Source organism: Micropterus salmoides, unplaced genomic scaffold, assembly GCF_014851395.1.
Source record: "Micropterus salmoides isolate LMB-PRFRI ecotype aquatic unplaced genomic scaffold, ASM1485139v1 Ms_hic_scaffold_18, whole genome shotgun sequence".
Classification (NCBI taxonomy): domain Eukaryota; kingdom Metazoa; phylum Chordata; class Actinopteri; order Centrarchiformes; family Centrarchidae; genus Micropterus; species Micropterus salmoides.
The window spans coordinates 13,452,528-13,596,706 of NW_024040928.1; the positions used below are offsets into that span (position 1 = coordinate 13,452,528).

The window sequence follows — 144,179 nt, forward strand, 5'->3', positions numbered from 1 at the left end:
GTTCTTCTTGTTTCCTTGTCCTTAGTGTTTATGTCTTGTCTGGTGTTCTAGCTCGTAGTCCTGTGTTTTGATATTGGTTTGGTAGTCTACTTGTTATATTGTTTCTTAGTCACTGCCTTAACTCTTGTTCCTGCGTTTTAGTTCTTTGTCCTTGTTCCCAGTCCTGTACCTTAGTGCATGTTAAGTGTTCACTCTGGTCTGTTTTGTGTTCAGTAACCTGTGTTCCATCTGTTCCCCCGGTTGTCACTCTGCCTGCATGTCAGTCTCTCTATTCACTGTCTCTCTCTGCCTGCCTCGTTAGTCCCTGTGTGGGTGTGTATATATACCTGGTGTTTCTGTCTTGTCTTTGTCGGGTCATTGTATGTTGTCACCCTGTGTAGCAGTGTGTCTCGTGTCTCCAGCCTTACTCACCGTGTCTCTCTGTTACCCTGCTCAGTTTTGGATTCTGGTTTTCACCCTTTTGGATTTCTGTTGGACAGCCTTTGTTTTGGGACTCTGTCATCAGCCACTCAGTTTGTAAGTGTGCTCGCCTTTTGTTTGTTTATTAAAACCCCTTGAACTGTACCTCCTTTGCCTTGCGTCCTGCATTTGGGTCCTCCAACCTGCTCAACCCTGCCTCACCCACACCAAACCGTGACAGAATGACCCGACCAAAGATGGACCCAGCGGACATCGTAAGACTGCCTAGCACCTGGGAGGCATTAGGAGTGCCAAAACAGGAGCTAGTGGAGGAGGAATCCCAGTTTTTTGAACTGCTGTCTGTCATGTGGAGGACCGACCCAGCCCGATCCCTGGCCCGCTAGCGCTGCTAGCCGCCAGCCTGATCCCTGTTCCGCTTGCGCTGCTAGCTCCAGGCTATATGTTCCCCAGCCTGCTAACCCCCTGCCTGATTACCGGCCAGCCTGATTCCTGTTCCTTGTGCTCCGTCGGTGGTCCGACCGGCACCTGCTTCGCCGGTGGCCCAGCCGACTCCTGTTCCCTCGTCGGTGGTCCGACCAACACCAGCTCCGTTGGTGGCCCAGCCGACTCCTGTTCCCTCGCCGGTGGCCCAGCCGACTCCTGTTCCCTCGCCGGCTCCTCGTGTCCGGTCCATGGTCCTCAGCCCAGCTGTCTCGCCGGTGGTCCTCAGCCCAGCTGCTCAGTCGGTGTTCAGACCAACTCCAGCTCCTCGTGTCCGGTCCATGGTCCTCAGCCCAGCTGCTGAGTCGGTGTTCAGACCGACTCCAGCTCCTCGTGTCCGGTCCATGGTCCTCAGTCCAGCTGTCTCGCCGGTGGTCCTCAGCCCAGCTGCTCAGTCCGTGGACCTCAGCCCAGCTGCAGCTCCAGAGCACCAGAGCTTTGGGTGCCGACCTCCGGAGAGGTCTTGCCGTCGGCCTCCCGCTTGGCCTCCAGTGGGTTTCCAGCCTCTTTGTTGGCCTTCCTGCCGTCCCCCTGAACAGTCCGGCCTCCAGGGCCATACTCCGGGACGGCCACCTGAACTCTGTGGACCCTCTGGTCCTCCCCCCCAGTTCGGTTGTCCTCCCAGGCGACCTCCTGACATATGGCTTAACAGCTTTAAATAGTTTAGTAACTGAGCACTAGCATAGAAAGATTACTGTTAGTAAGATTTCATCTTGCCAAGTAGCAGAACCAAATCCTTTCAAAAGTACCGGGTTGTAATGTGTGGGGGCGTGAAAGTATTTGTTAATGTATTAACTTGATTCACAGTCGAGTTTAAAACTGTGTATAAATTTGTTCAAAACTTTTGAAGAGCTGGAGTGGAGTATGAAGACATGTATAAACAAGTATGTAATTTATAATAATAAGTACCTCATGTTCCATATTAATTTTTTATGTTGTCAATCATTCATGATCTGTTTAGATATCAGTTACATATGCTTCAGAGGAGGAGTTATTGTTATTGACAAAAGTATTAATGAACACTTTAAAATGTCCAACTACATTATATTGAATTATAGGGTACAGTTATTTAATAATTGTTTATATGCTGTTTGTAATTGCTTATATGCGCTAAAGATCAGCTTCCAGGACTCTCCATCAATCCCGCCTACATCTGTCTCTTTAACCCACTCATCTTTTGTTTGAAACTCTTTTTATTGGTTAGATGGTAACACACCACCTCTGGGAACACAGCCACAAAAGATCAAACACGCCTACCTATACAGAGTGAGCTGACCCTTCCTGGCTCATAACAAAAAAGGCGCCATGTGACCTCTCCGTCTGTTTACATTTGCTTCCCGTCATGACCAATAGTACAACTCTGTCTGACAGCACTGATCTCTTGTGACAGAGGTGACATAGGTAATAAACATAACTTACATATCTCAAGTTTTTAATGATCCAAGCTGCATATTATTGTTCTTGTTTTTTTATCCATCCTTCTATGCATCTAATAGTGTATTCCATTCCAATTTATTTCAAGTTACAAGGTACTTTATTTATCATTATGCAACACAAGTCTGACATTTGGGAAACGGTGTCTATTTTGAATGTGTCTGAGAACTAAGCATCATTGATGTAAAACATAGAGTCCCATAGATCAGCCTTAAGTCCAAGCTGGGCCATCATGGCTCCTATCTCAGCTCTGTTTCATCTCCTCTTGGCGATCACTGCACCCGCTGTGGTGCCTGGTCCGGTTGATTGGGCTGTGTAGATCGTCTGAGATCTGCTGCTCTTTAATCCAAACCCCGGTTTCCTTTTCCAATGACAAGTTATTTTCTTTTTTCTTTTTTTCTGCTGCATCTATGCGCTGCCGGTAACAGATAACATAATATTTACCTATCAAATTAGTGCAAGGTCAATTCTGCTGGGCTGCGCCTGTATTCAGTTCATTTTTATTTCAAAAGTCATTGACCTTACACACACACACACACACACACACACACACACACACACACACACACACACACACACACACACACACACACTACTTGCTGCCTTGTTAAAGCTTTTCATGAAAATAGTGCCTTGTCTAAGTGCATTTCCTGACTCTGTGTGTAGAGAAAGGGACACTTTCCGGGGATTCTTCTGCTGCGTTGGCCTTGTCCATTAATCACATTGTTGTAAATACACATGCATTTGTGCACTATTCGTGCTTTCGTGTGCAACTAACCCCTCCCAGGAGAAAATACAATTATTTGATTTAGCTTGACTAATTAGTCGGATGCCGTCATAAAGGTGACTTCTTTTTTGACTTCCCTTTCCCGTCTGTTGCACTCACCACTTTCAAAAGGGGTAAAGAATTACCCAAAACAGTGTAGTTCTTAGCAAGTGTTACTCAAACCGTAGTTAATAGTGAATTTGGTGGGGACTATTTTCAGCTGTGAATTGTTTTTTCAATTGCTATCCCGCATTGGTCAAAACTGAAGTCACATTGTCAAAACTCTTCACACAGTCAGCAAAACAGAAGTGTAGGGGGACCAAACTGAGAATAATTCATTTCTTTAACACAAAATGCATTCAATGACCACTTTCTCCAAAATCCATAAACTCTTTTCTCTTTACTACTTCACCACCTGCAAAACACTGGATAGCTGCAGCACATTTTTCAAATGCTAACACACTGTCCAAAACTGTTAAAAACACATTCAAAACAGATTGATGGTAAATGTACTGCATTTCTGCAGTGACCAGATTGAAATAAGTAGAAAATCTGAGAAGGCAGACAATATCACTTTTGGAAATGTGAATTTGGTCAGCACAACGACAATTGCCAGAGTCCTGGAGAAACATAAAATAAGGACAAAGCATTGCCCACTGTACCATTCAAGAGAAACTGTGAACGTGTGAAAGAACTCTGTTATCAATATGTCCAGGTAAGATGTCTGTTCAATAATCAATCAGGGAACATACACAGTGATGCATAATGTGAAGTCCTGTAAAACTGTGTATTTACTGTATTTTAGAGAGTAATGGATTCATCTTTTTGGATGAAGCTGGATTCAACCTGGCAAAAACACACCGCAGGGGAAGAAATGTGATTGGACAGAGAGCAACCGTGGATGTCCCAGGGCAGAGAAGAGCTAACATCACGATGTGTGCAGCACTGTACAATAATGGTTTGCTGTTACACAAACCACTCATTGGTCCCTACAATACGGAGAGGCTCATGTCTTTCCTGGATGACCTGCATAATCGCTTTGCGCCAGCGGAGGAGAGAGGAGCAAGAAACTCCCCTATCTCTGTTGTTGTGTGGGATAATGTGGCATTCCACCACTCTGCTGCAGTTACAGACTGGTTCGCTGCACATCCCAGGATGTCAGTACTACTCCTGCCTCCATGCTCCCCCCTCCTAAACCCCATAGAGTTTTTCTCTGCATAGAGGTGGAAGGTGTATGACCACCATCCACATGACCAGATGACCTTACTGGATGCCATGAATGCGGGGTGTGGAGACACTTCTCCAGAAGACTGCCGGGGTTGGATTAGACATTCCAGAAGATACTTTCCAAGATGCGTTGCCAGGGAAGACATAAGATGTGATGTTGATGAGAACTTGTGGCCAAATGCAGCAGAGAGGGAGGACTAGCACCCTCAAGTACATCATGAGTTTTTGAGGTGTTTCTTATTTGTATTACTGTTTGCAGCCCTGGAATTCCAGAAATTTGTGGGGGGTTTTGTTTAAATTTACAGTAAAATTTTTCACAGTTTACAATACGATCCACAGATATGGAACAAATAAAGGATAATGAAGCAAATTGCTGCATTTCTGGTGCATTCTTGTTACATATACTTTAGTACCGTCAAAGTGAAAATAAGTTATTGTATAATGAAAACCTAATTTATTCGCTCATGCTTCAAAGATAAAAGTTCTTCATTTATGTAATGCTCCCTCTTTTTAGTGTTTTGTAGGTCAGTGCGTTATGAGTGAGACTGTATGCTTTCTAAATGAGAACTGTTACCAGTGTTTTGGTTGAACGAGTCTATTCTGAGACTTGTACGAAGTGTTTTGGTGGTTTGAGTGGCTTTTGGAGGTCAGATTAACTGTTTGGCCAAGATGCACGTTGGTAATGCAGACTGTGTGAAGAGTGTTGAAAAAGTGGCTTTAGTTGTGACCATTGCATTGAAAAAAACTTTATACATTGCAAGAGATTGGACAGGATTTACAGTTACGCTTTACTGTGTGTACTGTAATTTTTTGGCAGAGTATGTCATTGGGATGCAGAAAATAAAAAAACAAGACTATTTTACAGCACTGAATAGCATAACTGAAACAATGACAAAATAAGAAATGGAACACCTGGAAACACCCCCTCAGGTTGACGTTCCTGTTTACTGGGCCACAGATTCTTATTCACAGCACAAGAGATATCTTACTGTAGGACACATTTACAAAAAAAGTCTAATAGACATGTAGAAAAAATGCTTTGCACATTATGATGTGTTCAACCATTTTGCATGTAGTGACTTACGCGATGGGGGTAAGACTACTCAACAGAGGAATAAATGTGTCAAAGCATGTGCAATTTGCAATTTCTCAAAAGAGTGAGAAATTTCTTTTGCATATGTTGTGCAATGGAAATACTGATTTATATGAAAAAATCTGTCACATTTCGAAGATAAAAGTTCATCAAATTTACATGTGTTCCACTTGTGTATAAGTGTTTTGAAGGTCAGTGTGTTATGAGTGACAATGTTTGCTTTCTGAGTAAGAATTGTTGCCAGTGTTTTGGTTGAATGAGTTTATTTTGAGGCTTGGTGGTTTGAGTGACTTTTGGAAGTGAGATTAACGGTTTGGCCAAGGTGCATGTTGGTAATGCAGACTGTGTGAAGAGTTTTGAAAAAGTGGCTTCAGGTTTGACGATTGCATCTTAGCAATTGAAAAAAACTGTACTACACATTTGATGCTCTGTGGGTATTTACAGCAGCAAGACAGTATATGTACGATCGAGTCCAAATAAACTGCAGTGCCCATGTTCATCATGGTAAGGAACTTGTCACCCAGTTCATCAGTGTAGATCACTTATGTGTTTTTAATAGTCTTTGGACAACAATGGAGGTCAATGGCAAAAATAAGTTGGGAACCACTGGTCAGTTATTTATGTTATTGTCTGGCAGCTTGTTCCTATGTTTAATAATACAGACTTCATCTCCTCTCTTCTCACACTTCCCAGCTAATTGGATGGTTTAGCATGAAGTATTAACGTATGTGTGTATTGGTCCTATGCATGTGGCATGTGTTGCATAACCCTCTTCTTGAGGAGTGCTTGAAAAGGAAGCAGAGCACTTGTCCTACGGTGCTGTCAGTCGTGCCACTGAAACCAACTGTGGGATTAAATATGGAGGAAGAGAGAGAGATAGGATCTAGGGGAGACACAAAGAGAAAGAGGGCTGTGTAAATGCACAGCAGGGACTCACAACAACCGTAGGCCAGCCATCGAGTGGCCCACTGGGATGCTGTGCTCAGGATACAACAAGCCCACTGGGGAGATGAGGAGAGGAAGAGGAAGACAGGCAGGGAGAGAGGAAGCGGCAGAGACATACAAAAGAGTGAGCTGAAGACTTCTGTAATGGATCATTCCATAATTTTTTCCCAGTAATTCTCCATTGAAATCACTCTAGTCATCAACTTGTTTTGTGACATTGAAAATGTGCCCTGTAGGGCTGACAGGCTAACAGGCTAACTAGAAGCTTAGTAGATTAAATAATGTTACTAGTAGGAATTTGATATGTTTCTATTGAATTATCTTCTTTATAGTAGCTACTCCGCAGTTTAGGGGAGCTGCAAGGCTTTAATGTGATATTTGGCACTTTATACGTATGGTATTAGCAACCCAACATCCTTCATACTGAGGTTTTGCATGATAGTTTCAAAGCCAAGGGAAATGAAACCTATATGTAATTCTGCTGCAAGTGGCAGGGTAAGGATGATGTTGCCATTTTGTCAGCTGGTGAGCCTGCTGCCAAAAACATTGGTCCAGAGCCAGTTATGCCATTTCATGTCAGTATAATTACATAACATTGGATCCCTAAAAACATATTTTCTCAATCAGCTTATTACTATAAGTGATGGAGTCCGATTTGAAAACATTCAGGACAGTTGTGGTTATTTCACATGATATTTCTGCATGTTGTAAAAAGGTGAAGTATTTCCATGCACCATCAGTTTGGTTTCAGATTTGTGAGTTACTTGTGTTGCCAGGCCACTGCCAATCAAGTCTGATCAAACCACACCCACACAGTCCTAAAGAAGCATACATACACTTTTTGAGCGTTAAAATCTTGGTTAATTAGTCATTCTGTGCACATCTTTCCTGTGGCAGGTCGAGAAGAACAGAGCTGTCTGTGTCTGTGTTTACCCATGTAAGGTTGTAAGGGACAGCCTTATTGGATTGATTTGATCTCTAAATAAATGTACTTGTTTGGTTTTTAGTTTTTGTATATTTATAAGACTCTTTAGGTGGGCCTGACGTGCATCCTCATCAAGGCCTGTCCTTCTGGACACCCCAGAGATTATTTACTTGTCTTGAAAGCTACCTGTTGTCCTATCGGACTCAAAGCCTTCCTCAAAGCTCAAATAACAGCACTGATGTCACTGTTGACAGTGATGGACTGTGATTTATGTTCCAGTACTGCATAAAGGTGGAAGGGGAGGATTTGTTCAAAAAAGAGAGGGGAGGGGAAGGGAGGAGAAAGACGTCAATGTTTTGGTCTGGTGTTGAGTATGAGGAAAGTGTGTTTAAGGTTCACATGGAGCCAGAGGACAGATGCACACAAACCCACACATACACTTAACGTGGAGTTGTTTGTGGGACACATGAATGCTTGGGTATAATAATGTATGCATGACTGCGTGGATGTGCAATACATTAGCAGAGACCATTCTGATGCTTTTGATTGGTTCTCCTGATTGAATTGGCAGCGCCACCTATCTGCAAAAATTATTAACAGTTGAAAACATTCATTAGAAATTTAGAAAAGTAACTTAAAAAGTATTTAAATGTAATAGCTTACATTACTTTGATAAAGTAATAGAAATAGTTACACTATAATAACATTTTAAATAGGTAACTTGTGATCGGTAACCTACTACATTTCCAAGGTAACCTTCCCAACACTGTAGGTAGGTACGGTATGATGTATAAAGTCATAAATAGTGTGGTATGTATCCTATTGTATGGTATGCTATGGAAAGGTAGGGTATGGCACTGTGTCCTATAGTGTGGTATGGCATGATATACTATACAATAGTAACTATTCTGAAGTTTAGAGGAGCTGCAAACCTATGTGTCATCTTGCTGCTAGTGGAAGGGTAAGGATGACGTTGCCATTTAGTCAGCTGGTCAGCCTGCCTTCCAAAACCAATAATACCATCTAATATCAGTATAATCACTTAGTCTTTCGCACCCAAGTTGGAAATCACTGCAACCAATTCTCTTCGTTATAGTGTACCGAGCACCTGGCCCGTATTCTGAATTCTTATCTGAATTTGCAGAGTTTTTGTCAACTTTAGTCCTTAAAACGGACAAAGTAATTATTGTAGGGGATTTTAATATTCATGTGGACGTTGAGAATGACAGCTTTAGTACTGCGTTTATCTCTCTGTTAGATTCCATTGGCTTCTCTCAGAGTGTTCATGAACCGACTCACTGTTTTAACCACACCCTCGACCTTGTTTTGGTGTATGGTATTGAAATTGAACATTTAGTGGTGTTCCCACAGAATCCCTCTTTATCCGACCACTGTTTGATAACTTTTGAGTTTGTATTGCTGAACTACACGCCATTGGGCAAAAATTTCTATACAAGATGTCTGTCTGATAGTGCTGTATAGCTAAATTTAAGGATGCGATTCCATCAGCTCTAAATTCATTATCAAGTCACAAAGTAACGGAGGACTCCTATGCTAATTTCAGTCCCTCCCAAATCGATCATCTTGTTGATAGTGCTGCAGGCTCGCTGCGAATGACACTGGACTCTGTAGCCCCTCTAAAAAAGAAAATACTAAAACAAAGACGGTTAGCTCCATGGTATAATACTGAAACTCGCAAATTAAAGCAAATATCGCGGAAACTTGAGAGGAATTGGTGTTCCACCAAAGTGGAAAATTCTCGTTTAATTTGGCAAGATAGTCTTAAAACTTATAGGAAGGCCCTCCGTAATGCTAGAGCAGCGTACTACTCGTCATTAATAGAGGAAAATAGGAACAACCCCAGGTTTCTTTTCAGCACTGTAGCCAGGCTGACAGAGAGTCACAGCTCTATTGAGCCAAGTATTCCCATAGCTCTCAGTAGTTACGACTTCATGAGCTTCTTTAATGATAAAATTCTAGCTATTAGAGACAAAATTCACCAAGACCTGCCCTCAACTGGCACCGACTTATCTCTTAACTCAGGAACCTTAGAAACAGCTGTAGAACCAGATATATGTTTAGACTGTTTTGCTTCACTCAATCTTTACCAACTAACTTCAATAATTTCTTCATCTAAACCATCAACCTGCCTCTTAGACCCCATCCCGACTAGGTTGCTTAAAGATGTTTTACCCTTAGTCAGCACCTCTATACTAGATATGATCAATCTATCTCTATCAACAGGCTATGTACCACAGTACTTTAAAGTAGCTGTAATTAAACCTCTTCTGAAAAAGCCCAAACTTGATCCGGATGTTTTAGCCAACTATAGACCTATATCTAACCTTCCATTTCTCCCTAAGGTTCTGGAGAAAGCAGTTGCTAAACAGCTGTGTGACTTTCTACAGAGCAATAGTTTATTGGAGGATTTTCAGTCAGGATTTAGAGCTCATCATAGCACAGAGACAGCACTGGTGAAAATTACTAACGACCTCCTTATTGCATCAGACAAAGGACTTGTCTCTGTACTGGTTTTATTAGATCTTAGTGCTGCATTTGATACCATTGACCTTCAGATCCTCTTGCAGAGACTGGAATATTTCATTGGCATTAAAGGAATCGCTCTAAGCTGGTTTAAGTCCTATTTATCAGATCGATTTCAGTTTGTACATGTTAACGATGAGTCCTCCATGCATGCCAAAGTTAGTCATGGAGTTCCTCGAGGATCTGTCCTCGGACCAATCCTCTTCACTTTATATATTGCCTTTGGGCAATATTATCAGGAAACATTCCATAAGCTTTCATTGTTATGCAGATGATACTCAGTTATATCTATCGATCAAGCCAGATGAAACTCATCAGTTAGCTAAACTTCAAATGTGCCTTCAGGATGTTAAAACCTGGATGACCTGTAATTTTCTAATGTTAAACTCAGATAAAACTGAAGTTATTGCTCTGGGGCCTAAGCACCTCCGTGACGCATTATCTAAAGATATAGTTTCCCTGGATGGCATCGCCCTGGCCTCCAGCACCACTGTGAGGAATCTTGGAGTTATCTTTGATCAGGACATGTCGTTTAAGTCTCACATTAAGCCTTTTTCCACCTACGTAATATTGCGAAAATCAGGAACATCCTGTCTAAAAATGATGCAGAAAAACTAGTCCATGCATTTGTTACTTCTAGGCTGGATTACTGCAATTTCTTATTATCAGGCTGCTCGAAAAAGTCCGTTAAGACTCTTCAGCTGATCCAGAATGCTGCAGCACGTGTTCTGACAGGAACCAGGAAAAGAGATCACATTTCTCCTGTTTCAGCTTCTTTGCATTGGCTTCCAGTAAAATCCAGAATAGAATTTAAAATCATTCTTCTTACCTACAAAGCTCTTAATGGTCAGGCACCATCTTATCTTAAAGAGCTCATAGTACCTTACTACCCCACCAGAGCACTGCGCTCCCAGAATGCAGGGTTACTTGTGGTTCCTAGAGTCTCCAAAAGTAGACTAGGAGCCAGAGCATTCAGCTATCAAGCTCCTCTCCTGTGGAACCAGGTTCCAGTTTGGGTTCAGGAGGCAGACACCATCTCCACATTTAAGAGTAGGCTTAAGACTTTCCTCTTTGATAAAGCTTATAGTTAGGGCTGGCTCAGGTTAGTCCTGAACCATCCCTTAGTTATGCTGCTATAGGCCTAGACTGCCGGGGGATTTCCTATGATGCACTGAGCTCCTCTCTCCTCTACTTTCTCTCCCTCTGTATGCAACCTCATCCCATTATTGCATGTTACTAACACAACTTCTCCCCTTTCTGGTAGTCTTGTGCTTTCTCGTCCCTCTCCTCCTATCACTTCCTGCAGGTGTTTCTGGCTCTGGAGCTGTGGAGTCTGGATCTGTGGCTGCGGGTCACCTGCTGCCCCCGTGTTCCTGCTCGGCACCCTCTGCTACAACAACTATTGTTACTAGTCCTATTGTTATTATAAATCATTAACATTACGACTGTTACCATTAACACTACTATAAATATCTGTACCATTTTTCATTTAGTCTATAGCAACATCACCTTTACTGTCTATACCTCTGTGTGTATATTGTCTAGGCTGCTCTCTCACCCCAATCAGTCGAGGCAGATGGCCGCCCACCCTGAGCCATGGTTCTGCTCGAGGTTTCTGCCTCTTAAAAGGAAGTTTTTCCTTGCCTCTGTCGCCTAGTGCTTGCTCTTGGTGGGAACTGTTGGGCTTCTGTAAATAGCATCATAGAGTACGGTCTAGACCTGCTCTTTTATGAAAAGTGCTGTGAGATAACTGTGTTACGACCCCCCTGTTGGTCTAGGGGTGTGGGGGCCATAAACATATAGGCACAACTGGTAGATCTTAAACAAGGTAACGTTTATTGGTAACATGAGATGTAGACAGGTAACAAAAAGAACAAAAGGAGGGTGGACGAGGGTGCTGCGAAAATAACAAACCAAGTTAAAATAAAAAGGTCCTCAAAAGGAGGCCTGCACCTATCTACCGTTTTAAACAGGGTTGAATCTTACTACAAAAAAAACACAAAGAGCACAGCACCCACTCCACCTGGTGAAACTAACAAAATAGCAAACAGAACAATAAGTGAACTTCTCCACTGCACTCAAATGTGGAGCTAACATTCAAAGGTATGCAAATGTTTACCTAAACACAATGTACAGCTAATAGGCCCTGAAGGTGGATCGTTCCACTACACACAAAGTACAACAGACAGGCTATGCAGTCAATACCAGCGGCACACAAGTCAACAGGCGGTGACAAGCTGCCTGGAGCAACAGCTGGACTCTCCTTATGAGCCGGAGGTAATTAACGTGGTGATGAGCCATTGGTTGAGTGGAAAACAGAGGAACCAATGGGCGGTACAGATGTCAGCACCCCAGAAACCAGGAAGTAGGCGGGTCTTCATTCCCCAGGGACACAGCCTACTTGGTAGAGGTGAGACAGGGAAAAGAGGAAACACAAGGGTGACAGCGACAGCCGTGACACTCCCCCCATAAACACAAACTCCCCAGTTTGGGAATTAACCAGTTTAGACCTAACTACTTTCTTTTCCCTATTATGATTGCAGCCTAGACAAGGCATCTGCAATAATGTTCTCTGAACCTTTCTTGTGCCGTATCTCCAGATTGTATTCTTGTACAATCAACGCCCACCTCATGAGCCTCTGGTTATGGTTGTACATACGGGCTAAGAACACAAGTGGGTTGTGGTCTGTGTAAACTACCACGGGCAGAGAGGTGGAACCAACATAGACCTCAAAATGCTGTAAGGCCAACAACAAAGCAAGGGTCTCTTTTTCGATGGTTGAATAGTTAAGCTGATGGCGGTTATACTTCTTTGAGAAGTAACATACAGGATGGTCTATGCCCTCTACATCTTCCTGCAAAAGCACGGCACCAGCTCCCACGGCACTGGCATCCACCTCCAGCTTGAACAAGTCGGGGGCAGCCAGGACGGGAGAGTGGCAGAGGAGAGACTTAGCACTATCGAACGCGACTTGACATTCTGGGGACCACACAAAGTCTACTTTAGGGCTAAGTAACCTAGTTAACGGTTCGACCACGGATGAGAAGTTCCTACAAAAAGCTCGGTAGTAACCAGCTAGGCCGAGGAACGAGCGCAACGCCTTACGAGTGGTTGGAACTGGACTCCAGGCAATAGCTTCCACTTTTGCTTCTACTGGCCGAACTTGACCTTGACCGACTTGACGGCCTAAATAGGTCAAAGTGGCCTTCCCAAATTCACACTTAGCAAGATTTATGGTAAGGTCGGCTTCAGCAAGGCGAGAAAACACTTCGGAGAGGGTGGACATGTGATACATGTCACGTATCTGAGTAGACAATGAGATCGTCTAGGTAAGCATTACAATTTTTAACACCGGCTAACACTGTGTTAACTAACCGCTGGAAAGTAGCGGGAGCGTTACACATTCCAAAGGGCATTATAGTGTACTGTAAAAAGTCATCGGGAGTCACAAAGGCTGCAACCTCAGACGCACGTTCAGTAAGAGGGACCTGCCAGTATCCTTTTAAGAGATCTAGTTTGCTCACAAACACGGCAGTACCAAGGGTATCAACGCAATCCTCCATCCGAGGTAAGGGATACGAATCACGCACTGTGACCCCATTAACTTTCCTAAAGTCGGTGATAAATCTCGGTGAACCATCAGCCTTGCTTTCTACAAGACATGGTGAACTCCACGGACTGGCGCTAGGCTTGGCGAGGCCATGCTGAAGGAGGTACTCTACTTCTCCTTTCATTACATCACGCTTCATTACATTTGCGCGGTACGGGTGCTGCTTAATGGGTCGCGGGTTGGTAAGCTCGACATCATGTTTTAACACTTTGGTCCTACCTGGAACATCACTGAACAAACTCGGAAACTGAGTAACTAAACCTATCACATCCTGCCTTTGAGCAGGGGATAGATGTGGTAAGCAGGTAGGCAACTCCTCAATCGCCTCTGAATTGGGGAGACGAGAACCTGGGTAGACGGGACAACGCGGCCGCAAATCGTCGACGTCTGGTACAGGCGTAGGGTCAGTCGCAGCTGACTACCACTCCAGGCTGAGGTTTTGCACCAGTTGTGTCTGGTTTGAACCCCACAGCAGTACCCTGAGAGTCTGAGTCCTTTTCCCTAACATGATAGAGTTTTAGCATATTAATGTGACAAACGCGGGTTTTCCTACGCCGATCAGGAGTGCTTATCACATAATCTGTGTCACTGAGTCTTTTGTGAACCTCATAGGGCCCTGAAAATTTGGCGGACAACGTGGTACCTGGTACCGGAAGTAATGCCAAGACCTTGTCTCCTAGACTAAGGTCACGTTCTACAGTGGAACGATCGTAGTTCCGTTTCATCACAATTTGTGCGGTAGTCAACTTGTGCTTAGCAAGTGCATTAGCTCTGTGCAGTCACTCGCGGAACTGACTTACATAATCGAGCATGTTGTGTGCAGGAACGGACTGCAACGACAGAAACTGGTCATGCAAGGTTTGCAGAGGACCACGGAGAGTGTGTCCAAACACAAGCTGGGCAAGGCTGAATCCTAATGATTCCTGTACAGCGTCGCGTGCAGCGAACAAAACGAAGGGGATGCTCTCATCCCAGTCAGTGCCATTGTCATGGCAATGTTTCTTAAGCATAGACTTTAACGTCTGGTGCCATCGTTCTAGCGCACCCTGTGACTCAGGATGGTAAGCAGATGAAACAATATGACGCACATTTAGTGTCCCTAGTACCTGTTTAAACAGTCTGGACTGGAAATTAGACCCTTGGTCTGACTGTACTACCTGAGGTAAACCAAAAGTTGAAAAGAATTTAGTTAGAGCCCTAACTATGCTCCTTGCAGTGATGTTTCAGAGGGGGACAGCCTCAGGGAAGCGAGTAGCCGCACACATGATTGTAAACAGATACTGGTTACCGTTTTTCGTACGTGGCAACGGCCCTACGCAGTCGATAATCACTCTGCCAAAAGGTGCTTCAATCACAGGTATGGGATGTAGAGGGACTGGGGAAAGTTTTTGGTTAGGCTTTCCTGTCACCTGACATACATGACAACTACGGCAAAACTTAGCGGTATCTGTCTTCAACCCAGGCCAGAAGAAATGTCTCAACACTGACTGATAAGTCTTAGTGACTCCTAAGTGCGCTGACCATTTACTTTCGTGGGCGACAGATAAGACATGCTGTCTGTAAACTGAAGGCACTACAATCTGATACATGCGTTGCCAATCCGCATCAAAAGCTACACCTGGGGACCATCTCCGCATTAACACACCATTTTCTAAGTAATATATTACTTTTTCACCACTTGCTGCGTTGCTGTCACTCACCACATTTCTGAAGCAGGCCTGTAAGGTTGGATCCTCTCTGAGCCACAGCCAAGCGTTCTCTTGTAGCTGGCAGTGGTGGGGAGGAAGAGGACGGTTCCACCGCACTCTCCATAGGTGCTGGTTCCTTGACGGGAGTTGAATCAGCTATCTGCAAAGGCTTACAAAACACTGTATCAGCTAGCGAAATATCTGACCCATCATCACATGTCATCTGACGTGCCCGCGCACGAGTGACGACGCAGGCTGGAAATACCGTGGGCAACTCCGCGCTACAGGCAGGGTCTCCTGGTACATCCAAGACTTCCAACGTTGGAGTCACTTTACCCCCGGCTATGTCATTTCCCATGAGCAACACAACACCCTGTATGGGAAGCTCATCACACACTGCTACTGGGAAAAAACCACTGACTAGGTTGGACTGAATGTGCACCTTATGCACAGGGCGAGGCGCAAATCCCATTTCAATGCCCCTTAAGACGGACCCAAATCCACAGGCGGATTCAACTGAAAAGGGTAGCACAGAAGCTAACACAACCGATTGGGAACAAGCGGTGTCCCGTAACACTTTAACAGACTGCTGGTCTGCTGGCAATCCTGTAAGCGAAATCAGTGCTTTTAGTACAAATGGACGAAAACAGGGGTCAACCTCACTTTGGTTGTCACAGTTTAACTGAGGGCTTGGTAGATTGTTAACTAACCCAACACCCTTGGGCTGAGACCCATGCGAAGACGACCGGTCTTTGCGTTTCAAAATCACACAATCCGCAATAACATGTCCCCTCTTATGACAGTAATAACACTGACGCTCTTCTTCCTTCGGACTGGGATTCCTAGGAGGATTAGTCCGAGGTAGGTTTATGCGACGGGCACTGTCTACAACCTGAGGAAACGCTGGTTTGTGAATCAGCATATACTCATCTGCTAATGTAGCCGCAGCAGATAATGTTAACACCTTTTGTTCATTTAAGTACATCACTATGCGTTCGGGTAGGCAGCGTTTAAGCTCCTCTATTAAACAAAGTTCTCTAAGTGAACTGAACTCAGCTACATTAGATGACGCAAGCCACCGATCAAAGAGAATTGTTTTCTCTCGGGCAAACTCTGTGTAGCTTTGCGTAGCCGGCTTCTTATGTGACCGAAACTTTTGTCTGTAAGCTTCGGGCACTAACTCATAAATTCGCAAAATTGCTGACTTAACTGTTTCATAGTCTGCACTGTCCTCTATAGAAAGAGCAGCTATAGCCTCCTGAGCTTTTCCCTGTAGCTTACACTGCAACAACAACGACCAAACCTCAAGCGGCCATTTTAATGCTAAAGCTATTCGTTCAAAAACTTGGAAGTAAGAGTCCACTTCAGCCTCTCGGAACAACGGCACCAAAGCAATATTTTTGCTGACATCAAATCCGGGACTTACCGAGTCCAATTTGGATGAGTAGGAGGGAGAAGTTGTACCACCAGAACCCGCGGCCCCACCAGCCATAGCTGCGTTGGCGCTTTCTAGCTCCAACTTCCGCAGTCTCACCACCTGGTCAGCCTCAATCTCCATTCTCCTCACTTCGAGTTGGAGTTGCCTCTGACGTTCTCTGTCCTGTGCTTCATACTGGAGACGGGCAAGGCGTACCTTGAGCCGCGCTTCTCCTAGCGATCGAGCACTGCTGGCAGAGGACGGATCAAACCTGGGCAGCGTGAACGGCTGTTGCCGGCCTTTCACCTACTTTGTCTGAGTCCGGTACGTCCGTGTCATTGTCAGGGGTAGGCGTGACCTCCCCTTTGGCAGCTGAACCAGCAACTGGGAACATGGGCTCTTTCTCGGGCGGTTCTGGCACTACAAGTATCCCCCGCTCAACTAATGCTAACCATAGCATAGGCTTCAACTCCTTTTTAAGAATGGTTTTGGGAACCGAGATGCTAAAGTGGGCTGCTAACTGGAGCAACTCGTCTTTCCGACACAGCTCAAATTTCTCTACTGAGGGCTGTTTTAGAAAGGCCTCAATCTCAAAACATGCAGCGGCCATGATTCCCTGAATCAGCTGTACCTCGTTACCGTCAAGCTAGTCACTCAACTGTTACCAAGAACCAATTAATGCCAATTGGGATTCCTCTAGAAGGAGAATCCCGGACGAGCCCCCATATATGTTACGACCCCCCTGTTGGTCTAGGGGTGTGGGGGCCATAAACATATAGGCACAACTGGTAGATCTTAAACAAGGTAACGTTTATTGGTAACATGAGATGTAGACAGGTAACAAAAAGAACAAAAGGAGGGTGGACGAGGGTGCTGCGAAAATAACAAACCAAGTTAAAATAAAAAAGGTCCTCAAAAGGAGGCCTGCACCTATCTACCGTTTTAAACAGGGTTGAATCTTACTACAAAAAAAACACAAAGAGCACAGCACCTACTCCACCTGGTGAAACTAACAAAATAGCAAACAGAACAATAAGTGAACTTCTCCACTGCACTCAAATGTGGAGCTAACATTCAAAGGTATGCAAATGTTTACCTAAACACAATGTACAGCTAATAGGCCCTGAAGGTGGATCGTTCCACTACACACAAAGTACAACAGACAGGCTATGCAGTCAATACCAGCGGCACACAAGTCAACAGGCGGTGACAAGCTGCCTGGAGCAACAGCTGGACTCTCCTTATGAGCCGGAGGTAATTAACGTGGTGATGAGCCATTGGTTGAGTGGAAAACAGAGGAACCAATGGGCGGTACAGATGTCAGCACCCCAGAAACCAGGAAGTAGGCGGGTCTTCATTCCCCAGGGACACAGCCTACTTGGTAGAGGTGAGACAGGGAAAAGAGGAAACACAAGGGTGACAGCGACAGCCGTGACAACTGTTGTTGTGATTTGGCGCTATATAAATAAAATTGAATTGAATTGAATTGAATAACATTGCATTTAAGCCCCACTAAAGGCTTTGAGAATAGCAAAAAAAAAAACAGGCCCTGAAAACATATTCTCTCAATCAGCTTTTTACAATGGCAATGGATTCTGATATGAACTCAATTAGGACAGTTGTGGTTATTTCTCATGAGAGTTTTCTGCATTTAGGTTTTCTTTTATGCTTTTCTCATTGTTTTGACATGGGCGGGGCTCAGTTATAAAAAAGTGATGTCACGTATTTCCATGAACCAATTACTTTGGTTTCAGTATGTATTTTTATTGGCTTATGTTGCCAGGCCACTGCCAATCACATCTGATCAAAGCACACCCACACAGTCCTGATGAAGCACATACACTTTTTGAGTGTCAAAGTCTTAAAAATGAATAGTAACTAAGGATGTATTTTTCTTAACTTTGATTGTTGCTCTTTTTGTCATGAATATTTAATGTTGTAAAGAACGACTTATGATTTTCAACCAGGTTTTAGGTGCTTTAAGTCTTGTTCATGCATTGGTTTATTTTGACATATGTAGGGTATCAGTAGCTTGCAGTACGCACAGAATCTGTCCGTACAGTATAGCCAGTTATCTCACATTAGCAACAGAAAATCAGCAATGTCAATAGACTGTACAATTCCTCCTTCTGTCCTACATTTCCATATTGCACCGTGTTATCAGTTTAAACACAGTCTCATGCCTCTGAGGTTTGGTGCGGTGTAGTCATTCTGTGCACATCTTTTCTGTGGGAGGTCAAGATGAGTAGAGTTGTCTGTGTCTGACTTTGGTTCCCATTTCAATGTTGGCGTTGGTATGCATTATATAAAGGACAAAAGGTCAAACTACTAATTTGATTTACAAGATTTGGAAATGACTCTAAAAGTTAGTGATCTATAAAAATAAATGCAGTGTTTCACATCTGATTGAGGCAAATGTGCACATCCACCAACAGTGACACAGCATTAAATATGTTTTTCACACAAAGATTTTCAATCAATTGACCTTTGTCCCTCTGCCTGACCTGAGACACCTTCATTGGTCAGTTGGCTGGGTTGCATAAAAACAAAACGTTTCACATGCTTTGAACCCATTGCTTGTGCAATTACTGTGAAATGCTAGTGTTTTTGTTATCCTGTGACGTTGTCAGGTACGGCCTTATTGGATCGATTTGATCTCTAAATAAATGTACGTGTTTGGCTTTTTTTTTATGTATAACACTGTCAAGGTTGGCTTGAGAGTACACGTGCATCCACATCAAGGCCCATCCTTCTGGACATCCCATAGATTATTAACTTGTCTCTAAAGCTACCTGTTGTCACATCGCATAGGACTCAAAGCATATGTCAAACACTCACAGCACTCACGTCACCATTGACAGCGTTGGACTGCCGTTTAAGTGCTGTATAAAGATGAAAGGGGAGGATTTAGTCACAAAGAAGGGGGGAGGGGAGGAGGAGTAAGAGGTCAATGTTTTGATGTGGTGGGAGTATGAGGAAAGTGTGTGTAAGGTTCGTGTCATACTATAGTATAATATAGCAGCTGTTTTTCAGTTTAGATGAGCTGCAAGCCTCTAATATGTTGCACTCTGAACACAATTAACGACATCCTTCATACAGGAGTTTCATATAACAGTTTCAAAGAGAAAATTACTGGAAACCTGTCATTTCAACGGATGTTTTTGTTCATTTTGCTGCATAAATGTTTGACATACTGTATGCAGGGTATAAGTAGGTTGCATTTCGCACAGGCTCTGTCAGTAGTACAGCCAGTTAAGTCACATCAAAGCAGCGAAATTATGTTTCCTATTTCAGTTCCACATTTCCATTTTGCTGTTTGCTATGTACTGGTATGGTAAGGTATGATATACTATAGTATGGTACGATGCGGTGGACTAAAGAGTGATATGGTGTACTTTAGTATGGTACCCTATTGTATTGTATTATATGTAAAGATATACTATAATATATACACTATACACTCACCTAAAGGATTATTAGGAACACCTGTTCAATTTCTCATTAATGCAATTATCTAATCAACCAATCACATGACAGTTGCTTCAATGCATTTAGGGGTGTGGTCCTGGTCAAGACAATCTCCTGAACTCCAAACTGAATGTCAGAATGGGAAAGAAAGGTGATTTAAGCAATTTTGAGCGTGGCATGGTTGTTGGTGCCAGACGGGCCGGTCTGAGTATTTCACAATCTGCTCAGTTACTGGGATTTTCACGCACAACCATTTCTAGGGTTTACAAAGAATGGTGTGAAAAGGGAAAAACATCCAGTATGCGGCAGTCCTGTGGGCGAAAATGTCTTGTTGATGCTAGAGGTCAGAGGAGAATGGGCCGACTGATTCAAGCTGATAGAAGAGCAACTTTGACTGAAATAACCAGTCGTTACAACTGAGGTATGCAGCAAAGCATTTGTGAAGCCACAACACGCACAACCTTGAGGCGGATGGGCTACAACAGCAGAAGACCCCACCGGGTACCACTCATCTCCACTACAAATAGGAAAAAGAGGCTACAATTTGCAAGAGCTCGTCAAAATTGGACAGACTGGAAAAATGTTGCCTGGTCTGATGAGTCTCGATTTCTGTTGAGACATTCAGATGGTAGAGTCAGAATTTGGCGTAAACAGAATGAGAACATGGATCCATCATGCCTTGTTACCACTGTGCAGGCTGGTGGTGGTGGTGTAATGGTGTGGGGGATGTTTTCTTGGCACACTTTAGGCCCCTTGGTGCCAATTGGGCATCATTTAAATGCCACTGCCTACCTGAGCATTGTTTCTGACCATGTCCATCCCTTTATGGCCACCATGTACCCATCCTCTGATGGCTACTTCCAGCAGGATAATGCACCATGTCACAAAGCTCGAATCATTTCAAATTGGTTTCTTGAACATGACAATGAGTTCACTGTACTAAAATGGCCCCCGCAGTCACCAGATTTCAACCCAATAGAGCATCTTTGGGATGTGGTGGAACGGGAGCTTCGTGCCCTGGATGTGCATCCCACAAATCTCCATCAACTGCAAGATGCTATCCTATCAATATGGGCCAACATTTCTAAAGAATGCTTTCAGCACCTTGTTGAATCAATGCCACGTAGAATTAAGACAGTTCTGAAGGCGAAAGGGGGTCAAAGTCACAGTATTAGTATGGTGTTCCTAATAATCCTTTAGGTGAGTGTATACTATACTATAATATAACGTACTATGGTGTTCTATTATATTGTATGGTATGATGTACTATTGTATTGTATGTATTGGTGTTCTATAGCATAGTATGGTATAATGTACTATGGTATGCTATGGTATGGTGTAGTATAGTGTTGTGTGGTATTGGCTGCTATTATACTGGCCAACCTTGATCACTGAAAAATACAATTTTTCTCCTCGTTAATGATACCTTTATTTTAAAAGCACACTGACTGACTGATGACTGTTTTCTTTTTTGAATTACACACACTCACAGTTATTGTCTAGCTGCCACTGTAATGATACAGATGCAGATGTATACGTTTTCAAAACCATCCTGTTTTGCATGCTGCTGTAACCAGGGTCAGTTTCAAATGCAAAGAAAATAAGTGGGGAATAACAGAGTGAAGATCAAAAGACAATGAGACAGGAGAGGATAGAGACTGGGTCATCACCTCCTCATGGACTGACGGTGGCTTTGCTCTCCGTGACTATTTAAAGATATGTGTCGACCACAGGGCTGAGAGAAAGTGTGTGGCTGTGCTCTTCAGCGGTTAAAGGTTATGGTCTGTATAAACAGGGATGGGTTTTATGCATCAGTTCTTTTCCCGTTATTTTTTCGCCCCATAGATTTCTAAGTCACTGCCTCTTCCGTAGATGGCATCAGATTGCGTGTATGTGTGCTTGTATTTGACCTGCAGGACTCCAGCTCAGACTACTGTCTCCATGGCGCGGGCTGCTTCCTGTCATCGGAAGGCTGGGCTTCCTGTGCTGTTACAGTTGGTGTGTGCACTTTTCAGCACTAAGCAGAAGGGTAAGTCCATACATTCATATACAATAAAAAGAAAATAAACATCATACCCATGCAATGGTGGTACACTAAAATCTTGGTCTAAAACCAAATCTGAATGTACTCCTGACCCAAAAAAAACCTCACTGGCCATTCTTCATCCCATTGTCTGGGTGGCAGCAGGTCGGGGAGACAGAAACAGCATCCGGGAAGCCGTCTCAATCCACAAGAAGTGCTGCACACTGTATGACTCGCCCTCTCGTCTAGATTAGACTCCTGCTAGCACGTGACCAAAAAGACTAGAGCTGAAATGAGAAGAGGCGGCTGGGTGATATTTGGGGCGAGGCTAAAGGTGGAGGAAGCCTCTCAAAATAGCAAAGGCAGGCCAAAGCCATTGTCTGAATGGTTCCAGTGTCTGTTCTTTTCCTCCTGTAGACTGTACTCCATCCCTGTTCGCCACAGCCCTAAACTACACTGACTGGATAGTAGACACACAGGCACCAGGGGGGAAACTATTTCACTGCACGCTATTCTTTGAGGATGGATGGCTATTGTAAAAAGTTGGCAAAGGACAATAGGAGGGTGCCTTCCATAAAACAAATGTTGCAACTGAGTGTGCCAAATGTAAACCATAATATGTCATAGTATGCCAGTATTTACATTGCATTGTATACATATTAAATTACAGCACTTTCCAGTTTGAGTTAATTTGAGTTATTTATCAAATTGAAACTGTGCTGCATGCATCTACAGTATAGCAATGCTGTACAGACATACATAATTTTTCATCAAAATCAGTCCAGAGTCTTACTTCTTATTCCCGCTGACCATTGTCATCATCAGAGGCATGACAGTAAGCTCATGACCTTTCCTGAGTTGCAACCTTCTGCGCTAGAATGGTGACTGATTGGCTTACATAACCGTGCACATGCAGTGGTGGGCAAAGTATTCAGATCCTTTACTTAAATAAAAGTATTAATACCACAGTAAGTAAAATACTGCGTTACTGAGCTACTTGTACATTAAAGTAAAAGCAGGATTTTACTGTTGTAGTTGGTTGGGGTGGAGTTTATTCTGAACTATTATATGATTATTTTCATTAAGGATAATCTGCTGATTATTTGATCCATTAATTGATTGATTATTTGGTATTTAAAAATTCTAAAAAAAATTTTTTTTAAAGTGAGAATTGCACAATTACCCATCACTTGTTTTGTCCATATCTTTACAAATTTGAAGATGTCAGTTGACTTATTGATAAATCAACTAATGGTTTCAGCTGTGCTATTTTATAAACTCTTGTTTATGTTTTGCATGTAGAAATCTTAATTTTAATCTGTAAAGTATCTACTAACTGAAGCTGTCAGATAAATGTAGTGAAGTAAAAAGTACAATATTTCAAGATGTAGTGGAGTAGAAGTAGAAAGTGGCATGAGAAGAAACTACTCAAGTACAGGTACTTCAAATTTGTACTTAAGCACAGTACTTGAGTAAATACACTTAGTTACTGTCCACCACTCTGCTCATGCATAAAGACATTTTACATTCTTATGGCAGTTCTGTAACTATTTAAACTGCAGGTAATTAACAATTGAAGATTTCTGCTCAACAGTTACAGTGCTGACAAGGCATGAGTAATTTCAGGTGCAGGTTTCAAATTGTTTCGAAAAAATCAGCTCTGCGAATGTTTTAAGAGGAGGTAAATGCATTTAACACATTTATTACATCACGAAATGTGTCTTTTTGAGAAACAGTAAATGTAAACTCCACAGGGTACCTTTAATTCTAAATCCAGTTTTGAGCCCTGGTCTTGTTCGTGTAACATGAAGCAATTCAAATATAAAACTACACCAGGCCATTGGTGTGCCTATAGTCCTTAAACTCCTTGTGTTAAGTGTTTGGGATATTTTGTATGTCTGCTTGACATTTGTGACAGTGGGACACAAAAAGTGCTGACGGCCATCTGACTTTTCTGTCTTCTGCCTCTTTAGAATCAGTTTTCTTGAACTCTCTGTTCTCTTTCACAGGCCTGTGGCACACAAACAGGTTTGTGTCAAATAGTTTGCAATGTCATTGTTGACACAAGCAGCAGAAGTCGCAGAAGTTGTTTTACAGTTACAAAAAAATTGACTCAAAAGTGGAGTGAGCAGACTTTCCTGCAACTGAAAACTTACCTTTCACTGTTTGTCTGAATGCAGCAAAGGCCACCCATCTAGTGCTCCACCCGGGATAACGTACACACTGACACTTATTTGACCCAGGTCTGATATATATCAGAAGTCACCAGGATTGCAAGACAGTGACTGTAGCTCTGCAGTATCTGATGAAACTGTTCTTCTGACAGCACTTGACATTTCAGTCAGCCAGTCAGCACAGCACTGCTCCCTGCACGGTGAGGCAGTCAGCATCTTTACGTAATAGCTGATATGTATCAAGCAGAACTAAGAGAGAGAGCGAAAGAGAGAGGCAAGATTGCAAATAACACCCACACTATCTGAAAAGCACAGTGTGTGTGTGCGCGCACGCTCTGTCAGATTTAATCTTTCCATAAAAAGCAGTAGATATCACAGCAAAAATATATGGGATGCTGGAGTTACAAAAGTGAGTTTTCAACCAGAAAAGTTGCTGCCTACTGAGATTAGATAAAGGAGAACAGACTCTGAGCACAGAGGTGTCAAATTGGAAACCAACCGCTCAAACCTGTATCAAGCTGTACTTAAAATACCTTTAAAAAATGTATCCTCTCTGAGTGCCAAGACAAAGAAAGGCTTAATAAATCGACTCTCGAATACTTTCCTGTGATTGTGATTGTCTAAACCTTATGACTCATTGTATTGTCCTGCGAGGCGGACCATACCCATCTGGCACATGAGGAGGATAAATGAAACTCTGCAAAAGAATTTGCAAATAGCATCTGTCCTATTTTGGCAGTTGGTTTAAAAGCTGGCTTCCTCTCGCAACCAAACACTAACACACACACACACACACACACACACACACACACACACACACACACACACACACACACACACACACACACACACACACACACACACACACATTAAACTGAAAAATAAAAATAAGAAATACTAGGTCATCAGAAAGTGGGTACTATTTTCCAATAAGGCACCCTTTATAAAGTTCTAACTAATTGCTTTATTAATCAGAATCAGAATTACAAGGAGCTTTATAAGTAGTGTTTTGCACATACGAGGAATTTGCTTTGGTGAAAAGGTGCTACACGTAGACAAACAAACAGTTTTAAATAAATGTAGAACTATATAAATATGGAATAAACAAATGCAAGTTATATACAACGGAAGAGAATATTGTGTACACAAATATATAAATTGACAAAATAAAAAAATGTAGAACAACAACAATTAACAATTAACAACAAATGTGTGCAATGTGCCAGGTTTGTGCATGATATGAAATGAAGCAATATTTAGACGTTTGACGTTTGCATTATTTGAAAGGGAGAGTGTTAGTGGGCGACCTGGGCCTTGTTAATGAGGCTAGCTGCAGACGGGTATAAGTTGTTTTTGTGGCGAGAGGTTTTGCTCCTGATGGACCGCAGCCTCTTGCCAGAGGGGAGAGTCTGAAACAGTTTGTGTCCAGGGTGGGAGGGGTCAGCTCCGATCTTTCCTGCTCGCTTCAGAGTCCTGGAGGCGTACAGTTCCTGAAGTGATGGAAAATTGCAGCCAATCACCTTCTCTGCAGAGTGAATGATGCACTGCAGCCTGCCTTTGTCCCTGGCAGTGGCAGCAGCGTACCAGATGGTGATGGAGGAGGTGAGGGTGGGGCACCATCATTGTCTTTAGCAGGCTTAACTTCCTCAACTGCCGAAGGAAGTATATCCTCTGCTGGGCCTTCTTGGTGATGGAGGTGATGTTCAGCTCCCACTTGAGGTCCTGGGAAGTGATGGTGCCCAGGAAGCGGAAGGAGTCCACAGTGGTGACTGGGGAGTCACGGAGAATGATGGTGGAGAGTGGGGCTGGGCTCTTTCTGAAGTCCACGACCATCTCCACTGTCTTCAGAGCATTGAGCTCCAGACTGTTCTGGCTGCACCAGGTCAGTAGATGGTCAATTTCCCACCTGTAGGCAGACTCATCCCCCCGAGAGATGAGCCCAATGAGGGTGGTGTCACCGCAAACTTCAGGAGCTTGACGGACTAGTGACGGAGGGAGAAGAGCAGAGGGGAAAGAACACAGCCCTGAGGGTAACCAGTGCTGATGGTCCTGGCATCAGAGACATGTTTTCCCATGTTCACGTGCGGCTTCCTGTCCGTCAGGAAGTCTGTGATCCACCTGCAGGTGGAGTAAGGCACGTTCAGCTGAGAGAGCTTGTCCTGCAGCAGAGCTGGGATGATGGTGTTGAAAGCAGAGCTGAAATCCACAAACAGGATCCTGCCGTAGGTTCCTGGGGAGTCCAGGTGCTGGAGGATGAAGTGAAGGGCCATGTTTACTGCATCGTCAACAGACCTGTTGGCTCTGTAGGCAAACTGCCGGGGGTCCAGGAGTGGGTCTGTGATGGATTTAAGGTGGGACAATACAAGGCACTCAAATGACTTCATTGCCACAGAGGTCAGGGCGACGGGTCTGAAGTCGTTTAGTCCTGTGGTCCATGTTTTTTGGGGACAGGGATGATGGTGGATGCTTTGAAGCAGGCTGGCACATGGCATGTCTCCAGTGAGGTGTTAAAAATGTCTGTGAACACTGGATATAGCTGATCTGAACCCCGTCCAGACAGAAGTGGCGTTGTTGTTTGAAAAACATTTTTGATGAAAGATTGCGGTCAGCTGTTAGACATGTCACGCAAGTTGGTTACTTTTAATGTAACGTACCAGACGTACATCAGAAACTTAATACAGCTCTGATATGCTGTGGCAGAGTGAATGGTAAGCCTGATACAAACTTAGACACCGGATTACATGCATGTATCGTATGCTGTGAATCCCTCGAGCTAGCCAATTTCAATCCAAAAATAATATATAAAGAGGTAATTACAGAATGTAAATACATTGACAATGACTATTGTTGAAAAAATTCAGATCATAAAAAATATACTTTAAATCAATGAAAATGTTTCTCAGCTTTCAGGATTGTAACTTGGCTTATAACTATTAACCATGAACAAGGGCTAGTATTAGTTACAACTTATAAACCTGCCTTAAAAAGTGGTAACAAAAAGTAAATAAAATAAAATGGAAGAAGAAAACAGATTTGCCAAAATATTGTGATTATATATCTTCCATATACATAACTTAACATAATTTAACTCCATCTCAGTTTGTACACTTTCATCCTTTTCCTATTTTTCTATGTCTATCTTTTTGTCCTCCACAGAACAAATATATACCAAACTTGTGCTGTGTTTCTCAGTGAGAGTTCAAGTTAAGTGGGCACATTTCTGCTGAGCTGATTTAAGAATGTGTGTATCCTTGCTGGGAATGAAGTCTGATCGCCGGCCCAGAGAAACTAATTACTCTGTCAGTTGCAAGCTACATGCAAGACCTGGGAGGAAGAGGAGTGCGAGGGGGAAAGAAGAGGGGGAAAAAGAGGAAATGAGGATGTTGCAGGGGGAGGAGATAAGGAAAGGAGATCAGATCAGGGGAGAAGAAGTGAAAGGGAGGGTGAAGAGGAAAGATTACTATGCCATAGAAAAAAGCTTAAAATGATGATAGAAAACAGACGGAGGAGAATGATAGAGGAGCGGTAGGGATGATCTGGGCCTTGATAATAAACAATTTGGAGGAAAAATGAGTACAGGGGAGAGAAATAAGTATAGAGACAGAAGCAGGGCAAGTAGGGAAATGCTTGCTGACATAGAGGAGTCAATTAGTAAGGGGTGATGAGAGGAGAAGGAGAATAGAAGGAGACAGAAGGCAGAGCACACACACACAGAGTCAAGCAATCAGTAGTAATAATAGTGATGTCACATTTCCTTCACCCTTTTATAAAATATCTTTCTCTTTCAGACTTATTGGTCTGCTCTGTATGCAAGACATGTGCCAATTCCTCTCATCTGCCCTCTGTGAGTGTTTATGTGTGTGTGTGTGTGTGTTGTGTACGTGCACATGAATTGGCATAGGCATTGGCCAAGATGATTCAGTCACCGAGTAGTTTTAACCAGGCTAGCAGTCCACAGACCTGTCCCGTGTGCTCATTGGTTCGAAGGATGTGCTGCCTCAGCCAATGAAACTGCAGCAAGATTTTATGGCCATGCTTTTGTGTGTGGAGTCATTTTAGGTGTGTGTTAGAAAATACAAGGAGAGAGAGAGAAAGAGAGAGAGAAAGAGAGACCCCATGGGATAGATGGTCAAAAAAGAACAAAAAGCCTGTGTATGTGGAAAATGTTTATGTCATTGTAGACAGTAACCTCAGGCCACGAAAACAGAAAAAATGCTTCATGATGACACATTAAAAGCACTCTAATCCTTCTCATGAAGCACCAGTAGCGAACAGCACACTTATTTATCATTCTGTCTGAGTATCTACCTCCTTCTCTTTCCCCTTACTCATGCCAGTTAATTGTTAAAGAAGCAGAAAGAAGCCCTGCAGGAGTCCAATTGCAGGGGTCAAAGAACGCCAGTTTGCAGTCAGTGTAGTCAGTGGGGCTTTGTACGCCATACATCTGGGTTCTCTGTGGGTTAAACCTACAAAGTTAGGATAAATCATCCTCCAAGACATTAGAAATTATGTAATTGTATAAAATCAATCAGTGGGTGGCTCATTGTTAATGAACTTAGGGTTTAAGTAGTTAAGGATATTGTGTTATTATAAGTGCACTACGGAAACTCCTATGCAACCATTCTGCAGTGAAGATTTTCACTCTATCAAACTCGGTTTTTGATTCCGCACATTCAGTTTTCAATATAACACTCAATATACACTGCTCAAAAAAATAAAGGGAACACTTAAACAACACAATGTAACTCCAAGTCAATCACACTCCTGTGAAATCAAACTGTCCACTTAGGAAGCAACACTGATTGACAATCAATTTCACAAGCTGTTGGAAATGCAAATGGAATAGACAACAGGTGGAAATTATAGGCAATTAGCAAGACACCCCCAATAAAGGAGTGGTTCTGCAGGTGGTGACCACAGACCACTTCTCAGTTCCTATGCTTCCTGGCTGATGTTTTGGTCACTTTTGAATGCTGGTGGTGTTTTCACTCTAGTGGTAGCATGAGACAGAGTCTACAACCCACACAAGTGGCTCAGGTAGTGCAGCTCATCCAGGATGGCACATCAATGTGAGCTGTGGCAAGAAGGTTTGCTGTGTCTGTCAGTTTGCTGGGTTTGCATGTGACAGACGTGACAGAGTCTGGAGACGCCGTGGAGAACGTTCTGCTGCCTGCAACATCCTCCAGCATGACCGGTTTGGCGGTGAGTCAGTAATCGTGTGGGGTGGCATTTCTTTGGGGGGCCGCACAGCCCTCCATGTGCTCGCCAGAGGTAGCCTGAATGCCATTAGGTACCGAGATGATCCCTCAGGAGACCATCCGCCACCTCATCAGGAGCATGCCCAGGCATTGTAGGGAGGTCATACAGGCACCTGGAGGCCACACACACTACTGAGCCATTACATCATAGTTGGATCAGCCTGCAGTGTGGTTTTCCACTTTGATTTTGAGTGTGACTCCAAATCCAGACCTCCGTGGGTTTATACATTTGATTTCCATTGATAATTTTTGTGTGATTTTGTTGTCAGCACATTCAACTAAGTAAAGAAAGGAGTATTTAATGAGATTATTTCATTCATTCAGATCTAGGATGTGTTATTTTAGTGTTTTTTTGAGCAGTGTAGTTTATACAGCTGATTGATTACTGTCTTGTTTAATAAAGCATGCTGCCCCTTTCAGTTCGTGTTCTACTTGAACACAAACTGAATTGTGCAACCAACCACGGCTTCTAAAAGTAAGTTGCAATGGCAATGTTCTGTGTGTGGTATATTAGATCGAGCACTCGGTGCTCGACTACGTGGCACTGTCAATGTTGCTACTGGGTGTTCGGTGTGTGATTAAAGTTCCTGTGGTGGAGATGTCAAAGTGATAATAAAGACGAGCTCGCACCGCAGCCTTGCCTCCGTGCATATTAGTACATAGTAGTCTAAACCACAAAGTATACTACAGTAATATACATTACATAGAGATATAACACTGTGCCAGTGCATATTGTGATATTTGCTGTGAGGGCAGTTGATGCTAATCCAAAGGATTACGTCCCCACAGCCCCCTAGCTGTCTGTTCTGAATGTGCCCTGAAAGAAAATCTGGTGTTTGTACACAGCCCTGGCCAAGGATGTAGGTTTGGTCTCAACATTGATAGGTACATTTCATATCACTGCATCTTACAGCCCGGCTTTGACTAATGAAAACCATCCGGCCTTGTTCTCCTGTCATTAGGTTTCAGTAACCATTGTAACTCACTCTCAATTCTGCCTGCATGGTGAGAGGAGAGGTAGAGCCGCTAACTGAGATTACTCTGAGCAGCATGCATGGGAATACATTAGTCTACAATATAATACACTTTTGTATATTTCTCACTTTCTCCCTGATGGTCTGAATAACTCACTAGAAATGTAGCTAGTTGCTCTTTAGAAATAAAGTCTATGAGGATCTGGAAAAGGGGACCAATTAACCACTGTGAGTCATATGAAGGGGGAGGACATAATCTTTCAAAAACTTAAAAAAGCTTTGGACTTGTAGTAGAGAACGAGAGCTGTTAACCGTTTTTTAGGAACAATTCTGTAGTCGTTGGATATTGGTCAGGACATGCCCTTGGCCCTGTACTATTCCAGCCATGATTTGTGTGTCACGTAACACTCAATTACTTGCCCATGGACATTCATCTTACTTTCTACTTTACCAAGACAAGCTGTTGTTGTGATGTTAACAATAGTAGAAGGAGAGTTTGACAATCGCTGTCTTAAGCTGGTGTACTGGCTCTAGAAAACCATCTCATCCTCTCAGTATGTTAGCTCAACTGTAGTGACAGTTTGCTAACTCACACCTAAAGCTAGTTACATACTTGCTTTGTTGTTGTTTTCTCTACATTATTTTTTTTCTGGGTAGGTAAAGTTGGTTAAACTAGCAAGAAACACCAAGGTTTTTTGTATTCAACCAAAAAAATCCCACCCCATCCCTTCAGGCCTCCCTCCAAATCCACTCCCACAAAACACAATTTTATGCGCAATGAGTGCACAGGAAGTGTGCACGCCGGTAAGCCAGCCAGTCACTTGTAGGGAATGTGAAGGTACATGCATGATGAGTAGGGATGGGTAGCACTACTTGATACCTTTATGGTATCGAGCGAAACAGCCCAGTATTGAGTAGAATCGAAACGTTTCCAGTCAAACCAGTACTTCAATCGATACTTTAACCACATCATGGCAAAAAATTGCTTGCAGCCAAACATACACATGCACCAAAAGAAAGAGAAGAGCACGCCTTTTTTTCCTTATATGCCTGCACCATATGCCCTGCACGCACCGAGTCCATGCTAACAGCTGCTCACCTTCAGCTGCGGATTCAGGCATGTTCATCACTGTTGGACAGTTTATCTCCACAAGCTTGGCTTTCTGTTGGTTTCATCTCCTGGTATCATTTAAAGAGGGGGTATTATGCTTTTTGGCTTTTCCCCCCTTTATTGAGTTATATACTTTTTTGTCAAAAAGCATAATACCACCTCTTTAAATAGGTAAAATCTGATGGAGAAGGGATGAGATAGAGAAGTGAAAAGAAAAAGATAAGGGACCTTATCGGAAGAATTTGGATGCCACTGCCAAGAAATGGTATTTGGACAAACTAATAACCATAAACAACCTAGATCCATATGACTTGGCAGCCCAAGACTGGATTACAGACCCAGACACGCTACCTCCACTCAAATACCCGACATTGCCAATTACCTCGTTTTTGGATCGAGTGTGTACACAGTTTAAAAGTTATAAATCACTAGAATCTCACAGTTGTGCACAGTGGGTGCAAGATCTGCTCATTCACAAGATGGCAAACTGTGAGAGCACAGTCATACTCGCAAAGGTAAGATGGCACTCCTCTTTTTGGGCCAATTATTAAACCAAACAAAATGCAAAACTTTTTAAAAATTAAAAATTTTATATTACATTGGCAGTGTGTCACACACAGCCACACTTTATTAATAAAAATACCTTCTATAATCTTGGAAGCTGTTACAAAAAGCTGTTTTTTCTACTTTTAGTTGCCAGATATATTTAGTTATGATTATGTTGAAAAGATATGGAGACATGATTTTACAGCTTCGTCCTACTGTGTGTGCATAAAAAGAAGGCAGCAGGATCGCAGGGGGACCCTCACAACATGGCGACGTATACAAAATATTCCCTATATTTCAACAGGGTGTGATGGTTTTTTTTTTTCATTTTTGTATCAGAGCATTTGATTTATTGATTGCTGTCGGGATGTAAACAGAATTTCAACAAAACAAACAACAAAATGCTTCCAAAATAAAGTATCTACCTTAGCTTAAGGAATAACCACATGAAAGTGCTGGCTTTGAACATTTTAGCAGAATGCTCTCTCTGAAATACAGTGAAAAAAGATTGTTCAAGGCAGTATTATGTTTCCCCTGAAAAGTATTTTGCTAAAATGTGTAGATATAGTATTTGATGTTGAGGGACACTGCAATCCAGTGTACTATTGGATCCCTAGTGGCCTAGCGACTCATTTGCGCTAGCAGTGTTTTAATACCATTGCCTAAAAGTGCATTTCACTTAGGATTAACTTTGGGGAAGATGAGGAGAACATTTTAACTCTTCTGTTTAAAGTTGTCAGAGAGGACAACTGCATTACGTAACTGTGCTGTCAGACTCCACTTTGCTGCCTTTGTTCTTGTGTGGAATCTAAAAAAAACACCACAGGAGAGTGCACTGCCCACTCGTTTATTACTGTTAAAGTTAAAGAAGAGAAATGCCAGGCCTATTAGCTTTGCAGTTTGTATTAACACCTCTTCCAGGGCCACAGTGGCATACATTTCTTGCAATTAAACAAAAACAAAACAGAAGTCATTTTATTTGACAGCAAAGAAAGACTCAGGGTTGCTGCCCCTAAACATTGGTGTTTCACTTGACTCCAACCTGTTTCAAAAGCAATGTAAAAGCAATAAAAGAACATCCATAAAATTCACATTAAAATATAGTCAAGTCAGGGACAAAACAAGATTTGCAAAACTGACTACTGCAATGGACGTCTGACAGGACTTCCTAAAAAGACCATCAGCCACCTGCAACTCATTCAAAATTCAAGAGTTCTGACCAAAACCAAAAGGACAGCCAACATCACCCCAGTTAATAAATCTCTACACTGTTTGCCAATAAGCCACATGATTGATTTTAAGGTCTTATTGCTTATTCAGAAATATTTACATGGATATGGCCCTAAGTATATATTGTGCTTGAGCAGTATAACCCTGTGAGACCTCTTAAGTCACTGGGGAGTGGACTGCTAGTGTTGCCCAGGGCAAAATGCTAATAACAAAAAGCAGCTTTTAGTCATTATGTGGCACAGCGCTGGAACCAACTTAAGAATTCCCCATCCATTGCAGAAACTTACTGTTATCAAGGACATTTACCCAAATCTTTCAAAAATATTGACTTAAATATTGCCTTATTATAATTGTATTCAGGGTCTAAAATTAGCACCCACCACCTGACAAATGCAGGTGAAATTGTCAGGGAATATCTATGGGGGTGTTTCAAACGAAACTCACCAGTGGAACAGGCCCAGTCTGTCCTGAGTGAAAATCTAAATCAGATCAATATTTGGGATGACCACCTTTTCCCTTCCAAAGAAAATCAGTTCTACTAAGTACACTTGCACAAAGTCAGGGATTGTGTAGGCATATCATCAGGTGTATGATTAAAAAAATATACCAAACAGTTGCTAATGGTCATTGATTCAATATATAGGCTGAAACATAATGAAAAAGGCAATGTTGGACAGTAGTCGCAGTGGCTGGCCAAAGAAACTTCCTGCAGAAGATGAAAGACACATCTGGCTTACTTCCCTTCACAATCAGAAGATGTCTAGTAGTATCATCAGTTAAGAGCTGGCAGAAAACAGTAGGACCCTGTTATACCCATCTACTGTCCAGAGAAGTCTGGTCAAAGTGGCCTTCATGGACCACCTGCAGCCAAAAAGCCATACCCTTGACATTGAAACAAGGTCAAGAGACTCAACTATACACAGAAACACAGGAACTGGGGTGCAGAAAATGGCAGCAGGTGCTCTGGAATGATGAGTCAACATTTTTAATATTCGGCTGCAGAGGCATTGGAAGCATTTTTGTAAAATTTTTTGAAATTCCGTTTACATCCCGACAGCAATATCCTGCCGAAGGGCTGGAGAGCTGTACAAGAATGAGTGTCTGCAGGCAAATATGAAGGATGGTGGAGGTTCCTTGAATGTTTGCGGCTGCATTTCTGGAAACATTCAAGTAGTCTTTAAGGAGTTTAGGGATTTGGTCAGAATGAATGATCTCTAGGCAGATACTTACATGTCATGCAATACCATCAGGGAGGCGTCTGATTGGCCCTAAATTTATTCTGCAGCATGAAAACAATCCCAAACATACAACAAAAGTCAGAAGAACTATCTTCAAGTAAAGTAGAACAAGGAGTTCTGGAAGAGATGGTGTGGCCGCCACAGAGCCCTGATCTCAACATTATTGTGTCTGTCTGAGGTTACATGAAGAGAGAGAAGCAACTGAGGCTGCCTAAATCCACAGAAGAACTATGGGTAGTTCTCAAAGATGTTTGGGCTAACCTACCTGCCGAGTTCCTTCAAAAACTAGAAGAATTGAAGGCAATAAGTGGTCACATGAAATATCGATTTTATTTATATTTTTATTCTGTTCAACTCAATGTTTTTGGAATTAGAAAGTATTATTTTTCAGATCTCCTAGTGAGTTATTAAAGGCACTGCACTCAGCAGGCTATGCACATGTTATCACATAAGCTTCTTTGACCAACAAGTATTACAAGATACTTCCTTCTGTTAAAAGACAAAAAGCATTAAAACTGGGGAAGAACTGCAGACATTTGACCAAGATGTGACACATACTTTCAAGTGGCTTTATTGCACTAACACAGTCACTAACCTTCTTTTATGTCTGCACTGACTACAGTCTTGTATTATGAATGACTGAGAAAAACTCTCATAAATCTACTTGTGTATGAAACACTGCCTTGCCTTGCCTACATTTAGATGTTTTTCTTAGTGATAAACTGATGTCATGAAATATCTGAATGAGTCATCACAGATCTTTAACTTATTACAAGCAACTCTTGAAAATCTCAAAAAGTCACATTGTATTTTTAGAGAGTGATTTGTTTGCAGGTCCCAGACTATTTTTGTTTTTCGCTGTTTTGTCAGGAGAGTATTTTCTATCTTCCTCAGCTCAGTATTCCCTGGAAATATGGCCAAAACATTTCCATTTCAAAGCAACGCTGGAGCCTCTAAATCAGTGTGTGAATATGTGTGTGTGTGCGTGTATGTGTGTGTGTGTGTCTGTATGCTTGAGTTTGTATGTGTGTCAGACTGGTGAACTCTGTGACGAGGAAAGCCAAAAGTTTCTATTCAAATGTTCAGTGAAATCTGTTTGTTTCTTACCTACCTAAAAACCTTATACACTGTTCTAAGGCAAACAAATGAAACTGGAGGAGTAAATGTAGTGAGGTGAATAAGAGAAGTATAAAGTGGGGTCAAATAAAGTACTTTGGCTACAAGAACATTCCTAAACCCTTTTGGTTAATGCTTTAATTACAGGAGCTGGTCATATAATTAGAATATCACCAACAAGTTGATTTATTTCAGTAATTCCATTCAAAAAGTGAAACTAAACTAAAATGTATATATTCATTCCACACAGACTGATATATTTCAAGTGTTCATTCCTTTTAATTTTGATGATTATAACTGACAACTAATGAAAACCCCAAAATCAGTATCTCAGAAAATTAGAATATTGTGAAAAGGTTCAATATTGAAGATACCTGGTGCCACACTCTAATCAGCTAATTAACTCAAAACTCCTGCAAAGGCCTTTAAATGGTCTCTCAGTCTAGTTCTGTAGGCTACACAATCATGGGGAAGACTGCTGACTTGACAGCTGTTGAAAAGACGACCACTGACACCTTGTACAAGGAGGGCAAGACACAAAAGGTCATTGCTAAAGAGGCTGGCTGTTCACAGAGCTCTGTGTCCAAGCACATTAATAGAGACGCGAAGGGAAGGAAACGATGTGGTAGAAAAAAGTGTACAAGCAATAGGGATAACCGCACCCTGGAGAGGATTGTGAAACAAAACCCATTCAAAAATGTGGGGGAGATTCACAAAGAGTGGACTGCAGCTGAGAGGTCCAAAGTTATGTTCTCTGATGAAAGAAAATTTTGCATTTCCTTTGGAAATCAAGATCCCAGAGTCTGGAGGAAGAGAGGAGAGGCACAGAATCCACGTTGCTTGAAGTCCAGTGTAAAGTTTCCACAGTCAGTGATGGTTTGGGGTGCCATGTCGTCTGCTGGTGTTGGTCCACTGTGTTTTCTGAGCTCCAAGGTCAACGCAGCCATCTACCAGGAAGTTTTAGAGCACTTCATGCTTCCTGCTGCTGACCAACTTTATGGAGATAAAGATTTCATTTTCCAGCAGGACTTGGCACCTGCAAACAGTGCCAAAGCTACCAGTACCTGGTTTAAGGACCATGGTATCCCTGTTCTTAATTGGCCAGCAAACTCGCCTGACCTTAACCCTATAGAAAATCTATGGGGTATTGTGAAGAGGAAGATGCGATACGCCAGAACCAACAATGCAGAAGAGCTGAAGGCCACTATCAGTACAACCTGGGCTCTCATAACACCTGAGCAGTGCCAGGCAAAAGGAGCCCCAACTAAGTATTGAGTGCTGCACATGCTCATACTTTTAATGTCCATACTTTTCAGTTGGCCAGCATTTCTAAAAATCCTTTTTTTGTATTGGTCTTGAGTAATATTCAAATTTTCAGAGATACTGAATTTGGGATTTTCATTAGTTGTCAGTTTTAATCATCACAATTAAATGAAATAAACATTTGAAATATATCAGTCTGTGTGTAATGAATGAATATAATATCCAAGTTTCACTTTTTGAATGGAATTACAGAAATAAATCAACTTTTTGATGATATTCTAATTATATGACCAGCACCTGTATATTTACCAATATTCAGATACATTTTAAATTACTGTGGACCAGTGAGACCTTTGAAAGTGTTTACCCGAACCTCAAGTAGCAATGGCTGACTCACAAAGTACCGGATACTTGAGTTAATTGGTTCATTTGCTGGGGGAGCAGCCATAGTGCAAAAAATTGGTGGCCTTTCCAGACCAGTTTTTATTGCCCATGCTAAAATAAGAGTGAAGCAGTCCTGTCATGTAAAACACCATACTAAATGTTTTTACCCACATCTTTATTTATTATCGCAATACTTACTGTAAATGCAGCAGGAACTCAATGATTGATGTAATGTCTCACTTTTTGTTCGCTAAATATATATTATAAGATGTTGTGTGCAAGTCCCCACATTTTTGGACACCAGTCTGAATGGTGATGTATTTTTCCTGGTTACATAAGTGCCTCTCTTTGCAATTTGGTGCATTCAGAACTGAACATTTGCAACAACAAAAAATGTATCCACTGTGATACATGTGATACATAGAAATGACTTTTTTTAAAGTACTGCATTTCTTTGAGTTTTCCTTTTCCTTTCGTGTCATTCATTTCCCACAGCTGAAATCTGGAAATACACATGAATGAATGATGAAGGTATTTACAAAATAAATGTGGGAATGTGCATGTGTGTATGTGTGTGCACACGCTTTTTGAAGTAGAATAAGCAATGTGTAGATGTGTAGTGGAGGTGGCAGTGGGTGTAATATGAGAGCCCAAAAGCCCAAGCGCATAGATAACAAATGCATGTGAAACAGAGAGAGTAAAACAGCGAGCCTGAAAGATGAAAGAGAATAAAGAAGCAGTAAAAGATGAAATGTCTCTCATTGGGGGCTGCAGCTCAGCTCGCTCTGTCTTTCCCTGTGTTTTCCCTGTACAAAAAGTTATGTTTATCTTTTCAACTTATTTTACACATTTTCATCAACATTAGCAAGTTCATGCTGAAGTGGGTTTCATTGCCTCTCTGTGGTGTATACTTAATCTCTATAAGATGTATTTTAATCAAGTTATTTCAGTTAATGTGCAATGAATAATGAAAAGAAACAGGTGAAAGCCTTAACTGGATGTACCTCACTGGCAATAATGAATCACTCGAGTCAAACCCTGGGGCACCGGCAGTCAATATTGTCCTTTTAGCCTGAAAGGAATTTAAAGGACAGGAAATACCAAGAAGAAGAAAAAAACCTTACCCAGACTTTTAGGGTCATCTATCCAGACAACTGAGAGCACAACTGATAACGTATCACAGTCAGCATCCGGGTGAAGGAGCCACAAAATACAGCACAATACATCTTTTACTGGCAGGTTAGTGCCAAATTCTTGATAAGCCTTTGATGTGCTAAAGGAAATTCTACCACTGGAATTTATAACGCTGCTAAATATCATCAGTCTGTGTTAAATGTGGGGTAAGAAATCCTAATCCAATACATGTCTTTTTGTAAAATTCAGCAAATTTCTTCTCGCAGTCTGCTAGCTGTGTGTTCTGTGTGTGCGCTTAAAGTGGTCATATTATTCTCATTTTCAGGTTCATCATTTTATTTAGGGGTTGTACCAGAACAGGTTTACATGGTTTTATTTTCAAAAAACTCCATATTTTTTGTCTTACTGCACATTGCTGCAGCTCTTCTTTTCACCCTGTGTGTTGAACGCTCTGTTTTAGCATTGGAATGAAGCATCTCACTTTCATGTGATCTTTGTTGGGAGTCGCACATGCGCAGTACATAGTTAAGGACTACTAGCCAATCAGAAGCAGAGTAGGGTGGGTCCTGACAAGCAGGGTGCAAATTATACAGTAAGGGGGTCAACTTTTTTTTTCAGGTCAAAAATAAAACCCAGTATAGTGCAGATGCAGGCTTCAGTAAACTAAAATCTTACAATGCTTACAATATCGTTGCTTATTTAACTAATGCGTGCAGTCTGTAGATGATGATAAATCAAATTCATTACACCAGTTGATGGGTGTCCCATACCACACAACAACTTGTAATCAACTTGTAGAGGTTACTATTCTACAGTAAAACTTCCAGAAAGTCAGACCCACAACAGCAGACCATCATGACTCAAAACAGACCCACACAATGTTGAACCAGAACCAAAGACACTATCATAAAATACAGTCTGCATTATTATCTCTTAATTCCTAATTCTTATCATTTCAAGGTTCAACTTTTTTTTAACAATTACCTCCTTTTCTTTTGCTCATGTTGACTGTGAATGAAATGTGATATGTTTTGTTACCTAGTCAGGTAAAACTTCTGAATTCCAGAGTGAAAACAAATGATTGCAGAAAGACTCACAAAATAGCCAACTTAAAATGAAATAATAATCTCTATATTGATTTCAAAATGTGTATCTACAATAACTAATCCTCAATTTCACTGCTCATGCCGAAGCACCAGTGTTGGCTAAAAATTGCATAAAATGATATAGTGGTAATGAAATGACAGACTGGGCTCTCAGCTAGCTAACAACATACATTTAAAGTAAAATAAATGCTAATTACGACTCTGAAAGTGGGAAAGTTAAGCGTATTAAAGATGCTAGATAGCACTGACATTAACTTACAGCATCTCCACCGGCGTGTGGTGGACTGGACTGGAGCAGCTGTGAGTGATGCAGGAAGACAAGACGTTCAACTAACGTCAAAGTTAGGAAATGGTACGGTCCATTTTAGGGTGTCAGAAATGAGTATGGGAAATATTGCAATATATACAAATACAGGTAAGAAAGACCCCCCCGAACTGTTGGTTTTGCCTCTTTTGGGGTTGTCGAAGTCTTAATTAGGGGGGTCAAACCCCCAATACCCTCCGTAATTCGAACCATGCTGACAAGCCGGTAACCACAACTTCAATTTAGCTGTACATGTTCCTAAACCAGTAACTTCAGTAACAACTGGAGCAAGAGTTTCAGAGTGGTAAGCTATTCATTTGTAACAAATTTGTCATTTTTGTCACTTTAACAGTGCACACATTTTACATAATGTGTGCCCTGTCTCTACATCACAAAAACAACACTATGTCCATTGACTGCCTAGAGAGTGGCTAAAGTGGAGCTGGTGTGCTGGCTCTGGGACCGTTTGCTAACACACAGCTTAGCTAACTGCTGTATTGTAGTTTGTTGTATATCATTGGATTTGTCATGGAATTGTATTTCTCCAGAATTGCTTACCAGAACTAAGTGCACTGAAGATATTACAAGGTCGTCACTTTGTGTTGAAAAGTGGTAGGGACATTTAAAGGCTCAGATGAAACACTTAAGCTGATGATACACGGGCCAACTTTTTGAGCAATGTTGCTGGGCAATCTTGCTAGTGGCAAGTCTGACTATGTTTTGAACAGATAGCGGCGGTGCGGGGCGGGTGGCGGAGTGGTGGGGGAAGGGGATTACGGTAGTAATCTTTATTCATTACCAATGACGGCAACGTTGCCCTGCACGATTGCTCTAAAAGTTGCTCTGTGTATCATCAGCTTAAGTCCATGAGACATCCAACCGCTTATCCTGAGTACAGGGTCGTGGGGGGCTGGAGCCAACCCTGGAGCGACCCTGGACAGGGCAGGGCCACACATAGACAAACAACCAGCCACCAATTAACCTAGTCCACTTGTCTTTGGACAGTGGGAGGACCCGCTACCTTCTTGCTGTGAGGCAACAGTGCTAACCACTGCACAGTGCCGCCCTCCACAAGATGTGATACTGCACAATGTTGGAGTCACAAGAACAAGACAACGAGATACTCCAATGCTATTTAGAAGAAATATTCATTGATGAAATGGACTATTTGACTGGGGAGTCTGGGGGTCCTCCCCCAGAAGATTCTTCTTCATTTCCCGCACTCTAGAGAGTGTTTAATTTCAATATATGGTGGAAATGTCTTTATTTACATGAAGGGAAACAAAATTCATGTGGCCGGTGACAAATCAGAATATAAAAATATTATTGAATATAATGCAGTAATCAGTAGCTTGTTTTTCCAGCCTAAGTTACTTTTTTTGGACAAGGCAGATTTGTTTCTTCTATATTTACATTGCATTTCATGTTTTCCTATTGTGCAAGTAAACCTTTCTCATAGAATCTTTATTTGTTATTTAACATTTTTGTTGCAAGCTAATTTTCAGAAAACTTTTAACAAATGCTTTCAAAGAGTGGTGGGGACAAAATCAGCCATTTCAAAAAGTGGTGGGGACATGTCCCCAGCGTCCCCAGTGTAAATGACACCTGGTTATGGTTATTTAACATAATTGTCTGTTTCCCTGATTTACTTTTAACAACTATAAGAGAACTGTAAGTTTCTAGCTTGTGACTACATATTGTGTCTGTGACCAAGCCGGTTGTACCTGTAGCTTACTGTATGTAAAGTAAGTTGATTTGAGGTAAATCTTTATTATCCCAGTAAGACAATTTGTTGCACAGCCAGCAGTACAATCATGTACTTAGGGTGCTTTCACACCTAACCTGTTGGGTTCGGATAAAAGGAACCCTGGTGGGTACAGTTTGTTTTGGCCGGTGGCCTTCCTCCTCCATTTTCATTGCCCATGCTAAAATAAGAGTGAAGAAGTCCTGCCAGGTGAAACACCAGACTAAATAAATCCCTTTTTACCCACAACTTTGTTTTTTATCACACTACTTGCTGTAAATGCAGCAGGAACTTAATGATTCATGTAATCTCTAACTTTTTGTTCACAGAACATATAATTTAAGATGTTGTGTGCAAGTCCCAAAGTGTCTGGGACTTGCACACAACATCTTAACATGCTTGTCTTTGCAATTTGGTGCATTCAGAACTGAACATTCGCAAAAAAATTATCCATTGTGATACATTAAACACATAGAAATTACTTTACGATCATTTGTTTGAACTGAAGAATGAAGAAAGTCTTCGGTAAATAGCCTAAACTACAACCATCGATTCTGGAATTTATGGTGACATTGCTACAGACAGGACTTCATAAGACCCTATTGTGAACCTACAATAGTACTCACAAATTTCAAGTATGGGTCTCCAGCATTTAGAAACTGCCAGATACTAAGTTCCATATGTGGAGCTAATTAGCATAAGTAGCATTCATTAGCATAACCACCTGAATGGACAATATCCCAGCAACTGCTTAGCCGATTTGGGCAATATTGGAGAGGTTCCCCTTCGAGGGAACTCGAACTGCGTCGGTTACGACACTATGGGAACGCCTCTAGGCGTAGCTTGTCTGAACTCGAATGAAATCACTCCAATCCTATTGGTTTGTTGCTAGAACGGTGAGGTGTGACGGAATAACCGGAGGAGTATAAAGCACACCTGTATACACTCATCATTAGCTTTTTTCTATTCAGCAGGCGCTCTGTATGTTGTTTGAAGAAAGCTCCAGTCCTACAAGCAGTGTGTCTTACCTGAAGAAGAACTCTACCAGCATATCCGGCAACCAGATGTACAGAAGGTGTGTTTTTCCTTGCCCTCGATACATCACGGATGGAGATTCTCATGAGATGTGTGTCTCATGTTTGGGGATGGAGCACGCCCAGGCAGCTCTCAAGGGGGCTGCCTGCGCCCGTTGCGAAGCCCTTTCCATGCGGGTACCGAGGTACAGCATGGCTCTCTTTTCCGAGGATGGCCGGATGTGTTCTCTCCGTGGCGCGGGCCCTGCGCCCGCTGAGGCGGCCCGGCGGCTTCACTCATGGGGTTCACAGCGTGATCTGTCGGAGGATTTCGGGACGGCTGAGGCTTTTTCACGACCTTCATCCGCTGGCTCTGACGCTTCCTTTCCTCGTTCGGGAGCCGGTTCCTCGGCTTCTCCCGCTCCCGGTTTGGATCCAGAGACGCTGCAGCAATCCGACTCCGAGGAGGCGGACTTGCTCAGCGTAGTGGACGATGACTTCCGGGTGTCGGGGCGGTGTTATCAGGCGGCGCCCGACTATGACGAGCTGCTGGAGGTGGTGACTATAGCCGTGGCTAAGCTCAACATCGACCGGCCACAGGAGGAGCAGACACCACAGGCTAGTGGTAAGCTTGATGAAAGGTTTCTTAAGCACTACACGCTACCTCCACGCCGGTCTCTGCTATTCTTTCCTGATTTACATGATGAACTGAGTAAATCATGGGGCAGACCCTTCTCTACACGGGGTGTAGAGAAGGGTCTTCAGCGGGGTGGTTTGGACTGTGGTCCGCCCGGAGCAAGGTCCGGTGTTGGGACAGGAAGTTCTTACTCTGCTGAGGAAAGGGGCCGTGGAACGTGTCTCCCCCCCAGACAGAGACGCCGGTTCTACAGCCGGTACTTCATAGTCCCCAAGAAGGACGGAGGCCTGCGCCCTATTTTGGAGCTGCGGGTTCTAAACCGGTCTCTGAGGAGATTCAGGTTCAAGATGCTCACCATCCTCGCCGTCGTGACGCACATCCAATCCGAGGATTGGTTCTTCGCGATAGATCTAAAGGACGCCTATTCCCACGTCTCTGAGGTTCACCTTCGGGGGTGTGGCTTACCAGTATTGGGTTCTTCCATTCGGCCTGGCACTTTCCCCTCGCACATTCACCAAGTGTATGGATGCAGCACTGGCCCCGCTGAGGCTCCAGGGCATCCGGATTTTCAACTACATCGACGACTGGCTCATCCTAGCCCAGTCTCGAGAGTTGGCGGTTTCGGCATCGAGAGGTTGTTCTGGCTCATCTGCTGCGTTTAGGGCTGACGCTCAACGCAAAGAAGAGTGTGCTGGCGCCCACCCAATGGACTATGTTCCTAGGGGTAGTATGGGATTCGACAACGATGCGGGCACAATTGTCTCAGGCATGTGTCGACACCATATTGGCTGCCGTGAAAGAGGTGAAGTTAGGCCACGCCATCACTATAAAACACTTTCAACGAGTGTTGGGTCTCCTGGCGGCTGCGTCCAGCGTAATACCATCTGGACTGCTGCACATGAGACCCCTGCAGTGTTGGCTAGGGGAAATCCTTTCTGTCTGATTTGGGTTACGTGCAAGTGTCTTCGTTCCCTATCAGTTTGGAAGGAAACTTGGTTCCTGTCCCAAATGCCGGCTGGTCATTTCGACAGACGCCTCCCTCATGGGCTGGGGCGCGGTCATGGGCGGCCGCTTTGCAAGGGGATCCTGGCAGGTGCATCAGTCCGAGTGGCATATCAACTGGCGGTGTTCCAGGCTCTAAGGAGTTTCCTGCCCGATCTCCAAGGCCATCACGTCCTGGTTCGTTCCGACAACACAGCGGTGGTGGCCTATCTGAATCACCAGGGCGGTCTGCGCTCGGGCCCTCTGTACAGACTGGCGCGTCAGATTCTCCTGTGGTCCCAGCAGAGGTTACTATCGCTCAGGGCGATGTATCTCCCGGGGACGCAGAATCAGGGAGCAGACCTGCTGTCGAGGCAGGGGCTGAGGCCCGGGGAATGGAGACTTCACCCCGAAGTGTTGGAGCTCTTGTGCGGAGAGTTCGGCCCCATAGACGTGGATCTGTTTGCGTTTCAAGAGACTACGCACTGCCCACTATGGTTTTCTCTCGTTCCTCCAGCCCCGTTGGGTCTGGACGCCATGGTACATTTGTGGCCGAGGCTACGTCTGTACGCTTTTCCCCCAGTCGCTCTGCTCCCGGGGGTTCTGGAGCGGGTCCGCCAGGAAAATGTCGGCCTACTGCTCATAGCCCTGTTCTGGCCAACCTGGGTGTGGTTCTCGGACATCATGTCGCTCCTGGACGGAGGAGAGACCTGCTGTCCCAGGCGCAGGGCCGAGTTCTTCACCCTTGCCCCGCCGTATGGCGACTGTGGGTCTGGCCCCTGAGGGGGCACAGTACCTAGAGGCGGGTCTAACAGCCGGAGCAGTCGAGACCCTCCTCAGCTCCAGGGCCCCGTCCACACGGATCCTCCGTGGTGCCCGGAGGATGAGACCTGCGACTCGGTCCAAGGTTCCCACTCGGGATCTGTTGGTGGTTCTTGGGGCGTTGGCTGAGGCCCCCTTCGAACCCCTGGAGTCAGCTGAGGCTAAGCACTTGACCCTCAAGATGGCCTTTCTCCTTGCTATCACCTCTCTGAGGAGGGTGGGGGATCTCCAAGCGCTTTCGGTTTCTCCGCAAAGCCTGGAGTTTGCCCCGCGGAATATTAGGGCTATCCTGCACCCTCGTCCAGGATACATCCCTAAAGTGCCTTCTTGTGCGGCAGGGTCCACAGTGCTGCAGGCATTTTATCCTCCACCTCATGTGACGGCGGAGGACGGGAGACTTCATTTGCTCTGCCCTGTCAGAGCACTGAGTATTTACACTCTGAGGTCCTCCTGTTGGAGGAAGGTTGACCAGCTGCTAGTGTATTTTGGGCCCCCCAGGGCTGGGCTCCCTGCACCCAAACATACTATTAGCAACTGGATTGTTCAGACTATTTCCTTGGCCTATCAGGTGCGCGATTTGCCTTCACCTGTGGCTGTGAGGGCTCATTCTACCAGAGGCATGGCGGCCTCTCAAGCTCTCCTTTCTGGGGCCTCTTTGCAGGATGTTTGTGTAGCGGCTGGCTGGGCCACTCCGCACACATTCATTCGGTTTACAGTCTTGACAGTCTTCCTTCGGCACCTGGCACTCGTGCGCTCTCCTCTTAGTCGTGCCACTTTATTGCACACTGGGGCAGGCGGGGTTTTCGGCATGGTTTAGTGGGTATCTCGTTCCCATAGTGTCGTAACCGACGCAGTTCGAGTTCCCTTGAAGGGGAACGTCTCGGGTTACGTATGTAACCCTGGTTCCCCGAGAAGGGGAACGAGACACTGCGTCGGCCCGCCGCACCTCTCTCCCCGCCTGAAGCGCCTGCTTCATAGTTTAAGCTTATGATGAGTGTATACAGGTGTGCTTTATACTCCTCCGGTTATTCCGTCACACCTTACCGTTCTAGCAACAAACCAATAGGATTGGAGTGATTTCATTCACGTTCAGACCTGCTACGCCTAGAGGCATTCCCATAGTGTCGTAACCGACGCAGTGTCTCGTTCCCCTTCTCGGGGAACCAGGGTTACATACGTAACCCGAGACGTTTTGGGGGTTAATGGGAATGCTGAATCAATCTCTTGACATTTTCAAAATGAGCAAGATTTATTCATTTTGAGTGAATTTTGAGGTTATTTATATGGTTAATTCATTGGACCTCACCTGCATTTCAGAATCAAGAGAGCTCAATCTCATTGGTGTGAATGTTGAGGTATAATATTTTTCACATTTCTTCAGTTCTGCCTGTGATTTTTGTTTTGCTGCACAACAGTGTGTCACTGACCTGTGTCACTGCTGCTGTGGTTACTGATGTCACCAAGCTTGTTAGGAGAATGCAAGTGGAGGTGCAAACCTGGACTGTGATGCTAAATGCAACATGTCACCATGTTGCTTTTAAGTCTATTGAGGTCTGTGTCAGTGGAGGAGCCCTTGTTGCTGGGGAAACAGCACCAAAGGCTGACATTTACTGTTGATGCTTAGAGTGTTTTTTTTTCTCACTAAAGTTTGCATCAAAGTCTCAGTTCATCCATACGTAAAGAGGGGAGAGGAACCCCAAGAGAAAGTAATTTGGCTGTGGGCATTAATGTTTGAATTAACCGTATATTTATTACCTACTTTCATGTCTCAGACTGCAAATATTTTGTTTGTGCTGTTGGTTAATATAGTGTTAGCTTCTACTGACAGCTCACTGTATATGTGAGTAAGTGTGTGTTGGGAAAAGAGAAACCAGGCCACATCCCCTGGGGAGACAGACTGAGGCTCATATCCAATGCTCTTTATGAAAGAGAGCTGTCCTCCTGTCAGATCTCTCTATTTTTCTTCTCCCAGTGCCTTCATCTCTCTCTCCTCTTTATATTCATCTTTTTCTTCTATCTACTCGCCCCTCCAGCACACTCCCCTGTATTTCATTCATCTGGCTCACTGTATCTTTTCTCACAATCTATAAGGATTTCACTTTGAACTGATTCCCCCTACAAGAATACAGCATTGAAGATGAAATTGGAATTCTTGCCTTATAGCTAAAGCAGATGCCTTGACCCGTGATTTATCTTTCACGATGAATAGAATCACTCCAGAAAGTCTTGGAACCGTTGTAGCAAAATTGGATGATTAGAAGATAAGTTAATCAGATCACTTAACAACCTGTGTGCTTTTATAAAGGACAAGTATGACTGGTGAATCATTCAGCGGTGCTTTTTCCCCCCATATCTATGAACAAAGGAACATTCTCACAACAATCCTGGATTTTTTTCCTGGATTTTCCAGGCAGTGTCCAATTAAGGTCTGTGACATGATCTTATACCTTTTAGGGCTGAAGCGCCTGCTGTATTGTAAAATAGCTCTGCAATTTCCGCAACTTACTCAACTTTGAACACGGGAATGTCCCTTTTCTCCCTATCAGCATTTCTCATCTTTTGTCCCTCTGCTCTTGACCCCCGTCATAGTGTTACCGTGGCGATGGGGGGTCGGTGTTTGCTCATTGGTGTGGCGCCACATAGGAAGCAGCTGACCGTTGTGCAGGAAGTGGACAATGAAGGACACACTGAACTCAGCCAAGAAAAGAGGGGAGTGTGTGTGTCTGTGTGTGTATACGTATATATATATTGTGTGTCAGTAAATGTGTATAGTGTGTAAATATGTAGACCATTGTTTTCACTGGTGCCACTTGTTAGTGTAGTTATAATATATAACAATATTATAAGTGTTTATTGATGTATTTGACACTATTACTTCTCTTATGATACGTCAATAATTGCTGTATAAACAACTAATAACTGCTTTATATATATTTCTAGCACCTGCCTGTGAATGATTTGTACATAGGACTAGTTTTACTGTGTTTTCAAGCAATCATTACTAAGATTTAAAATGTGCTTATATTTGCTTCAGCCACATTATAGTGTGTTATAAACACTTCTTAAGTACTTATATATTAGGTCTATTTAAAAATGTGGAGAGTTAAAATAAAGTGTTACCATTAATTCAAAATTTGCATCGTTATTAACTGAGAAATGAAAGTGTATATTAAGGCTAAATATGAATTAGTTGAATCCGTTCAACTGATATTCAGTGAGACACCTGAGATCATAGTTTGTTTTTTATCACTGCTTGTACTGTGGCACATAAGATTACCTTACAAGGTACAGAGTAAATATAAAATGTGATATAATTTCTGAAGCACAGGTCTGGCAAAGGGAAATGATTGGCATGCCATGAGCCGCCTGAGAGACAAAAGACAGAAACAAAGCATGTCTGTAAATAGTGCTGCTGCACGCTTGTGTGCTCTCTGTGGCTCCTGCAGACTTCCTTATCTGAGAGCCATCGCTTGGATCGCTCCTCTGAAGTTGACGCTTCCCATTGTTCCTGAAAAGACTGGAATTTCACAGCTGGTTCAATGGGACTGACAGAGAGAGGTACACAGAGTAAGGTAAAGGTTTGATATGGACCATAAGGACGGAGAACAGACAATGGGAAAAGTCCATTGTTTTTTGCTACTTTGAGTTGACCATGAGTCAGCTGTGGGTTAAAACATAAGGCTTACATTAATACAATAAAATAAATTATAAGTACAACAACCGATACACATAAGAATTACAGAATTTCAAAAAACTGAATAAATGTGTATAGATATGGATGCATTACCATGATATGACATTTGTTTTAAGAAATAGTAAAGTATCCACGAAAATATAACTTTACCTTCAAACATGATGTCACTATTGAACAGATGACATTGAGATAATGACAAAAACATTGCTTGGACCAGTAGCCTACAGGAAGGAAAGAAGATTTATGATTCACACTATTTTTTATAGCAGAGGCACCACAGGCTAAATCTACTCCCCTGCCAATCCATCAACTTTTCCTTGAAATTCAGAATTTGGGAGATTCAGAACCTATGGAAAAAAAAATAAACTGTGGAAAAAACATATCCCTTATGAATAAAGACATGTGTCATGTGTAGTGTGAAACTTTACAGCTAGTTAAACTTTCCACTCATATAACTTGGTTGTAAAGTTCAGTTGAGGTGTTCAGGGTTTGTTACAGAAGTTGGACATTTTCTTTTTATAAAGAGTAAAATGGTTTCCATCTATTTTTGTGCAGATGTGCAAATTAACAGGCGCTATATCATCTTTATCACATGCACCCTGGCTCCAAACAACCTAACTTGTTTTGCACCTGAGGTTGAGTTGTGGTACCTGCTTTGGCCTGACAAAAATGTAGTGCATTTTGTTATACACAGAAAGCACAGTGTCAGGGTTTGCACTCTCTCCTGAAAATCAAAATTAATGTAATGCCTTTAGAAGGATCTGCATTTGGAAATATGATTAGAACAGCGTATATGTACATCTGCACCATTTTGCACTCCACAGAATTACATGCAAATCACCAAAGCTGGAGTTGCAGTGTGCATGCAACAGGCGTGTGTATCTCTTTATTCTAGCCTCAGTATGAAGTCAAAGATGAGAAGATATGATAAAATGCCCTTTGCTCTGTGTCCTCAGAGACATATGACTCAGAGACATATGAGGTTCTGGTGTGAGTGTATGTGCTTGCGCGTGCGTGTGAGCAGGTAATATGTCCCTCATTCCCCAGGCTTATTCCTGTCAGTCCCCCATTGAAGACTGTCTAACTGAAAAGGTCACTAGGCTTCCGCAACAGACAGACAGATGGCGAGAGAGCTGAATATTTTAATAATGATTATTGGATCAAAAGAGACAGACAAGGAAGGGAATGACAGATTTGAACAAAAGTTGGCTGCAAAAAGCTGATATTAAAAATGGATTTAAAACATATATAATTTCATGATTGTTTCTGAATAATAGTTATTCAAGTTTGTTTGCCTGATCATGCCTTGACATATGATTGTAGAAAAGCACTCTATTTAGAAGACACTTTGCTAAGTCCACTGCTAAGTCTGACATGTTTCTTTTGGATTCCCACCCAAACTGCCCTGCTCAGACTGTCTACCGTATGCGTCACTCTCTCAGGCATGTAGCACCTGCCAAGCACAGCTGAAGGCAGGATGCCAGAGCCTCTGTCTCACTTCCTCCTGTTCCTAAGAGAGATTAGGTCAAGAGATTGAGCTGTCTGTCATACAGCAGACAAGGTACACAGACGGGGCAGCCAAGTCACAAGGCAGGGTGAAATAACACAGGGTCAGAAATGTGCAGAGGACCTGCGCTGTGCTGAAAACAAGCTATAATCTTATTCATTTTTATGGCTGCAGATTTAGTTTTCACCACGTAATTATTTAGAATGGTTTTGTTTGTCTGTTCTTTTTGGTGCAGTTAGAGTGTAAATGTCTGCAGTCTGAGTGAAGTCAGTCAGTTAGACGTGCTGTATGCTGTAATAAACACAGTGTAACTGCATGATGCATGAACAAAAGTATATGGCACACTGTCACACATACAGTGCATACCTCACATGCTGTACCTTTCGGGTCATGTGATTCACATAAACCGTTTCTCCAAATATTCTTTAAGGACACTTAAGTCTCAGAAGTCATCATTTAAAGATATTGCAAGCTCTCTATTTATAACTATAATAATAAATATTCAACATGAACTTAATATAAATAACAAAGATGTTCAACTAATGTGTTTTGTATAGCACACTAGCATGAGGTCATTGTTCCCCATACGACGAACACCTCAAATGGTTGGATTGTCATGTGACCACAATGTATTTTTGAGATTCTGCTATGTTTTTTTGTGTGGTTCGGAACTCATGAAAGGAATAACAACCCATATGGATTACATGTTGGTGCAAAATTGTTCATGTACTTGTTGTCATGTAAGATGTAATTGATGGCTATGCAAAATACTGAATACACGGAATGTATGAAACCAGCAAATGTGCACCCACACTGTACACTGTAGGCCATTGTTATAATAACTTTATTGTGATATTCTATTATATAACATGTTTCCCCCAGCCTGTCACATGGTTGATGAGTTCTCACAGCTCCTGTTCTTCCTGTCCCTTCAGGCGATTGGCTCAGAATATCTAAAGAATAAATAGGTCACCTTGTTTAAAATTACAACCAAATACTTCAAATTCCTTGGCTATCTTTGCTAAGAAAACCACGTGAGGAAAACCATGCCATGCCAATACCTTAACAACCCGTTTTCTATGCGCACGCATACGTCACACATCAGACCACATACCACATTCAGTCATGAGATGGTGATCATCAGGTGTGTGTGTGTCAGGTGAGTCAACCTGACATACACACCCACTTCTCTCACCTATCTGAGACATCTCCCCACATCTGACAACCACGTGTTTTTATTTTCTCTTTTATCCCACTTGCACCAATGGTGAGATTGGTATTGAACAACACCCCCATGTAGGAGGGCGAAGCAGTCAAACAGGAGGTTGTCACAAGTGCATGTAAACTTCACATTGTAAACAGACTGAAATGCATACACATATGATTGTACTGTATTATGTTGCACAATTAGAATTAATGATACTGTATTTGAATTAGAATTTTCTTGTCTTGTAAATGCCACTATATGCAGTACATTTACTTTTCGTGATGCTGTAACCAGTATATATCTTAACAATCACATATTAAGTTGACAAAACAATCTCAACTCAAGGTCAACATGTACTGAAGCTTTTGACCGTATCCTAATCAGGAAATAAGCTGATTTTGAAAATGTTTTGATCATTTAATATTTTGTAAAGGGATAATTATTGTGGACCAAGAAGGAATCTTCAGATTTGGTTTGGTACTATACTGTATTCTCACTCTGCACTATTGCCAGTCTCCCCAGCCAGGCTTCAAAAAAATATTGCTGCTAATAAGACATCCACAGTTTCCTGAAACCTTCTTCTTCAGTAAGAACTGACTAGCTGTGAATTCCCTTCACAGAATGTAAACATTTTGGAGGTACGAGGTCCTCCTTAATCAATACATTCTTGCTCATATACGGTAAGTTGATATCACACCGTCAACCTTCAGTTAAAAATAAAGCTCCACTCTCACGTAGCTGACTTGGACATTTTCTATCACCTTGCTATCAGAGTGAGACCACTTTACAGAGTACTTTCACATTACAGATTCCTGACAGTGGTCTACTGAAATTCTGTGAAATGGACACATTGTCTTCAAAATGATGTGGCCTGTCCATTAAGAAAAAAAGAGTTAATTGTGTCCTGAAGATATAAAGATGCCATGTTTAGGAGCAGGTAGTGTTTCTTTAACAGGTAGTGTTTCTATGTAATACATCATCTAAAACACTTTGGATTTCCATTATCATTAAAGTGTACTGTACAAAACCTGACTTGGCTTATGTCTAGTGCTCTGAATTGGTTTGTAAAGTGTTGATTCAATCATATAGTCATTTTTGAGGTCATAGTTAGAGGTTCTGGGTTAGTTGTATGGGATTCCATTATACTGTCATGTGTTTTATTTTTTTGGTCTACCTCATTAATGTCGACCATTGACCCACATGTGATTTCCAATCTATGTTAAGTTTAAAAGTTGGGCAGGGCACAACCATCAGATTATGTTTTCACCCAACAAACAGAAAATGGAAATGGTGTAACAATTGAAATGTTACATAAATACCAGGTAACAAGGGTGGGACCAAGTCATTGTCACAAGTAAGTCTTGACACTCTCAACCCAAGTCAAGTCCAGCATTTGACAGGGCAATAGCTAAGTGTACATCAAATCAATGTAACAGTAACGTTGAACATTGAAATTATCATTTAATTTAACATCTTTTTATACAACTGATATCATCCCACAGGCACCCACTCCTCTCTTTCCTTTCCGTCCCTGTCTCTCTATACATATAATCCAGAATTGTAAAATTCCAAGATTACCATAAATAATTAAACACATTTAGAAATAAGTGATACTTAGCTGAAAAAATTTGAACACTGAATTGCAAGTTTCTTAGCTTTGGGCTTAAGGAGGAGATCGAGTCTAAAGCTCAAGTCCACGTTCAGTGAAAATGCACTTGGTGCTAAAGGACAAGACTGCTGTTATTGTTTATTTTTCTTGTCAACAAATCCAATTAAAAGATCAGAACCAATGATCATTTGGTCTGTTTCTCAAATGGAGCTCTATGCTTAAGATGAATTATTAGCCTTTAGCTACACAGGCAATACTTTTTACAGGATCAAATCATTGTTTTGATCTCTTTGTTGGATTTTCTTTGACAAGAACAATGTAGAATATCAGCTTTATCCTGAAAAAATAGAGTAAATATTTTTTGATCTGCTCATAAGCCATTTAATTTGTGGTTAGACTCTAAAAAGTACCAAAACTAAAACATTTATTTTGAATTGTCACGGCAAATGAAACATTATGTAAAATAAACCCTGAGTGAGGGAGTCTCACTTGCTGCGTGTTGCAGTTGCAGTTTTAGCTGACTGAGCACAGTGATGAGCGTCGGCCAGTGAGCCATTGTAATTGGTTCTCTCCTCTCCAGCTCTTTCCCTCTGTCTCCTTAGCTCAGCACTGCAGCGTTGTCAGTCCCAGTGGGAGTCGGTTCATGGCTGCACTCCCTCCCACGCACATCAACACACACACACCAACACAGTACTGTACCCTGGCAAACAAAAATACACACACCCTCACTCAAAGGCACCACAATCATTGGCATGTGAAGGTGCGTGTGAGCCCCATTAGATTCTCATAGCCCAACCCTGCTTTTGGAAACACCATCGTTACTAACTCTCACGCACACACTAACAGTAGGCACGTGACTATGTGTGTGCTGCTCATTAGGTGATGATAGATTTAGTGTGCTTGACTTTAGGCCCTGGGAGAGCCTTGAGGTGAAGTATACCTAATAAGAGTGTGTGTTATAGACTCTGAAACACATATACACTCACACTCCCAAAATGGTTTTCATCACTCTATTCATTAGTCAAATGTGGGCGTCAAAGGGAATTAATGTTGTTTACTGCACCTGTCAGAAGTCTGCATTTACTTGCAGGTGGCACTCATTATCACTCATCCTGATACCATCACAGACACAGAAATTTTTCATCATCTCATACCTTGATCCTCAGTCATTCCAACACATTTCCTTCTTCTGATTATTCACGCAAAACAAATGCTGTCAGCTTGCATATATGCTAACGACCTCACACAATGCACACACACCTTTGCAGACACAGATATGCACACTCGGTTCTCACCCGGTGAATCATATTCACAGAAATTGGGAGCTTTGTGGCAACATGTGTGTGAGACAGGGTTACTATTTTCAGCATGGGAGAGAACTCACGACTGGCAGGGGTGTATGAAAGAAGCACTTTTCCCTATAGATGCTCTTTGCTGCAGCCTGTGGAAGCAGAGCAGGGATATGGTTAATTTATGAAAATGACTCGAGAGTCAAGATTAGCTTCTCTAAAGTGGAAGAAAGTGAGAAAAGACAGTGGATGTGAATATGTTTCAGAACATAACTTTTGCACAACACAGAGATGCATGCAGGCGGGTACACATGGTGGAGGAAATTCGGGGCATCGTTCCCAGTGATGAGCTCACCTCCGGGTGTCAGTGACCAGCCTGTCCCTGCCCAGGAAGATGTCACCCTTGGCGAGATCCCTGCCTTTTTGAGCAGAGAAGCAGAGCTAAGGGGGACAGCGGAAATCAATTGTACTTGATGCAGTAGAGAGAGGTCAGAGGGCAAAGACAAAAACAGTGAGTGAGGAAAGGAGAGGCTAGCAAGGACACATTCTCTCATCTGCAATGTTGATTAGCTCTTTCCTCGCAAATTAAACTTGTTGTGTCGATGCGAATACTGTTAAACTGACTGGTGGAGATGTCTTTGCGCTATGTTTGCCTTGCAGAGCAGAGCAAGGATAAACAGGGGCATGATGGATTTCCATTGATGAGCTTTCGCTGCCCTTTACACTGTGATTCATCTTTTGGCTTCATAGAAAAATCCACAGGAAAAAGTGGATGCAGAAAAGAAGACACATTTCTGTTTTCAGTTGTATTTTTAGGAGTTTTAAAGATTTAAGATAAGCAACCAAAATAATGCAATAGAAACACATTCTCTCACAGCGTTTGTTTAGATCGTCTGTGCTGTTTCTCAGATGCAGTTTCCTTTAGAGAGCGAATCAAGTCAAATTGAGTTGTGGTGTTTTTTCTCTCTAAAAAGACTGAAAAGGATTAGCAGAGTTTTTTATTTATTTATGTATTTTTTACCAGGTCTTGTTCAGTATACGATCAAAACATGCCCAGTGGACCTCATTAGCAGTGAGAAAACAGAAGTGTATATTACCTCTGACCATCAAAAGGGCTTTAATCAGCCTCACTTGGCCTTCTATTAAAAGTTCTTGGTTGGATATGTACTGTATGAATATGTACTGTAAATAATAAGCATGAAATACATGTAAACACCAACCCCCACATATCATGTGGTTGTCATAGTTAGAGGCTTTTTTTGAGTTGGGGGTGGTTATATATGATACTTTACTGCTTCTAGCTCACTTTGAGTAAAATCCATAATTTATTGACTTTGTGATCATTTTGGCAATTCTCTGAACCATTTAAGAAACCTTGTTATTAATTATTTATTGGCTGCATTTGAATCCACAAGAGCAGCAGAGAATCTGTGGGTCTCTTGGGAGATCATAGAATAATTTATGTGCTATAGAGCTATATATTTGAGCGAGAAATTGTTGCAGTTATGTAAGGGTGTTGCTACTGTCAGACTATATAATAGCACCCTGGAGCCCTTACAGCTCTTTGAGGAGATATTTTGGCAAACTAGGTTTTTGTCATCCTTTAATCTTGTGACTGTATTCAACAAAGAAAACCACTGATGCCTAAATGTTAAGAGTCAAAATAGGCTTTTTCTTCCTTTATTCTATTGCCTAGCTGCAGTGAGGCAAGTTTTAAAAATGCACTTAATATCTCAAACAAGTTTTTATATCTTTTGGGCTTTTTATGTAGCCTTGTATGTAAATCCATTGGAGGGCTCAAGTTAAAAACAACTTTTTGCTCAACGTCATTGATGAAACCAAGTGTGGTATATAAAGAATGTTTAAAAGAACATTTCTTAGGCAAACTAAATTTTAGGATTTGCTGGTAAAGCCAAAAACAAAGAGGTTTTCGGTAGTAGAATGCATGTTTGCTTCCCGGTAAATAGCAGGCCGCTCTCAGTTCTTATGCAGCTGAAAAGCTGATTTCACCAATCATTGTTCTGTGTTATTACCGCTGAGTCACTTTTGATCTGACTGATCCTGATTACAGTGAATACTGCACAGTCATTGCACCACATCTGTCTCAATATGAAGCTGAGGCAAACTGACTCGCTTGCGTAGTAAGTTTTATTTTCCACTGAATGTGTACCACATATGCCACCAAGTGTTATTAAGAAATATCTTTTAATTTACACAGTGAGTGGGGATGAGGGTGTTTGTTGCCACTGAATTATCAGGTTCTTAATATTGACTTTCTAATTGGTTCTGTCTTGACCATTACAGTAACGTTATTGTATAGGCTACTTATGCAAAATAAAACATTTCAGCAAATGTTTTTTATGCATTTCAGAAAAATTGCGCTTCTGCTTCTGCAAGTTACTAGTACTTATTATATGTTCAGTAATTAACATCTCCTTGTATAGAATTATTCCATAGAGCAAATAAGATCAAACTTGATTCTGAAAGGAAGCAGTACCTAATTCTGCAGTGTTACCATGCTCATACCCTGTTGGATTACATTTAAAGGAATAGTTCAACATTTTGGGAAATAGGTTTGTTTGCTGTTTTGTCAAGAGTTAGATGAGAAGTTCAGTACCACTCTAATCTGTAGATGGATTGTTTAACTTGACTGGTCGAGGCTGAAATTTTTTTGGGATAGGAGTCCATTTCACTTTTTAGCACGGGATTGGGACGGGACAGGAAAAAAATTCATTGGGAACGGGTGAGGCAGAAATAATAGGTAAGTCTTATATAAATATAAATATGCAGTTCTAATATAAATAAATCACCCTCTAGTTACAACGCCCTGTCAAGAAATGGTTCATAACAGTAACTTGTTTGTGTACAGATTAAAGCAAGAATATATAACTATAACAACAGAGGCTACAAATGACAATTATGGCATAATACTAAATGTTTTAATACTAACAGTTTTTTTGCATTTAGCCAAAATGTTAAGCTATTGCAAAGTGAAGAAAAGTAGTAAAGTCTGTGAGCTGACTCAGAATTGTCCATAATATGACGATATTTACCATCACCATATTTAACATTAGCCATCACCATCTACAGTATACCAGACCAAGTAGCAGCGAAACCCCTGAGTGCATAATGACATTTCCCTAAAAGTCAACAATTACATTGAAAATACTGATGCATCTAAACTAACTCAAATTGATAACAGGACCAATTTAGTGGCAGCATCACAACCATGTGGATTCAAAGAGTCTGCAGGTTTTTACTCCAACCAGTCATGATAAAAGCTGATCTCACTGACCCATGCCAAACACTCCAACATGAGCAGTTTGTTCTTGTGAAAGTAAAAAAAGGCCACACAAACAATACCTTGGATCTAGCCCCAATTAGAATTCGAGACACACTTTGACATTAGCTGCTAGAAATGCCTCAGGTTGTTTGAGTTTGTTAGCTTACAGCAGGCAAAGGTCAAGTTTAAACTAATTTCCTCATCATGGGCAAAATCAAATCAGTAAACATCAGCTTTTAATTGATACATGAAAAAGACATACAGGTTTAGTACAAGAAAGAATTTTTTTCAGTAGGCCAGATATCTAGTTGAATATGAAGACTACATGTAAAGGTTCTTTCTTTTTGCTTAATTATAATTTATAATTATTTCTTTGTAAGGCAATATAGCTGGCTAAGAACTAGAAACGTGGACGTTATTTTTGTGCCAGATTTGCTGCACACCTAAAGTGCATTGATTCATTAAAGGAACATGATTTAGCTTTATCATTCATGGGTGTCACATCAGGAAATGAAACTATCCCTCTGTTAGAGGTCCAGAGGCAAGGGCATACACAGAGATATGATACATGAAACCCTCACACGCTTACTGTGGTGGAGACATATTTTGGGTGTCACTGTCCTCTTTGCTCCTCACAATTTCAGAGACAAGCAAAGGGAAAGAAATCACGGGAGAGATGCACTGTGAGGTGAGGAGGATTTGAAGGAGGGATACAGAGAGAGAGAGAGAAGGAGGCACCACCATCGACTGCAGCACAAAAAATGAGTGAGCGGAGGGTAAGGGGGAGGGCAGAGTGGTGATAAAGGACAGTGAGGGAGCTGGAGAGAGAGAGAGATGGAAGGAGATAGAAGGGGAGGCGGCATCTGCTCACTGCGGAGCCTTTCATTGATAAAGTAGCGCTTGTGTAAGCCAGAGGACTGCAGCTGGACACATCACACACGCCTCATGTACACACCTCCTGGGTGTTTGTTTACAGGCTCACACCACCACAGAATCAGTGCATCCACTCAAAGTGCACTCTAAACAAGTGCATCTCTGAGGACACACACTAATCCCACAGTGACATGCTCTTATTGAAAACGGACAGCAACATCATCAGCGGACTCTCCCTCCTCTTCTCTCCACCCTCTTTTGGGTATGTGGGCATAATTCAGTGACAAACAGGGAAGCGACACCTGAAACTGAGGAGCAGGAGCTGGTGCATCTGATCTGGGACCAGTTTTTGGAGGAGTCCTCGGATTTAAAAACAAAGGCTGTTAAAGCTGCAGGGGAATCAGCCAACGCAGCAGCATAAAGGTACGGAAGGATGAATGCATGCCTGCATACAGTGCATGCGTTTATACACATACACACTTTGGAGGGATGTGTAAACACACATTTGGATACACTTATACATGCATGGGTCAACTTCCCCCACACACACACACACCTGACAGTTCACTGAGATTTTCTCCTCACAGCAACAGGAGCTGACACCTCTCTCCTCCTCTCCATCTTCTTGTGTGCATCTCTTTCTCTCTCTCCCTTTCTCTCTTACTTCTGCTCTATCTTTACCTCTATCCTGACACCTAGCTGTTGCAGTAATCTCATTCTCATTGCAGTGTTCCTTCTCTCTCTCCCTCACATTTTGGTCCATCTGCCTCCTCCACCTCTACCTCCTCTCCCTCTTACTCTCCTTCTCCCATCCTCTTTTTGCCACCCCCCACCACCCCCACCCCAACCTCTCTCTCTCTCTCAACACAGAGGCGTGTCTCTCATTTGCTGTCCCGCAAAAGCCACAGCTCTCTCCTCATGTCTTAAACAACTCTCCCTCTCTCTCTCCCTCTCTCTCTCTCTCTCTCACCCCCTTGTCAGCCTGTCCGTCATCCTGGGATCCTCGGAGGCAAGCGGAGTGCCGGTGTCGGCCATGAAGCTGGTTAACGGGGGAGGAGGAGGAGGAGGAGGAGGAGGAGGAGGCGGTGGAGGAGGTGCAGGAATGGCAGGAGGGGGTGAAAAGACCGCCTTTTCCTTTAAGAAGTGCTCCGCTTTCCAGTTTGTCAAGAGAAAGGTGAGTTTGGGATGAAACACACAGACACACATACACACACAAACACACACATTTTTGGATGGATGCATATGTGAGCGTGTGCCTACACATGCACCTACACAACCAAGGTGGGAGGTGTATTGGCTGAGAGAGGAGGTGTCACAGCCGGAGTGTTCCCTCTCTCCCTCTCCTTCTGTGTGTGTGTGTGTGTGTGTGTGTGCGTGCGCATGTGTGTGTGCCAGAGATGATGTCATTGTGAGAGCTAAGCCGCGCTAATCAGGTGCAAAGATTCGGCTCCCTGCGCATCTGTTTTTACTGCGTGTGTGAGTGTGTTTCTCTGTGCATTTTGTGTGTGCGCGCATGTGTGTGTGCTCCCAAACACTGTTGCATTACAGAACCCACAAGTGTCTGTTGTCTGGAAATCATGACATCACTGAGCTGGCGAGGTCCTATAGTTTAGGATCTATACTCAGCATATCCTGCGTTATACTGCAGTGCTGTCACACGGCTCATTACCTTTGTAATGGTAATGGTTTTGCATTAAATGCTTTCCTTGGTTGTCGTGTTTGTGTAATGGCTGTTTGTGTGCTGACTTTTCCAAAACAAAAGTACAATCCAGTGATTTAATGGACTACAAAACTGCACTTGGAGGATTTTGGCGCAGCTTTCTAATTAGGCCTGCTTTATGAAGATTTTATAAGTTGTAACTAATGGCTTTAGTAATGGTCAATAAATCATTTGTTGTTGAATATAACTGGTGTGTCTCATTAACTAGCTCCTTTTAACTAGGAATTCATAAACATTTACAACTGCAGGCAGGTTTTTTGGCCTTCAATCCCACTTTTACTAACTATATTCAAATTACAGTAATAATTACTTACCGCAATACACTGGCATTTATATGTCTCAGACCATTTGATTAAAGCGTTAAGACCAAATTATCAAACCGCTGACTTTGTGGACTATTAAAGTGGAACAACTCATTAACCCTTATTGATGACTTACTCACTTTCTAAAAAGCCATCAAGGCTGCAGTTATACATTTTAGTAAGTCATTAATAAAGAGTCATGGGTTGCTAACTTTTAATGGACACATCAGGATGAGAGAAAGAGCAAGCTAAAAGAAACAAATAAGGTTTGCTAGAGGAATATATGAACTAGGGATTTTTCACAGGCACCAAAAAGTTGTATTTATTACAAGTCTTATTTCTGCACTATAAAGAATTAATAAATTGTTTATTAACAGTAATACAGCCATTAGTTGTAACTTGCTAAACCCTTACAACGTATGCTTCATTAGAAAGTAGATTGTCCAATGCTTCAAATTATTGCATGCATTAGAAAAATAACAGACATGGAGCTAAAATATTAGTCAGTTAACAGCAAATGTATCAGCAACTGTTTTGATAACTGACGAATCATTTAGTGATTTTTGTCCATCCATCCTGCATACAGAGTCGCGGGGGCTGGAGCCAATTCCCAACCATCGGGCCAAAGGTGGGGTACACCCTGGACAGGTCGCCAGTAGTGATTTTTATGATTTTAAAAAAAATAAAAGTGCAAAAGAAGTCAGTGGTTTCTTAGTTTTTCATGATTATAAATTGAAAATCTTCGGGTTTTGGACTTTTTGATAATGGTAACTTAGGCTCTGAAAAATTGCAAGGATGCCCATCAGTACACCCAGTGAATTGTCACTGTAAATAATGCCATCAAACACTGCTAAACTGATTGACATGATCAGGGATTTGTTGGACTTGTAAGCGTCAATAGTATATATTGTCATCTGTCTCAACCTCCATTAGCGTTTGTTACACACACTCAAAACATGCCAAGCTTGAAAAACAGTTCAACTTCTGTTTCCTCCAATCTGAATAATTTGCAGCCGATTTACAGGAGATCAAAAGAAAACACAGAGCAGCATGGCTGCAGGGTATTACAGGAAGGAAATGACTAATATTACTTTCAGCATGTGGAGGAGAGGTGGAGTGATACATTCACTCAATAATCACTGTATTGCTTTGCTATGGCACACCATTATTTTTTCCATTACGCAAACTGTGTAATATAATAAATCAGATAACAAAGTAAGGCTTTATTGCACAGGTTATTATGTTCAAGTTACCACATTTTCAGCCTAAGGGAGTGAATGCGTTCCAGGATAACAAATTGGGAACAATCAACAATCATTTAGGTACTTGATAAATAAACCCTGGATTTAGGTCGCTGGGTAGATATAGATACTTTTCTAGTCTGGCTGTGTCATGGAGGTGTGTCTCTTGCTAGCAGCAGGGTTGTCCAGAATGTGTGTTATCATGTGTTGGTCTCAGATGGCATACAGTATGGTGTGGATCACTGATGACTCCGCAGGTTAATACGGGCAGATTGTGTTAACACCCACGCACAAATACACATGCACTCCCACAGGCACATTCTGCTGCAACCAGTCTATCTATCTATCTATCTATCTATCTATCTATCTATCTATCTATCTATCTATCTATGTTCAATATTTAGCTGTTCTTGGCTTCCTTTTGCATATTTCTGTATAGAGCTGGCTTATTTGTCTCTCTATTTATCTCTAAGTAAACCTAATCACATAATGGAGAAAGCTTGAGTCCAGACAGAGTACTGTAATCATACAAATGAGTAAGGGAAACAATGGAAGGAAATATAAAATCAATGGCTCCGTTTGTGCTTTTGGTCTGTGTGGTCGGACTGTACATTTCAGGTGATGATGAGAAACACAGATACAGAGATAAATAAAATAAATACAAAGGCAATTTTGCTCCAAACAGGGTTGAGGGACGCAACATTTCCCCAAAGTGATATCAAGATATGGTCTGCAGTTTTTGAGATATGACAGGTTCAAACAATGGACAAACAAACCCGTCAAAATGATGATGTAATGCAGGCCTATAGCTCCTAATGAGAGGAAACCACACTGCCACTGTTGTGAACGCCATGTTTTTAGGCCTGAGGTGAAAAAGTGTTAAGCTTCAGATGACGCCTCTCATCAGTTTCAGCGTGAAATCTTAAACAAGAGGTATGACAGAGCACTGTTTGATCCATGGGGTAGTGCCAAAACATTCCTCACTCTGCTTTGAATATGATGGCAAATAACAAAGGAAAGAAAAAAAAACTATAATTGGGTGTAACGTCACTCACAGGTTAATGTTCACTGTGAACAAACCTGCATGGTAGTATTCTTATTTTAGGTGTGTGTTATTGGACTTCTGTGCCAAAGTCCAACAGTGGCTGGTTTGTTTTTGCATTTGACCTGCTGGAGTGTTTTTCCAAGTCTGTTTTCCTTTAGACCCAACATGCCTTGACATGCTGTCTGGCTACCCTTCGACTTAGGCATTCAATCACAGTGTTTGTCACAGATGTCTGGACTCTGTGCTGCTCAGTCACGCAGGCTATTGCCCTGTGGTGCGTGTTTGCTAAATGTTCGACTCACGCAGCAGGATGAGATTTCATAAGGTTTCTCATGAAAATTTTGCCTTTCTCTCTCCCTGTCGCTCTCCTTCTGTCTCGCATGTGTCTCCCTTTTCTATTCCCTCTCCATTTTCACCACCTGTCCTCCACACACACACACACACACACACACACACACACAGACTCTGGGTATTATGGTTTGTGATGGTGCTTTTCTGGGAAGTCTTAGTCACTGCAGGAGTGGCGTGTGTATGCAATGTGCTTGCATGCACCGACTTGCACATGTGTCGGAGATACCTGTCTATTAAATACAATGCCTCTGTCATTGCTGGTACTGTCCGGCTGCATAATGTGAACATCTGCTAGTGACAGGGATGTCACAGAAGGATTTTAATTTGTGATAATTCATCATAATAGCCACATATGGATTGAAGTCCCCTTACTGCAGAGAAAGCTTTCTCCAAGTTCTTCAGGAGTATTATTGACATTCAAGTCAAGCAAGTCGAAGGCAAAGATTCCAGAGAATAAACTTCGCTCTTCCTCATATTTGAGGGTGCCATCAGCATTATGCTTGTGTCATCAACATGCGACAGACATGTGTGTGTGCATGTATGCCATTCTGTGAGTGTTCACATGCTGATTCATGTGTTCAAAGTGTGGCAGAGCAGAGAAGCAATCTGTGCCTCTTTGAAGTGCAACTCTGTGTGTGTGTGTGTGTGTGTGTGTGTGTGTGTGTGTGTGTCTGTGTGTGTGCGCGCGCGTGCGCGTGTGTGTGTGTTAAGGGATAACATGAGAAACTCCTCTTTCTCTGATCAAAGGAGCAGGTGGCAGGGTTGACAGTGTGTGTGTGTATGTGTGTGTTTGTGGAGCACCTGTGCTGAGGACTTAACATGTGAATAATAATAAGAGAAAGTCAAAGTGAGATCAAAACAACCCTTTTCTTCCAAAGAATGAATTTCTCATGCTGTTTTTGACACGAATACTTCTTTTGTAGGTACGAAGATGGATGAGGAACCCCAAGGTGAGCGTGGAGAAGGCCCAAGGGAAAGGCCTCCTTTACTCCTGTCCAAGGTGTCCACTGGCTGAGGACCTGTGGTACACGCACTTCCCCTCGCCTTACGGCTGCTGTCACTACAGCGGCCTGCAGGGTGGTCAGTACTATCACCAGGAGCCATGCTCGCCATGCCCTGCCAGCGGGCAAACCAGTAGCCATGACAAGAGCAAGGGCTGCAAGGTAAAGGGAAAAACAAACAGATTCATGTGTGTGTCCATGAATGCATTTGTGTTACTACTCATGCATCAAGTCACACTTTCTCACTCTGTGATTCACAATCAACTGCTGAGTGTCATTTCAATCAGGAGAGACATCATCTGAGTGAATGAATAATTTGTTGATATGTGCACCATGAATATGGGAAATGTGAATATTTTTTGGCTATTAGACCCCATTGTGATGTCATGGTATTTAAAGGGGGTGGTGAAGTTGTTAAGTGGAATGAGGTTTGACACACACATTCTGGATTCCCTTCAGCTTTCCGTACTGTATTTTCAGTACAAATAAAACTTTAAAAAAAAAAATGTATTATCTATTTCATGATGTGTGATATGCAGAGGGGACCACAGATGTCTCCCTCTGGCCTGCAGTAGGGAGTCCACCAACACGCTCATTAACAAACACTTGACTCATTTTACACTCCTCCCTCTGTTGGCCTATTAGTGCTCACTGAAAGTAGTCAAATTAGATAACATCACACTAGGCATTGTTCTGTTTGTCTTTATTCTTGACGTAACATAAACACTAAGGCGACTGAAGACTTGGGGCGTTTTTCAAAGACCCCCTTGTTGTTGTTGTTGTTGCTGTTGTTGCTCACCACTGGCTGGTGTTTGTGAAATCAGGGCAGGAGGCAGCAGAGAACATGAGCACTGTAAAACTGTTAAAAATTAAATAGAATTTACACCAGTGCCAGGAACAGCATGCTGTCAACAAGCGCCTTGCCCAAACACACACTAGTCCATCCACACATAATGTTGCTGCAGGTGTCCAGGTTGGCCTTGGTTATGCAACTGCCTTCACAATAGCTTTCCCACTATGATCAATCATCATACCCATCAATTGGTTCCCCACTAGTACGTGTATGTTTGTGTGTGTGTGTGTGTGTGTTTTCTTGAGTCCCATGGGCGACAGGAGAGAATGAGTCATCACTGTCCCAGCACAACAAAGCCACACTATACTGTGTGCGTTTACATGTGAGTGTGTGCACTGACAATGTTGAAGAGTGTAAGAATATAAATCTAGGATTGTGTTGTTGTCCATCACTCCATTCTTTATCCTGCATCCCTTTTTTCCACCCATTTGTTTCATTTTGCTCTGGTTTTCTTCCTGGCCATTCTGTCTCACCCTCTCTCTCCATCAGTTCCACCTCTTGCCATCACAACCAATAGATCTGTCACTAATATCTCACTGGAGATAACCGGTGTGTGCGTGTGAAGAATTAATGGGTGCTTTGGCGATGTGGGAGCAGACTGGGGGGGTTCTGTGGTGAATCATAGCCAGTTCTTAATGCAGTGTGTGTGCGAAATCAATGCAAAGCCAATGTTGAGTTAAACAGGTAGTAGTCACATGTGGCTTTCTGATCCAATAAATAAATAAATTATTGACTACATTTAAACTGGAAACTTACAACAAACAATAGCAGTTAGATGCATATTCTAAACATGGATTGAAACGCACTATTTGACTTTGTGTGGCATTAGCAAATACTCATACAGCACACAGATGTCATGTTCTGTACGGTTCCCCCACGTACTGTACCACATCTCGGCACACTCTGTCCACATGTAACAACTCAGGCCCTCAGAGTTGGTTTGCCAAACACTCACAGAGTGTGACGCTCGTTCAATAATGGAAACAGTGACAGAAACATTTCCTCTAGCACGCCAAACACACTGCTCTGTTCTTGAGGGTTGCCACCCACGGCTTACTCAAGTGCAAATGAGCAAGGCTTTACCATGAAATTTGTCAGCATTTGTCAACAAGTGACTCGGATTTAAGAAAGTGGGGTGATGACGCCGAGAGGCTGCGGTCCCATTTTAGAGGGGGGAGGAGAGTCAGGCTTTGACAGACAGTGTAAGTGTACAGTGTACTTAAATGTGCAGAGACAAAAAGCTCCAGGGGACATTTGTCATGGTCTGATACAATGCCCTTTATTCTTTAATTTTTATACTGTTGTAAATCTAGAAGTCTAACATTTTGTCTTAAGTGTCCCGTATTTATGGTCCTGAAATAGTTAATCTGTACCTGACCATAAAATGCAGGTGTTTGTTGCAAGAGGAGCTGCATCTGAACTGATGACTGACTGATTCCACTAACCCTCTAGAGGCAAAAAATCTATTAATTATGAACTCCGCAAATTTTAATTAACATAAGGATATTTACTTACATTGTTCTGTCTCCAGAAAGGCTTCCCTGACAGATTGCCAACCTCCACCTCTTCTTCATTAAAAATCCATCACAGCACCATTTTTTCTAATTGCAAAATGTCAGCACCATTTAAAATGGCTTAGCTCAGCCTTGACCCAGTACTTTGCATAGCTTTCACCCTGCTGCTACTTTCAATCAGTCTGTCAGAGCCAAAGCTAAATATAAACCAACTTTATGGGACCGATCTTATTATTTTATGAGATCACTGTACTCAATTTATGACACCTGCGGGTAAGGGTAATTTTTGGAAAAAATTAGAAATAAAAATAGACAAAGCGTAAATAATAATGGCTGGAGAGGTAAAATGAGAGCAGTTGAGGGGAAATACACAATGGAAACAGCAGTGATAGAGAGAGAGAGAGAGAGAGAGAGAGAGAGAGAGAGAGAGAGATGAGAAGAGCTGACAGGACAGTTTATGAGAAGATGGAGGATGGGGTCAGAGCATTTGCCCCACTGCCTGAGCATGACCAGAAATCAAAAGCATATAAATCCTCTTGGTAAGGACGTTATGTACTGTCCCATGTACACTCCAAAAGACTCACATGCGCACACACATACACACACACCAAACGCAGCCTTTCCACTAATCTCGAAGATCCGAACATCAAGCCTGTACTGTTCTTAGTGAAGATGTAAGATGTAAGATGTAATCAAAAATGAAAAGAACATGAACTTCTGCTGACTGCTGATTGTCATGGCATGTTATCTCTCTTGTCACACAATTTCAGAATTTTTATAGAATCTTACAGGAACTTCAGTAATGCTTTATATTACATCCCACAACGTTGTGGTTAAGTTACAGTGTAAATATTTTGTACACACAGGTTATCAACGGAACACTGCCTGGAAACTAAAGCAGTAGAAAATTAACTGCTTTATTTTGCAGGCCACAGGCCCCAAATTTACACTATAATAGAGGGGCTTTTTCCTATATGTTTAGGGCTTTGTCCTGATGGCAGTGTTCATCCACAAAAAAGTTAATTTCCTAAAGAAAAAACAATATATATATATTTGTAAGTATATTATTATTATAAAATACAAGAAATCAGTGCTTTTCAAAGACTGTGACTATTATTCTTTGTCTTACCTCAATTTGGGGGCTGGTCCAGCTCTAAGTTTTGGAACTACAGTCCCCATAATTTGGAGGCGTTGGAGGACGTAAACAGGAAGTATGATGTTGCAGTGGAATCAGTTAGTTAGTTAGCTATGGGCTGCATCTTGGGCCCACACCCTTGCACCATTAGAAGCATGCCGAATTATCTATTAGCACTTCCTGTTTGCAAATTACTAATGGATGTACACACAACCCTCACTGGACTACTTTGATACTGAAGAAAACTTAAAACCGTGATGATTCTCAGGCTAGTTCTGGGGTGATAAGGAGTGTCTTTAAATAACGGTTTCTTATGGCTTCGCGATGGAAATGGGTATAGCCTAATGATATCCCCGGGAAGTGTAATCCACACTGTAAATGTGTATCATGTCTGTGTGTTCAGAATTACTCGCCTCTAAGACAAGGAAGACAGTGGGTCAAATTCCTCCAGAGCTGTGTGTTGCAGACACGGCTGTTGGTGGTCTGTGTGGTTGGTGAGCGAGCGAGCCAAACTATAACTAACAACAACTAACTTCCTGTTGTTTTTAGAACACCACCATGCACCTATAGCCTGTTATAGCACAATATATGTGTAAGTCCCTGTTAAACACACACTTCTTAAGTCTTTGCTTTCTTCCATTTTCCTCCATGGTACAGGTAGCCTATAGTTTATGGATATCCCATATGTAATTAGGCTACTAACAAAACAGCAAAATTACTATATTTTAATATTATGTAACTTTATTATATAAGCTAATAAGCATTCCCAAGCTGCTCAGTGAGATTATTCCCATTTCCTTATGGCCTGTTCTGGGTATAGATCAGGTGATAGTGTTAATCAGTCCGTTTATTCAGAATGGTTTGAACACCTTTACCCAGAAAGGCCTGACTCGCTCAGGTCCCATTTGTGTTTACTGTCCAAAATTCATTCATGCAGAAAAAAAAAGGAGAGAGAGGGCAGGAGAGAGGAAGAAGGAAGGAAGGCAGGGAGTAAAGCAGAGAGGTTCGGGTGTGAAGAAATGCACCAAGAGCAGGGATTTTTATCTACTTCCATGCAGCCTCAGAGATGTTGTTGATTATTGATTAGATCTCAGCTGAAAGTGTTGGTACAAAGTAGAGGGCAATATGAATTTTCTAGAAACATGCTTGGGTGCGGAAAAAGGCTTACCTCATTAGTCAGTGAGGTAAGTTCACCTTGTTAATCTTTTGTTAGAGTCAGCTGGAACAAAAGCTTGATCATACTGTACCTTTGTCCTCATGTTTGTCATGTGTGAGTTGGTCACACCGCTTCATTCTCTGCAGAGACAAAACAGAGGGGGACAACCTGTTACAAATCCACCTCTCTTGTTCTCCCTCAGCAGTGACAAGGCCCTGCAGGATAATCTCTGTTCCATGAATGCTAATGCATCGTGTCTGAGTCAGTGAATGAGACCAGGTGGAGGCAATCATGGTGGGCTGATTTCACTCAAAGATCCTGTCAAGTGAGACAAGTGAGTCGATCACAGGTACAAATACAAATCAGGCATTCAGGTCAGGGGAGGGTTAGATTTATATTTCTCCATTTGATGGTGCATTATGTTTTCTCAGTAATGTGAGAATGCGCGTCTACTGGACTTTGAACTCCAGACTTGTTCTTGACGCAGTCTTATCTGTGAAGTACATTGGTTGTGGATTCTGAGAAGCAGCATATCTCAGGCAGTTCACTTCTTATAATGGAGCTAATGGTTAATGACTTGTGTGTCACATTAAAAGATCGCACCACTTTACTGGTGACCTTTTACTGGAACTTCACTGACGTTTTTCATGGCAAGGACACAAACTCTGCACTCCAGTCATCTCACACGCAGCTGTTTAAATTTAAACTGTGAACACTGGATGGAAAATCTTGATTGGCTGCTGATTCATCAAAATTTTATTTTGCATAAAGTTATTTCAGCATAATGACATCCAATACAATGCCACAAACTGTATCAACAAAACGCCTGTAGACTATAATAGTTTGAGCCGAAATGTATGGTTTATGGCAGGGCTGTTTTATTGGATAACTAGGTGATGAACCTAATGAACTGGTGAACTTTGTTGCCCATGTCCTTCCTGACTCTCCTGACTCGGCCTTCTCCTCACGTGCCAAACAGGTTACATAGCCTTGCAAAAACCTCACTAGAATACCAGCTTTAGTTGCATTTGCCATGAATTGCATTATTGTCAAATAGGTTTTTAGCTTGTATCAGGAATACGCAGGAATTAAGAGGAACACCCCACAAGGTCCAATTATATTTGATACAACGAGTTATACAGAGAGTAGTGGGAGCCAAAATCCCTTTCCAAGTTGCTGGCTTGTCATGCATACTGTACAAGTACCATGGAGAAATGCCTGTCATTCCAAATTTCTGTTTGTACTCTTTTGAATAGTTCAGCTAATTGACTCAAAACTCTCTTGTCTCCTTGTTAAAGACCTCAGCACATATTCACATTCTCTCCCTATAGATGCCACAAGTCGGAACCCCCTGAGTCCTTCAAATTCTGTGCTTGGTAATGAAACTGGTGAGCTGCCAGCTTAGCATTGGTGGAAAGCCAGTTTGTATCAGCTTGGCAAACGTCCAACTCCTACTTGTGCTCCTGGCAACACCTGATAGCGTTAGCTGATTGGTTGTTGAAAACCTTGACTTTGACTTACCTACATTGATATTCCTCTATTGAAATCACAACCTACATCATTTACAACCATATGATGATATTTTCCTGCCATAATCTTTTGCCGTCCCTATTGTCATGACTGTTATGATTTTCCCTCCTCTGATTTAAACATATTTAAGCAGCATTTAAATGAGGGAAGTCTCCCAGGGTGTGGAAAGCAGTTCTAAGCTACCACTGTTTAGCATACACTTAGCAATGGAAAACTGCTAATCCTTTGCTATTCTTTTGTTCCAAAGCCAAGTGCCCTGGCAGTGGAAGAATGTGGTTGGAGTTATAAACTTGGAATTGCTTTTCTTGCATGATCTCTCCTCTTTGCTCACATTTGATGTATAATATGCTACACCCTAAAATGGCACAGTGCGTTTGTTTCCATTGCTACTACAGCATTACACAGGCTTTCCCTGCCAAAAGCAAAAAAAGGAAATAAATAAGCATAGAGAAGGCACTACATATGTTCACTGCACTTTCCTGGATCTGTTGTGACACAGGGAGATTAAATTATCTGTGTCTGGTTTGATACAGACAACAAAGGTGCTGGTGTACGTAGAGAGATATATATCTATTAGGTTAGGTATATTAACTGATATAAAATGGACTACAATGTAGGATACATTCAATTTATAATCATTGAGTTGAATGCTCACAAGATTTGAAACACCAGCAGAAATCTGTTTCTGCACCTCCTGTAGATTAAATGCCCCATGTCAGGGACATCTACCAGCATCAGTACTCCTCCCTCATGCTCCTCTCCCCGTCTTCCTCTTTCTCTTCACTGACCTCATTGGCTCACTAGAAAAAAAGATGGCGTCCTTGCTTCCGAGTCTCAATGTGAGAGAGTTTGGGAATTATTGTTGTTCTAATCTACCCTGAGAACCCAGCTAATCCCTTCTTCCATCTTGATGTTCCAGAGCTAATGCCAGAACAGCAACCTGACTATGCAGTGTAACTTTCTTCAATTCACATACTCAGGTCTATTGAAACTGCTTTGTGCACTGAGGTTTTTTGGTTTACAGCTCACACTATACAGACAATGGAGGATACCTTGTGCATCAAATACCGACACTCTGACAGGCTTTCTCAAATTTTTATATGACGCCCTGAGATGAGAACATTTTGTATAGACACATTTGCGAGTTTGGATTTGGTCATATGTTTTGGCAGTCGCTCCACTATTTCGATCTAGACTGAAATATCTCAACTATTGGATTGCTATGATATTTTGTACAGACACTACCCAGAAGATGTGCTCTTGAGTGAAATGTCTCATCTATTGGACAGATCACTTTGGTAACTTTTCCTCTGGCACAAAACTCATTCAAAGTTCTATTGTGTTTGGTGTTTTGACTAAATATCTAAAAAAAAATAATGAGCATTAGCCTCAGCTAAACTTTGTCTTAAGTGCTAATTAGCTAATGTTAGCTTGATTACTTGCTAAATTAAGATATTTACCATGTTAGCCTTGCCACTGTCTGCTAAACATCAGCATGTTAGCACTGTCATTGTGAGCATGTTGGCTTGCTGACTCTAGTATTTAGCTCAGAGCACCACTGTACCATACAGCCTCACAGAGCAAGGCTGAATGTGTATGTAGGTCTTTCACATATTTGTGAAATTAATATCTTATTTTATTATGCAAAAGGAAGTTGGCATCCAGTAACTTTTGTCAAATTAGGTAGTCAAATAATTTTAACCTCAAACACCTAAGATAAGATGAGCCGTGTCTGTAAATATATTTAGCAGTGTTTTTAAAGTCACTGATCCAGTGTTTTCACATTTGGCCAGTTGAGTCAAACTGTGCTCATGCAATGTGAAATGTTTGGGTTTTTATGACTCGGCAATCTCAGTGAAACATGAGGTGATTGTTAATGTCAAAACAAGAGAGAATGAAACAGATCTCATAATAGCCCCTGCAGTGAGTAAATAGGCTCTATGCTGCATATATATATTCTTCTCTTTCAGGTTGTAGAAATGAAAAAAGAGGGAAAGAAAAATGCTAAGAAAGTCCAGGCAGAGGGCAGGGTTTTAATTTCCAAGAAAAGTGGCACGGGTTGAGGCACAGTGGATTACCATGAATATTAATGTTTTACCAGGAAGCCAGAATTCAGAGACCTCAGTGCTCCTCAGGATTTAAAGATGAAAAGAGGCAGAGTTATGACCCCAGAGCATGAGAATGGCATGCAAACCAGGAAAGCAGGTTAGGGTCAATATCCCAGTCTTGAAATCCCAAACTTACTCCTTGGTCCGTTTCCCTGTCCAACAATAACATTACACTCTCCGTCCTGCTGTCTTGTTTCTCAGATACTCGTTTTTCAGGTTGACTCACATTCTCTCTCTCTTTATCTGGCTTTGAACGGTATTTCTGAGGCTTAATCTCCCACGAGACACACTGTTGGCGTTTGAATTCCATTTGGACTGCCTGAGTCATAGTTCTTTGCCTCTTGTTTGGATCTGACTCCCCCTCCCCTCCCTCATTCATGCTAAGACACTTGTTTGCGATCTAGGAACAAAAGCTGGGACAATAAAGGGAGAAGAAAGAGCAGTGACCTTGGTGTTAATGAGCAAGTCTTATCTCTGACAGAGAATGGGACGGCTTATATAAGACAATCTCAGACTCTTATTGTCTCTGTTTATCTTTTTGTCTTTCAAACATATTCTTCTTTTTCTCATATCTCTGCTTGCACCTCATTCCCTCCTTCTGCTTTATGATCCCCCCACCGATGCTCTCTTGCCTCCCCTCTGTCATTACTCTTTCATGCTCAGACATTTGTGGGCCATCACACAGCCTGTTAGAGGTAGAGTAACACACCAATAGGAGCTGGTAGAGGACAGGACAAAACCAAAAGGGTTAGAGGAAAGAGTACCACCGGCAGGCTAATAACACCACAATAAACAATGTCCTTATACTGTGTGTTGTAGAAAGGCCTTAGGCAAATCACCATCATATTTTTGGTTTATTTTTTAGAGACTGTCATGATTTGTTGGTTCAGCAAATATCCTATTAAATGTCTATCAGTCACGGCTGGTCTGTTTGTGACCACACTACCTCTCTGTCGGTGTTGTTTATGTGTTTCTGCAAATGTCAATTTTGATTTTTGTGATTATAAATCAAAGTTATAAAGGGAACTACAGTACATCTACAAGTATTTTTAAATGTATTTGGACTTAGTATCAACTTACTGTTGGTTTGGTTACAGTTGAGTTTAATTTCTTATTTAGTATATTGTATACTTTTATCAGTCTATTGTTGCTGCTTAATGTCCAATGATTATTACCAGGTACTGCACAGCATATGCTAGTGTTGAAGTAACCTCTCACTCACTTGTTTATCATCTGGGCCTTGAGACAGATGGCTATTTCCACTGCACTCTTTGAACTACTCATCCAGGAAGATAGTTTTGAGAAGCTTTCTTGAATTTACATGTGAATTAAATTTACCAAACAGACAGAGATATGACATTATCATAGGTGTTGAAGGGATTAACCAAATAGGCCACCGGCAGATTCAGTCCGATTGTATTGTTAAATGAGATTTCCTGAACTCTATTCACCTTTTGTTGTTGGCTGGCTGGCTTTCTGCTAAAAAAATAAGAGGTCTCATGCACAAGAAGAGATAAGCCTGATGACATTGCCATTTTTTCAAACATTAGACAGCTCCTCCGGCAACCACAGAAGGCATTATACATATTTTGTCATAGACTGAGCAATGCTTTTTGTAACAAGCAAACTGAAATCCATGTGTAAATTCAGTTGAGTACCCCTTTAACAATATTTGCACTTACAACTCTGGCCCTAAAAATGACCATCAAGATAAATCAACACCTCTGACAGTCTCCACAAAAACTGAATATTATAAGCTTCATCTACTTACTGCAGGGCTACTGTATTGCACTCTGATGTGTTTCTGTTATTTGGTTTACCCCTGTATGAAGGGACTTTATGCAGAAATTTCCCACATTTGTTGTGCACATGTTTGTTATGTGTGTTTGCAGTCTACTCAATGTTTATCATACAGTACTGCATTTTATGGCTAGATATAATGTATATGAGTAAAGGACAAATCCATTAAAGGTTTTAAATAACTTTGTCAATGGCTGATACTCTGTTTTTCAAAGATTATGTTTATTAAACAGGCAACGGGCCTTTAAACAGGTTAGTAAGGAGGCAGCAGAGCAAAGGGGACTAATGGAGTCTAGATATTATGAATGTGATGTTTTTATTCCTTGATTTATGGGACTTTGTGGCTGATGTGTGTACATCCTGGCCTTCTTAGTATGTGAATTTCCCTGGTCTATATTACATCCTGAGTTTATGAGGTGAAAGGACAGATCTTAAAGGAGAGGCCTTATGTAACCTTACTAATATCACTGTTGGTGCAGCAGAAAACCAGGTCAAAGGGCAGGGGTGAGGGGAAGGAGAGTATGGAAATGGAATGAGTGTGTGTGTGTGTGTGTGTGTGTGTGTGTTTGTGTGTGTGTGTGTGTGTGTGTGTTTGCTTCCTGTGCACACATATTTTCACCCACTGAAGGAATACATGGCACTTTCTCTGGAACAAGCTTCAGCAAGAGGCCATACAATAAAGGATAATTTGCATGATTAACACAGTTCAGTCTAATAAATAGCAGTTTATGGTCCGTACATACATAACTATGATGAAATGTTGCCTAGTGAAACAATGTTTATGACCCACACAGAGACATTTGTAGTTGCCACTAAATATGTAAATACATACGTACTTTAGATATGCATACACACAATTTTGAGATAAAGAAAGATTATTAGTATTGCAAGATGTGAAAAATATATCCATGTAAATTCAAAAGACATAAACAAGGGGAAGATTGAAAAACTGAAATCCATTAAGCTAGAACTATAGCAATCAAATAATATTTTAGGATAACACTTGGATAACACTTTTAAAAGTTGTTTTCATCATTATCTTGAAGTTGCAATTGCTGGTTCTAGCCGTAAACATCTTGCTTTTAATGGTTAAATGAAGGTTCATTTAAATAAATAAAAATGTTGATGTTTGCACAGTAATTTGACAACAAAAGCTATTATTTTTGTCCACTGGGTAGTGATATAGATTAAAGGAATAGTTCCACATTTTGGGAGAGTTGGATAAGAAATTGATACCACCCTCATATCTGTCCGTTAAATATGAAGCTGCAGCCAACAGCTGGTTAGCTTAGCTTAGCACAAACACTTAAAACAGAGAGAAAGAGCAGGCCTGGCTCTGTACAAAGGTAACAAAATCCACCAAGCGGCACCTCTGTAGCTTGCTGATTAACATGTTATATGTTTTTTGTTTAATCCATACAATAACCAAAGAATCAAAATTACAATTTACTGTTTTATGAGGGGGGGGTTGTGCATGAACTATATTTTCGCTGGAACAAGTAACTTCCTAGAGTCTTAAATAGTGCCATCTATTAACATGTGCTGACAACTGCTCACAACCAGGAAATAGTCCAGCACATAATCACCCACGCACACACACGCAGTCTCACTCACTCATATTTCCTCCTGCCAAGTAGTAGTAATGTAGAGGCCAGCAGAGGCCTTAATAAGACTCATTTGAATTGGCTGCAATCACTGAACCTTTCCACTCAGTGGACACAATTTAACTTACATAACAGCCATTCTGGGTCATTGACACATCCATCTATGCAATTTGGTTTCCTCAAGAACTATGTGCACCTTGACCTTACCCTCCATGGTCCCATATGGCTTGTATTTATCTTCCACACCTTCTCTTTCCTGTGTGTGTGTGTGTGTGTGTGCTTGAAGGGTATTTGTGTTTTATTCCTATGATATCTATTCAGTCAGTGTTACCAATCACATGCTAAATGATGATTGAGTTGAGGTGAAAAGTCCTCAGTGTCACTGTGCAGCTGAGGAGATTACGGGGAAAATTGACAGACTAACTCAATCTCACTAACTCACATTTTCCTTATAAAGTGATGGTGCTGACTGCTTTATGTGACATTAGACTTTTTTGAAGGATTATAATGACCCTTATATAAGTATGCTCCATATCTTTAAGGTTAGGGTTATCTTGATATATTGCGTTGGTTCATTAGTGACTATGATTAAAATAATCTATGTCACTCTATAAAAAAAGCTTTATTGTACTCAGCATGACTTCAAATGATTGTTCTTAAAATAATACCTGTATCAGTGATACTAAACAGGTTAAAACATGTCTTTTAGTCCTGCAGCTTGTAGTTTACTTTCATGTTCAGAACTAAAAGGGAAAGACACGAGAAAGGCTGTCTCCAAATAAATTGTGATGTGTGATGTGTATTGGAATGTAAAATCCACTGCTAGATTAGAAACTGTTAAGTTGATAAACTCAAGAATAGGGTTTTTCCCAGTGCTTAATTTGTAAATTATTAGGTGCCAGAGTGCGTGAAATGTGCCGCCTGCCGAAAATAATTAATAAAAATTGTATGAACTAATAATCAATTAAAAACCCATGGCATACCTGCACATTGTGATAAAGGGCGAACAGAAACCATGATTAGCTACCAAATCAAATAGTAAATAAGGAAATCCATTAGACTCACCCTATTAGACTGGATGAAATCTTGGATATTATTTGTGTAGAAGGGCAGTGCAGTGACGAAGTGCACTTTAGAGGTGCCGGAGCGCAAAAGGCTTAAACTCAGAGGTACCAAAGCAGCGCTCTGGCTAGCTCCAGCACAAATTAACCACAATTGGCTTTTCATGAGATAAGAACAAACAGACCTATTATCAGCTTTGGGACAAGTTGAAACAAGAAGTAGGAGAAAGTTTATCTGTAAAATTCAAAATCATTAAATTTGGAGCTGCACTTTTTTTTAACTGGACAGAGATGCTCCATAAATCAAGAAAAGATCCCAATGGCATGTACTGTTTTTAAGTAGATGATTAATGTTGGTTATTCAAATTTATTTGTTTGGAAGGATGTGGTATTAAACCAACTAAACAGTATGCGTAGGTCACTAAATTCCATCTAATCCCTATTAGTCACTTGTGTTTGGGTTGAAAGTAAGACTCACATGGTTAGGAAGCTCAGGGGAGTGATTACACGTTAGTCTGTTTAAATGCTGCAGATAACCAAGTGAGCCTTTCTCAAAGAGGCTGAGGCTTATTAAATGTAAAGTATTTGGTTTTAAACTTTACTGGTCAAATGAAAAACGTAATTTATCCTCACTTACAGGTCAGGAAGTGGAAGATGCTTGCTCGCCATCATGGCGACGGCACAGGCAAGCAGAAGGATGCAGAGTCAGACGTGCACCAGGGGGGTTGTCAGTCCTGGGGGATCCACGCCTCACCCCTCCTGGCCAGCCCTGTCATGCTGGAGTGCTCCATCTGCAGTGGGCCCTACATCAGCTACACCCTGGAGGAAACGTGGCAGCCACGTCAACGCACACAGGCAAGTTCATTCTGCCTACAGCTGATTAAATTACAGGTAGCAAACAATAATTTATTCCCACAGAAGGGGACTTCCAGGTGTACTTGATGGGGGATTTCAGGAATTCCCCAGATAATTAACATTATTAAATAGTAACCTCTTTATTATATTATACAATAGATGTTAGCAATGTACAATAAAAGACTGGTTTTACTCTACTGGGGGTTGACTAAAAAATGAAAATACTTCTTCGAGGAAGTCTTTAAGACAAGTACTTAGTAAATTCAAAAGTAAATTAGTTAGTACTGGAAACACTCCCATGAAGGTAGGCCAGAAACACCACCCTCATTGGGGTCATCTCTGGTGGGGATGAGTCCGCCAACAGGTGTGATTTTTGACCATCTACTGACCTGGTGCAGCCAGAACAGTCTGGAGCTCAACGCTCTGAAGACAGTGGAGATGGTTGTGGACTTCAGAAAGAGCCCAGCCCCACCCTCCCCCATCATCATCACCTGCGTGACTCCCCAGTCGCCACAGTGGACTCCTCCCCCTTCCTGAGCACCATCATCTCCCAGGAGGATGTACTTCCTGCGGCAGTTGAAGAAGTTCAGCCTGCCAAAGACAATGATGGTGCACTTCTACACCGCCATCATTGAGTCCACCCTCACCTCCTCCAACACCATCTGGTACACTGCTGCCACTGCCAGGGACAAAGGCAGGCTGCAGCGTATCATTCGCTCTGCAGAGAAGGTGATTGGCTGCAATCTTCCATCACTTCAGGAACTGTACGCCTCCAGGACTCGAACGCGAGCAGGAAAGATCGTAGGTGACCCCTCCCACCCCGGACACAAACTGTTTCAGACTCTCCCCTCTGACAAGAGGCTGCGCCACCTCTCGCCATAAAAACAGCTTCTACCCGTCTGCAGCTAGTCTCATTAACAAGACCCAGGTCGCCCACTGACACTCTCCCTTTCAAATAATACAAATGTCAAACGTCTAAATATTACTTCATTTCATATCATGCACAAACCTGGCACATTGCACACATTTGTTGTTAATTGTTGTTTTATATTCTTATATTTTGTCAATTTATAATTTATGTACACAATATTTTCTTCTGTTGTATATAACTTGCATTTGTTAATTCCATATTTATATATTTCTACATTTATTTATGTCAACTGTTTGTTTGTCTACGTGTAGCACCTTTTCACCAAAGCAATTTCCTTGTATGTGTAAAACACTACTTGGCAATAAAGTAAAAAATAAAGTAAAAGTAAACTAGGCACTAAAAGTTAACTAACTTTTAATTTCAGTTTATCTTCCTCAGTTTGTGTGCAGCATAACTTGTCATGATTTCGGAGGATGCAACTCTATGCATAGACCTTTTTCATTTAGGCATTAATGTGGCATCCAGATTTTGAAGAACTATTGCAACAACAAACTAACAGTATTACAAGATAATACCATTTCATATTTGTCTGTGTGCAACCAAAGAGTTGATTTACACCTTTTCTGCACTCCTACTGAACAAAACTGACAAAATCCAGACTGAGAGAAAAAGTTCTTAAGTCACAAAATAAGAAATCAAGTGTTCAAATGGATTTCAATGGCAACATACAATATAAAAAAGTGTTATATGTTTGTTATCAGTGTGGGAAACTTCAGTAAATCAAAATTTTAAAATAGGAATTAATAAATATGGTTCCTAGTTTCTCCTTCTTTTCATTTGCAAACTAACTCAGTTCTTTGATGGTAAAAAGCAAACCATCTCAAGCCCTTTTACTGTTAAATGTTGTTTTATCTTATGACTCACAGTTATTTCATACAAGCCTCCACCTCTCCTTGACCCTTACACAGACAAAAACAATTTCTCCCTCTTTCTGCCTTTGCCTCTGCATGAACAACCCAAACTTTCTGTCATCTTTTGGGAACATAAATCTGCAATGAAATATTAATGAGCAGAAAGTCTAGATTCACCGTCACTATGGATACAACTCCATCAGATCTCTGTGCTGACTCAATAAACAACCCCAAGAAAAAGAGAGAAAGAGCCCAAGGAGAAGAGACAAAGGGGCGTGAATGGTAAAGTGATTGTTGACTGCAGAGAGATGTTGACAGTATAAGAGGATATGAACAGCAAGCAACATGTGGATATACTCCATATGTGTGTGTGTGTGTGTGTGTGTGTGTGTATGAGAGCAAAATAGAGAGGAAGCGATGGCTAGACAAGGCTGCTGACAGAGAATGTCATCTGTTATGTATAGATGAAATGACCAGCATGATAGGCAGAAGCGTCGCCTCTGAATGAATAAAAAAACTGATGAGATTGAAACAACTCTCTCTCTCATACACATACACACACAAGTCTCAGCTTGTCTCGTTCTCAGAAAACACCCATGGGAGAATACTGAGAGCTGCAATAGGTTTTCTGAGCTGCAGCATGGAATAGCAAACTAGGCTAAGACTGTATTTAACAGAAACACTTGAAAAGTCAATGACTGACAGAGACGGCGAAAACGAATATCTGACACAACAGTGCAATTTCATGGGAACGTCCTGAGACGAGGATGCTGCTGGCCCTGTGACAGCTGCCAAATAGGCCTATACTGTTACTGTATGTGGACAGAAAAAGTAGGACAGTCTTGAGCAGCTGCTATTGAGACCGTTGTGTATGTGTACGTTTGTGCACATTCACGAGTGTTTACTTGCGCATTTCTGAACTGTTCGCCATGCCAGCAATGCATTGACTTTCATAATCAAATGCGGTGAGTCAAAGATCAACACACACACAAACACATTAACCCCACTTCACATGCAGTGGTGGAAAGTAACAACAAAACATTTTGAGGTACTTGTACTTTACATGGGTATTTCCATTTTGTGGAACTTTAAACTTCTACTCCACATGTCAGAGGAAAATATTACATTTATTTGACAGCTTGAGTTACATTTCAGATTGCGGTTTTACATTAAACAACATATGAAAAGCATATTAAATTAAATGCCTTGCTGAACATTAAACCAGTGGCTCCCAACCTTCATAGCTTGTGGCATCTTACAAAAACACATTGTTTAGTCGGGGTCACTTGTCTATACATTGTTAGCAGTTCCACCAAAGAGACATTTCCCCCCTATAGCTCTCAGATGGTTGAAATTTGTGTTGTTTATGTTGGAAACCACAATAATAATAGGGACATTTTTTTACAGAATGAGTACTTTTACTTTTTAAATTTTAGTAGCAGTTTCCTACTGGACAGAATGTGTGGATAAGCACATTATAATGTCAACAGAGCAGATGTTGAGTAAGATCAGCTTCATTGTGGCATCCAGTCTCACTAAAGAACAATAATGCTCTGCCATGTTGTTGGAGCGGAGGCTTCGCACCACTTTCACCACAGGACACGAGTGATTTAATACAGTCTCACCCCGGAAACCCAGCCTCATTAAAACACGTCATGCAGGGGAACCAACAGAAACAGGGTCATGAACAAGTCTTTTACACTTAATGTTCTTTTCATTTGCATGTCTTTGTTGTATAAGTATTCAACCTGTTCTTACTAAGTAATGCCATATTTCTCCCCCAGGCGATGGACCTGTACTACCACAATGAGTCAGACCCAGACAGCTACTGTTGCCCTGGCGACAACAGTAAGTACCAGCAACTTAGCCTTTTATTTTGTTTTCTTCTGCTTCCTCCAGCCTCTCCTTCTTTCCCCATCTGTCTTTCACACTGTGACTCCAGAGCACAAACGCTCGTTCCTCTGTTATCTTTCTCCATCATCCCTCTCATCAGTCCTGGGTCATTTCTCTTTATTATCTGCTGTTTTGTTTTTCTTTCACCATAAATTCAAAAATGATCTTATACCATTCACTCTCTGTCTGTTTTACTCTTGTTTCCTTTCCCCGTCCAAACCTGATGGCTCTGGGAGCAAAATGATTCAGCCTGCACACACACACACACACACACACACACACACACACACGCTTTGTGACTTTACCTTGCCTTACCACTTGGCTAGCTAATCCAACCTCTAAGCTCTCAGGATAATAACTGTTGTTCATAAACCAAAATTACTATTTTGCTGTTTTGTGGAAGCCAGCTTGGAACCCAAAACAGTAGACCGATTACTGAGTGCTGATCATCGTACACATGACACAGTGACCTGTTTACAACTTTTGCCACTTGCTGCAGCAGAAATATCTGTGTATTTTTCTGTGCTTATTGCTTACATGCGTGTCCAGCATCAGTTTATTGACAATATGACTACGAGTAACTGTCATTTAATTTTCCATCATGCCCTTTAGTCCTGCCACAATTCATAGTCCGTTCCAAAGTTCACAATATGTGTGTGTGTGACATTTTGGCAGAAAGCCTAGGCCTATCTATTCCCTTTTTTATTGTTACCTTTACCTTTACTGGGAATCTTGCATGTGCTGAGGCAGGAGCTATTCTCTTGAGAGTGTTCATGTGTGTGTTTCAAGCTCACACCAGTACATAATTTTTATTTTATATTTTATTTCACTTTGCACTGATGATCAAACTCTGTTGGAGAACTAGCAAGAGATAGCTAGATTTTAAATCCAACCAAAAGAAAATCCCACTCCCTCCCTTCAGGCTTCCCTCCAAAGCCACTCCCCCAAAACACATGTTCATGTGCAGTGAGTGCATGGGCAGAGTGCTTATTATAGTCCTGCAACAGCCACAAATACCGGAAAGATTTTGTGTCAGAGAATTTGATTTACTGATTGCAATGGGGATGTGAAGAAAATTTCAACAAATAAACTGAAAAAAGCTTCTGAAACAATTTTCCAACCCCAGCTTTAAATTGTCAAATACAAAAATATTTATAATTCATTATTATCAATACATTAATGTGTAAGTAGCATATTTTATGAACTCATCGTGTGTTTTGTATGGAAAGCCTTTATCTGTAAAGTATCTACTAGTTAATAGTAAATACACGTGTATCAAGTGTAAGAATGAAAGAGCATGAAATGGAAATACTCTCTCCAAGAAGATAATGTGACAAGCATCATATTCTGATGAAAATGTTTTTCACTGGGACTAGTCTGCCTGTTAATTATGGGAGTTTTCGGCATATGGAGAGAAATCCAAGCAATTAGCCAAGCTGGTGACAAGCTGTTCCTGTGGCCTCGGCCGTGATGCTAGTACACCCTGTTGTTCCAAGTTCAGCAATTAGTGGCTTTAGAAGCACTTAAAAGTTGAAGTCTGTCACACTTGAGTCATTTACAGTGATGCAGTGTGTGACAGAGGGAGCAGTAGAGGGCAATGATGGAGAGTGAGGGATGGATCCAGTACTAATAATTACAGGAAGTAGAGATCTGACCGTCTAATTTTACCGAGGAATAAACCCTGCCGGTGTTCTTTCACTCCTCTTCTCATGTAACATCTGCTGAGGACACCCTTATTAAAACACATTAGTATGTTCATCAACTTGCTGCAATGCAGTAAATCAGCATTTACCCACCGACTTATAGTATCTTCCTGAGATGCCAACAGGTTTATATAACGTGTGATTACAAAGCCTGTGTGTGTGTGATCTTCAACCTAACTCTCAGTGGTGCAAAATAATATCAACATTGCAGTTCACTTTCTGAAGCTGTTATTTTCTCTTTTCTCCCACCATTCACTACGCATTGCTCACCTGTGTCAACCTGTCCTTTAGAGATAAACAGGCAAACATACACACCTGCACACAGACACACACATATTCACAATAACGGCACTCCCAAACCAGATAGTTTTGAGAAAAGTGTCTGAACTTGTTTGTTGGACCTATATCCTAAGGATTTACAGTGGAAGTGCCATACATGGCTGTGTGTACTGCACATCCTGTTCCCTAAACCTACGTTTGACCATCACAACCTCAACCTAATTCTAGCCTTAATCCAGAAACCAAATCAGAGCCCTCATGTGGCCCATCAGTTAACCAAAATGTCTTCCCTTTGCAAAACTGTTGTAACTTTTTGGGTGTTGCGATGGCCTAGGGTTTAAAGATAATTTTGATAGTTTTAAACTTGGGTCCTATTTTCACACATTTTGATGTTCAAATGACTGTGTACTAAAAGTTTTGGAATCCGCACAGTAGATGGCTTCAGCCGGCAGTCGCGAGCCGGTTGCATTGGCTGCAGCGTATTCCTTTTGCAGCAATTGCATCTGTCAAAATTACATCCACAGAAAGTGCTAGTCATTTTGACCCCAAAATATGTGAAAGTAAGGCCCAGATTTAAAAATACCAAAATTACCCTATAAGGCGCCGACCATAGACTGCAACGCTCTAACTTTCCTGACTTGTTGGATTTCATTCCCCATCTTTTTCTCCCCTCATTTCCTGTATTTTCTCTGCTCTACTGTCACTGTCTAAAAAAGGCATACAAGGCCCCCAAAAATACTTTTGAATGTGCTCACATTTTATGTTGACAACCCCAAAGAGTTCCTTAAAACAGAAGTTCTAAAACAGTTCAACCTTCATTTTATGGATTAGTAATTTCAATATATATATCCGATGACTTGATATTAATAAATACTGAAGTTCAAATCAGTTTATTTTTTAAGGAAATTATTATGAAATTCTGGGATCTACAAAAATAAGTGACCAGCAGACATCTCTAACAGACTAAGTCTAAATTGTCCACTATGATGATGATCACATGACCGTCTACGCAGGTAACTGAAGGCAAAAGTAGGCTAGCCTAGATAGCCAGACACTCCACACACACACAGACACACACACACTGACAATCCACCGTGCCCACTGGCAAAATAAAAGCCTGGCTGTCCTCTCTGAATAGCCGGGGCCTTTATGTAACGGTGTCATTTGGTTCCTCACCACCAAGCCTCATTCACATTCATCACCAGATCATCTGTGGCCACAAACACCCTCATCTTCCCCGGCACAGAACACGGACATTACAAGATGGAGGCATGGGACAATGAAAGAGATGAACGGATTTAATGGATGGATGTCATCTGCCGGAGACAGCGTGAATATGGGCATATGCTGGTCTTTGTGTATGTGTCAGTACACTGTAGGTGGGTGGGCTGAGGGAGCGTGTGTGTATTTGTATGTGTTTATACTGCAACTCTAATATCCTGCCACCTCATCCCTTCAGGCACTGCAGTGAACCCCTTCCTGTCCTTTCACGAAATGGCCTTCAAAGTGTGTGTGTGTGTGTGTGCCACTAGTCGGTTACATAACATATTAGTGTTGCACACACGCACACGCGCACACACACACACACACACACACACACATAGAAAGGCAATAAACACAGCTTGAGTATTGTGGAGCCTCCTCTTGTTCAGGGCCCAAACGCAAGCAGCCTGTTAATCCAGAAGGGAAAGAGGGCCAGATAGGAAAAACACTGAGTGGACCTATTGTTAGTATTGCCCCCTCTCTTTCGTCCTCTTTCTCCTGATCCTCGCTCAACACCTCTCTCTCACTGTATCCAACTCTGGGCTATGACCACAGATGCAGACGCAAGCGCAGCGCTTACAACCCTTCTGAGGTAACGTCTTCTTCATCGCAATTTTTAATCCTCTCCTGTGAGCGTGTTTTACTTTTACATACTATCTGGATGTTTAAAATCAATCTCTTGATGGGTTTGGCGCGAGATGCTTTCAAGTGCTGAAGTGGGTTTGTGTCCCTCTTTGACTGTTTCTGGGATATTGTAGATTAAATGCCTCTTGAAAGATGACGGTGCTGCAGCCTGTGCTGTCTCAAGGAGAAATATCTTTTTCTAACAAACACGTTAAGTTCTGAGTGGTGCAGGGAGGGAGCGTTGTGTTGGACACCTTGAGGGAATTTAGGAAGCACCTGATGTGTCCTTTCTCTCTCTCTCTCTGTTTTAATGTGTGTGTGTTTGTGTGTGTGCTGTCAGACTCCCTGCAGGTTTGTTATGCCCTCTAGCTCTGCGTGTGTGTGCATCAGGTGGCAACGGGGGACAGATTAATAATAGATTTGACCCGAGTTAAAGGAGAGACAGAGACAGCAGTTAAAAAAAGTTTAGGCTATATTTAAAAACTGCAAACTTTTTCTGAGAGAGGAGGGTGGTCAGGAGCAGAAGAACACACACTTTCTCTCTTGTGCACACACACACACACAAATATCCAGCCAAATTCTTTGGGTCTGCATTTTTACAGTCTAACAACAATTACTCTCAGTGTTGCTTTATGACTGGAAGGTTTCTGGTTTGAATCCAGGACAGGCAGGATAAATCTGGGAGGGGAAAGGGAAAGAGCACTGCTTGCCCCTCCCTCATTACCATAGCTGTGGTTCCCTTGAGCAAAATCCCAAACCTTCCAACTGCTCCAGTGTAGCTGGCGTGAAAATGTGTAATTATGTGAGAGATCAAGGCGTTTCTGCATAAAAGTTTAAAATGGCTTTAGTAAAAAACATTGTGTTTCGTTAAAAGATGTTCATCTCATCATCATCAGGTTCTCACCTCTGTTTATGCTTTGTGTGATTCACATTTCCATGATGTGTTCCTTACCGCATCGCCTCACCTGCCCACATGTCCAGTGCTTTGCCACTTGTATCCTATCATCTGCGTTTCCTCTCAAGTGTTTCCTCTGTTCTCTACTCTCAGAAAATCTGCACAACATTATTCTGAGAAAATGCCCGAGTATATGTGCATGCACAAAATAGCAGGGAGAGCCATTCTTCAAGAGACACTGTTAATTAATGTGGCCCAAACGTCTTGGCAGCTCCCACTTTTGAATTAATGTGAACTCAGTGAAATTTCCAAATCCGAGTTACTTTTTAATTCTGAGCTCAGCAGGTGAATGACCTCAGCTAGCAGGCTGTCCTGGAAAATAACTGAAGATGAAACTGAGAGGTGATTTAAGTAAACCAAATGTTTTTGTTTAGCCTTTAACTATATGCCAGCGCTTGCCATGTGATGTTGAGCAAGTTCATTGCCATTATGAAATAAAACATAAAACAAATACTTGGCTCAAATATCCATCAGTTTCATGTCTTTATACCTGCAGTGGAGAGTACTTACAGGAATAAATGAATAAACACATTACAGTATTATCTGTTACTTCTGTTCATTTTATAATTAAATAAAAAGTCAGGTCTGTATTTTCAATGAACTCAAAAAGTAGGAGCTTATGAGGAGCCTTTGCAGGGAGTATATCCCCCGCCCTGAGGAAAACTCATGCAACCATACGACCTTATTGGAGAGCCAAACTGTAGAGGGGAAGGAAATAGAGGCGGGACGTCTCCGCCCTGAGAAGAAATGAGAAAAGATCTTCTGGATGAAAGTCTCCAAGAAGAGGAGTGCGGTGTATTTCCATTACCTGCCTGACGAGGAGCTTAAAGCGTCTCTCTTCTTGTTGTGATTCGTGAAATAAAGCATCCTTATGAAAGACAAAACGACCGCTTTGACGTGTAAGTAGGCTGCATATTCATTTGAAAGCACCAGCGCTGGGTTTTGTCTTTATAATAGTCCTGTATTTATAAAACTATTGTAGGAAATCTTCGATCGATAATAATCTTATTTAGGAACTTAACTGTATTTCTGCGGTTACCAACTGACAGTGATAGGCTATTTATAGTTTCTATTTGGAAGGCTAAAGCTTAAGCTCCAAGCCGACTTTCTGTGTCTGGTGTGTCTGTGGTTGGGGGAAAAAAGCACTGGCAGACATACTTGGGGGGCGCTGCACTCACCCCATAATCCAGTGACCTGGATTTATGGTGCTGCTATCTATGGAAATGCCTCGCTGTTAGGGGCTCTGCTAAAAGTGCCAGAGAAACCTTGGCAACTCTCTTGTGCAACTTGTTGAACCCTGGCACTACAGACCGTAAAACGAGACCTCCTTCCGATCTGAAAGGTTTGTTTGTTCTTTATGGAAGAGGGATTTTTTCTGAAGATCGGGCAGAACCTGTGAAATTATACCGGGTGCGCGTTTTTACGCAGGATTTTGTAAATGGCTTGCACTTGTGTTACAGTCCATTACTTACATTGTTCCCACGGTGCTCTTTTCAATAAATTGTTTCAGTAATTGTGCAGCACCAATTACTTAAATTTGATTGTTTTTATGTCTGTCGTCTTACTCAGCCTACTTTATGCACATGGGTCAGTATCCTTGTAAAATGGGCTTGGCCCTCATCATAGGTTATAGGCCTATAGTCTTACACATTGCACTCAGGGGTGTAGACAAAACCTGATCCAGGTGCCTTACATAACTGAGTCTGTCTGGTCCTTAGTGGGCCAGCTCATTTTTTCACATAATTTCACTCTGCTCACCACATTGAAGTGTTTTGGAGGCCTCCCGGTATGTTTAAACAGATTGTGGGTCTGATCTCTCTTTTTTTATTTCGTTTGAGCTGGTTGTAGGAGTTTCTCTCAGTCTGTACTTTTCCACCAGCGACTTTTCTTGGCATCGGGCCTGAGCCTCCCCCGGCTCGGGCTCTCCCCTCTTGTCTTTTGTGCACCCAGGGAACCTGCGTCACTCCCGGTCTGTTTAATTGAGAGGCGGCCAAACAGTGAAGCTGATAGGCCTAGTTAAGAGGGTATCTGGTTATTTGTACAGGATCAAGTTGCGGTTAGACAGGGAACACGCATACAGTGTTACAAACATAATCAGGAGTTTGGAGAACAATCCCGAATCTCAAGAGCTATCATCAGCTGCTTCACTTCATGTTCTGTTATTTGCACAATGAGCAGTTTATTCTGTTCTCCTGGAACATAAAGGGGCAACACGTGTTACTTAGTGGACACATTTAGATGCCAAATTTGTTTTTGCAGTTTTGCGTAGAGTGAAATTTTGCTGTCTAGGTGACAGTTCCAGACTTTGTGACACATGGGATGTTCAGCAAAGTTGCTATGGTGTTGCACAAACATATGTGCAAATAGTATAGACCGGCCTCTCAGTGCGTGGTGGTGAAGGTGCGCCCCCCGCCCTCCTTTTTTTTTTGTTTTCCTCCCTCTGACGTGCTGAGATCACAACGGCCTCTGATTGGTCCATTACGCAGAAAGAAATGTTTGCAGAGGATCACGCCCACCAGGGGGTGTGGGTGTGTGCTTCAGCTCCTCCCTCCTCGGCTCTGTTATAAAACTAGAGTCTCTTTCACCTTTGGGCACTTGATGAGTGCAAGAACTGCTGTTGAACTCATCACATCATGACGGTGAAAACAGAGACAGAAAAGCCGGCCCTGACCTACTCGAAATCGAGAGGCCTAGTGGCGTTAGTCACCGGTATGAAATCACAACTGGATATTTTAAGCGGATTCTTCATGACATGGTTGGATATGTTTTTGCTTTTTGTTAAAAAATCTTAACATTTTTTTTTCTGTTTTTCTCTCTTGTGTTGCAGCTTTTATGAAACAGAGGAGGATGGGTCTGAACGACTTCATTCAGAGGCTTGCCACAAACTCCTACGCCTGCAAGCAGTGAGTAACATCTGACTTTTGTTACTGTTTGGCTTTCACCGGGGGACAAAACATTTGGAAACACAAGAAATGCAACCAGAATTTCCTTATCTTGTCCTCTGAGGAAGCTTTGTGACTTAATGTGACTCCCAGATCAGCTGATTAACATAAAACCAATTTAGGATACTTTTGATGCTAAGTTTGAACTCTTTGTTTTTTCAGTCCTGAAGTTCAGTCCATTCTGAACTTGAGTCCTCCTCAGGATGCTGAGCTCATGAACACAAACCCCTCTCCCCCTGTAAGTACATTTGCTTCCTTTGTTTACATTCCAACATGTGCAGATGCACGCATACACACACATACAAACCCTCTGTTTGTATTTACATTTTGGGATTTATATTATGGCTCTAACTTCCTTATCCTTTTCTTCCTTACAGCCTAGTCCATCCCAACAGATCAACCTCGGTCCATCCTCCAACCCTTCGGCGAAACCCAGTGACTTCCACTTCCTCAAGGTGATCGGCAAGGGCAGCTTCGGCAAGGTCCTGCTCGCACGCCATCGCACAGATGACCAATTTTACGCAGTCAAAGTCTTACAGAAAAAGGCCATCCTCAAGAAGAAGGAGGTAAATGCACCTGCAGCCATGCCTTCAACTGGAAAGAAACCCACACAACAAAAGGTGAACCTCTCTAACCCCCTGCTCTTTGTATTCCTCAGGAGAAACACATCATGTCAGAGAGGAATGTGCTGCTAAAGAATGTCAAGCACCCGTTCTTGGTGGGCCTGCACTACTCTTTCCAAACAGCGGACAAACTCTACTTCATCTTGGACTACATCAATGGAGGAGAGGTGAGTTACTGGCTGCCAGAAAAAAAAAGATAAGTGCATGAAGTAGAGACGATAGAAGAGAAGCAGAGAAGGTGGGCTATTTAAAGAAAGCGCTAAAGATGTAGGAATACGGTAGGAGGACATTTTAAAGAGAGGAATAATATAGTGCCCGGAATCAGATGAGGCAGAAACACAGACAGACAGAGGGGATATCCTGTCATGAGAAGCAGAATAGAGGCTGCCGCTCTCTTGTCTTTTTTTTGTGTCAATCTTTCTCTAAAGGAAACACCTCTCAGGAAATCACGGGGTGGGTTAGGACAGCGGGAGAGACTCGGGGCCAAAATTAGCAGCACCATTCAGCCTCAGTGTGTGTCTAATCCAGCTAATTTCCTGTGATTGTTGGGCAAGCAAAGACAGTGCTGATTAAATATGGGCCTCATCAGGAAGCCGGACGCAGTTTCGCTCCTGCTCCCCTTTCTCTTTTCTTCCCCTTCTTTTTCCCCTCATTCCCGCTGCTCTCCCTAGCTCCACCTTTGGCTCTCATTTCATCTGTCTTCCCTTGTCAGACTTTTTAAGCTGTCGCCTTCCTGCCTTTTTATTTCCTCCCATCCGGTTTCCTCTCTGTCTCTGCACCTGTCTTTTTATTGTTGGTCTTTCTCCTTCTAATTTCCAGCATCTCTGCTCATGTGATTTTTGTAGATCATCCAGAACATAAATGAGCTTTTTGTTACCACAAACACATGTTGCAATAACCCTTTACTCTCGTTTTTCTCTTTCTTCCAGTTGTTCTACCACCTACAGAGAGAGCGCTGCTTCCTCGAACCCAGAGCAAGGTTCTACGCAGCAGAGATCGCCAGCGCACTGGGCTACCTCCACTCCCTCAACATTGTCTACAGAGACCTGAAGCCGGAGAACATCCTGCTGGACTCACAGGGACACATCATTCTTACAGATTTCGGCCTGTGCAAGGAGAACATTGAACCCAACGGGACGACATCGACCTTCTGCGGTACGCCGGAGGTAAGGACAAAATATCTGGTGATTCAGAGCTAACTTGTTTTTGTGTTAAGACAGCACTCTGAAATATTCAGTGACTTACCACTTCTCCCTGTTTTCTTCTCTCAGTATTTAGCTCCTGAGGTTCTACACAAGCAGCCGTATGACAGGACAGTAGACTGGTGGTGCTTAGGAGCTGTTCTCTATGAGATGCTGTATGGCTTGGTGAGTAACATATATATTCTAAGTATGACAAATATGTACTATACTACTGAGTTTATGCAAGATTTACAATGATACAATCAGTGTTGGTCATGTGGATGCCTTGCTCCTTGTTGTTGCCAAGATGCTAATCAGTTCTTTTTGTCCCTCCCCCAGCCTCCGTTCTACAGCCGTAACACAGCGGAGATGTACGACAACATCCTGAACAAGCCACTGCAGCTGAAACCCAACATTTCCAACGCAGCCAGGCACCTGCTGGAGGGCCTGCTGCAGAAGGACCGCACTAAGAGGCTGGGCTGCACTGAGGACTTTGTAAGTGTTTGGTCGTGTGTGTGTGTGTGTGTGTGTGTGTGTGTGTGTATTTATACATGTTGTTTTTGTTAAAGGACATCATGTAATTATTTGTTATTTCTGTCTCTTCACAGATTGAAATTAAGAACCACATATTCTTCTCCCCCATCAACTGGGATGACCTCAATGCAAAGAAGATCACCCCTCCCTTCAACCCCAACGTGGTAAGTTCCTTTTTAATGCTCCAATAAGTGCTGATGATGGCAGATCTACCATAGACTTCTTCTTAGTCCTCAGAATTTACATTAACATAACTGTATCAGGAGCACAGGGCATCTTCGCTGCGAATTAAAACGTTTCCAATTATGGCATGGTATTTTACAGCGTGACTAATCCCTTGTTGTCTCCCCCTCTCCTTCCCTCCCTCCTCCCCTGCAGACGGGACCCAACGACCTGCGGCACTTTGATCCAGAGTTCACAGATGAGCCAGTACCCAGCTCAATTGGCTGTTCCCCAGACAGCGCGCTCGTCACGGCCAGCATCAAAGAGGCTGCCGAGGCCTTCGTGGGCTTCTCCTACGCCCCATCAATGGACTCTTACCTATAGGATTTAAACACAGGCAGTCAATATGGACACCAATTCAGACTCACAGGACATGAACTGTAGCGTGTCCATGGACTTGCATCTTGACCCCACCTTACATTTCCCATCAGGATGGTGGATATTTCTGAACCAAACCCTGCAACGACTCTGCATCTGCAATTAATTTACACGTGTACTTGCCATGATCTCTCCTACTCTTGAATGCATTTAAGAAGACTTGCTACAAGAGGATACCTGCCATAATTAAATGACTGAATGGGGTTGTAATCCTCCACCTTACCCTGATTTACCAACGCACAAATTCTTCAACCACAACAGACACAAATGCTCTGCAGCCTTCAATTGCCCATCTCTTACCCATTAGTGGAGGTCCTTTGCACATAGCTCAGGCAGCTTAAAAGCCCACCTCGACCCTGAGGCCACAACTGACAAGCACATACACATCAATTTCCACCTTTTCTCAAAAGAGGATTGCTGGAACGTACTGTATAAGCCCTAATAATGATTTCCACCTCTCTCCACACCTCTGTAGCGAGACGTCTTCTCTCATGAGATTCTGTCTGACCACCCATGGGGACCTACCTGTTGTATTTAAATGAGTAGGTTGGAGATGACATTCATTTTGGTGCTTTTAGTTTCTTATCATTTGCTTTCTGTGTGTTTGAAAAGGGAGTCATTTGAAGCTGAATGTTACAGAGGGGGATGTTTTTATGTGTGTTTTTTTTTTCTCAAATGTGCCTTTACTTTGTTTTCTCTCCATCAAAATTCACATCTTTTGGGTTTGCCTGTGTCATTCTTAATGTCACAGCGCTTCGTCCACTCCACACCTGACCGCAGGTGGGAGGAGCTGTCACCAGAGAGGAATGATGTAGCACTAAATTAATACACCTGTCTATCTTTAACACGCGAGACGCAGGAACTCAAAGGATGTTTCATACCTTCATTTGCACAGAAAACAATTGATGGTAATGCAGAGAGAGAGAGAGAGAGAGAGAGAGAGAGAGAGAGCACTGCTGCTAGGTGAGAAAGACAGTGATGTGTTCAGACATGTTTGTGTAGTCCTGCTTGCCAAAGCGTCCCCCTCATATAGTCTTCCATTGGCCTCACAATAATGAAACGACGGCCTTCAGCTGGGCCGACAACATAGAAACTGAACATTCCATTTTAATATTGCTGTAATGCAGTTTGACGGTATTTAAGTTTGTTTGTATATTTGGAGTCGTGTATTAGTTTTAATGTATATTGAATAAAAAAATGACTAAAGGTATGCTTAAATATATATGTAACAATTCATGTTAAATGTACTGTAAATTGTAAAATTGATTTATGTGAGTATGTTTGTTTGCAATAAAAGTTTAACTTTATTATACCTTATAACCTTGTTTTTTAATGCTTGATAAATTGACTGCATGTGCATGAAGTGGCTTCAATTTATGGACTTTCCTTTTAAAATATACAAATCATTTTTACAGTATCTTGTCAAATGGTAAACATTAGCCCTACCTGGAAGGGTCTTGATCTATTGACCACTGCCAGAAGTCCCACTGTAGAGCGGACTTTACCTCCCTCCATGATTCAGCAAGCTTACACAACAATGATGGTCACATCCAAGTGTGTGTGTGTGAGAATCTGTTTGCAGGCAAATTATTGACTAATTAGGCCACTACAGGTCAAAAGATATTCATGAACCCAATTCAGCAGAGCAGCTTAATATTGCACCTGAGCAATAATTTGAGCATTGATTTTGATACAAAAGCTGCATTGCATGAATGACAATTCAAGCAGGAATAATGTAAATAAAATACTGTGCTTTCAATAAGATTACAGCAGGATGGTGTGTTGATGAGCCAGACAGTCCTACTGGAGTTCAAGGTTGTGTCCATGGGTAACAGTATCTTTAGTGAGTGTCTTTAAGGAGTTATTGTGTAGGTGACCTCTGACCTCTAACTTCCTGGAAAGAGGGGAAAGTCAAAGATTTACATTATAAGAGGACTGTGGGAAGGGTGTCCCGGCAGAAAGCTATAAAACCCTTAACTTGACTTGACTTGTCCAGTCAACCATTTGACTTTGTTGGTCTGAGAAGTTGCTTGGAAATTCAGTGAACCCAGTTTTACAATGTCCACACAAGGTTTATCAACAGATATATAATTGAGTAAAATGTTTTATTTAGTTAGAAGTCACTATAGAACATCAGGGTTTTTCCAGAAAATCCTGAGAACATCTTTTGGAGCAGCTCTTTATCTAAAATGATAGGCATGTGTTATAACTGATATTACAGCCTATTCAAATCACTACCTTCCACTGCACCCTTTTTATGTATGCACTGTTATTACTTAAACACTTAACCACTGTCACAGTAGTTTTTATTATCATCGTCTTCCTCATTATTGTCCATTGGTCTTTCAGAGAGCGAAAACAGTTATTTATTTTGTGCCAACCATAATAAAGGCACCAAAAAAAGCTGCTAGGTGTGGAGAAAATGTGACAGTGTGAAATATTTTGAGTACTATCAGAGTACTGTGTACTGTTAGCTCAGCTGTTCTTACAGTTTTTCTCACTCACTTTGGTACATTTCTCGAATCATCCCTAACATTTGCAAAACGGTAAGTGCATTTCTCGAAACATATTGAACAAAGAGCATAACACAGTGGATTACCTGCAAAAGCCCGTAACTTTCTCAAAATCCTTAGTCTATCTCTCAAAAGGAAATCTTTATGTCATTGAACATGTCAGTGCCATCAGAATGACAAGTCATTGTGTCATTGTTTATGAACAAGATAGTCAAAATGTTTAGTCATGTTATCAATATAACAATATCAATATAAGTGTTTTCTGATGTAAACTATGGCTAACGTTTTGATGACAATGATTGAAAATGCACAAGGCTGCACTTTTTCAAATTGTCATATCATTTTCAACAGTATAAAGTTATACATTGCAAAAGATTGGACCGGATTCACAGTTACGTTTTCACTGTTCATACAACAAATACAATTTGTTGACAGACCATGTCATTGTGATGCAGAAAAAGAAAAAGAAAGGACTGTATTACAGCACAGCATAGTACAACGGAATTACAAAATTAGAAATGTAAGCATGTAAAACACTCCTTAGGCTGATGTACCTGTCTGTCAGGTCACAGATTCTTATCCACATCACAATGGCTATCTTCATCAATTACAGTAAGGAGACACTTACCAAAAAAAAGTCTAATAGACGTGTAGAAAATATGATTGACAGATATAGATAAATAAATAAGTATATTCATCTACTGGTGTATATTATATGTATTGCACTATTCACTGCTCACTGTGTATTTTTACTGTTCACTGTGTATGGTATTGTGTGTATCGGGTGAATGGTGTGAGGGCTGTGTTGCTACTGTAGGATGTTGTGATTTGTTGTTGTCTGTTCTTATTTTGTTTATGCACCATGGTCTGTACAAAACAACATTTTGTTTAGCTATATACTTGAATGTGAAGAATGAACAATAAAGATTGACTTTATTCAACTTTGACAACGTGTTCAGCCATTTCGCATGTAGTGACTTATGCAAAGAACTTGACTAAAAGTTTTGGGGGGTAAGACTATTCAACAGAAAACCAGTATAATTCATTGTGATCAGCATGACATAACCAATTTATATTGTAGGAAACAGCAGACAATTGTACATAATTATTTGCTTCAATGTGTCAAAGCATTTGCAATTTGTTCAAAACTATGAGAAATTGCTTTTATGATGAGAATTTCAATTCTGATCTGAGAAATGTACTGTGAATGAGGAAAAACTGTAATAGCTCTGTCTTTGTAAAATTGTTTTGGGCTGAAGACATTTTCCAGAACTGCTTAGCAGCCAAAGTCCTGCACTGCCATCTGCTGGCTAAGCCTTGAACTGAAAGTAAACCCTTTGTGTTTGCCAAAACTCAGGTGGGCAGCACATATGACATTAAAGACACAGTGCTTGAGTTTGTTGGTGGCCTGAACAATGTTTTAATGGACATGGTTCACTGAGGTGTACACAGTGAGGAATGGTAAATCTTCAAGGATGATAGAAACAGACAGAACAGTAAAAGTAGAGGCAGGAGAGCGAGATGAGAAGCATGGAGCGGATGAATCCATGTCTTTCATTAGGAACGGACATTATTACCATTTTATCACTTTTTATAATGTTTTTTATGAGGGTGGTAAGAGTAGTGGGGGTGGTAATGGCGCAATAGATAAGACTATGCCTTTGGTGTGAGAGAGACCTGGGTTCAATCCCCCACACTGTCCACCATTGTGTTCCTGAGCAAGACAATTAACCCTAGCTGCTCCAATGTGAGACCTCTGACATGTATAGCAATTGTAAGTAGCTTTGGATAAAGCATCAGCTAAATTAATCAATGTAAATGTAGTGGTTACTCACACTCAGTTTATCAGAGGTCTGTTCACTACATACATGCACTAAGGCATCAGCTTTGCCGACAGTGCAAAACCACTTCTTTAATATGGGATTATACACATGTCATAAATATTGTGTAATTTCTAGACAATGTTTAATTCAACATGCCATGTGAGGAAAGTCGTTGACACAAGACATTAGTCATAAACCTTACAGGTGCTAGCAAACTGAGCCTTTTTACATTTGGAAACATAACCTGAATCTGAATGGATCCAGATGCATTTATTATACAGTTTGAATTTTTTGATTTCAACTGCAGAAGTCACTCTATACTCACAAGCAGATCGCTGAAACAGAATATTTTTTTCTCTCTCTCTCTTTGTCATTTTGGGAGAAAGTAATGAAAAGGGGGCAAGTGTCAAGTTGTTGATTAATCATTTTTAAATAAAAAAGTATAAGATAACTCTAAGGTTAAAACTATTAATTACTAATTACTTAATGATTAGTAATTCTTTTTGTGCCCCCTCAAGTAAAGTGATACATCACAAATCAAATTCAAATTAGCTTTATTGGCATGAATGTGTAACAACAATATTGCCAAAAATTACAGTTAATCTCTTCATTGCTTAATTATAATGACAATAGCAACAGATTGTTTTTTAAATCACCTGTAAAAACCTTGCTTAATATAATGTTAACAGTATAATTTTGAATACAGGACTCTTGTAATGGTAATGGAGTATTTTTACACTATGCTGCTGTCTTCCTACTCATATAGGATCTGGATACTTCAGCCACTTCAAATCAAAACAAACATTAATTTGTTTTCATATGCAGGAACCAACATTAAGTATTTTTCTACTGGGTGAGTAAGCCGTCTCTCGTTCATCCTAAAAGTGACTTTTCAGGTAACTTAGTTGGTCAGAGTAGACCTTCAATCAAATGACTGTCTTGAATTAACAGTTTGTTTGACTCGGCTATGTGCTGAGTTATGCTATCGGGTTTTGATTGTTAAAACAGCATTCCAATATGGTATCTAAGCCCCAGGACTAAACCTAGATAAGACACCTGTGACTATCCAAAGGTACCCCGCCAAATGATAATATAATAATCTAATAATCACGTGATTATTTGCTGACATTGTAAGAGCCAATCTGTCTAGTTATTACATAAGACACGTGTACGCAGCGCGCCCACACATACACACGCAGACATGCACACTGAGGTTCAAATGACAGTGGTTAAAACAGGTCAAACTTTGGATCCTATAATAATCCAACACTGGAAAAGTAGGCCAAGCACATACAGAGCCTAACCGGCACACGAAGCCACATTCGGTCATGTGTGAAGCAGCAGGGCAGGTCTGACAGCTCAGTCCTGCTGCAATCGTAGAGACGGGACACTGGAACTGAGCGAAACAACAGGTGGCCTCCCCGTTTGTTTTCATATGCAATATGAGATAAATTATTGATACAGGTGTGTTCTATTTCTGGTACCTTTATAGTGATGATCACAACAGAGAATCACAATAACCTGTAATTGCAGCTGGAATATAATTTTTTAAAAACAGCACAGAGAAATAAAAGCTCATTAGTGACTCTTTAGACCTTACCAGACACATTAGTGCAAAGGAACACACAACACCACCTGACAGACACGTTTGGACCAATAGGATGACATTGAGCGTTCTCAGGCAGAATCCACGTTTCCTATTGGTGGTCTGGGCGGACATGGGCGGGGCTAAAGAAGTGCGTTACCAAAACAAGCTGCGTGCGCGCGCCGACACAGCGAAAGAAGAGTTGGGAGCAAAGGAAAAGTCTGCAGGAGAAAACGAATGGGTCAGGCCACACCAATTTAAGCAAACACCGGAGACACAGCTGGGGCGTCAGGTAGGGAAGTGTCACTGGATATAGCTTTTATTACAAGTTAAATACTTGTTTACTGAGCCTTTTCATGTAGCGAAACACGCATACTTTGCATTCACCCAGTGGACGAGCCCGTACTTGAAGTCATTGTTTTTTAAAAAAGCAACTAACTTTGGCTTTTGCTGTTTAGACGTTGTGTTTTCCTTGGTGGTCTATGGTTTCTGGCTTCCACGAAATGACCATGCCACGTTTTAGCTCAAGTTGAGGACTTTGATGGGACAGACAAACAGAAAACACACATAGAAAAGGAAGGCGTCTCATTCAGTAGTCTCAGTTATTACACACTTATTAATTATGACAACCATAAGATGTTATGGCAAGTGCACTTATTGGGACGACTGGGGAACAGTCTCCCAAAACCACTTATGTCCAGGACAGGCAACAAAATAAAAAATCTGTAAAGTGAGGTTAAAGGTCAAAGCTCCACAAACACTACACACTACAGAATTACAGTCTTAGCAAGTAATTCAATCATCATCTCACAGAAACAGCTGAAGCTGTCCATTGTGAGCTTCATAGAGATGGTATTTATGACAGGGATTTCTTTGGAAGCCACTGCCATTGTATCCAGGGGAACTGGTCTGATGATGGTTAAAATGTCCATCTTTATCCCAGCACCAGGATTGGTTTAATCTGTATTTTGGAGACAGCGAATGATGGCTTACTTGTTGGGTATGGTGGTTAGTCTAAGTTTAGGGTATAAAGTATTTAGTATGCTTAAAAAGGCATTTTATGAACAAATGGGACTGATTTTCTGAATCAAATGTGAGCAGCACACTGTTCCCTCATTGATGTTCCTATATTCAGAGCCAAAGGACATGCAGTTGCACAAGAATGAATTGAAACTTCTTCCACGGGGGAGGGCTCGTATCAAACCTCAGTCCTTTTCATCACTGCCATCTATGGAAGGTTGTCATATACCGAGAGGTGGCATTAAATGTCTGCACAGATTTGTAATCTTGTTTACTTGTTTTGATCAGATAGTTCTTGATTGAAACCCATGTTTTGTCTGACTTTAGACTATTTTTAAGGTGAAGTTATTGTATAGGCCAATACAATCATCAGCCAGTACCTGCACTCATGAGGGTGAGATATTATCCTAACTTGTAGATCTCTTACTGTATTGATTCTTTATTGATGCTTGTATATTGTTCCTCAAATGGATAAAAGTATCTGCCAAATGAGTAAATGTAAGTAAAAAAATTACAGCACGTTAATCTAAAACCATTACTAGCTAGCGTTAAATATATATTGGTATACTGTACCCGCAACCCGATCCCGGATAAGCGGATGAAGATGGATGGATGGATGGATGGTATACTGTAGAGAATAATGCAGTTGAATGATGTCACTTCTGACAAACTGAACCCCACTCTCCCTAAAAACAGCAGTCATGTTCTGAAATCTACAGCAAAACCCAATGTATTTTTCTGTTTTATTAATTAATTTATATTCCATCTAAATCAACATGTTACTCGCTAAGATAAGCATGTATATTAGATTGTGCTGTGCACGGAGTAATGAAATTTTACATTATATTTCTTTGATATTGGCATTATATATTGGCAGTCGGCCGCCCTGCTCGCTAAATGCCAGCATCAACCTCGGCCATTGAAAAACCCATATCAGTCGACTACTAATAACATTTGGCTTCTTTTGTGAAAATAAAAAAAGGGTTTTGTAGACAAATGTGTTTGTATTTCTCAATGTAAGTCATGTTGCAGTTTGAATGTGTTGGTTTGTATCTCTTTTGCCTAGGCCTACTGTTAGAGGCGTTTGACGATGGACCCCAACAGTGAGATCAAGAAGATGACCATCTACCTCCCCTGTAACCCCTCCTCTGAGACCCAGAAGCTGGCCCCACCCAGAGGCCCAGGTACACACAGATACCAGTGGTATTTTAAATAGATAAAATAACATTTTAAAGACAGGTCTAAGCCATAGGCATGTTAATTGTGATGTTTATTGAAGGTGTGCTTGCTGAATTCAGATTAAATGTGCTCCGCCCTACAGCTTGCTTTATGTGGCTTTCACCACTGAGCCTCCATAAACACTTGAGGCTAAGACTTGATTATTCTGAAAAATCAATATTTTTAACCTGGAGCTAGTTCCAAGAAGCAGTTTAAATAAGTTATCTAGATATGGTTAACAGACCCCGTGCAAATCTGGAACTTGGACTGATATAAAGGTCCTGCTTCCAGAGTGGTCCATATATGCATTTCCAAGAACATGACCACCTACCTCCTGTAGGTCATTCAGCAAATGTAATTTGCATCGTGTTGAACTTCTTTGGCCTCTTCTTCAAACGCTGATTAATGATGAATCCAAGAGTTGTTTGTCACTCTGACCTTGGCTAAATACCAAAAATGTGACACTCATCACAAACCTAACTGCATGTGAATCTTAACAAACATCCAGTTCATTTATCCAGTTAACTTTCTTCTTTATCTTTGTTATGATTTGAAGAGCTGGCTTCATTGGACACATATTTAATCTGTTGCCTTGCATTAAATATTTACTGAGGCAAAATTGTTTCTGTATGTTTGTGGACATTTTAAAAAAATAAAACATTTTTACTTGCTAACAATTGTGAACAGGATTTTAACTCTTTGGGTCAATACAAGAGCAGCATATAAGAGCAGCATATATCAGTAATGTAGGGCTGTCCCCGACTAAGGATTTACATAGTTGAATCATGTGCTGTGTTTGTGTGCGGCGATTGGGGGCGGAGGGAACACACGGTAGCTCCGCTTTAATCGTGACAAGCTCCAGAGCTGTAGTCTCTGTTCATTAGTCACTGTAACTTACACTGTACATTTCCAGCTAAACCAAGTCTTATTGTTGACCCTTTTCTCTCTGCTCGCCTATCATTCACCGGTCTTGTGAAGAGTTTTGCATGCATGCCGTGCAGCCGACAGCTGCATGCACATCGTGGTTTCTCACGGGTCTATTTCTAGTCCTATTTAAAACGATGTAATATTCTTTGTGTGGTTCATCAATGGTGATAAATGATCCGAACGTCCTGCGAGGTGCGGACAACTCTGCAGAACAACGGTGAAGTTAAGGCTCCGTCTCCACAGCAAGTTCCTCTTCTGCCACTACACACTCACACACACACACAGCTATGCCTACTCATGCGCACTGATGGCCCCTGCCTTGAGGGTTAGGGTTACAATTCTGGATTTATTCACGCACTTTAAAAACATTTATTAAAAGCTTTTTTTCTTTTCAAACTTTTTCAAATTTACAGCATTAAATGTTGAAATGTATATTGTAATAGACTGTATATTAACTTATTGGGAGAAAACTGGTAGTTTTATATAAAATCAGACGTTGAGCACCCCCATATTGCCAAAATGACATGATCCTTGTTTCGATGCGAAGCCCATCGAAGCATCGAATTTTCGACTATTGGGGGTCAGCCCTACAGTAATGATTAAGTTTTTGCATTTGTCCTTTGTGGAATGGTCATTTCCCCATGTACTAGTGTCTGCTTTTTACTCCAAAACCAGTGCCCCACACCCAAACACAGAATGAAGTTGATTTTCTATCTCATCCATCCAATGTTATTCTTGTTTGTACAACACCTCTTTTGATAGGAGATTTAAATCAGACTCATTTTTACTGTAACTCATTTCACTGACTGAAGGTTTGTTACTTGCTATGACACGGAATGGATGCAATGTTATACTTTGTATCCTTTTCATTGACAACCTACTGCTGTCTGACAATCCTGATTTTGGTGAGATTGTCGTGTTCTTAACCTGATTACAGCAACTGCACATGAGACCATCTGCATATATTGGGACTAACCGATATAAAGATTACATGTTTGAAAACACTGAAAAATGAGGACGACAAATGGCTCAATAGGAGAGAAATATACTGGCTGTAACGATGCACGAGCCATGTGTTTGGATGAGAAAACATTAGATTTAACTCACATGACAATATGTAATACTTTGATTTACAAAAAACAAAGTCTACTTTTTTCTTACTTCTTAGGCTGTGGTGTGTCAAGTAGAAATACATTATCTGTCTTTGGTCCAATACCTGAACCTTACAATCTTAAACTGCGTGACCAGCATAAGCCTGAGTATAGACGGGTGCAAAGTCTCCAAATACTGTGTCAGGAATGGGACTTTGTGAAATCACGTTGCCTGGGGCCGAGAACAATGGGACCAGGACTTTTTTGTGCAGCTGTTTTCTTATAGTATATTCTCTGACTCTCTTTCTGTTTCCCTCTCTCCAGGCTGCAGCTGGCTGGTGGTGGTAGCGGCTGTAGCGGCCTCGCTGAGCGGCCTTATGCTGGGCTACGAAATGGGCCTGACCTCTGGAGTCCTGCTGCAGCTGCGGGACCTCCTCTCCCTCTCCTGCAGGGAACAGGAACTGCTGGTCAGCTCCCACCTGCTCGGCGCTCTCCTGATGTGCCTGGCCGGAGGTCCCATTCTGGATCGCTACGGCCGCCGCTGCTCTTTGCTCCTTAGTGCTGGCCTGGTGGTCGGAGGGAGTGTCGTGCTCATCGCCGTCACCTCACTTGTTGCACTCACACTGGGTCGGGTCATAGTTGGCATGGGAACGGCGCTGTCAGGGACAGGAGCGTGTCTGTACATTGCAGAGATCTCACCGAGGGAGAGGAGGGGTCTGCTGGTGACGCTGTACGAGCTGATGTTGGTTGTGGGTGTAATGCTGGGATTCAGCTGCAGTTACGCCTTTGCTACTTTGCCCCACGGCTGGGCGTATACATTTGGACTAGTAATCCCCCCTGCGCTGCTGCAGATCAGTGTACTCTTGTTTCTCCCACCCAGCCCACGCTTCCTTGTTGCCAGGGGTAAAGTGGAACAGGCCAGGATAGTGCTGACCAAAATGAGAGGTGGGGTTCAGGAGCAAGTGGAATTGGAGCTCAGAGACATCCAGACAGGACTTAAAGAGGAATCAGAGCATAGTTTCTGGGAGTTGTTCAGTGCCAAGGCCAACTTACGGTCACGGCTGCTAACAGGCGTTGCCCTAGTCTTCCTTCAGCAGGTTACCGGTCAGCCCAACATCCTCTCCTACGCTTCACCACTTCTCCGCAGTGTAGGCTTCAACAGTGACTCCGCAGCAACCTTGGCCTCCACGGGGTTCGGAGTAGTCAAAGTAATTGGCACCATTCCGGCCGTGTTGCTGGTCGACCGCGTGGGACCCAAGAGCTTTTTGTGTGTGGGCGCCGTCGCAATGGGAATGTCGTTAGCAGCACTTGGTATACTGACACTGCAAAGCCACACTCACCTCACCAGCCTGTGTAGAAGCCAGACTATAATAAACCACACAGATACGCCGTGGGATGTAAACACAACCATCACAGACTTGGACAGTGACATTTTTACTACTCACCTCCCCAACCAATGGAACAGTGAGGAGGATGGGAAAGAGGAGCAGGGGGGAGGAGAGACTAATGTAGAAGTGTCTTCCTCACTGAAGTTGGCATCACTGATCAGCTTGCTGGTGTATGTGGCAGCCTTCTCCATTAGCCTCGGACCAAGTAAGCACCCATTCATTCATATTATTATTTGCTCACTCCCTTTACACACTCACACACATCCACACACACACAAATGAAAATGAACCAGTAACTGGTCACCTACACTGTATTTTATCTTCAGGACACCCTCAGGCCATTTATCTCTAAATGACAGATTGCATATGTGCATTTCAGTGTGCCCACATTTGACTTTCATGCTTTGGCATTTTGCCCAAATACACCAGGCCATTTCTGCTCTGTCTGCAATATAAAACAGCCGCTATGATCCATATTCACTCACGGGCTGCAGCTTGTAAGTACGAAGTACAACAATGGTTATCACACAATAACTAGGCTTAGGTAAGGTTTGGTTGAAGCGCCCCAGATAAAGCAGCGTGGCTTTAAAGCTTTAAACATGGCTTTTAACTCCCCACACAAAATTGTCAAATATCAAAATTGTAAAAAGCTATTCTACATCATGTAATTTGTATTCATGCCCCCTTTTTGTCGCGGTAATTGTGTCTTTCTTTCCTTTCCAGTGGTGTACGTGGTTCTCAGTGAGATCTTTCCAATGGGAGTCAGAGGCAGGGCCGTGTCCGTGGTGTCAGCTGTAAACTGGGCCACAAACCTGCTTATCTCAGTAACCTTCCTCACATTTACAGGTGCGTATGTGGTTATAATTGATTAAATTGTAGGTTCAAGCTAGTTGTGGTAGAGCTATGATTTTACAGAAGCGGCCTTAAAACTTTGTTATTTATTTCTGTTCTGCAAACAGTAATTACAAGTAGACACACATTTTAACTGTGGCACAGCTTTACACATTTCACATTGTATTTTTACCTTTTGTCCAGGACAGGCAAGGATGAATGTGTGTAAAGTTTGTAACAGTAAGCAGCAAACTCACTGTTTATAACCAGATATTTCACAAAACACATTTAACTTCCTGAAAGAGGTGGCTTGTGTCTCACCTTCTACTATTGGTTAGTTAGACCGGCCACCCGTCATGGGGTTATAATACTGTAGGATTTAGCGAAACAAAAACATTGCGCCGAAATCAGTTCAGTCACTATTCAAATTTGCAATCTTTGAAATGCACCATTCTTTAGGGTTTAGCAGCAACTGAAAGTCATAGACATACCTTTTGTCTGTCGAGTACATCTAAACGTCATCACAACTGTAGCAGAGCAAGGTTAAAGCAAGCAAAACAACAAACAAGTGTGCTGACTAAGGTTTGAGGATACGTATTTTTTAACTGTTGTTTTTCTAGAAAAGATTGGTGTTCCCAACGTGATGTTCCTCTACTCTGCCATGAGCTTTGTTCTCTTGGTGTTTGTCATCCTCTGTATCCCTGAGACCAAAGGTCGCACGCTAGAGGAGATATCAAAAGAACTGGCGAAGAAGTGAGTTTTACACACAAATCAATGTCCTCAGTTTAACTAGTAAGCTAGTTTCTGAATTTCTCTGTCTTCCGTCTGTGCTTTCTCTGCTTTGCCAGGAAGCCTTTTGAGGTGAGGCTCTATAGACAGGTTCAGCCTCAGGAGAGCCTGATCAGCAGCATGTCCGCAGAGAGTCCAGCAAACGTCTGACCCTTTTAACAGACCACAACTGTACACCTCAGCTGAAGGAGCAGCAACGAGGACAATAAATTAGCAATTAAGAATTTTGGGTACAACTTCTACATCTCACCCACATGTGTACATCCCTGCAGATCCAGCTGATTCCTATAATACTGTCTCTGTCATATAGTTGGTTTTAGCTATACACTGTATGTGAAGGATGAAAACAACAGGAAAGGTCAAGTATTAAAAAATGGAGAGGTATTTGTGATTTTGCCCAAATTGGGATAGTTCAGGGTTTGCTCTTGCTGGTTAAAGGGAAGTAAAGAAAGGTCAACAATGGGGTTTGAAAATGTGATTATATAAAAAATATATATTTATTTAATTCCTTGCTTCTTTACCCCTTCTATATTTAAGAATACAACTACAATAAAGCAGAAAGGAACATGTTCTCTTAACTCCAGTATAAAATTGACTCCCCACCAGCCAGTAAAACCAATGACGCCCCTTGAATGACCACTACAGTCTTTTCCATTTTGACCTGATATTGTGATGAACATTTACAAAAAAATCTGTCTTGGGTGATCACAGGGAAATCAACGATGAACTAGAAAACAGAAAAATCCACCTAATCACTTCAAATGTTTCATTGTTTAATGTAAAGACTAATACGGCTCAAACCAGACGCACCAGTCATACCAGTTTTGGCACACTATAATCGACAAAAACTATGGACGGTCACAGTTGTCTCCTCCTTTGCATTTTATGGGAACAGGCCAACAAGAAAATGATACTGAATCAACATTCAGCTGCAGTGTGCTTGATTGCTGAATCCTCAAAAACAAGCAATGAAGCAAAAAAGCTCAACTCGAGGTCTACTGGTAATGTTTTTACTTATGTCAGTAATGCCAAAATTATACTTAGTTGATTAATAAGTGGGATGTTTTACTGCAAGAAAGAATGGGTTATGTGGACCTGTTCACAATTAAAATTACTTATACTTAAATACATATCCTTATCTTTTTTGTCAAGTTACAAAATTTAGAAATGAATTTGAAAAAGTCGCACTAAAAGTCTTGAGAACCATTTTATGGGCTATTCCATAGAAACTGCTCCACTCCACCTGTAATCAAGACCTGCACATATGAAAATGAAGGACACAATGAAAATGAGAGTGAAACACACATTAAACAGTAGTCCTGTGGTGGCCTTGTTTACCATTAACCTTTATTTTTATACAAAATACAAAATTCTGAACAAGCGTCACAAATCTTCAGTTGACACTGATTCAAAAAATCCAACAACTTGAGACAACGCGCCTACGTTTTCGTCAACATTTTTTCATCAGATGCCTTTATTATATATATATACGTATACCACATTGCCTCTCACTAGGTTTTCAGTTCACACTTAAAAACTTTACCTCTCACCATTGTTTTTTGTTATTTAAGAGAACGGTATTCTATGTTTGTTATTCGGACAATTCAGGTACTGGCTACTGTTGTAAGCATGGCCTCTCTGAACACTGTTCATGGTCTTGTGTTGCTTCAAAATCTCACATGGATGTATTGCCAAACCTCTTGCTGGCTGACAGTACTAAGCTGACTGCCAGACAACGTTGCACTGCTGTAACTTAGTGGCTGCTTTTGTAATTATTTAGTTATTTACTTACAATTACAATCAACTTTCTCCATGAGTTTCTGTCACTTTGTCCTGTGTCTTTACAGCAAGTTCCAAGACCAGTTCTTGTCAGTGTTTTAATAACTTTTAATTCTTTTGCCCACTTAAAATGTCTCGCCTTTCCTCAGTACCACTATAGCCTGGGACTAACCAGAAGCTGTGTTCTATGAAAGCAGATGGGGGGGGGAGCGGGGGTGTCTATGGCTCAATAACTCACCACCTCAAAACCAAAATATACCAGAACCTTTTAAAATTTTTCTTTGCATTCTAAAACATTTTGGACATCAGTCTTGTTGTGTACATTGCCCGAGCCTAGAAAACACAATGAAATATTTGCAATTTTGACTAGTGTTTAAAACTATTATTAGGAAACAACAATTAAGTAAATCACAATGTGTGCATTCTGATTCAATGCCACAGCGGAGAAACGAAAACAATTTAATAGTGAACTGACAATCCAACAAAGGAAATGTGAGAAACCAACAATTAAAAATTAAAATCAGAGATGAGTGCATATTGTGCATAGGGCCCGCTCTTAAATTGTGTACATGTGTAACAGTCCAGACTCAGTCTATGGTTTGACTGCTGTTTTTGGCAAAATTACGGGAAACAGAGTGGATGGGATGCCTCGTATTTGTGTTAATGCATCTAAAAACGAGCCTTGGACGGAGATTCTTCCAGAGGATGTGGCAAATGGGACGACTTGTTGTATACAGAGTGTTTAAAGGTGAGGCTTCTCAGTGTTATCATACTGACTCTTCACAATGTCACCACTGTTAATCATTCAAATGTTTAGACTGCTGAAAAAGTTTTCTTTCTGTGTCCATGCAAAAATGACCAGAGCAACAAAAAAAAAAAGCAAAAGCAAATAACTTCCACGCTCCATTCAGTATCAGTTAGATTTGGAGGAGCAGTTTCCGCTGAAGGATTTGAAGTTTGAAAAACATACTTGCACGTTTAGGCTGTTAAAATCACAAGAGCCAAACAATCCACAACAATAATGACATTTTGTGAGGGGGAAATTTTAAGACTAACTAGGGCTGAGAATTTTGAAAGATCCAGGTGACATCCAGTCCTTTGATTGTGTTATAAGTTTGTGGCTGTTGCCATGTAATGATAAAAATCAAGCAAATCCTAGGATATGGTGCTTCCCCACAACATGCCTGCTCTTTCCTTTTCTTCTGTCATGAACCTTTTGCTTTTATTTGCAGAGGGGTTTCCGACACTCGAACAGCAGTGGGTAGACCTGCTCAACAGCTGTAGCCACATTCTGTACATTTGGTCCTGACATTAGGGATAGAGGGTAGTGTGGGATGGGTTGGAAGCATAAGAACAAGTTATGAGTACAGTAACTGAAAAAGCAATAAACCCCACATACAGACAAATAGAGACTCGCAGATACCATCACGACAGAGGGAGACTGGTCAAAACATAAATGGGTGACAGAAAAAGAGTGAAACATTTCATTTATTCCTTATTTGGGTAAAGTTCAGCCTAATTCATGGCATGACAAACTTAACTTACATTAACTATGTCACTTTAGAGTAAAATTCCTTGAAAACTTTTCTGTTTGTACTGGACTATAAAAGTGCATTATGTCAATGTGACCTCAATCCAATAAGCTGTGTCTAGCTGTATGTAAAGGACGGTGGGTGTTAGTGTGTGTAGACAAGACAAATGTGTGGTACCTGTAACTGTGATGCTGCCAGTAGAGAACACTTGTATAGTAGCCTTGATATTTTTGATCCTGTACGTGGCTGCAGGATGGAGCTCTGGTTCATAACTGACAAACAAACAAACAACACACACACACACACACACACACACACACACACACACACACGGTTAAGCACTGTACACTAAAGGCTTTCAGCACATACACTGAAGACCAAGTACACATAAAGCTCCGGGCTTTTACAAGATTCCACATGCTAGTACTCCATATGTTGTTCTGGCATGTGATTGGCAAAGGGCAAAAAAGCAGGAAAATATACAGAGACCACCCGACATCCTGATTAAACTGGCGTTGGCTCTAACATTGAAAGGTAAAGCAGCACCCAATACAATAAGTTATTTAATGGATGTGTTGCAGTGGGAATCAAAGACAAGGGTCTAATCCACTGCACATCGCAACCTCTCTATAATAATTATTAATTTGTATTCATTTTTACCACTTCAACAGCTTCAACAGCTAAATGTGCAACATAAAACATGAAATAATTGAGTCTATAACTAAATAATGTAACTACTAACTTTCAAATTAGGTCAGTTGAAGTTAATAGATGAATTTTAATCAGAGACAGCAGCAAAGGTTGTTGCCTGTTTAAGACCTGGTGGCCTGACTGCTAAAGAAACACTTAAATTCTTCAGGAAACTCATACAGCTGATCAGTCTCTATCTGTTGGAAACTGTAGGAAAAAGTTTGACATTTCAACTCTGGCAGCGAGAACGACCGCGACAGTTTAACGGGATCGCGCCAGTCACACAGAATCCGTTGCCATGGTTACCTTGCAGAGCGCTTGTTTGCCTGCCTGCCTGTTGATGAGGAGCGCAGAGCGACCCGTGTGAAAAGGCCTTATATAGCCTAACCCTTGTCACAACCATTCACAAGAAATTAATTAATAACATGCCAAATCCTTTAACATAAGGACGACTTATAAAGCAACCATTCACACAGCAAAGTGAATAGGCTACATGAGTGATCAATAGACAACAAAGTCAAAGTAAACATTAGACATAGCCTCTAACAAGCAATAATCAAATCATTCCCAATTTATCTGATCCTTATTGTCAACTCAGTTTTGGACAAGTTACTCAGAAATAATATTACCTATTAGTTAGTTAGCATAGGCTATAGACTTACTCCTTAAAAAAGTAATATTAGCTACTCTACTTTACTACCCACTACTGAGTGATAGCCTATTATAACGCCTCTCTCTCCCGATGAGTCCAAGCATCACTGGCAGCAGCGGACGGAGTTTCTCTCTGAGTTTCACGTTGCTGTGTTGCATTAGCTGATGCTTCAATTAGCCTAAGTATAAATGTAGAATTGTTCGCGGCTGAAAACGTTTTGCTGGTCGCACAAAGTTTACAACGGACGACAATGTTCTTTGCATCTTAGACTGTGACACAGTAATGGCAATGACGTTACTTACAGCTGTCGAAAATACCTCTCTCCCTGTTCTCCAGTTGTCTTTTAGCTTCTTGGCTAACAGCTGACTTTAACAACATAAAGTCCGGTGCCGCTGAGCTGCAGAGCGGTCGCGCATTCACGTCAGGGATGGTGCGTTCAGTAGCGCACCGTTACTTGGATTAGTAACTGTAATAATACAACTGTTTTGGAAATAGTAATCCGTTACATTACTCTCTACTGGGAAAAGTAATTTTGCAGTAGGCCTATTACTGCCCAACACATTACGTGCGGGCTATTACTACCACAAGCCATCAGAGCATCTAACTTCAAGAAGCTCTTGAAAACTCATCTCTTCCGAGAACACTTCCTCTTATAACACCTCTAACCTCTAACTCCTAACCTTTAACATGCACTTCCTGTGCTCTTCTTCTTCTATCCCCTACAATGATCTTGTATAGATTGCACATTTTGTTTTGATTGCAACTCTTACTTCCTTCCCTAGGTATCTACCCCATTTAAGTGTTATGTACTGTGAGCTCTTACTAGTATTTATTGCTGCTATTACTAGTATGTTTTGTCAGTTGTAGATCTGTATTTGATGCTCTGTTGATGCTTGTATGTTGTTCCTCAAATGTAAGTCGCTTTGGATAAAAGCGTCTGCCAAATGAGTAAATGTAAATGTACCTATGTGCGAGAGCGCCTGTGGTACACACTGCGCAGGTGTGGAATTGGCAGCCGAGCGTAAACGAACATCTTTGATACTTTCCATTTCACTAGATCAGGTCCTGTACCCCCCCCCCCCCCTTCTTCTTTTTTAAAATGACTGATCTGCATGATTCACGTGCATCATCACATTTTCAGGTCGGAAAATCCGGAATTCCGGAATCACATCCCTGGTTGTTACATATACAAGTCAGAGGCCGACTATACCTAGATCTTCTGCCTGCTTGCTCACACCTCACAGTGGTGCCAAATGCATACAAAAGCGCTGACCAGTGCTCCCACCACTAGAGGTCATCCTGTCCTTGCAAATAATAAACCACTACAGGTAAAAAAAAATAAAAAATCAGGTCTATTTACTTCATAACACATGTACAGAGGTGTCTCAGGCAAAATTTTATCAAAAATAAATGACAGTGACAACTCAAAACTAATTAGCCAAAATAAACATCATAATACACAAGAGATTCTGGACTGACATGTGAGGAGTACAATGAATTATTTCTAAACACCGCTTAACTCTGACAGCCCTGGAAGCTGATGATAGTGGTGATGTTAATTAGTGTGACGATGGTGGTTGTGATGCACAGTAAATTACCTGGCAATGGGTCGGTTTTTCTTAGTAAAGTCTATAAGGTGGATCGCAAACGGCATGGAGCACACTGCCAGCACATTCACAACTTTGAAGGCTGAAAACCTCACCTGAACAGACAAGACACACAGGCACAGACACATACTTTTACATCAAAGTACATTATTTATTTTAAGCTTGGTATTATGGTCTTAGTGTTGTCAAGTATACCTATAGGTTAGCCTCATACGTACTCATCCCAGTATTGAAGAAACAGTGATACAGTGAATAGAAATGTGCTTTGCTGGAAAAACGTAAGACAGCAGCTATTTGCAGATCTACTGTACATCAAGTTCAACCTATAGGCCCCTGGCTGCACGCAGCTGTTTTGTTTATGAATCATGAGACTTGACCTGACTGAAGCATATGAGAAGTCAAAAGATATGTAATCATGAAAGCAGGTCTGAAAGCAGGCCTTGTTTGTGAAAGGCCTGCTTTAAGGACGGTGCCCCCTTAGCCCAAATGGACTTTTATGATGCTAACCTTTAGGCATATTTGTCAAAACTATGATCATAAGACCAGGAGTGTAAAGCACTTACCTAAAATCTACTGACAAACCACATGATTGCTAATATGCCTCTTCGTGGAGTCAATTATATTCACACTTGAGAATGTATAGTGTAAATTACAGTTCCAGTGTGACTTTGTATTTCCATGCAAGACTTGAACATCAACTTGACAATTTAAAAGACAATACAAAGTATATATAATATATGATAAACTCAATATCTGAATTGAGAGGTTATCTAAATATCATATTTTATTTTCAAAAATAAACAGCTGTATGATTATTCTCACCTTGAAGCCCAGTTTCTGCAGACAGCGTGCTAACCTGCGAGCACCTAGCTTTGCATCATCCTCACTGAACAAAAAAGGAGAGCAGGAGTGAGTGCCAGCATAACAGTGGTATACATAATGTGTGCAGTTTGGCATGCAGAAGAAATATAACACACAAACAGCAACTGTCAACCTTAAAGGTTCAGCGTGTAAGTTTTAGTGGCAACTAGTGGTGAGGGTTGCGAATTGCATCCAGCGGCTGACGGTGCGTTCACATGCTCCTTGGATGTTCACATTTACCGAGTTATGAAGGTGTACTTCCGACTGCTGTGTGTGGTCATGTGCTCTTAAATCAGAATGTGGAATCAACATGGATGCTACCACAAAGATGTGTTGGATTAGTATTTTTTAGAGCATATAAACAACATGCAGACATCCAGTTCACTCTACATGGACAGCAAACTAACCGTTATAACCATATCACAAATGACATGTTTGCAAAATATGTATATGCAATAGGTGATTTTGCACGAATGAGAGTTCTGTATACTTCTTCATGTCCCATGTACACTTTATTTCTCTTTTTACAATAATTATTCTGACTAGGGATGAAACGATATGAAAATTTTAAAATGTACTGATACACACACTGAAACCTTTTCAACAAGTTTTATATTGATAACTACAAAAACAATTGCCATTTTGTTTGCATAAAAAAATTAAATAACAGCAAATAACATATGAAAATCATCTAAGTGTGCATTATCAAGATTTTATATTTTATATTATATAGGTAATACAATGACCTATATAATATTACTATTACTGTCTTTAGAAGACAGTAATAGTAACTGGAATGAGCCCAACAACTGGCGTAAATAGAGAGGACTCTGTAGCGTTTCTAGATATGCTGGTTGCCGACACGCGACGCACACAGCAACAGAACAACGCGTGGTGTTTTTACAAGAGCAGCAACACTGAGAGCTTCAGTTTACATGCTGTTAGCAGGTCAGAGAGACAAACCAAAGCTAAAAGTATAAGCTATAAGGTCATTTTCTTCAATAAAGTTTCCCTCAGCGCTCTCATAAAAACTAAAATACGACCGGACTTCAGAGTGAAAAATCTCTGCAGCACTTCCGCTGTGTTGTCATTGACCCAAACGTGTTGTCACTGACCCAAACAAACCCACGTTGCATTCTGCGCATGCGTGTCTGCTTCTGTGAGATGCTGGACAGTGTTTGCCGTGAGATTATAATAGCACGGTTAACCGTACCCGGTTATGGTAATTAAAATGTGTACGGTAATAATAACCGTCGGGAATTTTACCATGGTTTACCGTTAAACCGGTAATCGTTTCATTCCTAATTCTGACACCACATGAATGCCCCTCCCTTTCCAAGCTTGCAGGAGAGGCTATGGTGGCCGACACGCTCTATCTGCTCTTGTGCTAAATAATCAAGTGGGCCACCATTTGTCCAAATTTCACTTCTTTTCTAACTCCTACTGAACCAGTCAACCACTACTACTACTTCTTCATCTTCATATGTATTCAACGTAGTAACAATGCACGCTCTGTAAAGACGTTTGTCCATTTGGGCTACTGTAGAAACATGGGGACTTCCATGTAAGAGGACAAGCGGTGTATGTGGATAGATATTGGTCATTCTAAGGGGATAAAAACATAAAGGTTCATTACATAAGGTCCTTGTACACCATTGAAAACATAGTTATGGATATTATATTGCATTTCTGTCAAGAGATCCTCCAAAATATTACACTCTGAAACTACTGAGTAACTGTAGGTTCAAGGCACCAACAACCACAGTCATCACTGTGCTGGTTTGTGGTGACTGATTTGCCAAAAATGATAATTACTAGTATGTCAGCACTGTATTTGTGACAGGCAAGACAAATTATAATGTCACTGCATTACTGGCAGTTGATTGGGGATATGGCTCAAACATTCAGCAGAACCCAACCTTACTGCACCAATATTAAAGAGGCAAGGCAGCCAAGTCCATTAGCAGCCAACATTTCTTTCACCAGAGAAGATGAATGGCCCTTTGGCAACTCCAACTGTTATGTAAAGTTGCTTTTTTGACAAGTCTGACAGTCAGCTAATGGTTAGTGTGGGTGTTTCACATGCAAGGTGTTTACCTTGTTGCTCCAGTGCATATGATTTTCCCTGAGGACCAGATTGAGGCTGTTATCTTGGGTTTACGAAGCTTCATTAGGACTTTCTAAAACAAAACAAAAAAGAAAAGTGGTCCATAATACAGTAAAGCTATACATACACTTATTTTTTTTTAATCTCTGAATGGATCATCTCTTTCCCTCTTTAACTGACTTCCTTACCCCTACTTCTGGCTTGTAGATGACATTGGTTCCCTCTAAGGCAATGGTGCGCAGGTTGAGGTGGCACCTGGTCCTGAAGGTTGCCACCACATTGGTGATAATGATATCAAGTGCCTCGTCATTGCTGGAATCCATGGGGAAGTGTGCTGTTCAGCAAGAGGACCACAAGTGCCTTCTCCTCACACTTTTATCATCAACGCAACCATCACCACCATTTCACAGACAGACAAAGAGACAAGACTAGCTGGAAGAAAAATAAAAGGGCCAGAATTTATTAGTAATGTGAGAAAACTTTTGTTATTTTTTTTAAGTGCAATTATCTTTGCATTATTTATGTCAAGCAACATCAGTTCCTATAATTTGCGATCTCATGACTTGTATTTGTCATCTGTACTTAAGGTACACACAGAGCTAAGTAAGAGGGCCTTTACCTATTCCGCTATCTCCACCTGGAATACAATACAGACTGACTTGCAGCTGAAAAATCGGATTTCCTTTGGTGAATTTACACACCGGATTGCTTTTAATTGTTGTCACTGCTTTAAAAATAACAAATTCCTTTAAACCTATGCACAAATAATCATTTTAAATGGTTTTAAAGTTATACTGTTTATTTGTGTATCCTAAGAGTCTTTGCTATATGTCCTTTGGTTGTTGCAGGTGTCTGTCCGTATCTGTAACTGTGCTCCGTCAATATGTTGCTGTTTTCACCAGGTCTCTCTTGAAAAAAAGGTTTTAAATCTCAATGAGATCATCTGGTTAAATAAAGGTAAAAATAATAAAAGTCAGTTGATAAACATTTTTTTTGTTCATTTTGACATGCATAAACACTATATAATGTCATGCAATGTCAATGACCTTTTTACAAATCTTATTTTTTGTTAGCAACAGCTTTTGGCTTGCACATACAATTAACTAGCACAATGCACACTTGAATAACGTTAAAATAAGTAACGTTAGGTTTAATGTGTCACCTTATTTGCAGCACCTATTCATCTGTTTCTCCAGGTACGTGGTCCCCCTCTAAAGTCACTTGAGATATAGGAGTGTGACACAAAACACGAATCACACAGGCATCTGCAAAACATTCATGTTACGTTAAACATTTCGGTTTTTAAATGTACTTCTAAGGTTTTGTGGTCACGAATTAACGTTAGCGTCCCTGCTAGTGCCCGATACGTTAGCCACTCTCTGTTGCGACCAAATCCCCAAGCAAGATAAATAAAAATAATATATTGGGAGACTAAACTCCATATATAATCAATTTATCATTTTAATATGTGAAAGCGTGCGGTATAACTCGTCATAGTTTCATCTAAAATGCAAGGTTTATTGGCGTTACAGCTCGTGCATGGCTCATCCCAGTATTGTCTTGCAGAATAACGTTAACGCAATTGATAAGCTTGTTTGGGGAAATGATGCTAGCTAATCTTATCAGCCTAAAAAGCCGGCTATCAATATTCAATGCAAACTAATTTAGCATAATTGCATGAACTAACGTGTTGTCGCTAGCATTCCAGTGAAATGAACGACTAAAAACAACAGAGTAACGATAAAGTTACCTCACTACTGCCCAGCTAATTTGGTAATAAAGCTAGCCGTTAGCTAGCAACAAAGAAAGTGCACAGGCAGTATTGAATGAAAAGTTGTTAGCTTAGCTAGCTAGTGGGATGGCTGTCTAACGATACACTGAGACAAGATAATTCCACTGTTTCCAGATGGGTTTGCGTGTTAATGGCAAATGTATGTATCTAAAATGTTTGCTTTAATTCTTTAGATACCTCTTCAGCTAGCTCAGTGCTGTATCCCCGACATAAACAATCCAGTCAACGGTAAAACAAATTATGGTCAAACCCCTTCCTCCCCGGATAAGTGACCAGCAAGTAGGGCACCTTCCGGTTTCAGTTTTCAAAGTAAAACCATGTCACTTAGTGAACTCAAAAATAACTAGAATTTCTGCTTACAACTTTCAACGATAAAAACAAACATTTACATGTTGTGTGGAGAGGTCTGTGGGACCCGTTTTCAACGTTAACTAAAGGAAATGCATAATTCAGTATTTCTTTTTTTGTGAAGAACATGTAAGGGAACATATTTCACTAAGTGCATCCTGTACACCCCCCTAAACATTTACATTATGGTGCAATCAACCTGCATTTTCCAATCTTTACTCTCTGTACTTTGTGAATCTACACACATACACAATGCTTCATGTTGATTAACATTCTTACAGTTTTTTGGCTCATTAGCAAAGAAAAATGAACTTGGAACTTGGAAGTGTTTTTCCTCCTGGGAGCAGGGAATGGTATTTAAGATGACACAAAACCATAAAACACACTGTTAACTCAGCAAATTTGATGAAGACATGAGAAAATATCATGTTAAAGATTTTTTGCTGAGTTACCACTTTATCAGTTTCTGAGGGGAAACCTCAGAAATAAAGAAAATAGCTCCCCACTCAAGTAATATTGATTTAACTGGGCTTGAGAAAAAAATATTGATTAATTAATAAATATTGATGTGGTTACATACTGAGAAAAAATTAACTTGTATACAATATCATGCTTGACATATTTAAACAAATCTAATTTAACTTTTGTCCATACGTGAACAGACTGTTAAACAAGAATCCTAGTTTTCCTGTAAATTTGTGTTTTTCTTATAAACTGACACTGGATGAAAGCACACATAAGTCTGTTGCTCACCTTCTGGATAGGAACAACAACCTGTGGAGGATGATGAGAACTAGAGCTGTTAACCGTTTGTGTAGCAAAACGTTGACACTGATGGACAAAAGGGGTAATATTTTATTGTTTTGTTAAAAATTATTTCTGGGGCACTTCAGTAGTTGTTACTGGTAGGGGCATGTTCCTACCGTCCCTACTAAATTCTTCACCCGTGGTCTCAACATGTTACATCAAACACCTGCATTTCCTTGCACTCTGTGCCATCTGCAATGTGTCAAACAGCACAATGTTTTACAAGAACTTGTATAATGTTATTTCACATTCTAAACGTTCAATATTTGCCCACACTTGACCTCAAAGGATCACAACAAATAAATAGGCATAGCTCTGTGTGTGTGGCCTAATAATTAATTTTAGAAAAGAGAGAAGCTAGCGTGGAGAATGAGAAGAATTAGATTCTCTCAATATGAGGATCATCATACCTCTGTCAATTCAGACAGTGAATTTGAAGAAGAGGATAGAACCAGTTGGTCAGGAACCATCAAGACAAGCCCACCAGCAGATTTCAGTAGGAGAAATATGTTTGTCACAAAATGGTAAAATTTAATGATCCTTTCCAAGGAATGAGCCCTACCAACGTGATAAAACTGCAAAGCTGCAAAACTCAGCCAAAGTCATGTTCCAAAATAATTGGACTTCCGGTTGGAGCCCTCTCCACTGTGTGCAAGCAGCAGATGCTGAGGTTAGCTGGCAGGATTTTACAGGACCCCTCACACGTTCTGTTCCCTGCATTTGAGTGGCTCCCCTCAGGACGTCGGCTGCGCTGTCCAGGCTGCAGAACTCAGAGGAGAAGGGCAACCTTTGTACCCAAGGCTGTTCAGCTCCAAAACTCCCAATCGTCCCTGAACTCCTTCTTATCCTGATCACCACTTCCTTCACTCTCCTGCACACACTCATATACAAGCACACGTACACTCTCTCATAAATTCTTGCAAGACTGGACTATTACCTCATCTATCTGCTAAGCAGAGGGCTGCATTGTGCCTTATTAGGTTATGATTATTATGAAAGATGTTTTATTATTATTATTATATTTTATTTATTTATTATATTCAACTTGTACTAATCTACAGGTCTTGTGATTGCACCTTTGGGATAAATAAAGTGTTAAAAAAAAGTCAGAGTTGACTTATTAAGTTTAATAGCGTTTCATACTCTCTCTCTGGCTTCCTCCCAATGTCCAAAGACAAGCAGGTAGGTTAATTGGTGACTCTAAATTGCCCTTAAGTGTGAATGTGAGTGTGTGGGGTCATTTGTCTCTATGTGTCAGCCCTGTGATGAACTGTAGACCTGTCCAAAGTGTACCCAGTCTCTCACCCTATTTCAGCTGAGATTGGCTCCAGCCCCAGCTACCGAAATCCTGCACAAGCGGGTATAATGGATGGATAGCGTTAGGTGACATGAGGTAAGTCACATGACTTAAGTTACTTACATCACGTGACTTACACAATGTCCTTTTTAAAAACCCAAACCATGATCTTTTCCTCAACCTAACCAAGTAGTTATGTTGCCTAAACCTAACCACACTAAGACCATTTCACATTAACCATGTGTTCAATTTCATGCAATTTAATAAATGATATTTAATTATCTCAAATACGTTTAATGAACTAATTTTAATTAAATAGAATTAACTCAAACAAATTAAATGGAATTGGAGGCAAGAGATCAAGAATATGATTAAAATTTGTGGCTGAACAGCAACTAGTAAGTTGGTATCTTGTGCCGCCATGTGGACAATGAGGGTTGTCCTGTTGGAAAGATAAACGTGATTTTGACATAATTTGAGGTAAGAAAAGCTCAAGGTTCATACACTGTGTCCTACATAATGAGCTAACAACCTAATATTATTGGTAAACTTGTCATGAATTCATTAGTACTTAAAATTCAAATTCAATTCAAATTAGCTTTATTGGCATGAAAGTTATAATTTGCTAGTCCAAGTAAGGGTTAAAAGGCTCATTACCTCTAGCCAAATTCTCTGTCCACAAATTTGTCTTTGTAATCTTCTTCGTCTGCCAATATTACACTTAACAGGCTTATGTTAACACCATTTCCAGATAACAATGTGTAACTTTTTTTTCAGTGTTTATAGTGTATTGACATTTAAGCTATGCGGATTTGAACATTTCTAGGGAAAACGAGCACATCTGGTCAGTAAATGCTCCTCTGGGAATTCTGGACAAGCTTCAAAAGATGAGACGGACTAAAGTTTGGAGGAATGTTTGTGTTATCAATGAGAGAATTCACAGCCGCTCCCATGGCTCATGAATGAATTTACTGAATGGATGCTGTCCTGAGGTTTCTAGGCTCTGTCACATCCTGCAATGATTGTGACCTTTAGGCAGACTGATCGTGACTTTGTGAGGTTTTGTGTTGGTTATACTTTCTCTTGTGCTCATTTGACCTGCTGTACTTTATGTAACTTAGCACAACACGGCATGAAAGTTAAACTGATAAGAGTGACATATAATCTTTATGAGATAACGTTAAACTTATTTATACATATTTGAATGTCTACGAATCTCTGTACGCATTGTTTGCGCACGTTAATATCCACGACTTATTGCTTGCTTATTATTGTGTCCTGTAACTCAGCTCTTCTGCTCAGACCACTGCAAACACTTCTTTCTCCTGGCCTGCGCCCAAGCAAAACAGAAAAATAACTTCTTTATGATTCAGCCTTGTTGTTATTGTTCTTCCTCCCTGGTTACCACATCGACTCTTTTCCCTCTTGTTTAATCCTCCTGGGCTTCTCCCAGTGAAATATAGCCTTCTGATTCAAATCCATTCTGCACAAGAGCCTTGTTCAGATGTCCCAAGATGTTTACTATAAAGGTTTAGATTTAGAGCAGGTTAGGAAAGTCAGACCACTAGCATTGATGGCGTGCGTGCGTTTGTGTGTGTGTTGTGAGACGGCTGACGCAGGGCGCAGGAATATGTTTACGGTTTGTTGGGCTGCACATCACTGAGGCAGTCTCTTCCCAGGGGAACAATGCTCTTATTCTCATTAGGTCATAAGATGCAGGATGTAAACACACAGATGTGAGCACTTACGGCTTAATAGATGCAGATATGTCTAAGAATAAATAGACGGTCCATCACTGTAACTACTCTGTGTATGCGTATGTGTGTGTGTGTGTCAAAGAGAGAGTGACTAAAGGAAAGTGAGAGATAAGTCATTTTTTCATGCTTCTGGGAATATTTCCCTGTATGTGTGCGTATGTGCTTATGTGTATGTGTGTAACTAAAGTTTTGACCTGAGTGTAACTAAAGCTTTACCCTTAAATTTATACTTATCAAACACAACAGAGAATAATTCATGAAGTAAAATGTTTGCTATTGGGTGGAGCAATATATAAGCAACCTAACAAGGGTGCATACATTCCCAGGCCCCAAGAGGTGTGTTTCCTTCTGAATGTCTGGATGACCTGTACAGTTTGGTATTCTTATCACAAACAGCTGACAAGGTCACGCAATTTTACACCCAAAGAAAAGGTGAAGATGCCATTTCTTTTAAAAACTTGAGTCATCCGTATCAGCAGATACGTCTTTGCAGAGATGTTCTGCTGGGGTGACCTCACTGTTGCCTGTAAACTGGGTGTGTTTGTCAGGACCCCAGTGTTCTGTTTATGTTGGGCGCACATCACAGGCCTGTTTCAAAAGGACTTTAGAGAGCAAAGTTAAAGCTTTTGAGAGTCCTTGCGTTGTAAAACTGAGTTCAGTACTGTGTTGATGGCTTTGTGGGAACTCTGTGTCCGATTGCTACAGCTTAACCAGTTGGAGTTTTTTCTGTATAGGGACTGAAAAGGATAGCGACATGACGAAGTCAGGTGGTATCCAGCAACAAGGCAAGAAATTATGTAAATTATAGCAGAAGGAAAAGGCTAAAAATAAAAGCAAAGGGAAGAAGATAAGACAGCCTGGGTAAGAGAAATAATAAGAGACAAAAACCTCTTTAGAATGTGTATTTGTCACATTTGGATTTGTACATGCCTTTAATGTGCATTTCTGCATTGATGCACACACACTGTATCTGCATGCCCATGTATCGTATGTGTATATTTATGAGTAAGTGTTCCTGTATGAGACAGAGATGGATGGTGTGTGAGTTTGACGTGCAGAGGGAATCCAGTGCTCTGGTAGTGCTGCTCCGGGGTCTCACAGTGTAAACAGAAACGTGGGAACGACCAAGCCTGTTTATATCAGCCCCATTTTTACTGGGACTAGTCAACTAGGCATCAGGGGCACTACCAACACACCAGTCTCATGTGCATACATGCTCACCCACATGTATGGAGTTTCATGTGAAGAACTACATGTAGGCAGATTTGTTTATGCATGCGTCATCGTAAATTCCTGGATGCATCAAGTGATGTTGGTGTGGATTGCAGGGGATAAGTTTTGCTCATCAAAACACAAATGTAATGAAGAGTCACTTTACTTAAGTTCTAAATTCACAATATTTAACTAAATTGCCTCATATAGTTTTAAGAATAAGTTATTTCATGGAAAACTAACAATAGCCAGCACCCTTCTGTAAATATGATGTAATGCATGTGGTGTTATGATACATGATGATGAGAATACCTTGATTTGCCCAGGATTTCATTTGCAATTAAATAACCCCTATGTGCCAGCAGACACCACACTCCCTGTCTATTCACTCGTTATAAATATTGAAAAGTCTAACATTTACAAATAGGCCAAAAAAACCCACTGACATTCAACCAAACAAAAGGAGTTTCTACAACAAAATGAAATCTTCTCACCCACTCATTACAGCTCCAGAGGGGAGGCCGAGCTCAGACAGAGAGACAATCACTCCAACACTCATCGTGCCAGATTTACTGGCCTAATATTAACACACCTGCACAAATGTTATGGAATTCCCTGCTAAGCCATGTTTAGACTAGTTTTGGAAATGATGACACTGCCATGAGCATTATGTGGTGCAACTCCAGTCTGCACAGAAAGCACCTGCTCAAAAAAGAGAAGCAAAATAATGCTGAGGAAACTGGGTCAGGATGAAAGTCCCTCATAGATACTTTACTTCTAAATGGCAGTATGGTGGTTTGTAACTTCTTTAATTGATTGGGGTGGCGATGGCGCAGTAGATAAGAAACCCTCAATTTAAATATGGAAACACTATGATGATCTCAACTATGAAAAGCTAAAAAAATGCTCTTTTCGTGGCTCCTCACTGACAGACATGAACAAACAATGCACGTCTGCTACAGAACGGGGGCCCGCTGGCCATTTTTTCAGCACCTCAGACAGACAGACAGCCAGTGTTTGGATAGAGAAGGAGCTGCTGTAAGCGTTGTGGAGTGGATTCTTCCTCTCTCAGAAGAAAACAGGGCGCTCCGAAAACAAACTGCTGTAAGAGCATGGAGGACGGAACCTAACAATCGCTAGGTTAGGCGGTCAGCACAGGAGTCGGGGGTGGGCTTGTCAGAGCTCCCTTCAATTACACACCTGGTTGCCCTTTGAGATAAAATTGGTGTGTTTGCAATGAGGCATAAAATACAGTACATCACTGTCACTGTGTGTCTTATTGTATTCTATTTATGTCAAATGTATGTAGAACTGTAGTCAAGATTTTGGCTCTTTTTTCCATTTTCTGTGTGTGTGTATAGAGTCTCCTAAATGTTGTGCTTATAATGGTCTGAAATTAGGTGGAATGGGGGGTGGGAGGTGTTGACATAGAAGGATGTTTTGGGGTGACGTTTGGGGAGCGAGTTGGGGTGAAGGTGTAGAATGATGACAGGAAGGAGGGATATGTGATAAGGGGGTGTTGTGTTTTAGCGGCTAAGAGTTTAGGAGTATGGTTTGTACGGTGTGCAGTGTTGTTGCATGTTTGCAGACATGCACACACTTTCTAATTGATATGCCTTTGCTCGTACGTGTGTCTGTGTGTGATAAAACAAAGCAACACAAATCTCCCATGCCCACGCACATATACTACACACACTCTCTCTCTCTCACACACACACACACACACACACACACACGCTGATATCTAAATTAATGGTCTCCTTGGGGAGTCATCCAAAGGCCACGGGCGTTTGGGAGAAAAGATTCTTGGAAAAAGGCTTCATCATCAGAACATTTGCTCATTAGTAACCCCATCTTAGCCATCCAGAGAGAGAAAGAGAGAGAGGTACATTAAGGAATACATGGACAAGGTCATATGCTTACCATGTTGAGGAGGCATTTACTTTACAGTCTCTCCAAATGACAATAAAAGTGGAAGACAGAGAGAAGCAAACGTGGAATCAGCCATTGGTGTGAGGAGTAGAGACATGGGTAATGAGGTAAAGAGAATAAACAGTTCAAAGAAAGTCCAAAAACTGAAAGAAAGAGTTAAAAAAAAGAAAGATGTTGATTCTCAGCAAGTTAGACTCCCTCTGTCTCCTTCAGCCTCAATCTGTGCAGGAAGTCATTAAAGAGTAAGCCAATAAAGCTGTGTCAGATATATTGTATCCCTGTCCTCCACGGAGATATAAAATATTGGCCTCCCATTCTCATCAGACACGAGGATCAGCATTTTACAGGCCCACAATGTCCTCCTTTGGAGTTCAGAGAGTTCAGAGAGAAGTTATCAACTGTCTTGTTGTTGGTTTTCAACAGAATTGTTTCCGGTTTTATTGAACATGACTCAGATGACATGATAAGAAAGAGGCATCCTGGGTAACACAAAGGTTTTAAATGCATAAATGTTCATCTAAACAAGGCAGCAACTCAAGCATTGGCCCTTGAAATAAGTTTTTTTGGCCACTAAAAGTTAACAATTAATTTGATTTTGGGAATGATCCTGGTGTTGGATTTCTCCTAAAACAATTTTTCCAGCTATGACTATGAAACTTAAAGCTGCATTAATCCAATTTTGGCCACTAGGGGGTGCATAAAACATCAAAATAAGCTGACAGGTACATATCATATCCCACCTCATAGATTTGTTACGATATTGTGCTAATTGCCATTGCGTATTGTACAGACATTGAGCACCATTAAATTCATTTAAATTCAAATTCAGTCATTTTCTGAGTACCTGATGAATTTTAATCCAATATTCATTGTTCTTTGTCACCAACTCCTGACAAAATTATCTGGGTCTTGTTTGCTAGATAATCAACCAGTCACTTCAACTATCTGCTGTTTGGTGCTGGATAAGGTCACAAAGAGCAAGTTTCTCAGAGCTTCTTTCTTCTTGGGTGTGGGGGGGAGGGGTTCTTTGCTGAAATAGCCTTCATGCTGGTGGACGTAATCTGGCCGACGAACCTTTGGGGCCAGTATAACGTAAATTATTAACGATCGGCCCATAGAGCATGGGCAGCGGTCCACAGGGTTATTTTCTATACTGAAACTGGACTGGCCCAATAACATCTCTTACTGGCTCCCATCCCCTCCCCCTCTGCCCTCTGCTTCTTGCATTGAGGGCCAAAAAAATTCAGATGGATGCCGGCAAATGCGCAAAAATAACTGATATGTTTGCTACTGGGGCTGCAGTAACTTCAACATCAGTTGTAGTACCTGATGTAGTGCAGGCACAGGCACTTAAAGGAGTAAAGGAGCGCCACGGCCACCGCCAGGTAGAGGAGGAGGCAGGTGACAGCGAAGCAGAGGGCCAGAGTCATCGTGACAAGGCGAGTGAGCAGGAGAAGAGTGGAGGTGAAGCGGTAAGCGTGAAGTAGCTAATGGGCCGGATTAGACCTCCTCTCAGGAATGTGCAGGCATGTGCGGACTCTACTTGATTGACATCTACCTCACTTCTCTTTCCGTTTTATTGACATTTATGCCTGTTGCCTATTGCCATGTAATTCAGTCAACCGAATATAACTCATGTAATTGAATGCTGGTTTTATATTTCAGTGATGTGAATGCTGTCTTTTGGTTTGTAAAATAACTTGAGTGCGGGACTTTTACATATGAACGTCCGTTACATTCAAGACCTCACCAAACTTGTTGACACAATGCTGGTTCACCACCAGGTAAATCTCTCTGTATTTCGCAGTATACATAAATAAGTATGTATATGTTAGCCTGTGGCAATATTTCCATGCTGGAGCACCAATAGTTCTTTACGTCAACCAGCCGTCAATGATTGGTTTGCCAGAGCTGAAGGGGGGAACAACCGAAGCGATGGAGTAGGCCACAGGAAATAGCAGTTTGGCAGAGCCTATGGCGGAAAAACCAAATGAGAGTGAAAGAAAGGTTTCTGATGCTACAGATAAAAAAGACACTTGGGGTTTAGAGGACAGATTATGGTCAAAATGATTTAGTGATCGACAGCGAGGACAAACACAGGTTTCAGGGGTTTCCAACTCCATTTGAAAGAGGTGACCTTATTATTACTCAATACTAGATTAAATGACTTGTTAACATTTTATTCTCAGTGTGTGGGTGAAGAAGGTTCCCCCCACAAGGGAAGTGCTTGTGATGATATATGCTGTTTCTTTGTTCTCTGACTGTCTTGTTTTCCCCCTCAGATTCAGTTTTTAACATATTTGGACAAGCATTTAATGTCTTATGCAAACAAAGAGGCAAGTTTGGAGGGAAAATAAGCAACCCCTGTTGCTTTTTCTGTTGATAAGACAATTCATGCTGTTCCAAAATAAATATGCAACTTATTAGTAATAGAGCAAGAAAATAATGTGTTGTTCATGGACATTGTGGTGTGCTTAAAGTCCACTTTTACTTTTAGGATATTAAGCAAGATAGATAGATAGACAGATAGATAGATAGATAGATAGATAGATAGACAGATAGATAGATAGATAGATAGATAGATAGATAGATAGATAGATAGATAGATAGATAGATAGATAGATAGATAGATAGATAGATAGATAGATAGATAGATAGATAGATAGCACATTAATGGTAGGAAACAAAGAGAGCAATAAAACATGATGGAGGGATAGAGAGAAGGAGGGAGAAAGGGTAAGGAGACGAGGTTAATCCAAACAGATGTGTGCCAGGTTATTTTTACGACAGTCACATCAGCCATTATCTGCCTGCTCTGTTATGGTTAGGGATAAATACAGACCTGGGCAATACCAAGGAGGGGTAGATTTGCATGAGTGTGTGTGTGAATGGTTTTGTGTCTGTGTGCAGTTTTGTGAGCAATATGTATGTGGTCTCTCTCTCATTGTCTCTGGCTCTCCTCCTTCTGCAGCAGCCAGGGAAGATAACCACAACAGTTTATTCCATTTCATCAGACGCTCTTCTGGCTATTTTAGCCGTAATGGACACAGAGCAGAACTGCCTTTTTATCTTCTTGCTCAATAAAAATCTTAAGGCCAGTCTGCTTGTGAGACTCTGTGTCTCTGAGCTAAATAAATATCTGTGTATCTACTGAGCTGGTGAGTGGGGAAAAAAAGGAACGCTTGAGAGAGTCTGTGTATTAGTGATAAGTGAAGTGAAAGGGGGATTTTCTGTGGGAAGCAATTGTGTGCGGGAGAGACAAAGAAAGGACTTGAACATAGTTACATGAAATCATGATATCTGGCATCAGACTCTCATCTGTAAGCTCTCCAAACACCTGTGTTTAAGGCATGGAGTAAAGATAAACGAGGGGTTTAAACTTAGACTTACAGAGAAATTAATCTGTGTGTATGTGTGTGTGTGTGTGTGTGTGTGTGTGTGGATCTGGGTTTATGCATGTGTATGCAGGCATGTGTTTGAAAGATGTAGCGTTTTGTGTATTTAAAAGACCATGACACTAATTTTATCATTCAATGCTTATTTAAATGTGCATTTCAATGTTGCCTACGTGACTATCTACAGCATTTTAGTTTACACTCACCTGCTGCCTCAGGGAAAGCCCACAACCATGTATTTAGGTAAGTGTGTGTGTGTGTGTGTGTGTGTGTGTGTGTGTGTGTGTCTGTGTGTGTCTGTGTGTATGTCTGCACGCTCTCACCCCATCTGGCTGTGTGCGCATCGCTGCTAGAGGAGCAGAGGTGACGGTGAGTTTGGAGCAGCAGAGAAATGATCTGCAAAGTTTATTATCTTTAATTAGCATCTGGGGGAAAGAGATAGATAAGGACCACCATTTCGCTGATGGATCTGTTCTGTGTTTTTTCCCAAACTGAGAAGAAACGGTGCGGTAAAAAAGTAAGAAAAACAGACTATGATATCATAAGTCTTGGAAAAGCCCAGATGCCTCCAGTTATATCTTTATTTTTGCCCTAACATGAATACACTGGCTACACTGTATCTCCAATGCAATAAAAAATAAAAACAAACATTTTAAGGGCAGTTTTTGTGCCTTATACCACAAAATAGCACTAGAGTAGTTCATTTGAGTTTCCTTGCAAAATTTCTGACAGTTCACACGATAGCTCCTTCCATTTTGGACTTTCTGGTTCTCTTTATTTCCCTCTAAAGTCAGTTTGCAAATGGTCAGCGGTGCGTATATGTCAAAGGTCAGCAAATTGATACTACACGAAAGCGATCTCTTTAAAAAAGATGGTTATGATTTACCATTTAAATCATTTACCACTGATTTGTAAAATGTCAGTGTTATAAATACTGATGAAACCCTGACCCTGACATTGAAATTAACAGATTTTAAAAGGTTTTTAATAAATTTGTTACACTTTTTTCCTTAAGAGGTTTTGAGCATTTAGCTAATATTAGAAGAAGAAATACATTGAATCAATAATCAAATGTGTCACATCACGATGGCAAAGATAGACCCTGAGAGAAGTTGAGCTTTAAAGCAGGCAAAACTGACCGACATGCAACAGTTAAAGACGTTGACGGTGATATTTATGATGATGACTGTGATACTGTAAGAATAACACAAGCGCACACAAACACGCACACACACTTCTCACCTCTTAAGATGCAGATTGCCGCTGTCAGATAAATAAGTCAAAAACTAAATGTTTATCAAACAGCTGGACAGCAGCTCTTTTGCGTAACTGTGTCTGTGTCCAAGCGAGTGAGAGGATGAGCAACAACAAAAGAGATGCATACACACAGGCGTGCGTGTGTTTCACAAGCAACAGCTCTCCTTTGGAATATGACATGCATGCTAAACCGCAAAACATCCAAGGTGCAGAGCAGGGAGAGTAGAATTTAAGATCGGTACCAGGTTTCTGTGTGTAGTATGTGTGTGGTCATCAAGACTACGTAACTATAGTTGATTATTATTATTGTTGACCATAAACAACTCAACAACCTTCTCAAAAAACAAGAAGAAAGGCAATAGGAGAGAAAGAGAGCAATATACACTAATAAACGAAAGTGGAAAAAACATAAATCCTAATGTTGGATTTCCTGACCAACATCTTGCAGATCTTCCAGTGATAGTACACCTCCACAGAAATGAGTGTGTTGATGTGCAGTTCAATCTGAACACTGTACAAGTCAAATGTCAAGCCATGCTAACATTTTCAGATGAGCAAAATGTCCACACATCTTTTAAAGGAGCTTCATAAGTTCAAACTGAATATACAATATATCACCTAGGATTTTGACCTTAATTCCATAACAGTAATGTCCTGAAATAAATCACTACAAATATAAACACTGATGCTCCTATTTGATGCAGCCCAGAAGCTCTTTTAGGCAGAGAAGAACAATAAAGTTTTGAATTAATACTACTAAGTACAAGTTAGTGTGTGCATCGTAAATATTTGACATTTAGTGCCGTTATGTGATAGAAGGTTATAAATTACATTCCCATAACCTAATTCATCGACTTCTACTTCAATATGTGATCAATGTTTCTCAGACGTTTTATCACAAATCACCAGTCTTGTTTTGATACCAGATATTCAGTGGATTTCCTAAATATTGAAACAAGTGGCCACATTTCAGTTACATTCTAATTTACTTTCATGAAAGTGGTTTTATTTTCTTTGCCTAAATCTAATGTTCAAGTTATTGTTTTGCATGCACAAGTAGAACAGAGAGCATGCATCACTCCAGCTTAGAATTAGTAATAGACACAAAATCTATACAAAATACAATAAGTCTGCAACATGGCTTGCATTCTGCTTTGGTTGGTAGTTAAGATACCCCTGCCTCTTTTATAATGGATATAGATGGATATCTCTCTGAGTGATTGTGTTGAACACGGTTGCAAATTGTTACTGCCCTTGGTGGGGAATGCCCAATTCCCACTGCTAACACAGGGAATTGAAAGTCTGTCCTGTAGTCTGTTTAGACACTCATCCACCAACACTCAGAAAGAACACATGAACACATCTGAATGGATGTGCAGTCTTTAAAACGAAACTCTTCAATATGAATACTTAGTTAAGAGTTTAAAACATCAGTTAATCTGGCAACAATTTAGTACAGAATATTTGTGTGCTGCGTTGTCTCATGACTGCCAGCAGTGTGGTGTCATCATAGAAATATGCAAGAACATGCTCTTTGCACTCACTATTTAACACGATAATCCAATAACAGAATGCTACGGCTAACATTTAGCAGAGAGGTTAGCGGACATCTGTTTGTGATTACGCCGTAAAGGTAAGGTGCTGTTGTGTCTGTCCTCTGCTACTAAGTCGACCTGTCTGTTAACTGCACCAGAGCTTGGGTTACGCTCACAAACAAATACATGCACACACTAATGAGCTAATACACACATTCACACACTTGTCTGCTTCCTGCCAGGGACTTGGGGTTCAGAGGATCTTAAGGGTCTCTTGAGATTTGATGTTAGATTATTATTTTTTGTGTGTGTGTGTGTGTGTGTGTGTGTGTGTGTGTGTGTGTGTGTGGGTGTGTGTCAGGGGTACTTTTATCACAACTCAAATCTCACCTCTTAGTCATCTCCTGTTAGCCTCCGGTAGCATTATATCTGCTCTCATGGGAGAACTGATACACACACTCGCGCAAACACAGATTAAGCTGAAATGCGATGTGAGAAGGTGCTGCTAAGGTCAGCTACCTTAATCTTCCACACATGCACACACGCACACACGCACACACACACACACGCGCGACACACACACACACACACACACACACACACACACACACACACTCACACAGTTGAGTGATATGCCAAATCACAAATCCTAAACAACCAAGCATTTCCGCTCCATTTCATAAATTCACATTCCTTCCTTTGCCTTTCTTTTAGTTTTTCTTCTCTCCAGTCGATCCATTCTGCAATAAATACAACCAATGGCTTTTCATGTTTATATTACAAGAGTGTAGGAGATTTGTTGTTGTATATTCTATGCCTGGCTTTCTGTGTGTGTACTGTATGTTAGTGTGTGAGGGTGTGTGTAAGAGATTGTACACATAAGTCAAATGTGCAATGTTTGTACAAGTTCCCTCCCTGTACATCAGACCCATTCCTAGAGGGGGGAGTATCAGCGGAGTAGTGCAGAAGGAGCCTCAATCCTGGGCTTGGCGGGGGCGATGGTTCCCTTTGGGACCTGGAGGGAGATTGTAGGCTAGAGAGAAGCAGCCAGGGAGGAGGGGGATATGCGTAATGTCTTCGCCCAAGAAGGCAGAGGTTTTCCTGAATTTGGGGCAGTCAACACATCCCTGGCTATCAGCAGTTCTGGACAGTTTATCCAGAGATATCGGCAGGTTACGTGGGTGTATCTTACTCAAGCCTGGAGTTTGTTCACGTGGACAAGAGCAGGCTGACACCCCTCTCCACAGAGATACATGCAAAGAAATACATACATGCAAAACACACACTACTCAGTCTTTAGGGACTGCTCCTATCTCTCTTCCTGGGGTCTGATAATACTCTCCCTATGCACCATGAGCTACAGTAATTACCATAGAAAGTTATAGATAATCAGTGTGTGTGTGTGTGTGTGTGTGCGTGTCTGTATCAATGGGCTGTTTGTGAGTGTGCAAAAATGAGGTAACTGGACCGCTGAGACAGAGGAGATATGATGTGGTGAGATCATTTCATCTGCAAGAGGGGGAAAAATTATGTTGAGTTTTTCAAAATAAAACAAAGGTGAAAATGTTGATGATAAATATAATACAGACTACCCGCCAAACATATTTTTCATATTTAAATTTCCACACATAAACAGACAGACACACATGCACACACCTGTCACTCCCTCCTAAGTAATGAGGAGGAAGAAGATCAAAGCACAGAACCTGATCCAGCCAATAAGAGCACGGCACTGTTTATCATCCCTCTCCATCACCGCCCTCCATGTTAACAACAGCCTGACTAATCAGGTGTGAATAATATCAGCGACGGCCCAGCATTACACCGCTAATTAGGTGTTTGTAATGATAATATATCTCCCATCATTTACAGAGATCAGTCAGGGATTAGACCAGTCCAGCGATATGAAATGATATTGTCTTGAATAAACTGTACTTTGGATATACTTTGCTCAAACTCTTTAACCTCAGTGATCTGTGCATTCCTCCTACCAAGCTTAAGTAAATCTCAAAAAGTAGTGTGGAATCTCTGTAAGGTGCACTGAAACGCTCTCAATTTAAAATGTTGTGACACAGCAAATCTTGAGCACGATGCCACTATTCAAATCTCTTTTTTTTTTTAACTTTCCAATTCTAGTTTTCATTTTGGACCCATGGTTGAATCATTTGAACCTGATTTTCAACATCTCAAAATGAAATGTGTATGTGATTTAACCAGACCTTCAGTTTGACTCAATCTAATTCACAGTATCATATTTTCACAATATAACCCTTTAAATATAAAGAATCATTTTATATGGAAAATCATGCCTTGCTACTTTTAAAAGCATTTCAATTAAAGGAGTAACATAACCTCAACTTCCCTCCATCTAACTTGTACACATGGCAACACCGGAGACAGTGTTGTATTAGAGCTAAGTGCTTGTTGAGAGCTTTTTTTGCACAGTCTACAGTTGGGAGTGAGGGCATTGTGGGTGTGGCCATGCAGTCGATCCAAACCTGTGATTGGTGGGTCAAACCCAATAGAAACTCTTCTCTCAACCATTTTTGACTCGCAAAACTTTTTGACTTGCAAAGCTTACTGACTTGCAAAACTTTCTGGCTTGCACTCAAAGAGGACAGATTCACAATCAAAACTTTTTGTGACACAAAAAAGAGGCCTTCTTGTTTTAGTCACAAACCTGATATTTGATTGCAGTGTGAGAAATATGCTCTAAAAACTGTGGGGTCCACTACTTGCATTAAAAAGATCCAAAAAAACCCATCATACTTTTTTTGTGAATTGTACTTCTTGAAGACAGAGAAGAACTCTCATAAGACCAACCCGTATAAAGAAGACTTAAGAGCAAAACAACACATGACAGTTTAACCTGGCCTGTAGGTTTAAAGCTCAGTACCACTTTGAAATCTATTAGTGTTTAAACAGGATTGAGTGTGTGGCTGCGTCTTGGCCCAAAAGCTTGTTTTTGCTTAACTGTTTTGACTCTATTTGTTTTGACTAGACGGAATTGATGAGACATCCAACAACAGAGTGGAGTCAGCAGTAGGGGCTGGGGGTAGAAAGAAAGGGGGAGACCAAGGCTGCTGTGAAGGATTTAGTAGGGTGCTGGTGGTTCTGGTCTGTTGGAAGATCAAACCACACACACACATAAATACACACACTCATCCAAACGGTACCACTGTGAGATAGAAAACTGAGCGGTGTCCCTCTCCATCTCAGTGTTTATAAACTGTAGCCTCAATCACAGTGACAGAGACCAGACCCTTCAAACCCAGCACTGTCCTACACCGCCCTACTGCCCAGTGCTGCAAAGGGAAGCCACACACACACACACACTCTGTTCACACACCCTGTTTTTATCTGTACATCCGATCAGCAGGCCACAAGTTAGGCCAGAGGTTGCTGCAGGGGTTAAAAAAAGTGCCATACTGTAGTAGAACACATGCTCACACACAAACATACTCCAACTGCAGCTGCATCACGTCGCCCTTACTTCCGACAGGCCACTTTGGGCACTCAGCCAATTCAAGTTCAAGCCAATGGTGTGTGTATGTGTATTCTGAGCCGAACCATCAATACAGCAGTGCCTGTTAAGTGCCATTTCAGCCACAAACCCAGTCCAAAATGCGGCTAATCTCTTTGTTGGTTTCTCTGCAATCTGTACCTTCTTACTTTTCTGTTATTGACCTCCATCTGTCTGTTGTTGACATGTCTTATTTTCTTCTTTACACTACAATAATTGGCTTTAAAGAAGATGCTCTATAAGTACAGGAGCAGCACACTAAAGGTGAGTTCAGACAGAGAGCTAAACAAATTTTTGCTTGTCATTTGCGCAAATGTGACCACCGTATTGTTTGCGTATATTTGCCACAAATGGCTCAGTGTACCGAGGCATTGGCTGTAAGATAGCTAGCAACAGTGGTAGTCTGCCTATGTGTTTGTTCAGCTCAGCATCTGACTGCACTCAGAACTCACCAGAAACTCCAGTTCTTCCTGTTACCTGTTAATAAAGCCATGGATACATGCACATTTTTGGGAGAATTTGAACCATTTTGTCGCATCATTTTGGCATCTACTCACATCTTTTCATTGACTTTGTACGCAATCGCGCTTCTGTCTGAACACACTATAAGAGCTACACAGACTGATCTAGCTAAATATGAATGTGCATATTTTACTACATTAGGAGCTTTTCTAAAGTAGAAAAATTACTTTCTGTAGCCTCTGTAGTCAGTATGTTTTAAACGGAGTGCATGTCGGATTGGTAAACACCATCTGGAAACCCGCCGAAAAACAGACAAACTTTGGCTTTCTTTGAAACTTTTTTCAGAGATTGTGTGAAAGTTTGTGCCCACATTAGAATGAATACTGTGTCTTGTCCCTCTCTACGACAGCAGGAGTTTCTCCCCTCTTTAAGTTTGTTCCTTTGAAACACTTTCTGAATGTCAGTATAGACGATGAAACAATAGGGAGGCTGTCATTAACTTGTATTTGTCTTTGTGATTGAAGGATAGTAATTTTGTTAGCATCTCATTGCAGTTTTTCAATGTGGATGGAGATCTGCACAAAAACGACCTGAAAACAGAAGTGTCGATGCACTTCATTTTCAGATTTAGCTGTAAGTGTGTGAACAGGTGTGAAAATGTCCACTGTCTTCCTTTATTTAAGCTAATAGAACGTCTTTGAGCACAATGACAACATCCCAGGTTTGTTCTAATTAAAACAGTTTGTTGTTCCTCTTGTCTGATTGGTCAGTGAGGTGAGGAGAGGAAAATTTACACAAACCTGCAGCGGGCACCTTACAGTTCCGAACATTCTCCAAGATATCACATGATTTCTGCACATATGCTCCACAACATTCGTATCCATCAGTCACACACATTATGAAACTCAATACATTTACCACAGATGCACACACTTACCCAGATAAGTGCGCCTGTGTGTGCGCATTCCGGAAACCAACACTCCAACTCCCTCACATTGTAAGGACAAGACTTCCAGGTCATTAACCTACACTATGACAGAATATCAGTCTTATTCTGGAGAATCACAGCTTGCCTCCCCCGGATGTTCCTGTCACTGAATATCAAAGGATTGTAGTCTTTTTGAAATATAATATGATATTTCCACTCCCATAAACATATTCATAATTCTCTCTTATTGCCCCGAATTTCTCCACTCCCTGCTGTCTTTGCACTTTCTGCAACCTTTAGTTATTTTACTTAGATTTTTTATCCTCTTTTTTGTTTTAGAGGTATTTGAACTGAGGTGAAAAACAATTTGTTGGAGTGTTTGTGTGTGTGTGTGTGTGTGTGTGTGTGTGTGTGTGTGTGTGTGTGTGTGTGTGTGTGTGTGTGTGTGTGTTGGGGGAGTATGGCTGTGATAAGGGACAGGGAACTGGAGTGCTTAGACATAGATGGATGATGTTTTTCTCACCCTAAGCCTCGCTCTAAGATTACATTTTCTCGTGTTGTTCTTTACAGCCACTAAGCAACTAGATGTTTTCCTTTTTGTAATTTTTTGTTTTTGTATAAAATATTGTTTCATATATGAGTTTTACAGAAAAATACAAGTGGAATGTTTTGTCAATAAATAAAACAATATTTGCTTCTGATTATGCTCCCTTTCACTCACATAATGCATTGTCCCTTTGTTTCTTTGCCTTTTCAGTTAACACTCATATGGTTGGAAGAATTGGGTGAGGAAAGAAGATGAGAAATGCAATTTTTTGAAAGTCAAATCTGGCTGTGAGAATATGTGGTCAGTCCACTTAAAAAAATAAAAATTGAAAGAGGTTAAAGTGAACCTTAATCTTAATAACCAAGTTAAATGTTGAGAATCAGAGAGTGCTCTTGATAACGATAGCATAACAATACAGTGAAGAAGGCTCTAAGCACCAATGACACAAATTTCCTGGTTTTCAGTTTCCACTTTTATTTTTGCTTTTTCCTCCCACAATCCCGTCTTTTTATGTCTAATATAGAGACTTTTTAAAAAAGATTTTACAGTCAAATTAAAATTTTAAATCATACTTTTGTGTAAGGAAATATAAACTATGAACAAACTGTAGCTATTCTGCATGTTTTTCAAAAGACAGTACAACTGTTTTTGGACGTAGGTCTATTTGTGGAAACAGAGAGTTTCAGGCCTCTAGATTGGCGCTTCCCTGCTGCGCCACTGACTGGAGCACATAGTCCTGTATACCCTTTGAACATTGAACAATGAAAGAGCCCACCTGGTCTTACTTATGATTTAAAATTTGAGAGGAGCCATTGGAATGATGTAGCTAGCAAGCTAGGCTAAATAACTTCCACAATGTTGCCAGTATCACTGATAGTAGTAGTTCCTTTTTTTCATGTCATTTCAACACCGGCCGCAGTGTAACATTACATATTGTTATTACCCCTATAAATATTACATATCCTTTCTATAATATCTTACACCATAGAAAGGAGTGGGTCTAGTTAGTGTTAACTGTCATTCTTTCATGGCTCCAGTTGTCGGGACAGCAAATAACCCGTCGGTCAAAACTCACAGCAACAAGTAGTGCTGTGACATCAGAACTTTGTACATTATTTGGTTTTTTGTAACATGGAGTGGGAGTGATGTTCCTATAATGTAGAGAGAGGGCAGATCACAGATGGGCCTGGTCAATGGCTAATAACATCGGCCCCCAGCTGAATAACTGTCATGGTTGGAATTGAAGTGATGATGCAGTTTAGTGCTCACCCACACAGATATCGCAACAATTAAAAATTTCAGTGGTGACAATGTCAGTCTGAACAAATTCACACCCCCTGGAGTACAGTAATGTAGGGGGTGCTGTCACAGTAGAAAAATAAACAAGAATTTAATTTCACCTTTTTGGTAATTACAATTTTGACCTAATAAATACATAAATCAAAACATACACCACAGATAAATAAACTGACAGTGAAGTGAATTTTAATTTCATTCAGACGTTCATTATGTTTGAACTATGGACACCTAAACCAGTCACTACTTGTTACAGATACAAAATTATTTGTCCTCGTACAGGGCATTCCCATAAGAAATTCACAAGGTAGATCCGTGGTTTTACAACATATTCAGTTGTTTTAAACATTTAACAAAAGTGTTTGTGTGACATAGAGAAAAATGATAATGACCCGAGGCATCAGGTGTCCCCCTCGGTGGCCCTGCACGCAACATCTGGAAGCCGTCCCTTCATGGTGACATCACACACCCAGCCTAACCTTTGACCCCAAACCGGCTAATTAGTAGCATGTCCCTTCATAACTGCCAGGGTACCCTCTTTTTTTCTCTCTCTGTCTTTCTCACTTACCCCCAACCGCCCACCCCTCCACCTGTTGCCTCTTGTCACTGTGTGTGACCAAGACTCTGAGAGAGTCGTAGAGAAGGTTTCGTAAACACTTCATCACGTTACCATTCACATGCAAGTACAAAATGATAGTTCTGATGGTATTACATTAGGGTCTGTGTTTTATTGACGCACAACAAAGAGAAAAAGGGCTGTGCTCTGTTTCATGAGCTATTTTAGTTCATCTAACTCTCCTCGATTCTCTCTGTTACTCTCTGTTGGATCCATGTATCTCAGAGGTGATCATCAATCTAGCAGACTCTATTATTACTTTTCCACAGAGTGCTTTGGTTTCCAGCCCACCCAGGAGATTAAGCCCCCTCCGTCCTCCCTTTGCTCTTCCTCTGTCCCCTCACCTATCTATTGCTTTCACCATCTCTCTCTTTTCCTTATCAGTCCTGTGAACTTTTTCCAAAATGTCTTTTCTTTTCTTTTCTTTTCTTTCAGATGTGTATGTCCATTCTTTTCAAGATGTCACTTTTTTCCAACGGGATCCAAAATGCAGCTTCACATTAAGTGTGTGTCAGTTCTAAAACGTAGAGGTGGTGCCTGTTTAGTGCACTGCGACACCGGAAGCAAAGGGGTTAAAGGTCAGCTCTCAAGAGATGCACTTCGTATCCTTGCACATGCTTTGTGTGCAAGCAAAGGTGTTGTGTTCACACATGCACTCACTCAGTCACACACAAACACACACACACACACACACAAACACACACATACATACACACACAGTCGTGTTCCACTACTTGCTTAACTTAACCATAACCTTTTCCTAACCTTGGACCGAGTCTTCCCCTTAAAATGTAATGATTTTCATTATGTGCATTTGCATTTTGTCCCCATAAGAAGGCGAGCCCCACAATGTGACTGTACCCGCACACACACACACACACACACACACAATCCTGCATCCCCGTAAGAATCATCTGCAGCTTCATGCAAATATGCTGTTTTAAGCAGATCTTTGCACACAACATTTCAGTCACTCAGATTCACACTACATCATTCAGAAAGATGCACATGACTATCATCAGTGTTCCCCCAGTGCAACCCAACGTTTCCCACTTAAAGCAGCTCCAGAGAGCTCCAGGGACTTTGGTTGTTTGGACTTGGCCCTGAGTGGACCAGTGCATGGAGCATCGGTGTGGAATGATGTGGAAGGCCAAACAGGGGATTGTGGGTGCCGGGTATTCATTACATCAGAGGGGACCAAGGCGCCAGTTTGCCATCTGAGACGTGACACCCCCCTGTCCTTGCACTTTATCCTGCTAACTGGCAAGATGTGCTGAAAGTTACATGGTCCCTGTGAGTGGAACACAGGGACCTGGAGCTAATACCAAATCCTTTAAAATGTTTAGTATACGGTAAAGTCTGCAAAATATTATATCAGAATCATTTATTTATGTTTTATTTACACAAATCCTATTTATTTTTTTAAGGTTATGAGAATAAACATCTTTATGCCATTCAAATTTACATGATGAAACATTAAACTGTATTTTATTTTGAACCCTATTGTGATTTTATTTTAGACTTGTTTGAAAACATGTGGTCAGCTTTTCAGCTTAGATGTGTGTTCCAGGTTGCAGGCATTTTTGTTCAACAATTCAAAACATGACATTAGAACCTGTTATCACTGCAAAAACCATCAGTAATGTAATGAGCCTTCAATGAGGATGGACAAAAGTTAAAAGCTTAAAATCGTGATAGGCCTTTGTGAATATCTCAGATTGAGTCAACATGTATGTATCCAAACCTTTTTACAGGTCATTAATATTCTGAAGATCAGAACCCCTTTAAGTTCTGGAAAAAGCACAAGGGTTTCCTTGTGTAAAAGAGAAATTTCAGGAATGAATCCATCTCATTGCAATTCTTCATTTTCTAAAAAAAGAATTAATATTTAGTGAGTTAAAATGCAGATAAAATAAACGATATTTTCTGCATGTTACTTGGCACTCATCCAGGGTCCCTTGGGATCCTAAAACCCTTTGGGAACCAGCATGTTAGATCAGCACCAGTGTCTCCTCCCAGCATGAGGTAACGCCCTCTCGATGGAAATAAAAACTCTGTTCCTCTCTGCTCTGGTCACGCACAGTTAGCGGTTCGTGAATTCATCTCCAAGGCGCGAGTTTGTCCACTCTGTTCATTCCTGTCCAGCTGAAGACTCTTGCTCCCATGTTTTGAGCCCGCTCAGGTTGGAGACAGTTCACCATGTCCACCGGGTCTCTCAGCGATGTCGACGACGAGCTCCTGGACGGCATCCTGAAGTTTGGCTCCTCCGGCAAAGACTCCAACGAGAGCACGGAGGAGAGCTCCAACTGCGAGGGCACTTGCGCAAACGACGCGCCGGGCAAGAAACGGAAGACAGCGTCCCGGAAAACGGCACCCAAGGGTGTGGCACAGCAGGAGGGCAAGCACGTGCAGAGGAACGCGGCCAACGCCCGAGAGAGAGCCAGGATGCGCGTCCTGTCTAAAGCCTTCTCCCGGCTGAAGACGACCTTACCCTGGGTACCACCGGACACCAAGCTCTCCAAACTGGACACTCTGCGCCTGGCGTCCAGCTACATCGCGCATCTCCGGCAGATACTGGCCAACGACAAATATGAAAACGGATTTATCCACCCCGTTAACCTGGTGAGACTGGGGATAGGGTGGAGGTGAAATCCAGAAGTTTATTTATGTGATAGAAAAAATATAAGTGAGGGAAAATTAAAGTGGAGTTTTAAAGGTAGGGCCACAATCTGAAAATGTTGGCGAATTGAATTTTGTTAAAATCATGATGGTTTGTGTGCCTAATAGAATTTTTCCTTTTTTGAAAATGCTATCTACTGGAATATAGGCTATACATTTATTAACCTGGGTTGCAGACTCCTGCTTGGCCACATGGTTGGTAAGAGCACCAAGGTGACAAATGAGAGAATTATTGTGAAGCAGGTGCATGAGAGGAGAAAAACGCGACAATTCCTATTTATGTTGACTGTTTTCAGGCAAAAGGTTGACTCCGAGCAAGTATCACCCTTTATGAATCATTATGCTACAATCTATTCACAGGCCATAAATTATGTAGGCCCATCATTTGTCTCAGAATTTCGAAATACTGCTGCTGATGCAGAACAACGCTGGGCCTTTACCTGAAAATATTATGATTAGAAAATAGTATTAAATTCGGCAAACACCATAAACTCTTTTTTGAACAGATTAGACACATTTGTAAATCATATAATAAGATTATTAGATTGTCAGATTATTGGAGCTGCAAAGGTAAAACTTTTTTTTTATGAACATCTGGTCATTCCTGTTTGTAATTAATTACTTGATGACTGCAGGTGATTAATTGACACACAATTGCTCTGAATGTTTTGTTTGACCTCGATTTAATTACTTCATAAATTAACAATCTAAGAAGCTGTTCGTCCTAATTGGGTGTATTTTCCTCCGCAGACGTGGCCTTTCATGGTTGCAGGTAAGCCGGAGAACGATTTGAAGGAGATGCTGAACACAACAAGGTTATGTGGAACAACGGCGTCCTGACGAAACCAAGCGGACACCTCTATACGTTTTTAAAGGAGGAATGGTTTTCCAAGAACAACAACAACAACAAAAAAGATTATGACTGAAATGCACGTCTCATCTCCGCAGACTCTGAGTGGGAATAACAGAGAGGATCCTCTCTCCTTCGTTCCCGTAAAGACAAGTTGAATTTTATTTAAATGCATTCTGTCACCTGTTGTTGTCTTTGCTGGTTCAAAGATAAACTGCGTGCTTAAAATGGCTTCTTTTTTTTTTTTTTTTAAATACTCTGCAGATGCATTTTTACTCATGCAGGCCTGTTTTAGCTGCTGCATTATGATGGATGGATGAAAGGTCCATGTGGTTGTACAGATTACATGTATATAAAATATATTTGTATCACTTTTCCACCTTGTGTACTGAATATTATTTTCTATTTCGTTTAATTTCGTTTTATTTTCGTGTGGGCCAATGCTTTGACCTAGTAACCCCCTCTTATCACTCCACTCCTTCAGAATAGCAGAACCTGAGCACCAACGAAGCGTCAGTGCAGATAAGTCTCTCTCTGTTGTTTCTAAAAGATAACACTGGACGTGGTTGTCATTACATAAACAAACATTTGCCTTCAAAGCTTATGGGACCCTAAAAGCAGTTAATGCTGTTGTAGTTTAAACAAGTCAAATTTTATCTTCCAGCCAAGTTCATAAATGCACGAAAAGAAACAGAGCAGCAACGCTAGTTTTAGAATTTGCTTATAGGCCTGGTAGAATAATTTTGCTTTTAAATATTTTAATATAGCCTAATTGATATAGGCCATAGCCCAGATTACCTAAAGCGTTGACTTTATTTAATCACAACAGCACAACTTTATGCGTTTATTTCCGAATTTGAGCGTCAAATGCGATTTCAAGTTAACATAGGCCTAACTGCATTTATGCTAAATAACCAGCACATGCTCACAGGTGTGCACTATTGGATAGACAATCCCACCAATCAGAAGTGAGTTGCCGCAGGTCAGAGTATATGAGACATTTTTGAAAGTAGAAAACCTCTCCCTCTGAGCTTTAATCCCATCCACACAAGTTGTTTTAATTCGCCAGGGTTATGACCGCTATGTTTACATCAAGCCGACAGTTATTTATGCAGTCTGACACGTGGTCTTTCTTTTTCTTTTTACACAGAATCCCTTAGCTTTCTACTCCTTTTCGTCTGTCTCTCTTTCACCCCACATGGTCAATGCATTCACTGGTTAATAGCCTGCAAACAGTATAACTCCACTCACATTAAGAGACCATACTCATACATACTTTAATTATTACTAACAGGGACATAACTTTAACTAAATATTGCAGCCTGCCTATAGGAAGGCTGCAATATTTTGCCAGCTCTTATAGGAGCCAGTACTTTACAGATACAAGGCCTTCTGGTTACATTTTACATACAAAACATAATGAGTTAATAAGATATGATACATTGTATGATCAATCTATCCAACTGAATAAATTAACCTAACCATGACAAACTACAATAATACTTAGTGAATATTATAAGCCAAGTATATAAGAAATGCTGAGAATATTTTTTGTTGATATTTTTACCAAAAAGTGATCCAATTTTTAATATCTTCCATCTCTATTCCTTCAGCCTAAAATAACCCCAGTGTGTTATTTTAATCGTACACTGCAAACTCCTTTTAGATCCTTACAGTAAAAATACAGAGGTCATGTCCTCAGTGTTAAAACATTGAAATGCTGATCTTCTTCTTCCTAATAAATAGGCTGCTTCTGCTTTTGATACTTTGAATACATCTAGGCAATAATAGGCGACTTGTGTACATTTAGGCCTACTTCACAAAACTTTGAATTCTAGACTTTTAGTTGGTTTGGAGTATGTTTAGATTGATAGGGTATATTGTTACGTTTACTAAGTAATCTGAATAGGCCTAGGCTACGTCTGCCACCAATGGAAAGCACAAAGAAGTTTAACTAAATGAATATTTCCATATTAATCAATCAATCAATTAATCATTAATGTTTAATATTTAATTTATAGTCAAACTGAGCATGAAATTTAATTCTTCACTCACTGTAAAATAGTGATTTTGCAATACCAGCTTTGATCTCATGGTCTTCCCCTGACAGATAGATTTTTCTTAGTTGCCATGGAGATATGTATGGTATTCTCAGTGACTAGCAGGAGGCATGTGGCTGACTTTAATCACACATAGGCCTACTCGTTCACTTAATTTTGTCCCTACGTACAGTACGAGCTATCCTTTATGAGGAACAATAAGACTGAGTGCTGTGGTAGTAATAAAAGAGTCCCACTGACATCTCTTAAAGAACCCGCACCTAATACATCAGCGGAGGCATGGCAGGGGCCTCGCCGCCACCTCAAAGGGACCACCGTGGAGAAAATAAACTTGGCCGCCTCTCTCCTGGGGCCAGCTGCAGAGAGCGAGAGAGGAAGAGACACAGAGGAGGGAGGGAGGGGTCTGCATGAGAGCAGTGCCGGGATTCCCATACTTGCTAATTGTTTTGTTGGATTGCTGCCCAAACTGTGATGTGAAAAAAGATCCACAGCCTGAGGGAAGGAAAGGAGTCACAGTGTTCCAGCTGATCCCATCATGTTTCCCATCTGCCCTCATCCTTCAGATCACTTACTTTATATTGGCATGTCTGTTTGTCAGGGGTGATATGGCCATTGCAGCATGCTAGTGTGAAGGATAATAACGTAAACAGTAAAAGTGATGCCACAGCCTGTCATCGTAGTCAACAGTACTGCATCAACATCTCTATACTGGACAGATAGCCTATACTAATCAACGGAGAGACATATACAGCTGATTTATGATGTGTTTTTGTCACTGATTGTGACTGTGAAGATCTCATCAAGCCTTCTGCAGAAAACAACACCTACAAATCCTTCCTTCTCTAGATGTCTGTGAAGATTCTCAGTCATCCAGGTCATAGTTATCCAATGAAGGCAAGGGCAACTGGACTTGGTTGAAGATACTGGAAGACGTTTCGTCCCTCATCCAAAGGACTTCTTCAATTCTGACTGACTGGTAGGGAAACTCAGCTATTTAACCTCAGTGGGGTCGTTAGGCCACGGGCAGTCCTAACGACAGTCGTTACAGCAACCAGGAACACTAACGAACCAGCAGTATCAACGATCCTGGCAAACGACCCCACTGAGGTTAAATAGCTGAGTTTCCCTACCAGTCAGTCAGAAGTGAAGAAGTCCTTTGGATGAGGGACGAAACGTCTTCCAGTATCTTCAACCAAGTCCACCTTCCTTCTCTAGTTACATCACTATTTATGCCTACATCTCATGTCATTACAATCTCAAAAAGCTCCACAGGCCCCACC

At 41.4% G+C, this 144,179-nt stretch overlaps 4 protein-coding genes across 8 annotated transcripts; 3 read left to right on the plus strand and 1 right to left on the minus strand.

Moving 5' to 3' along the window:
• The first annotated feature begins 59,556 nt into the window (after nt 1-59,556).
• On the plus strand, nt 59,557-93,510 carry sgk1 (serum/glucocorticoid regulated kinase 1). Of its 3 annotated transcripts, XM_038726664.1 has the most exons (13): nt 59,557-59,712; nt 64,121-64,360; nt 77,599-77,814; nt 81,381-81,444; nt 89,141-89,216; nt 89,418-89,493; nt 89,633-89,821; nt 89,914-90,045; nt 90,808-91,044; nt 91,150-91,245; nt 91,399-91,554; nt 91,668-91,757; nt 91,972-93,510. In XM_038726664.1, exons 1-13 carry the CDS (start codon nt 59,572-59,574, stop codon nt 92,137-92,139), a joined length of 1,881 nt encoding a protein of 626 aa, XP_038582592.1. In that variant the 5' UTR covers nt 59,557-59,571; the 3' UTR covers nt 92,140-93,510. The 3 variants fall into 3 exon arrangements, with proteins under 3 accessions (XP_038582592.1, XP_038582591.1, XP_038582590.1); XM_038726663.1 differs by lacking the exons at nt 59,557-59,712; nt 64,121-64,360; nt 77,599-77,814; nt 81,381-81,444 and adding an exon at nt 87,056-87,212; XM_038726662.1 differs by lacking the exons at nt 59,557-59,712; nt 64,121-64,360; nt 77,599-77,814; nt 81,381-81,444 and adding an exon at nt 88,869-89,022.
• Nucleotides 93,511-98,257: 4,747 nt separating this feature from the next.
• Nucleotides 98,258-106,504, plus strand: slc2a12 (solute carrier family 2 member 12). The gene is made up of 6 exons (XM_038726630.1): nt 98,258-98,406; nt 100,201-100,318; nt 102,695-103,963; nt 104,482-104,604; nt 105,210-105,342; nt 105,438-106,504. The coding sequence occupies exons 2-6, from the start codon at nt 100,225-100,227 to the stop codon at nt 105,526-105,528; spliced, it is 1,710 nt and encodes a 569-aa protein (XP_038582558.1). The 5' UTR covers nt 98,258-98,406; nt 100,201-100,224; the 3' UTR covers nt 105,529-106,504.
• Nucleotides 106,505-106,697: 193 nt separating this feature from the next.
• tbpl1 (TBP-like 1) lies at nt 106,698-116,693 on the minus strand. 3 transcript variants are annotated; one of them, XM_038726633.1, is made up of 8 exons: nt 116,576-116,693; nt 115,769-115,871; nt 114,795-115,034; nt 114,597-114,679; nt 112,461-112,524; nt 111,630-111,733; nt 108,867-108,961; nt 106,698-108,462 (listed from the first exon to the last, which is right to left on the minus strand). In XM_038726633.1, exons 3-8 carry the CDS (start codon nt 114,927-114,929, stop codon nt 108,380-108,382), a joined length of 564 nt encoding a protein of 187 aa, XP_038582561.1. In that variant the 5' UTR covers nt 114,930-115,034; nt 115,769-115,871; nt 116,576-116,693; the 3' UTR covers nt 106,698-108,379. The 3 variants fall into 3 exon arrangements, with proteins under 3 accessions (XP_038582561.1, XP_038582559.1, XP_038582560.1); XM_038726631.1 differs by having other exon boundaries at nt 114,795-115,038; XM_038726632.1 differs by having other exon boundaries at nt 114,795-115,038; nt 115,769-115,826; nt 116,576-116,650.
• Nucleotides 116,694-139,375: 22,682 nt separating this feature from the next.
• tcf21 (transcription factor 21) lies at nt 139,376-141,216 on the plus strand. The gene is made up of 2 exons (XM_038727401.1): nt 139,376-139,932; nt 140,740-141,216. Exons 1-2 carry the CDS (start codon nt 139,510-139,512, stop codon nt 140,827-140,829), a joined length of 513 nt encoding a protein of 170 aa, XP_038583329.1. The 5' UTR covers nt 139,376-139,509; the 3' UTR covers nt 140,830-141,216.
• The last annotated feature ends 2,963 nt before the right edge of the window (nt 141,217-144,179 follow it).

What these genes read in the sequence shown, in the direction of transcription:
- tcf21 (XM_038727401.1), top strand. Translation starts at nt 139,510, where the DNA reads ATGTCCACCGGGTCTCTCAGCGATGTCGACGACGAGCTCCTGGACGGC. An exon ending in TTATCCACCCCGTTAACCTG is followed by an intron (nt 139,933 to 140,739) that starts GTGAGACTGGGG and finishes TTTCCTCCGCAG; the next exon opens with ACGTGGCCTTTCATGGTTGC.
- tbpl1 (XM_038726633.1), bottom strand. Translation starts at nt 114,929, where the DNA reads ATGGATTCCAGCAATGACGAGGCACTTGATATCATTATCACCAATGTG. An exon ending in TCTACAAGCCAGAAGTAGGG is followed by an intron (nt 114,680 to 114,794) that starts GTAAGGAAGTCA and finishes GTTTTGTTTTAG; the next exon opens with AAAGTCCTAATGAAGCTTCG. An exon ending in ATATGCACTGGAGCAACAAG is followed by an intron (nt 112,525 to 114,596) that starts GTAAACACCTTG and finishes TTTTTTGTTCAG; the next exon opens with TGAGGATGATGCAAAGCTAG.
- slc2a12 (XM_038726630.1), top strand. Translation starts at nt 100,225, where the DNA reads ATGGACCCCAACAGTGAGATCAAGAAGATGACCATCTACCTCCCCTGT. An exon ending in GGCCCCACCCAGAGGCCCAG is followed by an intron (nt 100,319 to 102,694) that starts GTACACACAGAT and finishes CCCTCTCTCCAG; the next exon opens with GCTGCAGCTGGCTGGTGGTG. An exon ending in TCAAAAGAACTGGCGAAGAA is followed by an intron (nt 105,343 to 105,437) that starts GTGAGTTTTACA and finishes CTGCTTTGCCAG; the next exon opens with GAAGCCTTTTGAGGTGAGGC.
- sgk1 (XM_038726664.1), top strand. Translation starts at nt 59,572, where the DNA reads ATGAAGCTGGTTAACGGGGGAGGAGGAGGAGGAGGAGGAGGAGGAGGA. An exon ending in TCCAGTTTGTCAAGAGAAAG is followed by an intron (nt 59,713 to 64,120) that starts GTGAGTTTGGGA and finishes CTTCTTTTGTAG; the next exon opens with GTACGAAGATGGATGAGGAA. An exon ending in ACAAGAGCAAGGGCTGCAAG is followed by an intron (nt 64,361 to 77,598) that starts GTAAAGGGAAAA and finishes CCTCACTTACAG; the next exon opens with GTCAGGAAGTGGAAGATGCT.